Source organism: Centroberyx affinis, unplaced genomic scaffold, assembly GCF_046629955.1.
Source record: "Centroberyx affinis isolate AG114_WGS23_722 - 3 ecotype Tasmania unplaced genomic scaffold, CSIRO-AGI_Caff_v1 ptg000024l_1, whole genome shotgun sequence".
Classification (NCBI taxonomy): domain Eukaryota; kingdom Metazoa; phylum Chordata; class Actinopteri; order Beryciformes; family Berycidae; genus Centroberyx; species Centroberyx affinis.
The window spans coordinates 362,069-493,971 of record NW_027278738.1 but is presented as its reverse complement, the minus strand read 5'-3'; the positions used below and the strand labels follow the sequence as shown (position 1 = coordinate 493,971).

The 131,903-nt window shown below is 43.1% G+C and overlaps 8 protein-coding genes across 8 annotated transcripts; 4 read left to right on the top strand and 4 right to left on the bottom strand.

Moving 5' to 3' along the window:
• Positions 1 to 5,077: 5,077 nt before the first annotated feature.
• LOC139638091 (neural cell adhesion molecule L1.1-like) lies at positions 5,078 to 33,802 on the bottom strand. Its single transcript, XM_071512160.1, has 28 exons — positions 33,658 to 33,802; positions 30,795 to 30,809; positions 29,472 to 29,574; positions 27,777 to 27,943; positions 25,754 to 25,876; positions 24,819 to 24,989; positions 24,411 to 24,525; positions 20,162 to 20,346; positions 19,616 to 19,747; positions 18,354 to 18,497; positions 17,702 to 17,813; positions 15,573 to 15,736; positions 14,694 to 14,853; positions 13,655 to 13,782; positions 13,452 to 13,553; positions 13,126 to 13,332; positions 12,915 to 12,985; positions 12,032 to 12,257; positions 11,438 to 11,544; positions 10,324 to 10,594; positions 9,620 to 9,742; positions 8,899 to 9,072; positions 8,463 to 8,576; positions 7,783 to 7,932; positions 6,831 to 6,962; positions 6,608 to 6,680; positions 6,205 to 6,216; positions 5,078 to 5,336 (listed from the first exon to the last, which is right to left on the bottom strand). The coding sequence occupies exons 1-28, from the start codon at positions 33,800 to 33,802 to the stop codon at positions 5,078 to 5,080; spliced, it is 3,885 nt and encodes a 1,294-aa protein (XP_071368261.1).
• LOC139640833 (uncharacterized) lies at positions 21,782 to 22,810 on the top strand. The gene has a single exon (XM_071515013.1). It carries the CDS (start codon positions 21,782 to 21,784, stop codon positions 22,808 to 22,810), a length of 1,029 nt encoding a protein of 342 aa, XP_071371114.1.
• Positions 33,803 to 60,495: 26,693 nt separating the features above from the next.
• LOC139640542 (uncharacterized) lies at positions 60,496 to 67,650 on the top strand. Its single transcript, XM_071514751.1, has 5 exons — positions 60,496 to 60,547; positions 64,250 to 64,273; positions 64,821 to 65,167; positions 66,099 to 66,416; positions 67,261 to 67,650. The coding sequence occupies exons 3-5, from the start codon at positions 64,876 to 64,878 to the stop codon at positions 67,515 to 67,517; spliced, it is 867 nt and encodes a 288-aa protein (XP_071370852.1). The 5' UTR covers positions 60,496 to 60,547; positions 64,250 to 64,273; positions 64,821 to 64,875; the 3' UTR covers positions 67,518 to 67,650.
• A 128-nt stretch (positions 67,651 to 67,778) lies between these two features.
• On the bottom strand, positions 67,779 to 72,139 carry hsd17b10 (hydroxysteroid (17-beta) dehydrogenase 10). Its single transcript, XM_071513239.1, is given in 7 exon segments — positions 67,779 to 68,311; positions 68,634 to 68,742; positions 69,540 to 69,668; positions 69,812 to 69,976; positions 71,395 to 71,514; positions 71,516 to 71,560; positions 72,116 to 72,139. Coding segments are annotated over 7 exon segments (783 nt in total). The 3' UTR covers positions 67,779 to 68,120.
• Positions 72,140 to 76,797: 4,658 nt separating this feature from the next.
• LOC139667250 (constitutive coactivator of PPAR-gamma-like protein 2) lies at positions 76,798 to 101,978 on the bottom strand. Its single transcript, XM_071546733.1, is given in 18 exon segments — positions 76,798 to 82,788; positions 82,997 to 83,060; positions 83,565 to 83,700; positions 83,803 to 84,043; positions 84,978 to 85,187; positions 85,989 to 86,103; positions 89,603 to 89,852; positions 91,410 to 91,581; positions 91,954 to 92,037; positions 92,220 to 92,382; positions 94,145 to 94,338; positions 94,884 to 94,957; positions 95,112 to 95,214; positions 95,693 to 95,711; positions 95,713 to 95,816; positions 97,506 to 97,588; positions 97,762 to 98,008; positions 100,438 to 101,978. Coding segments are annotated over 18 exon segments (3,033 nt in total). The 5' UTR covers positions 100,954 to 101,978; the 3' UTR covers positions 76,798 to 82,530.
• A 3,032-nt stretch (positions 101,979 to 105,010) lies between these two features.
• LOC139666463 (isocitrate dehydrogenase [NAD] subunit gamma, mitochondrial-like) lies at positions 105,011 to 108,525 on the top strand. Its single transcript, XM_071545741.1, has 8 exons — positions 105,011 to 105,095; positions 105,578 to 105,638; positions 105,957 to 106,089; positions 106,268 to 106,401; positions 106,539 to 106,641; positions 106,804 to 106,950; positions 107,124 to 107,279; positions 107,992 to 108,525. Exons 1-8 carry the CDS (start codon positions 105,062 to 105,064, stop codon positions 108,091 to 108,093), a joined length of 870 nt encoding a protein of 289 aa, XP_071401842.1. The 5' UTR covers positions 105,011 to 105,061; the 3' UTR covers positions 108,094 to 108,525.
• A 2,243-nt stretch (positions 108,526 to 110,768) lies between these two features.
• On the top strand, positions 110,769 to 118,529 carry LOC139638003 (vasopressin V2 receptor-like). The gene is made up of 7 exons (XM_071512054.1): positions 110,769 to 110,880; positions 113,298 to 113,572; positions 114,214 to 114,459; positions 114,719 to 114,865; positions 115,379 to 115,657; positions 117,179 to 117,389; positions 118,345 to 118,529. Exons 1-7 carry the CDS (start codon positions 110,769 to 110,771, stop codon positions 118,527 to 118,529), a joined length of 1,455 nt encoding a protein of 484 aa, XP_071368155.1.
• A 393-nt stretch (positions 118,530 to 118,922) lies between these two features.
• LOC139667698 (monocarboxylate transporter 1-like) lies at positions 118,923 to 131,004 on the bottom strand. The gene is made up of 4 exons (XM_071547223.1): positions 130,788 to 131,004; positions 124,459 to 124,602; positions 123,384 to 124,202; positions 118,923 to 122,595 (listed from the first exon to the last, which is right to left on the bottom strand). The coding sequence occupies exons 1-4, from the start codon at positions 131,002 to 131,004 to the stop codon at positions 122,306 to 122,308; spliced, it is 1,470 nt and encodes a 489-aa protein (XP_071403324.1). The 3' UTR covers positions 118,923 to 122,305.
• Between the last annotated feature and the right edge of the window lie 899 nt (positions 131,005 to 131,903).

Genomic DNA, 131,903 nt, shown 5'->3' with positions numbered 1-131,903 from the left:
TGTTTTGTGTATGCTATGTGGATTTGAAGACACTGTGAGGTAAATGGGATTTATTTTTATAAGGCAGTAGGCGGGGGGGGGTGCAGTGATAAACACACTCAGAAATCGTTAATGACAATAATCAACAGTTGGCATCACAGATGTAAACCACACACATGCCCACACGTGCACATACAGGCCTATAGTTACTCTATCTTTCTCTCTCCCTCTCTCGCACATGTTCCCTGACTGCCCTTTTGTCATTTGTCATGCGTGTGTGTGCGGTAGAGAGAGACACACACACAAACACACAGAGGGAGGGAGGGAGGGGGAGAGAGAGAGAGAGAGAGAGAGAGAGAGAGAGAGAGAGAGAGGGAGGGAGGGAGGGGGAGAGAGAGAGAGAGAGATGTACATTACATAACTCGCATTTGAGTCCCTTGTTTGACAGACTGGACAAGGTAGTCGTCAGCAGTCATGCTGCTACTGTATAGATTATGTTTGCCTTTGTTTTTGTGTGTGTGTGCGCGCGTGTGCGTGCGTGTGTGTGTGTGTGTGTCACTCACCGTGTGGCCGCTGGAACCGGAGTATCCTCCCCGCGCCCCCCTGCGGCTCGGCCACGTCTTGCGTAATCGCCGCTCCGTTCATCCTCCAAATCTATTATTGGCTGTGAGTGTGTGTGAGTGTGTGCGTGCACACAGCGTGTCTAGTGTGTGTGCGTGCTCGCCCCGTTGCCTTGGAGCGTTGTGATGGACGCCCGGGTCGGTCGGTGTAGGCGAGCCGCAGCCTGCAAAAATAATGTTTGTCCCCCAGAATATTTCCCTCTTCCTCCTCTGCTTTCTTGGGTTTAGTATTCCGTCCACCGGCCACCCGGTCACCCACACCGACTGCGTCACGGGAGCTAGTCCGCCAGCTTTAACCCCTCACTACCGAGTTTCTCCTCTTCCCTCTTCCCGGTGCAGAACACAGTGTCTCATACATATAATTGTTTCCATCATCCGCCACGCCTCTTTGCCGGACCGGTCTGTCCTCGGGAGAGCTGCGAGGATCAATGGTACCGGATGACTCTGATGATGCGCGTTCACTTTGAAGGGGAGACTAAAAGCGAGAGAGAGAGAGAGAGAGAGAGTGTGTGTGTGTGTGTGTCTGTGAGTGAGTGAGTGAGTGAGAGAGAGAGACCGATACCATAAAAAAAAAAACTACAGTAGACTAATGCTTTAATAGAGGAATAGTATGCGAATGTCACAGCAAAACTTACCATGCAGCTAGGTCTAGCCTAATCCTGTGATGATACCATACAGTACAATGATGAAGTCACTATTGAGTACTGCAGACGCAGTATGAATCCCTATAGGAATATCATAGTATTAACATAGGAGATAAATACCATGAAGCACGTTCAGACACGCTATAAGTCAATATAGGAATATTATAGTAATACCATAAGAGAAAAATGTATCATAAAATACTGTAAGACACGCTATAAGTGCCAATAATTATATCATAGGGATATTATAGTTATAAAATAGGAGATAAAAATACCATAAAGTATGATAAGATCACTCACTATTGAGTACCACAGACACAGTATAAAGCACAATAAGTATATTATAAGACACAGCAATATTATAGGATAATGGTAGGTAGGTGGTAGGTGTATGTGTGTGTGTGTGTGTGTGAGAGAGAGAGTTACCTGCCCCACTGCATTCCACCTTTCAACACACCCCATAGCTCTCTCTCTCTTTCTCTCTCTCACACACACACACACACACACACACACACCAGGAAACAACAGCCGACACAAGCTTGTTCAGGATATGCGTAGTCCATGTTTATTTATTAGTTGACTGTGGGGGGTTAGTTTTTCAGATACAGTACAGCGCACGATGCAACAAGCAGGTACAATATCAGCACACCCCAATATACACCCTGTCACCCCCCCCCCTCCCTAACCCACCCCTCTGTATGTGTGTGTGTGTGTTGCACTCAACTCCTTACTCCCCTCCCCACCGGTCCCTCCCCCCGCCACACACACACACACCGTGGCCCCCCACCCACCTCTAGTGTAATCTCATATGTCCCTGCTAGATCCTGTGATATTGATAGGTCACTGTGTTATTGATCACATCATCACTACTGATGACAACACTGATCACATCGTCTTAACTGATAATAGCACTGTTGTTGTTGTTATTATTATCATTAGCATTATTATCATTATTTATACCTAAAGATTTTCCCTTTTTTTTTTTTTTTACAAGTTTTTATGTTGTGTTTTTTTTTTTTTCCCAGCGTGTTTATAGTTATAAAAGAAGGCTGCGACAGAGACAGACAGACAGACAGACAGACAGACAGACAGACAGGCGGACAGACGCGTGGCCGTACAGACAGTCAGCATCAGTACAAGAGCAGAGAGACAGGGGGCGGCACAGAGAGAAGCTGGGCCGGGGCCTGGGGCGCGTTCAGCAAGGCAACTGTGAAATGTTGCGCTGATAAGATGCACGCAGGACTATCTGGGTCTTTGTCAATATGCCTTCTTGTGTCCTCCATGACCCCATTTGTCTGAAGTATGATTCCAAAACAAAAGAACGAATGCGAGAACAGATAAAGATCCTGCAAGCTAACCCACAGGATCTTTAAGGGTCGGATGGTGATAGGAAACCCCAAGATTCATTGCACATCATGTCTGAGCAGCACTAAGGTCTACAGTACAGAGAGGGTTGAGTCAGCTCAGAAGGTGAAAACCTGTGTGTCTGAGTTGATGGAGCGGCATCAAGCACACAGTCCATCTCAAAGTGTAAGGATGCTTCTCTGTTCTCACGTTCCTGAGAAGTTCTCTCTCTCCAAGACAACTTGGGAAGATCGTTCTCCATAAGGACACAAGTATTGACTTTTATTGGCAAGGTGGAGGCATGGAGGAAACTGCTGCAATTCAAGTCATCAACTGTCTCTCTGCATATTCCAGTATTTTGACCTGATCTACATGACAGTGGATTAGGTTGAATTGAATATCAAAACCAGAGGCGCCACTCTCCACTCAGTGACTTCCATACCAGTGACTTGTGAGCCATTGGGGTTGTCTGATATGAGTGCAGGTAAGCTATCAGACTCCTCTCTCCAGTCCCTCTCTGCTCCACCCGCATTAAAGGAAACTACAAATCTGGGTCAAAAAATATGGGAAATCCTTCTTGGTTTGAAATCCTGCTTCAAAGTACTTTCTCTTTGTCAGATTGAGTGTGTCTGGCGCCGTGGAGCCATTATTAGCAGCACCAGCAGCGCAAACCCAGATCATCTGTCACTCCAAGGCAACAAAATAAACCCTCTTAAAGTATTTCAGTGGATTTCCAATATCGACCCATCCAGGACTGCAAAAAGACATCACGATGCGTTCAGGTGCATCTTGCTCCACTTCCATTAGAACAGCGCTGCCTCGGCGGGTTGTATAAACGTTAACATTTATGACATGACTTATTAAATAATCAATAATATCTGCTGCATCTCTAAGCGCTATATAAGGAAACTCAAGGGTGGTTGTTCTCTCTAGGATTCTAGTCTTCTCTAAAAGCCTCTGGGCTACTAAGCAACACGAGAGGAAAAGATGAACCTAACAGGAGAAGATGGCACAGGGCGGGGTCGTATGGGACAAAGGCTACAGCAGGTCAACGCAGGAGTGCATCAGTACAAAACCAAGCAGAGCAATGGATAAAAAACAAAAGAGTACAATTTGATCATCTTATAAAAGAAGCGATGAAAATAAGAAAAAATGACAATCTCAAGGTTCTATTTACATTCAGAGAACAATATGTCGGATTCTCTTTTTCGCTCTTCTCTTCCTCCTTTCTCTGTCCTCCTCTCCATCCTCCCTCCTTCTCTCCATCCATCCTCCCTCCCTCTCAGAGGGGCCCGTCAGGTTTTGCTACAGAGGACGGCCCCTCCGTGTGGTATGCACGGTCTGTGTTTATGTGTGTGTGTGTGTGTGTGTGTGCGCGCGCATAGGAGTGTCTTTCTGTTTGCAAACACATCCTGATCCTGCATTTCAGCTGCTGAGCAAATAGGAGGACAACGGCAGGGAATGGATGATTGACAGACGGATGGACAGAAAGAGGGAGGAGAGGAGGCTCGACTGGACTCTCTTAAGGCAACAGGTCTCACATCGCTGCAAGTCATGGGGCAGAGATGGAGAGCATGAACAATCACACACACACACGCACGCACACACACACATACAGAACAACAGTCGCACTTTAAACTCATATGCTAAATATCAACAAAACGATTTGTAAATGCTTTGAGGGGACATGCATCTTCGGTTTGGGAGGTTTTACATCCGCACACACATTAATAAATAGCGAAATCATTCCCAGACGCATGCACATCAACACAAATAAATAGTGCACAAACGGCATAAACAAAGAAGACAGTGGAGACTCTTGATAATGACGGCACGAAAATAAGTATGTGTTTAAAAAAAGAAATGAAGAGTCTTGCAAGACACCGTACCAAGTATATAAAAAAAGAATAAGGCTTCAACATGGTAAATGTAACAGAATGATGTTGAAATGGTCGTACAGGATGAAATCATTTTGGTCACAGACAAGATGAACGGATTTCTACTTCTCTCCCCCTTTGTCTCACCCTTCATCACATCACCCATCATCTTCCTCTCCTGTCCTCTCCCTCTCTCTCTCTTTCACTCTTATAGAAGGGTGAAGGGGTATCAGATTTTGTGTGTGTGTTTGTATATCTGTGTGTATGTGTATGTGTGTGTGTGTGTGTGTGTATGTGTATAAACTTGGAGTAGAAAAGAGACATCCTGTAAACAGCTTCACTACATAAACCTGTGGAATGTACTGAACCTCTGGTCATCAGTGTGTGTGTGTGTGTGTGTGTGTGTGTGTGTGTGTGTGTGTGTTTGTGTATAGGCGTGTGTGTGTTTGTGTGTGTGTGTGTGTGCATGTGTGTGTGTGTGTGTGTGTGTGTGTGAATCACAGGCAGTGGAGTCAGATCTTAGGAGTGGTCTGTCCCTTTGTGTCTTGTTGCAGGCAGTCAGATGGTGTGTGTGTGTGTGTGTGTGTGTGTGTGCGTGCGTGTGTGTGTGTGTCTAGCTGGGCCGGTCCAGGATGGTAGACATGGATGGAGCGATGGGGGGAGGCGGGACTGGGTTGACGGGGGAGGCGGGACCGGAGCTCTCGTTGCCGTGGGGAACGGGCCCCCGGCCACTGTACTGGCCAATGAAGGAGCCGTCCTCGTTGAACTGGATGTCCACACTGTCTCCGTACTCGGCCAGGGAGTCGTCGCTCCCCAGCTTACTTTCCACACACAGAGACGGCTGGCTGACCGAGCGCTTCTCATCTCCATCACTGAAACAAACGCCAGAAATAAAGAGCAACATCCACTTTATTAGTCAGTTACTGGCAGCATGGGAGGTGAGTTGTTTGTTTTGTAAAATGCAATAAAGTCTATCTGTCTATTCAAGAGCCAGTGTTGGGGGAAGCCACTTTGAAAGTACAGTTTTATAAGCTATCAGTTCACACGCCAAGTTACCCTCAAGAGAGCTATAGCTTTGTTAACTGAGGTTACATGTGCAATGTCATATAAAACAACACATGACCAAAAAATCAAACACTGAATAGGATGTTGACAAAATCTGTATTATATTTGAAATAAAGTGCATGTAGTGTTCACTGTGTTTCTAATGCCCACACTCTGACAGCTGCCTGCCAGAAATTAAAGTCTGGAAGTAAACTCAAACCAAATAACTTTATCCACATTTGTCATACGAAGAAGAAGAAATGTTAATTTTCTTTTTCATGTAAAGTTAATCACGCATTTTCACTCAGCCTGAACCTAAATCCAAACAAAACAACCCATTTTGATTTGTTTTAATTTAGTATTATCATTTTTTTGAACTTGCTGTTGTTTGTAAACTTAAGCAAAATGAATAAAGCTCTAAAGATCTGACTTATACAACCTTGATAATTTAAGAAGTAATTAAAAATGTTAGGGTGTTAAGGATGAAAAAATGCAATTATCTTCTTCTCTTTAATGTCAAATGTTAAAGCCTCCAAAGCCAAATACCAAAAATGGAATAAACTACTAAAAACACCACCGAAACTGATTTAGTTGAACTACCAGCAAGCTACTGCAAAACTACTCTGCAGCACTGCCAAGAACACAGGAAGCAAAGTGTGCGTGTCTAAGAGAGAAAGAGGCAGCTGAAGCACTCACCTCTCCAGGGATCTGCAGGCAAAGCATGAAGGAAAAGGAGTAAAGTGAGAAAACGAAGAAAAAAGACAGACAGGCTCAGAGAGAGCTGGGACTGTAACAGTTAGAGATATATGTTGATAGGAAGCAAACAGCCAAAAGAAGAAGAGGGAGCTGATTAAAGGTTTCATTCCAAAAGAGAAAAAAGATATTCAACATTTGAAAACATCACAATGGACAATTATTGAAGTTATTATATTGTATATCTTTGCTTATTCTAACAGTGGAAACAGCTGCGCTGGAAAAACAAGTGATGACGTGATGAAAGTGATGATGTTATAAGGTAACAATAGATATATATATTTTTGTAAGAATTGTGTGTGTGTGTGTGTGTGTGTAGAAATCACTCGTGGTGAGAGAGACACACCTGTACTCTCCAAAGGTTTCATCTTTCATCGGCCGAGCTTCAGAATCCACCTGACCGTCTTCCTTGTCTTTCACTGCAGGGGAAAAAACATGGACATCAAACTCTGGACGGTGTACTAAATAATTCACAGAGGACTGCAGTAACTCTGTGAGTATGTATGTACATGTATGTGTACATAGGTGCATATCTAAGAGTGTGTGTTTTAAGCGTGCAGCTGTGTTACCTGCATATTTGCCTCCCTTGCTGCGCTTGATGAAGCAGAGGATGAGCAGTATCAGCATCAGCAGCACGATGGCGCTGATGAGTCCAATGAACCAACCTTGGGTGGCGAACCCTCCAGCCACCTCTGACAGCTCTGAGAGGAGGGAGACAGAGAAAGACGGTCTTCAAGGAGTGCGTTCACATGCACATTGATATTCTGTTTATATTCAGGATATTCAAGCGTTCTGTTTATGAGGTAGTAGCAAGGAAGTAGCAACATCCTTTTTGTGAAAGGAAGTCATGGGGTTTATGGGAAATGTGGTCTTAATTTTGAGAAAGAGTAGCACTAATAATACTGCTGATGTGAGATAGTAGACCAAGGTAACTGGTATAATTCAGATTCAGATTCAGATTTATTTTCACCAGGTACATATACACATACAAGGAATTTAGTTTGGTAAACAATAGAGCAATAACAGTAAAGTGGCATCCAGTGCAATATACAGACACAATCAATAGACAATAGGCAATAAGCATATATTCAAGCAGGGCTATTAGCAGTTAAAAACAAGAATAGCACTAGAAATATGAATGTATAAAGTATAAAAATGTACAATACAATAAATTATATAGATTTAACATCATTATATAAATATATATGTATATCTATCTGTGTGTGTGTGTGTGTGTGTGTCTGTGTGTGTGTGTGTGTGTATGACTATCCACAGTCAGTGGGAGACTAGGAGAGTATTTATGAGTTTGACTGCCATGGGGAAAAAAACTGTTCTGATGGCGTGAGGATTTGGTCTTGATATTCATAATCATACCAAGGTATCACAATTCATTTGACAATAATATATTGATGTTTAAAAACGCCACACATAGCACCTTTAAGTTAGAATTCAACAAATGTTATAATTAAGCTAAAGACCTTCATCTACTTTGATTTTTAGACTGTGTGTGTACACAAGTACCTGGTCCTTTGGTCCATATCACATCGTCCCAGGCAGTGTCGTTGCCCTGCTTGATGGCAAGGTGGTACTCAGTTCCTGGTTGGAGGTCTGGGAGCGTATAGAAACCCTGCGTGGAGTTCACCATCTCCGACTCCGCCCACTCACCCCCGACTGCAGCAGCGGCCACACACACACACACACACACACACACACACACACACACACACACACACACACACACACAGAGATGTCGATTAGTGAAATGTGAAGAGTGTGCATCTATCATTCTTCTCTCGTCATCTCCCTCCTAATCTCTCTTCTACTCTTTCTAATCCCAGTCTTCTTCAGGTAGGAGATGTAGAAGTCCCGGATCTCGTATGTCTTTCCCTCTCTTCCACTTTGTGTTATCCACTTCCAGTCCTCTCTTCCCCCTCTCCATTGCCTTCTGTTATTTTCTCCCTTACCAGTGATTTCTACAGCTTTTCTACAGCAAGTAAATTTTCATTTCCCTAATGACTGTGTATTTAATAATTTGTAATGTCATCCCCCTGATGTCTCCCTTTCGCTTTCCACACTCCTCCCGCCATTTCTCTCTTACTGTCATTAGGCAGCGAATGTGGAAGCTGAAGTTCCCCCATCATCCTTCCCTATACTCTCCTATCTCTCCCTCCCTCCCTCTCCTCCCTCTTTCCCCCTCTCACCGCTCTTCCTCAGGTAGCGGATGCGGAAGACGTGGTTCCTGTATCGTTCTCCTGGCACCCAGGTCAAGTTGATGGATGTTTCTGCAGAGACCGTGGAAATGTTGATTGGAAGACCTGGAGGGAGAGAAAGACCGGCAGAGGTATTGGAGGGAGGAAGGGAAAGAGAGACATGTAGAAAAAGAATGAGTGGATAGAGCGGGGAGTTGGAAAGTGATGCATAGAAATGACAGGAGAGAGGAATCCACTATGTCCAATATGTTTTGGAGATACAAGGTTTTGACCCAAGAGTAGTGAAATGTTCTTTGCCTGTACATCTATGAGATTTGCCACTTGATTCTGCAGTCTTGATAAGCAATGAATTACAGCATGCATTTGAATCTGAAGAAGAATAATAGAGGAAAATTGCAATAATAATACTATTAGGAAATCAAAACACCTCCGTCCAGCAAGGTGGCGCCCCTCCGTGAGATGGGCGGTCCCTCCCCGGCGGCGGTGCGGGCCGTCACTTTGAAGATGTAGTGGCTGTGGGGGTCCAGGTAGTCCCACACATGGTAAGTCACGCTCGGTTCTACTTGCTTCATCTCCACCTGGCTGACTCCGCTCTCCACCTCTATGGATGGAACACACACAGAATGAAAAAAAAGGGCTTTTTCAAGTCCCCAGATTTTTTAACAATCCCGCCCCTCCATCCCTCCCATCAAACAAAACCGCCTTTCTCTCCCTGACTGATATCCCATGGGTTTAGACTTTTCAATGATCCCTCACTGCGTTATGTCCCGCCCCAATATCCTGTTTCAGCAGGCAATACATCAAATCAAGGAAGAAGCTGCCATTTCATGGGGTCTTCAATGTCTCAGCAATCCTCTGTGGCATTTCTGTCGCAGCCTTTTTGTGTCCATCCAGAGGTTGGACTCTGAAGTGGTGCATGCTATCAGCTGATTGGCTATCAGCTGTCCCACCTAAACAGCACATCAGCTGATCAGTATCAGGTGGGGGATATAATAATTTTTCAAGGATGATGGTGGCCATGTAAATCAGCTTCTTCCCGTTTGAAAAACAGAGTTAATAAGCAAGATGCATTTAACAGTTTGCTTTTATGAGGAGGATGCCATCAGCCTTTATCCCACCTTAAACTGCCCCTAGACTCTCTTACGCACCCTGTTGGTACTGCAGAATGTATCCCAGCAGTTTTCCATTGGTTTGGATTGGAGGGGTCCAGTAGAGAGCCAGCTCCCTCTCCGATGGACTCTCAAACCTCAGGGATGCAGGAGGGCCGGGGGCTACACACACACACACACACACACACACACACACACACACACACACACACACACACACACACAGTGTCACAGGCATAGACCATTAGCATGTCTGATAAAGGCATTCAGATGTAATGAGCTTCAATTATGTTGTGATGAGTTTTGCTACCTTCAAATGCCCCTGGTAAGATCCTATGTCCAGATATGGATGTCGTAAATATGATTTGCTGCATGTTTCAACTGCTTTATATGGGATAATGGGATATAATAATAACAAAATCGATCCTTTTATTTTAGAAATCAAGTGGCACAGAGCTACTGCTAAATTACCGAATTAATTACCTCTGGCGAGAAAAAAAAACGGCTTGCGGCCAACAAAACTGGCATTTAGTCGGCACAATGCTTAATCTGAGTCTGAGTCAATCTGAGCATGAAATTAAGATCCTTGATGTTCTTTCCGACAGCATTTGAAGGCAGCACTTGAAATTCTACATTTAAGGACATCTTGTAGAATAGAATCCAAATCTATGTAACCAAATACAGCTGATATTGTAACAATATGGTAAACATAAAACAAAATGTAGCTTTTCATTTCCTCTCACCTCCTTCTGGTGTGCTGAAGTGCTGCGGTGGGGAGTAAGGCCCCTCCCCCTTGCTGTTGAAGGCAGTGACGGACAGCTCATACCGCGAATACAGACGCAGCCCTGTGACTTCCTCCGAGTTCTTCATGCCATGGACCACCACCACCTTCCTCTCCTCCTCCCTCTCCATCCCTCGCTCCACTCCTTCCCTCTCTCTCTCCTCCTCATGGTGCGGTTTTTCGAGGGCCCTACGGCCCCGCCCCCCCTGCGGACCCAGCCTCCTTATGTCGATCTGATCCACGACAGCAGAGACAGAGGACAGACAGGGAGGCAGAGGGAAAGGTGGGAAGAAAGTGTTGAACATACAGGTGAGAAATTATGTGATTATATTTGTGACATTAATTATTAAATTAATTAATGTCACAAAATTAAGATGTAGTTCAACCAATAGTTTAACCATGAATTCCCAGTGGTGGAGAAAGTACTCAAATCCTATACTAAGTACTAAGTAGCAAACAGTAGTAATACCATAATGGAAAAAATATCTCATTAAAAGTAAAGTTCTGCGTTCAAAAGCTTAAGTAAAAGTATATAAGTATTAGCAGTATAAAATGTACTTAAGTATCAAAAGTAAAAGTACTCACTCTGAAGAACGGTCCCTTTCAGGGTGTTAAATTATTGATGCGTTAGCCTATAATAAATGTTGTAGGTCTAACAACTCCATGTACTGTTGGAGAGTTTAAACTAACAATGCAACATATGTTATGAGCTTAGCCTTAGCCTATGTTTTGCATGTAAAACCTTATTGTGCAAAGTAACTAGTAACTCCGACCGTCAGATAAATCTAGAGGAGTAAAAAGTACAATATTTCCCTCTGAAATGTAGTAAAAGTATAAAGTCTCACAAAATGGAAATACTCAAGTGAAATGCCAATACCTCAAAATTGTACTTAAGTGCAGTACTTGAGTAAATGTACTTCCAGAGGTGGAACTTATGTTCCACCTCTGCCTGGCATTGCAGGATTCATTGACTTTCATGATATTGGTCACTTTCAAAAATCCAGAGCTACACAGCACAGCCGCCTTTTCTCTCTGTAATCTTGAGGGTCTGTCATTGAGTTACTAATCATTGTTACCTTGTATCCCAGTAGCAGACCCTGGACTCTCTGGGGAGGGTCCCACCTCACTCTGACGGTGCTGTTCATCACAGTTACTTCCACCCCACCCGGAGCCTCCAGGGGCACTGAGGGAGGGAGGATGAGACAGGAGAGAGGGGGGTGTGTGAGGGGTGGATGATGAAGAGAGAGGAAAGGAGGGAGAGAACAGGAAAAAAAAGTCGTCATACATCAACCATACAGAAAGAATCAAGCAAATGAGCAAATTTTCAACAAAAGATTTCTCTTATATAATGTACTATTTTAATTTAAACCAAGGAATATGTTGCTATTATTTGTATGCAAAGGCGTATCTGTGTGCATTATTTGCTTTAAAATGATCTCACAGTTCCTCTGTGTTGCCTCTCTATGGGTGCCATTTTGCATCCCTCTTAATAAGCATTTGAATTTCGAGTACAACATATTTTATTGTGCTTTTATGTGTTTTTATAGATTTATTGTGTTTTTATTGTGTATTTTTACTGCAAACCAAATTTCCCTTACAGGGACAATAAAGTTTGAATGAATGAATGAATGAACGAGGTTAATGGCAGAAAACAGCCGTATCAGACGTACCGTCCTCTCCGGAGTAGCCGATCTCTGGGATTGGCGCAGGTCCTTCTCCCAGCGAGTTGACAGCCTGGACCTTGATCTCAAACGGTGTGTAGGTTCCCGTCCCGTTCACCAAGAAGGGCGGAGCCTTGGCGTAGCTGTGCATCCAGCGTGAACTGCTCCCCTCCGCGTCCCGCCATGACACCTTGTACTGGAAGTCTTGTCCGTTATGCAAGTGCTTGCCCATCTCCTGCACAGACACACAGGAATGTTACATGAATTTGGATTAAACTTAGCACACTCGTGCACGTGCACACAAGAGAATATGTGTACGTATCAGAGGTGTGACCAAGTCAACTTTGCTCGAGTCCCAAGTCAGTCTCAAATCTCAAGACCCAAATTTGTAAATGTACATTACCAAAACAAGTCTCAAGTCTAAATGTAGAACACCAAATCAAGTCAGAACAAATCAAGAGTGCAGTATCAATTTAATATCTTTAAGAAAACAAAATATGTACTTTTCAATGCAATATCGTTTTAATATTATAAAAGCTTAGTAAGTCGAGTTTGATTTCTATAATCATTTTCAGCTTCAGTAAATTCAATCATTCCATACAAATTTAAAAAACAGAATTTAAATTCAGTCGTCTGGTGGAACAAATCTCATCACTTTCAATCTAAGTCATTTACACAACACAACACAAGATCTTTTGTCAAGACTTAAGAAACCTTTCAAGTCATCAAAGTACAAGTCAAAGTCAAGTCCCAAGTCACCAGAACCCAAGTCAAGTCAAGTCTCAAGCAATTCAAATTGTGACTCGAGTCTGACTCAAGTCACAATTTGAAGTCATGTAACTTGAGTCCCCATCTCTGGTAGGTACAAATGCACACAAAGAGAAATACTCACATCCCATGTGATGATCAGAGTCCCTGGGTCTGTAGAGTCACTATGCACACCAGTGGGGTTACTGTCAGGAACTAGAGAGAAAGAGACAGAGAAGAAGAATGAGAGTTGGGTAAGATTGAGAATATCCTAAAATAAAGACGACAGATATTAAACAGGACAAAATAAGAAAGGGAATCAAATAAAATTAGGACTTGTAAAGAGTCACTCTCACCAGCAGGTGGCGTGCTGTGGGAGACGGAGTGCTGGCTGGGGTTGCTGTGGCCCACTTCGTTGACCCCGATGACCTGGAAGCGGTAGGTGGAGTAGGGCTGGAGGGTCAGCTCCAGGTGATTGACCTCTCCAGAGACCCGCTTCCACTCCACCCACCTCCACTTCCCTTCCTCTGAGTGCTGCTCCTCTCTCCCCTCCACGATGAACTCTGACAGAGGGAGAGAGAGACCATGATGAAACTACACTTTGACCAGGTGAATCCATCAACAGAAATTAGGAGACAAGCATGGAGATATTATGTGGTGTGTGCGTGTGTGTGTTCAGTACCTATGATGGCGCTGTTGTGTGAGCGTCCTGGGATCCAGCTGAGGGTGAGGCTGTGGTCCTGAACATCAGACAGAGACAGAGCCTTGGGAGGGTCCGGGGGCGCTGGGGGTTGAACACAAGATGATTAGTGGTAGAACATAAACACACAAAATGTCACACACACATACACATCCCTCACACACATAAACACACCTGCTACATACCTACTACAATGATGGAGCCGCTGGCCTCTACATAGTCCAGCTCAGTGATCACCTCACAGGAATAATGCCCAGTATCGTCTGATTGGACGTCGGTCACTTTGAGGGTGCTGTTCTCAAAGATAGTGTACCTAGACACACACACAAAAAACCCAAGTGTGGGACAGATAGTTTGACTGATAGACAGACCAATGTTACTTTATGGAGTTTACTGTGGGGCCAGGCTACATCATTTTGTAATTTTGTGTAATTGTAATCACAAAAACTATGTTTGAGCATGTATAAGTAGCAGCAAGGTGCTCATTCAGTATCATAATATACAGTGTTGGGGAAGCTACTGAAAGTGCAGTTTTACAAGATACTACTTACATCACATAGGAAAAAGTCGAACTACAGTAGAGGTACCCTCAAGATAAATACAGTATAGTTACATAGAAAAACTAGTTCAAACTACTTTGTAAAAATGATCATATCTAGAAAAAAAAAAGTGTTTTATTTGAAATAAAGTGCAAGTATTCTAACTGTGTATGGACACACTGGAGTTGGACAAACCAAATAATCTGGGTTCATCACAGGTAGAAGAAATGTTAACCTTCTGTTGAATGAAACCTTAAATAAACAAAGGGCTCTTTGCAAAATTGGACAGATATGACTTGACAATTAAAGTAAATAAAACAAAAGATAGAAGGATTAAAAAATGCAATTCCTTCTGTTAGTAGTTAATAGTTGCTAATGATGCAGGATTCACTCTGAATTCACTGAAAAAAAGTAATTAACTACTAAAACTGCAATACCAACACTGAAGATATAACTTACGGTGCTGAACTATCTTGCAATTTTCCCACCATCACCTTGTGAAATTTAAAGTAGTACATCCACTTCAGCAGGACAGTTCAACAGGGTTAGGGTTAGATAACCTCTTAGATAACCTGATAACCTCAACAGGTTATCATTTGATATTATAATGTGCCATAGCAATGCCTTTGCCAAATCACATGCAGAACCCTGCTGGGGCATTTGAAACATCTCAGTGTGTGTTTACTTGTCATTGGGTGGCAATTCCTGGAGTTTGGAACCGTCTTTCTTCCAGACAATCTGGGGTTCGAGCAGCTGGGGGTCTTTGTAGAAGTGACAGTCCAGCAGAGCGCTGGTTCCTCTGAGCAGCCGCACATGCTGCGGGCCGACCAGCATCACCGTTCGGTCTGAGGGGGAACAGAGAAAGACAGGAGAGGTCACAGTGTGTGGGTGTGTCGGTGTGATCGCTGGATCAAGTGCACCATAGGGTTACACCGATATATCAGCAATACAATTTTATTTTCTTTACACATTACATTTATTCATTTAATTGGAATTTGGAAATGAACTCTTCATTTAAAGGCAGTAATGTATCCCCCAGTTTCCCCTGCCATTGAATAGGTGCGGTGGGTCATCTTCCCATAAAGAGCTGCTAACATATATCATTAGTACAGATTTCAATGGAGAGTTTTAGTGTCACACGATCATCTAAATTCTGTTTCAGAGGCTTTTCTACTGTGACAAAGATGAAATTCAGTGGGAAACAGAATCTCTGTCCATTTTTTGGAATGGAAATGGTCAAATTTTAAAATATTGAGTATCAACACAAAATATCATCTATCTGCAGCTTCTGTTCGTTATTGGCCTTCAAATACCCATATCGGTCAAAGCCCAACTGCACAAGCATCTCTTTGCATTATTTAATGGCTTCTGTACAATCCTCAAGCCATAACCTGTAGTTTCCAGTTTCAGGAATGAGGAAAGTCTGATTTAGATCAGGTTAGAGCACTAAACCTGAAACCTGAAATTCTTTTCTGCAGGCAGGGGGGTCCATCCCGCCTGTGTGTGTGTGTTGAGTGTGTGCTAAGTGTGCGTGTTGAGTGTGTGCTGAATGTGCGCTACTCACTGAGGACCTCCAGGTGAGCGGTGATGGAGATGTTGGTGTGGTCTGTGACAGTGCAGGTATACGCCCCGCTGTCGTCGCGACTGGCGTTGGACAGCTTTATCGTCCCATTGGTCAGCAGGGAGACACGGGGGTCTGACAGCAGGGGATCCATGTCCTCGCCCTCCCTGAAGGGAACACACACACATACACACACACACACACAAAGTGACCGCAACCATATTGATCAATAGATAAATTAATACCATACACCAAGGCAATAGCAGTAACTCCAGCTGCTTCGATCAATCAAAGTGTGTTCCCTGGCTAATCAGTGAACGGATGATAGATAGAAGACGGATCGATTAATAGAGTGCCAGAGAGAGGAGGGAGAAAAGCAATATCCTTTTGAACACGATGGAACGTGGCCATAATGTACAAGGCCTGGAAAATGTACTGTTCACATTGCCTCTCATTCATGAAGCTTACTTGAGAGTATACACAGATAAATGGAGTTTCCACAAGAACTTAATCTCTATGAGTAAACCCATCTCTCTAACTGCTATTGTTTTCCAGAGACAGAGCTTAGACCTAAAGTCAGGTTACCAGAAGATCATGGAATTAATTTGGAGAATCAGCTGATGCTTTTTGACCTGACAATTCTGGTTTTATATGAAGCTACTAGCAATATATAACATTGCTAGTCGCATCAAGTTATTACTGACAGTATATCCACCTCCTGGCCACAGTCAGGATATATACAGGTTTCAGAAAGGCAACATTTTTCCAAATGAACAAAGCTAATTAAAGTTTAAACCCTAAATGGGCAGAATATGAAAAAGGACAACATGAAATTAATTTATTTTAATTAAGGGCCAGGAAATCCAGCTGTGTTTTGTAATACAGATACAATGATAAAAAAAAAAACCCCCACTGCAAACCCTGTTCTACATTGATCTACACATGCAGTGCAAATAAACTTGTCAATGCATGGTGAAAAAAGTAAGACATCTAATAAGTGTATTCATCACATTTTAATACTTTTTAAGACCTTAAATTTAGATAATTTATTTGAAGACTTTTTCAGACTTTTTAAGAATCTGCAGATACCCCGCACAGTATTTCACCTTCCGCAACTACTACTCAAACACCCCTCTCACCGCTCACTTCTCAACAAATGTTATGCACATTTGCAAAGCCATAACAGAACTGAACATATATGGTGACTTCTCATATTAGAATTAAGCAGTTTTGCTCCAAAATGAGACATACAAACATTTAAAAGTTGCCATTTGATGTGACACATACCTTTAAAAAAGAGCAAAATGAAAAGAAGTAATGGTGCTTTTTAAAGGGCAGTAGTTAACTTGAGTCCTTGACAATGTGATATCCCTTTTATCAACTGGATCCTCCGTGTTTTACAGATACTGACTGATGATCTTTGGGTACAGTGATGTTTTGTTTTTTTTTCGTTTTTTTTTTTTACCAAAATCGATACTGCATTTTACAATAGATTGCCAATTGTTCAGTCCTGATATACATGCATTTACAACACTCCTTGTGAGAGAAGAGCATATTCACACACTCACGTAAGTCCTAGTGGGTTTGATAATAAGACGAGGCATGTATGTAACCACTGAGTGAGCTAACTGAAGCTATAAGCCCCATGTCTCTCTGTGGTCGGGTCCTGCATGGGACACCAGACCTACAGAATGCCATCTGCTACTGCAACCAATGGAGGGCGCTGTTTCATTGAGAGTAAAGACCAGTGGTTACTAATGCATAGTGGTTGCTGGAACAGAAGTGCTGATTTGGGGTCATATAACCAGGAAATTTAAAATGATTTATGAGGATAAATTAATTCTAATCAGTACTCCACCCCCAACGTCATGTGAGCTCAGACCAGAGGCACAAGAGATGGATGGGTTTTTTTTAGCATCTAAGAAAATTAAATACTAAATTAAACCTACTAAGATGCCCGCAAGCCATCAGAAAAATGTTCAAATTGCAGAACGTGGCAACAGATGTAGCTGCTGAATTATGGATTGAGATTGCACACAGCATTCTATTTCGCAGAGAGTAGACTGCGGTATGAGCTTTCAGACGCCGCCTTGGGCTCAGACTGGGTGTGTGTGTTTGTGTACGTGTCTCACCATGTGACGTGTGGTCGTGGGGAGCCAAAGGTCGCACAGTCCAGCCCGATGTCTCTACCCTCAACGACCCGATACACCACTCCATCAGAGGACAGGATCTGAGGAGGGAGCTCTGATGGAGAGAGAGAGAGAGACAGAGAGAGAGAGAGAGAGAGAGAGAGAGAGAGAGAGGAAATAAAGGATAACAGCAACATTGTTGTTTTTAGCTGTACACAGTCTCACCATGTTCTTTTTGTGTCATATTTCATGTAAACTTTACCAATCTATACAATCATTCTTATTTACTCACTTCTGAGATAATGCTAGCGGCCTAATATCACTCATCGTAGTGTCAATGGGGCAACATAAGGCCAATCTCATAAATTCTCTGCATAGGCTATTCCTTTAAGATACAATAAAAAGGAGTATCTATATATTCAAGAAAGTAGACTACTTGTGTTACACATCAGAATGGTTTTGATGTAAGAAGATATAAGATGCAATGTTGTTTGCAAGGGTGTCACTTTCAGTCCCAGTCAAAATTCAGATCCTGAAAACCATTTGCCATGAGAAGGTCATCATTGCCACTCTATAGACAGTGAATCCTCCATCATCTGCACGTCCTGCTTGAAAGGATTGTGTAGAAACTGCAGTGTGTGCACTGAGTGCATACCGATGACATAGATGTAGGTGTTGATGAGGATGTTGCCATGCTTGTTGGTGGCCTCACACTGGTACACCGCGGTGTCGGCGAATTCAACGTCCCTCAGTATCAACACGCCGCCCGATACGCTCCGACGAGGGTCCTCATCCACTCCTACAGGGAAGACAGGAGGTAGGAAATGGGCAGAGAGAGGTGGAAGAATGGTATGAGAGGAGGAGGAGGAGGGGGAAGAAGGAGGGAGACAAATGGGGTGAAGGGGTGGAAAGAAATGAGACCAACATGCCAGTATTGTCAGTTTGTCAAACAGAAGCGGAGCCCGGCAACCCTTTATAAGTTGACAAACTGGGGCTACAAAGCAATGTTTAACCAAGATGTTGTCCGCCAACAGATAGAGCAGCAGCTGTTACAGGTCCTGAACTTTTCTGTTTCTCTCTCATCAGTGTCTGTGGAATTTTAAGCAGCTGTGCTTCTTGAAGGTAATTTTTAACTTTGGCTCCACCTCATCCCTGTTTTGGTTGCAGGCATAGCTTCAGTGTAGGCTGCAATGCTAAAAATGATTTTCATTAGATACTTTATCATCAAAAAGCATTGTACTTTAAACAGTAGGACTACAGTTCTTTGTGTCTTGAGGGAAAAGTAGCAAAATACTACTGCTACATTAGGAGAGAACAATGGTTTCTCTTTCTCTCTGAGAAGCACTCAGGACAGACGAGGACGTTGGCCAATCCATCTCAAGAAAAGTATCCTGGCAAATTCATCTATGCTTAAGAGACTCTCAGTTATAGTGGGCAGTTAGTGGACCGCCTGGAAGAGCCAGGAAATGGACGCTCCTTTTCCCTGAAATCCATCTGTGGTTGTTAAGCTCCATGTTGATTATAATGATACAGTCAAACTTGAAGTGGAACAAAGGAAAGAAACACTGAAAAATGCATTGGACAATTAAAAAATATTGAGGGCTCAGAGAATAGTTTACGTAATTTAGACAAGTAGATTTTGACAAGAAGGTGAGCAAAATACTTTAACAGTTTAAATCTTTGACATTCAGTTACTACATTTCATATAGTAACATATATTCATATATATCACAAATTTGATATATATATAACTCTTTTTCTGCTCAGACGCCAATAAGCTGGTCAGTACAACACAAAAAGCTAGACGGACTATATTTCAGTTTTGGGTTCTGGAGATTTGAAAATCCTAAAGGGAGTGATGGAAGTGAATCTAAAAATAGTGTAATTTCTAATTATCTGTATAATTATGTGCAGTACCTGTGATGGGTTCACCGTTGATGCTCCAGGTGATGGTGGGGGTCGGGATGCCCTCAGCCTGGCAGTCCAGACGCACAGTTTCCCCGGGGGCGTACAGCAGGTTCTGGGGCTCCTTCACCCAGTAGGGCTCCGCTACACACACACACACACACAAAACAAAAAAATTGTCATCTACAATTACTTCTACAGCTAGAAAGCGCTTTACAAAGGTGCAAAAAAGAAAAAAACAAAAACCTGATAAAATCCACAATATCTATGAAATCACTCTTATAAATTTATCTTAGAAATTTAGCTCTATTGCGCACTCTTCCTGTTTTGTGCCATAAAGCAATCCAGCAGATTTCCCACCAAATCTGACCCTTCAACGCACAATGTAAAGCGCAGTGTAGAGGCCGGTAGAGGCTGACAATCTTCTAGTTTGTTTATGATAATTATACTAATGTCTCAGAACTAATGTGATAATGATTTATTGATGTTCAAACGATGCACGTAGCGTTTTTGACAAGACCAATCGTGTACTGTGTTTATAACCCATGTGTCCAGTACCTTCCACAGTGACAGTAAAGAAGTGTGCGGTGGAGCCCTGGGTGTTGCTGGCTCTACACTCGTACTCCCCGTCGTCCTCCTGGCTGATGCTCTCGAAGTGAAGCCTGCGGTCGTAGTTCTCCACCTTCCCGCTCGTCTCGTCCAGGTTGCCGTCCTTCTTCTTCCACTCCACCTTCGGAGTGGGTCTGGAGAGACAGAGAGATGAGAGGGGAAGATGGGAAGAGTGGAAGGACAGAGAAAGGGAGGAACACAGAAACACAGAAAATCAGAGAGACGGTAAGACAGAATTGAATATGGAGGGAAGGAGATGGATCGACATACGGAGGAAATTAGAGTGAAACAAATGAAGAGAGGTGAAGCGTCAGGACGACAAACACAGATGAATGAGCATGATCTTGCTAATGATGGAATATCCTATCTCATCGCTGTGGCAAAATTATGATGAGACTCCATTTATCGCCATGGAGACGGAGCACTCTCTCTCCCAGGGGAAGGAGGGTAATTAGAGCGAACAAAAAATAGCAATGGAACAAAAGAGAGATAAGTCGATTTAATAAAAAAGACTAGTATATTAGGCCAGTGTGTGCAAAACCTAAGCAGTGTGTGTGTGTGTGTGTGTGTGTGTGTAGGTGCATGTGTATCTATGTAAGTTCCATGACCAACAATACTAGAGAACCATTCCATGACCAACAATACTAGAGAACCACCAGTACCTTCAAGGTCTATCTAGCGTCAGCCCAAGACCTTCAAGATCTGACCAAATCTGTGAGATCTGTAAGTCTTCTCCAAGAATTTACATAAATACACAGACTTACAATGGAGACACAGGCGTTAGACACATGTAGCAAAGGTGCAACATTGGCATAAAGTCTTTCATTAAAGTGTAGTGTACATGTAGCATTCACTTACTGTAGACTTGTAAATGTAAATAATGCCTGTGCCACACCTATGCCACACTAGTTTTATTTTGTACATGTTCATGTGTTTAGCTGTTAATACTAGAAACATCTGACATTTGCACCATAGACTGTAAAAAATAATGGAAATAGTGACTGACTTTCGACTGGCCTGTTTGAAGAAGTGGGATTTCTTGGTACCAAAATGTTTCATTTTTGGAGCCAGAGTTTGTGTGGTAGAGTAAATGGGTGGAGCGACTGGAGGCAGCCTGCAGGATAAGTCATATGATCATGAAGCACGCCCCAAAATATACTGGAGCTGCTGTCATTGCCTAGAATGGGATTATGCAGACACTCTGCATTATATGCTTTGAAATTCATGCAAATATATTCCTAATGGTACAATTAGAATTAGAACTAGAATAATTAGACTTATTAAAAAAATCACCATAAGAGGATGCTGACACATTTATGCGTTCATGCAAATAGAAAGTCCAACTCCTAAAAAGTGTCGTCATTATTATTATCCCACTTTTCACCTAAAAACTCTGATTACGAGGGAAGAGAACTTCAACCAAAAGCCACATGCACTTTTCCCACAAGATTGGTGTTCAGGGACACCAAAAAAGAGTGGCATATGCGCCGTTCTCATACAGTGGCTCCCGGAGTCATGTATATAAAGAAATGGACTGAGCCTCGTAGACAAGTGAATGAAGAGATCAGAATGAAGAGTGTAGTAGTTCTGCCGGTGCTGTTCTGTCTTTGTGGGACATGGGCTCAGGGAGAGAGTGGAGCAGCTCGAGAGAATGACTTCTTCCAACCGGGGAACAACAGCGAAGGGAGAGAAAGCCGTGTGAAAGAGGTGAAGACTGAAACCGATGCCACAGAGATGACCCACAAACAGACAGACCACCAGACAACAGCCACAACCCCTGACATCTGGGCAGAGCTGAAGGAGCTGAGAGACATGGTGGTGGAGCAGAGGGTGGAGCTGAGGAACATGGGGGAGAAGGTGGACGAACAGAGAACAGAGCTGAGGTTCACCCAGAGTAAGCTGGAGGAACTGGGGAGAGAAAACGCAGCCCTGGTGTCCAGGATGACAGCCAGTGAGAATGAACTGAGCGCCACAAAGACTGACCTGCAGCAGCACAAGAGCAAAGTAGAGGAGCTGGAAAGGGAGAACGCAGCACTGCTGTCAGCCATGGGAGACAGAGTGGCAGCCAGTGAGAAAACACTAGACGGTCTGAAGAGAGAAAATTCAGCGCAAACTGCACAACTGTCATCCATGGAGGCCAGAATGAGCGCCAGTGAAAGCCAGCTGGAGGAGCTGCAGAGAGAGCGCGCACACAAGGTGGCCTTCTCTGTTGGTTTGACAGACTCGGGGCTAGTTGGACCCTTCAATACTGAAACCACTCTGATCTACAGAAAAGTTTTCTCCAACCTCAGCCAAGCTTACAATCCTACAACAGGTATCTTCACAGCTCCAGTGAGAGGACTGTACTACTTCAGTTTCGCTGCTTTTGATTTCCATTATACTGGAACACTTGGTTTAACCCTGTACCATAATGACAAGAGAGCAATGCACAGCGGGATTTATAACCATGATGGAAGTAATGAGTATGTCTCTAATGCGCTGATCCTTCAGCTGGAGGAGAGTGATGTGGTGTACATGCGTCTTCCTCGAGGGTATCAACTCACTGATGATACTAACAACCCCAACATATTCACTGGCTTCCTGCTCTTCCCTGTGTGAGAGAAATGCTGTGACAACCTCAGATGGAGGTTCATAAAATAAAGGTTTCTCACATACATTAACATGTGCTTCCCCCCCCCTTGTGCTTACCTTGTAAACATGCATAGTTCCAGGGAATCAAACCCTCAACTCTGACACTGTTAGTGTCATGCTATACAGGACCGCACGCTTCTCTGTGCTATTCTTTAAAGCCCCCTAAGGATTTTTCACCATTTAGATTTTGGGTATATTCACATAGAGACTGACCATAATAACTTTCTTGACATACTGTAACTCCAAATACAGGCACAGTCACACACATATATACAAATACAGTATATAAGCCATCTTCACACACGCTGATTCATACGTGTCACATGATTGTGGTGACAAAGCTTATGAAGGATGCACTTTGTACAGTGAGACACACACACACTTTCCCTCCTTCTCTCTCTCACACAAACACACACACACACACACACGCACACATATACACAGACAAGCTTTTATGACTCAGTGAGGTTGGCTGGGGCCACCTGTCCTTATCTTTAGCTATACAGTTTGAAAACCCTTTGGTTTTTTGGGTTTTATTTTTAATTGGTAGTTTTAATTTTAGTTATTGATAATAAATGCAATGAACAAAACAGAGGGAATTAACCTTGAATGACAAGTGTACACCATTTATCATACCTTTATAAAAAATTCTGTGAGGTTAAATCATAGACTTTAAAAAAAGGTTAAATGTGTGTTTGAGTGCCAAAATAAAGTCTGTCACCCAACAATTTTCTTTTGCATATTGCATTGAATGATTTATTGTGAACTCACAAAGAAAATGTTAAACTCTACCTTGTGGCTATAAAGCCTGCAACCAGTGTTTACGTGTATATGATTCTGCACCCATAACCCATTCCTCAATATTTTATCATCATGACACTTAAACTGTTGGACAGATTAAGTGTCATGATTCTAACAGAGGGAATACACAGAAAGTCACTGCTGTCGCTGAAAAGCCTCATAACTCCAACTTCAGTGATTTTTAAACTTAATTCCTTGTTTTAAAAATAACTAGTTCAAAAACAAAGTAGGAAATGTAGCACGATGACACAACCCCCTCTCTCAGTTCCTAATTGTTGCATGCAGGTGGATGGCTATCATCTACAGGAAATAGACTATCCGTGTATCAGAGCACTGATAGTCTATTTCCTGTAGATGATAACCATACGGGCCAGTGACTTAGATACAACATCAGGTTACGCCTCGCAGGTTTAATGGCTGCATGAACACACGCTGTATTACACATCAGTAAAGCAGAATTGCATTATTGACGATGATAAAGCATGATGTCTGAGTCATAACCATAAGGGCTGAGATATACAGGCATTTTATGGCAATGTACATAGGCCAATTTGCCAACAGTATTTTGTCATGTTACTTTTGTTCCCTCTATATCTCAGTGTGTCACCCGCTTTCATCCAGTTTGTAAATCCTGATCCTAATCCCTGTTGAAGACAATATTGCCAGTTACCATGAGTACTATGTACACACACAGGCTCATGTGCTTGTTAACACACACAGACACACACACACACACACACACACACACACACACACAGATCCTTACAGGCCTTTGGGGATACACTCGAGGGTCAGGCTGTGGCCCTTGAGGGTCAGCACAGAGGTATGGGGACCAGGGTGATGGAAAAAGTGGGGTTTTCTATGGCGGGCTACATCATTACCTGGAGAGAGAGACAGAGAGAGAGAGAGAGAGAGAGAGAGAGAGAGAGAGAACAGGGAAGATCAGGCAAGAAGAAGAAAACAAATATATATATATATATATATAAACTAAAATACATAAATTGTCAAATAATGTCCACATATAATATTAACTGTATGTGTGTGTTTGTGTGTGCCTGTGTGTGTTTGTAGATGAGCATGTATGCACTGGCTCCATATGTCTGTGTGCGAGGCATATATACTGTATATGCGTGTGTGTGTGTGTGTGTGTGTGTGTGTGTGTGTGTGTACTCACTGGGTGTGACCTTGAGGGAGATGGCGTCCTTGAGCAGAATAGTCCTGGCGTCTGAATACTGGGCGTGACAGATGTAGTCACTCCTGCTATCGTTCTTGAGAACGTTGGCAAAGTACATGTTCCCATCCAGACCCATTATCACTCTCTCACTCTGCCTGATGTGTATCATCTCTGAGACAGAGGGATGGAGGGAGAACAAGGACAGAAAAAAAAGAAAAGGTAGGAGGTAGGTAGATGAGGAAGCAGAGGATGTGAGGATATGTGGAGGAGGTAGGGAAAGTGTCGGAAAAAAGGAAAAGGATGGGACAAGTATAGGAGGGAAGAGAAACAGGGAGGTGGGATACAAAGAGAAAATGAATAACGTCTTCATTGATTTAACATTTGGTATGCATTTCTGGTATGAAGAAACCTTGTAATTTCTTAAACATGCAGCAGTCAAACAGTCAAACAGTATTTTTCTTTAAGTGACTCTAAGTTGCAGGGAAACCCTGTTGAGTGCACTGCAGTATTGACTTGCAAGAGCGAATTAAACAAAACTGACAGGCAACTTAAAAGGCACTATTTCATCAGGATGAGACAGCTGAACAGAGAGAGAGAGAGAGGGGGGGGGGGGAGGATAAAGGAGGAATAAAAAATGGGGAAAGCATCAGCTCTCAGTGCTGCATTCATTAGTTTGAGTGGAAATGGTCTGCAATGCAGCGTAGTGATGCAAAACAGTCTGACGGGGCTCTCAGCTGGAATGATGGACACAAACAAATCCTCACACACAGACAAAGACACTCAGATTCAATGATTTATGGAGAACGATGTGCAGACAGAAAGACAGACTGGAAGACCAACAGAAAGATGGGCAGAGTAAGTGTCTGTCTGCCTGGCTGTCCAACTGAGAGACTGAACAGAAGACACACAGAAATACAAACTAGAGACAGACTCACTCTTGTCCATCCAGTGGAAGACAGTGGGGATCGAGCTTTTAGGAGGGTCGCAGGGCAGAATCATGCTGTCTCCCTCTTCAGCTTCCTTATGTATTTTTTCCTGCCTTGGAGGGTGCGGTCGAGCTGAAACACACACACACACAAACAAAGAAACAAGTGACTCAACTGAATACATTATATAGTATAAGATTACTGCAGTATATCTATGTACTGTAGTAAACCAGGTGAGTTTTCTCTACTATATCTCCCTCTCAGCCTTCCTACTGTTTCAATAAAGGCAGAAAAGTGCTAAGGGAAGAAAACAAAAACAACAACAGTGCCAATTATTAACACTTTCTGTGTTTAACTTACAGCATTCTGAGTAATAGTCTTGCTCAGGAAGGCAGTAGATGATACAGCATGATGCTGCAGTGAAAGAGTGCTGCCTTCTCAAGAGCTTGCTCTGCATTTTTCTATATCCTTTCTGTTTATATGGAGCGGTGAAGGGTTTCATTTACTGCATACAATATTTATTGCCATTGCTTCACAGTTGCTGTAACACTATTGAAAGGAGGGAGTGATGTTATTGGGAGATGGTGGAACTCTTTGGTCTGGTACTGGAGAGGAAGGGAAAAGAGTAATCTTTTGTCAGACAGTTCAACAATTATTGATAATCACCAGGGGAATGAAAGGAGAGTTTTGGCATCAGTGGCACAAAACTCAGTTCATTCTAAATTATCATGAGATTCTGCATTAAGTGTACTTTTCCATGCATCTTCGGCTCCAATTATTTAAATGCGACACTTTCACATAAAAAAATGTCTGTTTTGCTCCTCTCTATCGCCGATTGAAAAAATAGTGATTTTTCCCCTTAGTCAGTTCCTGAATACATTTAAATTTTGTTCTAATTTTGTTTTCCCAGGAAAAATCCTCTCACACACAGGAAGTGATGTGCTTTACATTTCTAGCAGCAATAGTGGTTTGTTTAGGATAAATAGAAGAACTAGGTAGTTGAGCAGTGATCGCCACCATGTCTGAACAGACAAGGAAAAGAGCGCCACCTACAGAAACTCAAACTGCATCAACAGAAAATCCAAGGAGAGAGACATCACAGTACTGGACACACTGTTTGATTGACAGGTGATCTCCGGAAAGAGCAGTGCAGAAACACCACAGCAATGGCCACTTAGCACCGAAGATAGAGACAAAATAAAAAAAACGAAACAGGATCTCGAGGATTACCACTTAGTCACCATTGGCACTTCTTCCTTTCAATAACTTGCAAACAAAGCAATGTACTGTCTACAGTCTATATGAAACCTTTGAACTGGTGTCACTTTGACAGTGTCTGTTCTAACTAGTCTGTGTTTATAGCCAGTCAGTTCATTGCAGGCTAAGTGGAGTCAGGTAAATCACTGACTTCCCAGCAACGCTCTACGCTTGGCAACCCCAGGCACCCGGAGGACTGACTGACATCACAGCTCTGTCTCCAGGCAATGGTTACCACGGTAACAAGAGATGAGAGAGCAGGACAGGTGGCCCCAGCCAACCTCACTGAGTCATAAAAGCCTGTCTGTGTGTGTGTGTGTGTGCGCGTGTGTGTTTGTGTGAGAGAGAGAAGGAGGGAAAGTGTGTGTGTGTCTCACTGTACAAAGTGCATCCTTCATAAGCTTTGTCACCACAATCATGTGACACGTATGAATCAGCGTGTGTGAAGATGGCTTGGTATATACTGTATTTGTATATATGTGTGTGACTGTGACTGTATGTGTATGAATGATGAATGTATGGAGGCCTATACTGTAAGTGCGCATGTATGCGCATGTACGTGTGTGTATGTGTGTGTGTGTCTGTGTGTAGGTGTGTCTGCAGCGTGTGTGTGCATGTGTATGACTGAGTGTGTTTGAATGTGACTGTCTAAGTGTCTATGTGCATATATTTGTATGGGTATGCATGTGACTGTGAGTGTGCGTCTGTGTGTAAATGCTACTGTATGTGTGAGTGTGTGTATCTATGACTGTGTGTGTGTGTGTGTGTGACTCACGCTCGGTGATGAGCTTTATGGTGTGTGTCATGGCGGTCCCCAGCGTGTTGGAGGCGTAGCAGCGGTAGGAGCCTTGGTAATAGCTGAGAGGCTCCTCCCCCTCAGCTCGCAAAGAGCCGGACACACGCTCCGGACCGAACGGCTCTCCATCCTTCACCCAGCGGAAACTACAGAGAGAGAGAGAGAAAGAGAGAGAGAGAGAGCGAGAGAGCGAGAGAGCGATTATTTTTATTCAGTTGTATTCAGATGTTTTGGCAATGAGTGAGTGGGGAGTGGGAGATGGGGAGAAAAGAGAGAGAGAGAGAGAGCAAGAGAGAGAGATCCCATCACGATGTGTCAACACCAATCCAAGGACAAATGGTCATTAAAGAATAAGGCCGGTGTTTTTTAATGCATCGCTTACCGTCAACAAATCCTATGAAAATAACAAAATCAACAATGCGTTTGCTCTACTCCCGTTACTTTCTGACTTCCCACATACCGTTTTTAGCCGTCAACCCGGAAGTCACTGGCTCCAATTGTAAGCTAAAAACCTTGAAATACAGCTCACAAAGACATAGTTTCAATTTTAAAAATCGCTAACTGTTACCACGAAAAGTCAGGCTGTTGTAGTTGTTATCGAATCAAATTAAAATGGGAACAAATTCTTCATTATGCCGGGGACTATTTTTGGTGCTACGGAACTACTTTCCTGAGATCGCAAAGTGTTTACAGCCGGCTTATTAAGTTGAGGAAAAAGTCGGTCAGCCCGGTGCATCGTGATGATGAAATATGTTGCCCAGAGCAACGGCATGGCTCTTTGACGTGTTTTTAACCGTTTTTATTAATACGATGGAGTTCTAAGGCTGCTGGGACATGGCTGCATTGGGTACCGGATACATGGACGAGACTTGTTGGCAAAACAAAATCATTGCTGATTTTGTTATTTTCATAGGATTTGTTGACAGTAAGCAATGCATTAAAAAACACCAGCCTTATCCTTTAAGAGCCAAAGCAAAGTGCATTGACCTCCACTTTAAAAGATGCTACATAGGGAAAATGAAATTAAAATTCAGAATAAACTAAAGTGCTATTAAACATTAATCAGAGAAATTATTGGCTGAATACCTTAGCATTCATGAAAATAAAGTAATAAAATAAATAAAATCTATGATTATTAAGATTACATTGTGTATATTCCAACATTATCAGAACACATATGAGTATATATGGATTGCTGTTGTGCAGTATCCACTGTTATCATATTTTGATTAGATTTCTTAATGATGAGGGGGGGGGGGGGGGGGGGCGGGGTCAAGGGAAGTGAGGGAGAAAGAGAGGGAGGGTGAGAGAGAGAGCAAGGAAAAAGAGAGAAATGGAGCGGGACAGAATTGATTTTGTTATTGTGGTGATTTTATTAGAAGAACATTTATCGCCATGCCAACAGAAAGACCAGAGGAAGGAAGTGGCCGAACTGCCAGACGCACACACATCTTGTTTGTCCATTGTGTTTATCCACTCTCTCTATCACATACTGCACGCGCACGCACACGCACACGCACACGCACACGCACACGCACACGCACACGCACACGCACACACACACACACACACACACACACACACACACACACACACACACACACACACACACACACACACACACACACACACCTTGCTGTGGAAACGACACAGAAGTCTAGCCAGTGTACGTACATGGGTGTCGGGTTGCCGGTGGCCTTGCAGGTCAGACTGATTTCTTCTCGAGAAAAGGCAGTGTATGATGTCGGCATCTCTGTCAGCACTGGAGGCTGTGACACTGAACACACACACACACACACACCAAACTGTAACAAAACAGCCTACACAGGCTATGGGAAACAGTAGGCTACTAAATTAACAACAATTACTGTCTGATGAACAAATGTGAACAAAGTAGAGGTAGCCAGTCTCCCATCATGTATCTATCTATACTACTAATAAAATGAAACTTTGTATGTAGTTTAACTCACTAGGCATATATTAAAGCACTCTTGTCAATAACTGGGAGTAAGGACAGCAATACAACAGTTTATTTTAAAGAGTGGGACCTTGTTATTTGTATGGCCAGGTCTAGACGTGTGTTTGATTCTATCTCTTGGGGCTGTTGCACATCAAATGTTTAATTTCAAAATCGTATTTAATGATTATAGTCAAACCTGCATAGCAAATTAATCACATATAATGGACCATTTCCACATCCTGCTCTAAGTGCCTGGCTGAGGGAAATGAGTGAATGACAACAAGTGAGCTTGTTGAAAGTGTGATAAATGATTGGGGAATTACAGCTGCTCTCCGGTCTGTGGTACACACACTTCACTGCTACATGCATTACATCCAGCCAGACCTAGGTCAAATAGCAGTGCAAATACTCCTTTCGCTGTTGTCATGTAGAAACCTCCCAGTCTTGTTGATTTTCATTTCTTCTACTTCAGTTGAAGGGTTACATGCTCCTCTATGGGTTAAGGAAATTCTACAAAACTTTTAAACCCCCGTTGGAAAAAGTCTAAATGACAATTTGTTTTAACTTGCATGGTGTGCCAGATGGGTGGGGTTTAACACATCAGCAAAAGCCAGATGTTGTCAGGTAAGGTGTCAGGGACAGAGACGTAAATTGAATTTCAAATGCTGTGACCAATCTCACCCATCTGGCACAAGCAGACTAAAGCAAACAGTGAAAAGTGTTGGTGAACGCTGTTTGCCCTTCTTGTCTTCACTCTGTGTGTGTGTGTGTGTGTGTGTGTGTGTGTTTGTGTGTGTGTGTGTGTGTGTGCGTGTGCTGTGGCATGATTGCTGGAGGGATGGAGGGGCGGAGGATGGAGGGCGGTCACAGATACAGCAGTAACAATAAGACAGACTGGACTGAAGGCGTCCATCATAGATAACATGTTTGTAGGGAACACAGTGTCACTGACGTAAGCGGTCAAGAGGGATCACACACACACACACACACACACACACACACGCCTCTTGGTAATTGCTGCAAGGAAAGTCACTTACTGTTATGCACTTTATCTGTTTGTCCACGAGAGAGCAAGGAAAGGAGAGCAGAAAGGAAACACTTAAGACAAGGGCAGACGTTTAAATATGCTGTAAACTCACACACACACACACACACACACACAATATTTTTAACCTGCCGATGCCGACGTCGGAGGAGAAACACAGATTTCACTTGCTGTTTTTCAGAGGAGGAGCACATTCGTTTGTTTATTTGATTAGAAAACATGTTGACATTATAAAGACTAAGACGTCTGGAGGATTCGCCTTCCTCTCCATTTCTGACTCAGACAAACTGGCGTCCCAGATCAATTTACATCTCTGTCTCTCTCCTTCTTTCCACTCGTCCCTTGCTTTCTCCCCCCCCCCCTCCCTCTTTCTCCATCTCTCTCCATCTCTCTCCTCATCTCCTCTGCCTTTCTCTATCCTTCCCTCTCTTCCTGCATCCACCTCTATCTCTTTCTTCTCAACACCTGCTTTCCATCCCTCTCATCCCTCTCTTTACCTCCTTTACTCTCTCCCTACTCTCTCTCTCTCTCTCTCTCTGTGCCACACCCAGAAGAGAAGGTCGTTCACTGAAGGTCAAGCTGAATCTGATCCCTCCTCCTTCCCTCTCTCCTGCCCTCCTCTCCTCCCCTCTTCCTCTCCTCTGGGACCATCATGACTCAGCCTGCTGACCTTTGAACTTAACCTCTGGGGCAGGAGGCCAGTTCTAACCTGATTGTGTAGATATGTGAAAGTGTATTTATGTGTGTGTAGTGGCTTAGATAACATTAGCCAAAAAGCCGGTCATCCAGCTACAGTGTTATTGGTTTTTTTGCCCCGTTGTTGTCCAGCTAGTTCACTGGCCTTGCTAGCTAGTTGGATAGCTAATAGCAAAAGAAAGCTCAATGTAATATAACATTATTCAACAGTGGAGATGGGTGTTTTCGATTTTGTTTTCATCATAGATCATTAACTTCCCATATTTGTATCACACAGCAATTTAAAAAAAATCTGGTTTGGGCTCTGTCTTCTCATCCTTTTAGCATTTCATGGGAAACATGCAATGTAACTCTGTCTGTTTTTAAAGTAATTCAGTAAATAAGCTACTTTTTACTTTTAGTTAAGTTGATGTTTCTCCAGTAATTTTACTTCAACTTAAAGGAATAGTTCACCCAAAATTGAAAATTCATTATCTACTCACCTCCATGCTGGTAGAAAATCGGGTAAAGGTTCTTAGTCCATAAAACAGGCCCCTGCAGTTGCCGACCTGCCTTTAGACCATGCTTCAGACTAAATAACCACTAAATGGCTCCATGCAGCTCTCCCAAGATAATCCAAGTGAAGCCAGATCCCAAATTGACTTGGCCATCTAGCCTTCAAAATAAAAGCGTGAGATTGGAAAATAGGTAAAAATACTGTTCTTACTTTGTATTTAATGGTCAAATTCAATAAGTGAGCACCCATAGTAATGTTGATCATCATCATCATCAATCATTGATGTCCACTTTAGTCTCATTCTGTAGCCTATGTATTCTGCACAGTGTAATACGTGCAGTGTCTGTGTTAAAAATGGCACAATTTATGTCATTTTTCATTATTATTATGACATCAAACATTAAAATGGGTGCTGACTTATTGAATTTGACCATTAAATACAAAGTAATTATTTTCAAGTCAATTTGGGATTTGCTGGCTTCAACAGACTTGGATTATCGTGGGAGAGCTGCATGGAGCCATTTTGTGGTTATTTAAGTCTGAAGCATGGTCTGAAGACAGGTTTCCGGCAACTGCAGTTGTTTTGGAGAAAGCTGCATTGTACTTCTTCCAGGGATCTCCGGGACTGTTTTATGGACTAAGAAACTTTACCCCATTTTCTACTGGCATGGGGGTGAGTAATGACTGATTTTTCATTTTTGGGTGAACTATTCCTTTAAGAACATTTCAACAAAATAACAGCAAAGTAACCTACCCACACCTCATGTCATATGGGAATAATTGGGGGAAAGACAACTCACAGCAACAAAGTGTTCATGTATTTCTAATTCATTTCAAGTTGTCAAATCTCCACGATTGTAGTTTCCTGACTAAAGATTTCTTTGCACTTTGGTTGCTGCTGATCTGTTTTTCACACTAAATACTCATGCACTTGAGTGAGTGATACACTTGAGTTCATGTTTTACAGCAAACTAAACATTGCAATGTTAACCAGACACAAGAAAATCCAGCCACAAAGTTACTTTGGTGACGAAAATTGTTCACTTTGTGCATTTTAGTTGAAATGAATTTGATTCCCTACGCTTGACTGCAGGTATTTCCTTGTCCATGATACACAAATTCAGGAAGTCGTAGAAATCGGAGTTCGCAGAAAATTTTTGTGAGATTTTAATCTGAAACTTGAGCTGAGCAATATTTTCCAGTAGAAGTTAGGACCTGAAAGCTGAGATGAAAGGTATTTTCAAGCAGGAAGCCGGTATCTTCCATCTTCCCCATAGAGTATCAATATAGAATTAGTGGGTTAAATATAGGGTTTATAATTTATAGGGTTTATAAGGGTTAATTTTAGGGTTTATAGGGTTAAATTTAGGGTTAGGGGTCGAGTAAGAACTATAAATCAATGAAATGTCCACACATTTATGGTGCTATCCATACATGTATGAAGATGTATATGTGTGTGTGTGTGTGTGTGTGTGTGTGTGTGTGTATTTACTGATGTGTGCATGAGCATCTCTGTGTTAGGCAAAGAGTAAAAGCATCATAGAAAGAGTTTGAGGCCTTTTTCTAAGTCTTTATCCCGACAAAGGTTTCATCTCCGATCAAAGTGTGAATGTATCCACATGTACAGTGTTTACATGAAGGTGTTTACAGTGGAGGTACTCACAGTTTTCTGGGATATGGATGGCTCCCTGAGCGAATGGAGGAGTGGAGGAGAGGAAGGAGAGGGGGAGGAGGAAGAGGAGGAGGAGGAGGAGGGCAGGGGAGCACGGCCCCCTATAGCCCGTCCACCGACGCTGTGACACACACATCTCTCAATGTCCCATCAAAAGCAACGCGAGACACCCACACACTCATCAACACACACAAACACACACACACACACACCCTCAGGCAGAGAGACACACACACACACACACACACCGGGGACCTCTCAGAGCCTCTGGAGAGTGAGGAAAAACAGACGGTGTGAGCGAGTGTGTGTCTGGTTTAACTCAGTCAGTGTGTGTTTTATCGCAGGTCCAAACGGAGCCTCCAATTCAGGCTGCACTCGCCCTCTCAGGTCCGCAAATCCCTTCTCCGGCTGCTCGCTCCCACTGTGGAGAAGAGACAGAAAGAGAGAAGGAAAGAAGGGGGGGGGGGGGGGGGGATAAAACCAGGATAAAAGAAACCCGGGTGAGGATGAGAGAGAGAGAGAGCAAAGAGGAGGGACAGAGATTGACCCCGAGAACAAAGGAGAGATGAGGGAGGAGGGGAGGGGGGGTAAAGGGGGGGGGGTAAAGGAAGGGCAGGAAGAAGAAAAGAAAGCAAAGAGATCATTAATTTAACCAAACATCAATCATTGCAGAACAAGACAAATATTAATCTACTCCAGGAAAGAGATTACAGTGAATAATATTGGAATTATAAATGAAAAATTCACCACTAACTCCAGGGTGTGCGTGTGTGTGTGTGTGTGTGTGTGTGTGTGTGTGTGTGTGCGCGCAGTGTTGGAAATTCATTTTAAAACGTAAATGCAGTTTGGAAGGACAATCCAAAGATCATTCTGATATAATTGACAGCCACAGTGGACTCCGATGTGTGTGTGTGTGTGTGTGTGTTCGCCCGCGCATGTGTGTGTATGTGTGTGCGTGTACGCGTGTGTGTGTGTGACAGATTTAGGGATTAGGTCATCCCGATAAAGACAGAAGATCAGATCAAAGCAGCAGGAAGCATCTTCTCTACTAATGACATTACAAAGAGAGACCATGTGTGTGTGTGTGTGTGTGTGTGTGTGTGTGTGTGTGTGTCTGACACATCGCCTATCGACTGCATTTCCATTCATTTAAACATCTTCTCTTTTGTCCTTGCCTGCTGACTGAACACTGACCCCATGACAGCATGAGTGTCGGGGTGAAACCCGACAGAGATGGATCAGCCCCGCCGCCTTTGTTCCTGCAGCATATCGCCGCCACACCAGACCCAAACCTCCCGACTCCCAGTTTCATGTTTCGACTTGAAGTGAGGGATTACACGCTCCTCTGTGGGTTGATCCGTGGGCTCGTAAAAACCCTTTTAAAACCCATTGTGCGCTTTCAAAAACTCACGGTCAGGCTAAAAATAAGTGTAACTGGCACTTCAAAACCCCTTGAAACTAGGTCCTGGCTCCATCTATGGGAACATTTTCATGAAACAAAACAAGTGAATCCAAGGTGACTCCCTCTTCTGAAAATATTTTAAAAAGGCTTAGTTTGTTTGGTTAATACATCTTGCAAGGTTAAAAACACATTTGGGCGCATTTATAATCTAAGCAAAAATGCATGAAAGTAGCCCGTTTTTCCATATTTCTACATTCTCTAAGCCAAAGCAGCGTTCCCTTTCCTTTACTCTTTTTGGATTTTCATGCAACATTTTCAGTCAATTAGTGTGCTGTAACAAATGTGCTGAAACAACTATACAAATGCATATGAAAATTAGAGATGCAAAATGCCTGCCAGACGTGACAGTACAGTATGTTCGAAGCGGTCGGACCATGCTGACACCATGCTGATGACCTGAAGTCCTTGAAACGAGAACAGACAACAAGGGCAGAGGAGGTTACTGGAGTTGTCATAACTTATCAATCTCTGAGTGTAACCGTCCTAACTCTTCTGCCAAGCCCCCTCTGAGGGCCTTCTCTTAAAACACACACACACACACACACACACACACTGTGTGGGGGGTGAGGAGTGACAGCTGGCTAATGTAGACCCCCTCCTACATCTAATAATTACGCAACCTGTCCCCAGCGCATATGTCTATTTTTCTTTCTCCCTCTCTCTCTATTTCTCTCTCTCGCGTACACACACACACACACAGGCACAGGGCACACCGACAGGAAACACACACAACCCCCATTTCAGTCTCTATTGTTGTCAGATCCCCACCCATCTAGTCTGCTGTTGTTGTCAATTATGACCCCTGACTCACACACACATCTGCACACATCTCACACACACGTCATGCTCACTTACACACGTGCATGCGTGTGCACACACAGACACACACAAACACTCACACACACACACAGACACACACCTGCCCCTGGCCCTGGGTGCTGCTGTTACCTGCCAGGCTTATTTACAAAATAAATGAGCCAAACAGAACAGCGGGACATAGGGTGTATGTGTGTGTGTGTGTGTGTGTGTATGGAGGGGGGGTCTTAACGGGGGAAAGATAACGACCTGCGATGGGGGTTCCCCCAGATGTAATGATGGCAGAGAGACACTGTAACAGACATAAAGAGAATAGATGCTGTGTGAGAAACATTGGTTAGGAGTTTTTTCCCTGCTGACCAGAGAAGCAGGCTGAGGCGTTAGCTCATATTTGCCTTCGGCTTTGTTTCACGCTCCTTCTCCATTCATTGCTCAGACAGTGTGACAGTATTTGCTCTGATTCTGGATTGTGGTTGTAAAGAAAGAGGAGGGTATTCATCTGGACTTCCTGTAATTTAAATATTCATGGGCCTCCTACTGCGCCGCTGAGTTAAGAAGAGGGGGGAGGGCCTGTACTCATTAATGAATAAAGTCTTAATTTGATGCTGCATTGTGGCGGAACTGCTCTTCTTTAGGAGTGTGTGACCGTGTGTTTTTATTTAGTTTGGCAGCTTAAAGATACTTGACCTGCGCTCATTGAAAATTCTTGTTTGTAATCCGTTGTGTACGATGAAATTCAACGCGCAGTGTGAGCAGCGGTGTCGAGCGCTCTGTCGTCTCCGTTCTGGGAATTTGACGCATTATGGCTCGCTTAAATTAAATCAGACAGGGAGCCATAAAAGTCCATTTAGGATTTGGAGATGAGCGATAGGTGAGATGAGTTTTTAAATCCTATTAACACTGCATGCTGGAGCATTGTGTCAGCAGTCGCCAATATATAACATTCATATTTTTAATTATTTACACTGACTGTACAGCTTAAAGCACGTTCGCTGTTGGAACAAACTCAAAACAAACATGTATCTTTTGTTTTTTTTACCAGATATAACCATGCATTTCTACACAGTAAATACAGAAAGTGGCGTGGTGCTGGCTTAAGCTCCGCAGGCAGCCATGTTTCCGTTCTGTACCGGTTAACATTGAACATACTGTACCAATTTCCTATTCTTCGTCGCCCCACCGCCTCTTTCAGGCTCCCCGGCCGTCCCATCGAACCTGAGGGGCTTTAGAGGGCGGGCAGGTGGGACGGTCCGCCGGGAGGCCTGAGGGGAGAGGGGGGGGCGGGGGCAGGTGGGATGGTCTATTGGGAGGCCTGAGGCGGGGGGTGGGGGTGGGGGGGTGGAGGTGGAGGGATGGTGCCTGACAGAGCGAGAAATTAGTTCATTGATAGATTCCGATCTGGAGGAAAGAATGGGAAGTGTGGATGGAGAGATTAAGGGAAGGCAAGGCAGAAGGAGGGGAAGGGAGACGGAGGAGGATACTTCCCCCCCAGTGCACACGTAAGCCCACGCAAACACACACACACACACACTAAAAGGAAGAAAGAAAAAGCTATTCCCAGTCTGTCCCTCCCAGTTGGCCATGTGACCTAAATTCACCTAAATTCATTATTCATGACATACCTCACATTGACTACATTTACTACTCTGTACACGTATAAGCACACACACACACACACACACACACACTAGAGTGCTGACTATGCTACAGTGTGGGGCAAAGAGGTGGGGTAAGCAGCCTATAGCTGATTTCATCTGTGTGTGTGTGTGTGTGTACGTGCGCTTGTGTGTGTGTGTGTGTGTGTGTCAGTCTGTAGATCTCACTCCTGATGTCCTCCACATCAGACCTCATGAATATGTAATAGAGCTGTCATTTTAATAAAGCACCACTGAGTTAGATATGTCTGTGTGTGTGAAGAGGAGGAGATTGTGTGAGAGTGTGTGTGTGTGTGTATGTGTGAGTACATGTGTTTGAATATATGAGAGTATGAGATTTTGCCTCAATGCATCTGTTAGGTAGTTTTTTTGAGGGTTTATTTGTTTATTTCACTTTATACTATAGAGACTTAGAACTCTGGAAATAGTCCTATAATAACTCCTTGTGTAAGCTGTTTAAGTTAGCACAGGTTTGAAATAAGGTCATGTGTGTCTGTGTGGAGGCTGCAGTGTCTACAGCATTGTTTCCATTATGAATTTTCCACTTTTTTACAGTGGAGATATTGTGCTTTTGCAAGTTTTTCTTTGGATTCAAGTTTTGATAAACTGTAAACAAAGAATGCAAAATGCAATATTCACAAAATGATTAAAAGCGGCACGGAATTCAAACTAATTGAGGTATTTTTTTAATGGATAGTGGATCATTTAAGTTGCACATTTACAGACTGCATCCTCCACATTTTAGAAAAACCGGATGATGAACTTCAGCGAAACATCTTTCTCCCAAAACTGATTCACAGCTTTTTGGAATAGCACTATGTTATGGTAACTATGACACTTCTCTGGATGGCTCTTGTGTGTTTGGAGAAACTGACACAAAAGTCACATTGTGTTTTTATTCCACATTTCCTGTAGCTGTAGTCTTTGCCACTGCTGCTGGATGTGTCACCGTCCAAACAGCAGATGTGATTTCATCGTATATTCAGTTTCCCCACATTCAGTCTTGGGAATGCCAAGTATCTTTCTGGTAAGTGACACTCGCCTTTTCTGTTATATGACAGTGTGACAACCTGATGAAGTCACGCTTCTGATGTCGTCATTCAGCTCTCTTATTTTTGGCGTATGACCTCAGCCTGACGGATACAAGGACACACACACACACACACACACACACACACACACACACACACACACACACACACACACACACACACACACACACACACACACACACACACACACACACACACACACACACACACTTACACCCACAGCCACGTGTCTGTGTTGGGTTGCCTTTGTGTCCATGTCTAACTAGACTGTGAGTCCCTGTGGAAGAGAAGGGATGAATAAGTCAATAAGCATGAGGAGGTTTCTGACCCCGGAACAAAGCACATCAACTGACAGGCCTCCAGCCGCCCGCCGTCTCTTTCCGCTTCCTGAGTCTCTCTCTTTGTTCTGTCTGTTTTTGCGCCTAGTTTTTGGTAAATCGCTGCTTTTCTGTCATTCTGTTCCTTCTCTCTCTGTCTGCACTGATATCTGCTGTATGTCTTTAAAGCTGCTCCAGGCAAGATTTTTATGTAAAAAACCTCCCGTCTTATCAGCTTAGACCATAAAAGTGGGGCTGCAATAGAGAAGAGGGTCTCATCCCCCCTAACTGAGACGCCATAGATTGACCCTATATGCACAAAAATCCTGGTGAGGTCAGGTATGTATGTTCACTGGCAGGAAATCTTCAATGCTCAAAGCATTGAAACTTAAAAGCGAAATATAAAACTTTCTCCTAAACAGCATAGTGATTCGGCCTACAGCCAGTTCATGAAATCTTTTACATCTGCCTGTCTATTTCTATGTCTATATATCTCTGTCCGCCTGTCTCTCTGCCCAAACTATTGAATTCTATCAGTCTGTCATTTCCATCTGTTTGTCTTTCAGTTCAGGTCTGCAGATCCCGCCCCACTAATGAGTGAAATATTCAAATGGAAGCCACTTCACCCTCTGGTCCCATAGCACAACACAACTCCTTTCACATTCAAATCAGCTCTTATTGGCGTGACAGTGTTTAGTCACCTCTGGATTACCCCCCTTCAACCTTTCCCTGCCAGCGCGCACACGCACACACACACACACACACATATATATATATATACACACACACACACACACACCTCTGCAAGCACAAAGCTATTATCATGTGTTTGTTTCTGATTTGCCTCTCCACACATGGCAAACTATAGCAACTGCATAAGACTGCATAAATCAGTCATTAGTGACGGTATGTGGCTGGGTAAACAATGGAGGCCACACTGGGTGGCTTCCAGGCCCGGGTGGGGTCTATTAGACTTCGCTGAAGGCAGAGCGGCACCAGCTGTGAAAGGCCGTACTGTAACAGAGCGCTATGGGCGATATATACAAGACCCACTGCCATACATCCATCAGCCTCCAGCCAAAACCAACACTGGGGAGAGAGCAGGAGCAGAAGGGACCGACTACTACAAGATCGTCACACGATTTCTCAGATAATGAATTCAGCTGAGCATAGCTATAACATATCGGCATGAAGCAGTTAATATCAATGTCAGGCAATTCTTATGAGAGGGGGGGATTCAGAAATGGGGGATTCTTGGATAAGAATGATGTAATCCTCTTTAATACACATTAATTGATTAATTCAAATCAGTTTCATTAATAGTCTGGATTAAAACATGAAATCATGTTAATATTATTAGTGATGAAAGCAGCATGACGCCCTGCAGACCTTGGCCCTGGTAACAGAATAAGGGTGCTACACGGTGGGATGGTTGTGCTGTACTGCAATGTCAATCAATACGTGACGCGATCATGTATCATGTGTGTGGTGATGGGCCCAGTTAACCAACACCATTAACACACTGCTGACCAGCAAGATCAGTGAGCAGCACTGGAGATGTCTTTCTTTCCCTCGCTCTCTTTCTCCTTTTTCTCTTCCCTCTTTCCTTTCCTCTTCCGCTACTCGTTATTTGAGAAAACCGAAACAGAGAGGGGAATTGAGAGGGGAAGCGCCTCGGATTTTGTCTTCCGCTGCACAATGCTCATAATGCTTTCAGTCACAATATACTGTATTTTCTATATCTGGTGATACTTCCTTGTACAAAAGGAATAAACATAATTAGATAATACAAAAAAGAATGTAAAAACATATTATATAAAACTTACAAATAATATATAATACAAGTTTAACTTTTTTTTTTTTTACAGTCAAAGTGCTTAACAATCAAACAGTAAAATAGTAAAAGCCTATATAGCCTAATAATAAAAGTAAAGAGAAGCCAATATAAGACCAGTGCAGAAATAACAACAATAAAATAATATCATAACAAATCAGGAAAAGGCAAGTTTATAAAAATAGATCTTTAAAAGGAGATATAGACTTGGCCAACTTTGTATCTTGACCTCAGTCTGGATTGAGACTTCTCCTCACCTCAGGGCGTCCTGCTGAGTGTGTGGACGTGTGAGCTCGGATATGTAGGGTTGGGATAAACCATGTACTTCTGCGTAGGTGATCAATAAAATCATTAAATCAATTCTACATTTTAAAGGAAGCCAGTGCAAGGAAGCAAAAATCAGAGTAATGTGGTCTCTTGTCTTTGTCTGTTAAGATCCTGGCAGCTGAACCAACTACAGGTGAAAGAGCTTTGACTGATACCACTGTATAGTGAGTAACAGCTGTCCAACCCAGAGGAAAACACACATGGATTACCATTTCTGCCATAGAAGAATCATTTCTGGACAAAGGTTCTTTAAAGAATCATCTCTGCACTCCTTTGCTTAGACACCTGGATTGTGTTTTTGCTTATCTTTCCTTGTACTGCCTCATTTGCAATTGCACAATATAAACTATGGAGGGGTTTGGTTATTTTCCGCATTCATGCCATCACCCACCATCCAATAACTGCGTTCTTGAAAGGTTCTTCATGGAACCAGAAATGGTTCTATGGCATCACTCTGAAGAACCATTTTCAGTTCCAGTTTGCACCTTTATATTACTGTGTTTAGGTAGTAGAAAAAAAAGATTTAAGTTTGGGAGATGTTTCTTAGTTGGAAAAGACTGTAAACTCTGTGAGGCCCCGAGCAAATCCAGCCTTGAAAATCCTCCTATGTAGATATGTTACAGTGAAATGTTACCAACACTGGTATCATCATCCTGGCAGAAATGTCTACTGGGCATCACACACACTCACACACACTCATACTCATGCACCCACCCACGCACTCATCCACTCATGCACCCACCCACGCACATATCTACACACACACACACACTCATCCACCCCACACACACACACACACACACACACACCCCATCCCAACAAAGCCTAGAGGCGAGTCTAGCTTGCCTGAACCCCTCACACACCTCAGACTCCGAAGCCTTTGGTGTGTATCGTTCCTCACACACCCAGAGGGCTGCTGCCGACTACTGAGAGCAGGGATTCACCAGAAGAGCGACGCCTTGACAGTCGCTCACATCACAAGCTAATCCCTCCTGGCAGGTAGAAGAAGTTAGCCGGCACTTTGATTTGTTCTACCTCTCACGTTTACCGCCGCGTCCTCTTGAGCTCGGAGATGCCAGGTGTGAGGTCGAGCCCGACGGCTGCGCTCCGGCTCCAGAGGAATGTGAATACAATTTTGGATGTGGAAGCGATGGTTTCAGATGCCGCACCACACCCGCTCAGATATGGGCAATTTCTCTATGAATTGTTGCCAGCCTTGGAGCGAGGATGGTGAAGCTAATACTGATGTAAATGAATCTCTGGCTCTCTCTCTCGCTCTCTCTCTCTCTACATCTCAGATTGACGTAGATGTCTACAATCCTCTCTCTCTCTCTCTTCCCTTCAGCCAAAGCCACAACTCCATCTCTAAGTTACACCACTCCCAGGTGGGAGATCACGTTTCTTCGCCTCCACTCGACTCAGAGAGCCTCTCCATTTATCTCTCTCTTTCTCATTCTGTTTCTCATTCTTGGTTCTCCCCTCTCCCTCCAAAGCATCTCTCTCTCTCCCTCTCAGTCTGTCCTCCCCTCACCCCACCCTGAAAAAAAAACAGGAAGGAAGGTTTAAATTAAATGGAGATTTGATGCTTATCGTATTATTTAATCAGTCGGTGAAAATGTCAATTTGCATTGTGTGCGTGCGTGTGTGAGGTGTAGTCTCTCTCTCTCTTCCATCCCCTCCCGTCTTTTCCCCCTCATCACCATGGTAACCCCCTGACTCCAGCAGCACACAGCAATATTTCTCTATCCCATCCCCCATGCCGCCCCTCCTTCACTTCTCCCATCCCCCACTCCGTCCCTCCACACCTCTCCCTCGCTTTCTCTCCGGTGCCACTCCCTGCATCTCCTCAATTCACCTCGCTCTCTCGCTCTCTCAGTCCCTCACACACACACACACCCACACACACCCACACACACATCCACACACACATCCAGACACACTTTCTCTTGCTATTGTCTCAATTCCCACCTGCTTCTCAGTTTGGCAGCCTGGTTTGCTGGTGGCTGCAGTATTTTAAAAAAATATTGGGCAAGAACTGCATTTCTCTTTTCTCTCTTTTCACAGCTTCTTAAAGTGCAGCGAACATCCACATCCGTGCACATATACATACACATATGCACTCGTCAATATCCTATAAATACATGGAGGCAGCTGGTCAGCCTTGGGAGATGTTATGGCATCAGGGACAGAGGTATGAAGAGAAGGATAAAAGATGGAGAAAGAGAAGGAGGGGAAATTACGGGGCACACGGCAAGGCACTCAAATATGCACAAAAAATAAGTTGCTGCTCTATTCATAAAAATACTCTCAGTTAAGTGTTGCACAATAATTTCATATCTTGGTTAATTCTGCATGGGTCTGCTCATCCACCCATAGGTTATTAGGGTCTTTGTTATCTAAGACTTTTTTAGTCAATTTATTGTTTTTAATCATCTTTTTTGCTCAAAAAATCATACGCAGATCTATGGTATCAGCACTGATTTGTGCATTTTGCGTGATTACATTCCATTTTTACAGATTTGTAACTTGAGTAGGCCTAGAATATGAGTATAGTCGATGAAATGCTACAACTTTTGGTCAACTAAGAGCTGTCATTCATCAGTGACAGCTCGTGTTAATTCTATGAGGCAGCTGTTATGTTTATGTTAGTCAGAGTTTGATCATTTTTAGGTCAGATATCAGTTACAGGAAAGAAGGGAAGATTGTCACATGGCCAGGAGAGAAGTTTTAAAAGCCATTTAAATTGTGCAAGATTTCTCTCTTGTGTGTTTCATAGGAAAATGAGCCAGTTATGCCACATATTGATCAGAGATTCATTGCAGATAAAGCAGGACACATTGGACATGAATGGGCCTGTTACACAGATATGGATTCAGATTCGTTTCTGACCAAAACAATCCACTGACTGTAAGATTTCCATTGACATCAATTTGTCAGTCTCTGACCAGAGGCTGAATCCACGTCTGTGAAAACACCCTGGAGTAAGTCAGATTTATGTCATATATCAGTCAGTTACTGCTCACATATGGTCATATGGAGTTTGTTATGGTGGACACATGAGTCAGATATACACTATGTGGCATTTGTCAGTTGAGTCGCTGATGATATTGTTGGTCAGATATCCGGCTGATAAAATGTCCTCTGTGTTTGTGGTCGTGTCATGAATGGACTCTTGTGATGGGTCAACAACACACAGAGCAGTCACATATTTACTGGAAGATGTGTGTGCGTGTGTGTGTGTGTGTGTGTGTGTGTGTGTGTGTGTGTGTGTGTGTTCACACATGTGTGTACTGTATGTGTTAAAGCCGTTGAGATTAGATTAGCTGTTTCTGAAGAGATTAAAACCCAAACACAGAGGGGCTGTTAAAACCCTCCATAGTTCCTAATCCCACCTAATGGACGCACCCCCTTCCACCACACACACACACACACACACACACACACGGAAAGGGAAGGTTTAGAGGAGGGAGGAGAAAGGGGAAGAAGAGCTGGGAGGAAAACGAGGGGAAGAAGAGGGGAAGAAGAGAGAGAGGGGCATTCCTCCCATTTCTCAACACAAAGACCCCATTCTGTCAAGGAGGAATGGAAAAACAGAGGAAAAGCAAGAGAGAAAGTGAAGAAAAGGGCCAAAGGAGAGGAAGGACAGATCAGAGGGGAGGGAGCGGGGGCGTGAGAGAGATGGATGAAGATGGATGAACAGAAGTATGACAGAAATACACAGGAAGAAAGAGGAAGAGGGACAGAAAGAGATGGAGATAGAGAGCGAGAGCGAGAGCAGAAGTCAGACTAATCTAATTTTCTGAGACCAGCCGTCCCTCTGACCCGGAGTTCTCCCACTCAAACCTTTTGGTCTGGCTCCAAACTGTATCCTCAACCTTTCTCCTGGGACGTTTATCGACTTGTGGACCTGCGAGGACAAGTGCAATTCATGTTGCCTTGTCCCTCTGAACACTATCAAGCAAATCTAGAAGCTACTGGGCAGTCAGACAGTCTGGCTGCCTGGCAGGCTGCTGAGCTAACTGTTGTATGTTGTGATACCTATACCACAGGACCACAGGTCAGATAGTACCCAGCAAACGTTTTCATATTGAATACAATGAAAACCTGTGGAAATATAGAGCCAAAATGGAAAACTGAGAAGTCATCCATCGTTTGATGAAATCTGGAACTAAATATCTTTCCGATATCAGTGCAAAACAGTTTCCAAAGCGGTTCTAATAATATAATATATAATATAATGATAATTTTACCATGCCATAATATGATACTTTGAAAATAATATTTATCATCTCTGCAAAAAATCGGGCAACTAACTCTAAAACTCCAAAAAAATTACAGTGTTGATGTTTATTTAAAGTGCCAGTGATGTGTACCAGGGTTCGACCGATATGGGTTTTACAAGATCAATACCAATACCAGTCATTTTGGATAGAAGGTGCCAATAGTTGATATTTTTTGCCAGTGATGAAGATCTTTAAATTTGACTATGTTCATGGCAATAAATTCCCCCAAATTACAAGTAGTCAGTGTTTAAACCAAGAAACTCTAAAACTCTCCATGAAATTCTCCATATTCATGCATACTCCGTTCTACAATAAATGTAATCAAACAAACTGCATCGTCATATCCATCATGTTGGAGGTGGACGACACTGACCTACTAATATCCATTGTCTAATAACAGACCATTATATCGTTCTAACACTGATGTGTACTCCAGCAGGGAAGAGCTTGGTCAGTTTGCAGGCTGCAATAGAACAAAAGTGAACTGCAATAATGTGCCATTAGATGGCTTCAGTTAACTTGATTACTGCCCTGCATGAGAGGAGGGGGAGAGAGAAGAGACAATCACCCGACTCCAGTCAATCTTAACTTTCCCTCCTCCTTCTCCACCTCTCTCATCATATTCCCAGTCCAGACTTTCTTTTCATCCCCCCCCCCCCCCCCCCTTCATTCCCTCTTCCACCCCTGCTCTTTTGTATCTACCTCGGGGCCAAATCTTTCCTCCTCCTCCTCCTTCTCTTCCCCCCCGATAAATCTTGCCAGTCTTTCATCCCGTCTTTCACTTACTAATATCTCCTCCATTCTCTCCCCTTCTTCTCAAGTTTCCCTATCCTCCCTCTCCTCCTTTCCTCCTCTCTCTCTCTCTCAGGTTCTGGCCTAATTTGAGGCGATCCACTGCCAAAGCCATTAGAGTGGGAAAAAGCCACAGTGCAAACGATAGAACGAGAGGTGTGTGTGCGTGTGTGTGCTTAAGTGATGTTGCTAAGAGTAAAAAGAGGAATTTCAGAGTAAACAGACAAACAGCTGGTGAAAAGTATGACAGAGAGAGAGAGAGAGAGAGAGAGAGAGACAGAAAAAGAGACACAGTGAAATGTTTTCTCCATGTAAGTTCAGCTGCCTCGATGGGAAGCGCTTCATACTTTAAATCATGAGAGTTGCCAGGTTTGGAAGTCCAGTCGCTGCCCTGTGGCACCCTGTCTCTCTCCCTCTGAGTCACAGTAAAACTCAACCAACAGGAAATCTCGCTTCAATTTTAAGTCGCAATATGACATGGAAAAAAGAATACGTAACTGACAGAAGTCTGAGAGTGAAGCCAGTATCAAACCAATCATTAATAATTCACTGTAATGTTGCAAAGTGCAGCATTTCATCCAATATTAATACAAACACACTTGCTACAGATGACACGCCAGATATTAAAAAGCTGAATCAAGTCAGGCTGACACTCCCTGAAGCATTATTCCCCTGTCTGTCTGCATGTGGAGAATTGTGAATGGTTTTAACCTCATGCCTTTATTTTGAGATCAAAGGTGCAGACAGTGAAAGCAGACATAAGAGGAAGTCCGCGCGCACACACACACACACACACACACACACACACACGCACGCACACACGCACGCACATGCACGTATGTACATCGACACACACGTCTGAACACACACCCAGATCACCCCAGTTGTTAATACTTGCCATCGTATTATGTAATACACCCCCGGCCCACATCTAGTGCTACGCCCACTGACAGACACACACACACACACACTTTCCCAGAGAAACACACACACAGACACAGACACGGACATGCGCACACACACATATGCGCAGCAACATACATACACACACACAAGCAGCATGGTGGGATGCTATTGTCTTCATCTCTCTCTTACCTGCAGGTGATGCGTCTCTCCCGTCTATCTCCTCTTTTCTTTATGCTGTTTCTTTCTCTCTCTCTCTCTCTCTCTATCTCCTGGTCAAGCTGTTGTCCCTGTTCTCTCTCCCTTTTCTCCTGTCTATCCACTGAGTCGTGCTTTTTCTGTTTTTTTTTTGTACTGATGCTGCAGTGGTACATAAAACACACCCTTCTGAGCTCTGTCTCTCCTCCCTCCCTCCTTTCCTCCCTGCTGCTCTCTCATTGGCTGTTTCCCAGAGATGACATCAGCCCCTTTCATAGCAGCCTCTCTCACTCGCTCTCTCTCTCTCTCTCCTCTCTCTCTCTCTCTCTCTGTATTCCCCTGGTACCTACTGCCCCTCCCTTCTTCTTTACCTCCATGCTGCCACCCCCCTTTCTCTCTCTTTTTTTTTTTTTTTTACCTCTCTATCCCCCTCCCTCCCCTCTCTGTTCTGGTTGTCTTGTCTCTTTGGTGGCCGGCTGGTGGGACTGCAAGAAAATCAATGTAAAAAAAATACATTAAACCAGTTGGTAAAATTATAAAGGTTATTTTAAACAAACAAGCGAACCACAATTAAGACTATGCATCTGTTCATCACAGTGAACTGTGCAATAGAGCAAAATAATGTAATTATAATAATAATAATTACAGATGTCTGTCTTTGTCAATCATTATTTCTTTCTTCAATCATTCAGTTTCTTTGTCAAATGAAGAAATAATTTCAAAATTTACAATAAGGTTATTTGTGTATTCCATGAGCTTCCTATTAATACTTCCTCACTAAAAATATAGCATTTTTCATTTACATTTTAGGCATTTAGCTGATGCTCTTATTCACATGGACTTACAGTGAGAGCATCAGTATAGGAGTTATGTCCTGAATAATCCTATTTTGATATATTACAAAGGGTTGAACAGGTAGGTTGGTAATATTTCTTCTTCACAGTATAGTGAGGATAAACTGGAATGAGAAGAGATCAGGCAGGGTCCATCCCATACAGAGTTAGCATGTGGAAAACGTCCCATTCTACTGTGAAGAAATTATAAATTAAAACGTTAGATTCTTATGAACTCCAATTTGCGACTATGAGAAGCGAATACCTGTGATGATGAATACCAGGCCCGATGTGAAGAGAGAAGCTGAAAGGTTTAACATCTTGCATATGAGTGCCTTCTGGTTACCAGAAGTAGCCTAAACTACTTTAGCTGCTAATTTTAGCCCTGGTAGGCTAAACATGCAATGTTAGCTAGCTAGCCTAACTATCCCATCTCATCCAAAGAGCTGTAAGCCACTTACCTAGCTAGCTTACCAGAATTTCCTACGGCATCAATAAAGTATCTAGCTAGCTAGCTAGCTAGAGTAAAGCACAAATTCAAGGTAACGTTTTCCAGACGTAAGCTTATGGGTTATAATGAGATAATGAGATACATTTCTACATCCATTCATTTTCTATGTTTATATAACCACCATCTGCTTTACACTTACTTATATCCCATTCTTCATTGACGTATCCTATTACTACTTGCTGCTGCAGCAACAACTCCAATTTACCCAATTAGAATTCACTTGTACCAAAAGTAAAAGTTGTCATTTCTGTGACGGTTGTAACGTTATTATCTTCAGCCATTTTGCATCCATGTAATCAGTTCATCATCACGCACCTGCTGCTGCTGGCGGCCCAGTGTTGCTCTGCTCAGTGATCTTGAACTGGGCTCAGAAGTGCATCACCCACACATAATTGAATTATTTTCTGTTTTTTGCCGGGTTACTTTGATTTCAAATGTCGTTAGCTAGATTTATTATAGCCTAAATAAATAAATAAAAATTGTAAATGAGGGGAATTTTGTAACGAGTCAGTGTATGGGAAATGTAGTGGAGTAATAAATAGGCTACAATAGTATATCTTAAATATAATGGAGTACAAGTACAAGTATGCCTTTACAGAATTAATCAAGTTAAGTACAGATACCCTATAGGTACTACATATGTAATGAAGTATTTTTGCTTAGTTACTTTCCACCCCTGGTCTCTTTCACCCTCTGTCACTCATCCACTTTGCTCCTCCTCCTCTTCCTCTCCGTCACTAACATGGAAATTCTGTTCTTTTGTAACCAGACTGTAAAGGCCAGTGACACCCATGTGGTATTTGTTATCTGCCAAACAGAGCGGGCAGCCAAACACCCCCGCTCTGTGTGTATGTGTGTGTGTGTGTTTGTGTGAGAGAGCAAGAAAGAGAGAGAGAGAGAGAGAGAGAGAGAGAGAAGTGTGTGTGACAGATGGATAGGGTAAGTGTGTGTGTGTAAGGGTTCTTTCATGGGCAATAAGGGACATAAGGGCGGGGCAGTGTAACAGTGACCAGTGTATGTGTGTGTGTCCCATTATTGTCCCCTTCTCTTCTGCAATCCCTCCTTCTCCTGTATCAAAATGACACAAACCAGCAGCCGGACGCTGGTAAATTTGCACTGTGGCTGTTGAGTCTTTCTATTTTTCACAACCAGTCATCGTTTGGAGCTTTAAACGTGTTCCAAAACATCTAGTCGGCATAAATAGTGAAAGTGGCTGGCAAAAAAAAACACCTCGTTTCCATCTTTCCCTATATCTCTCTCTCATTCACTCAGCTTTTGATCTCCTCTGCTCAGTAAATTGAGTTTCCTGTCTCAAGCAGACGGCCATTCCATTATCTCCTCCGCCTCCTCCAGGTTGTGTTTGTCCCTTGCTTTCTTCCTTCCATACCATCCCTCCATCCCTCCATCCACTCCTTGTCTTCCTTCAATAGGCACTTAATTCATTTAACTTGTGTGTGTGTGTGTGTGTGTGTGTGTGTGTTAGATGCTGTGATCAATACAGCAGATGAGGATCTTTCTCTCTCCACTCTCATGTCCTTGGCTCGTGTCTGGCATTGTCTGGGACATGTCATCAAGCCCCTGGAAACCACACACACACACACACACACACACACAAGGACCACCTACCCCCATTCCTTATTAATACAGTTTCCCGTAAGAGTGACTCAGCCTCCCTGACTGGAATACAGAATACCAAGGAACTGCAGCACGAGGGCAATGCACTCGCACACACACACACACACACACACGCACAAACTTGCACGGATCAACTGCTACCTGACAGCTTGAGTGTAAAAACGGTGGTGTATGGCAGAGAGAGAGAAAGAGACAGAGAGAGAGACAGTAGGGGGGAAAGAGAGAATGAGTAGCAGAAAGAAGAGAGCGGCAGAGAGAGAGTGAGGAGGACTGATGAAGAAAGAGAGAGAGGGAGAAGCGTTGAGAAGATGTATAAGGGTTAAGAGTTTTATCCAATTACACGTCAATAAATCCAGTAAGGCAATTAGAGCCATTACACTTATGAATTCTGCTTTGCTGCTTCCATTCTCCTTGTAACACACACACACACACACACACACTCATACACCCACATCCTTGTACTTCTATCCTTACTTACGACCTTCCATTCTACATTCATTCCCGAACCCAACCTTAACCCTCACCACTATATGCCTAACATTTACCTTCACCCTTCCATCAGGATTAGATTTAAACCAAATCCCAATTGAGCTCTTTACCCTAAACCCAAGTCGTAAGTCTAAACTAACCTTAACCCTTACCATAACCAAACATAATACTAATTTTAACCCTAACCCAGTTCAACACAGTCAAGATATCTTTGATAGCTGGCTTCAAAAAAACAAATGATGTCAATCCTGGATTTGTTGCAATTACTGCCCTCCGCATAAAAAGGGCGGTGTGGGCAATAAATATCCAGTTGCACGCAACATGGACAAATCCAGAACAGCATATTTATCTCAAGAAGAACAAACTATTATACTGAATAAATATGAACGATACAAAAATATTATACCAGCAATTTCACAAGATGATGTTGGGGAAAAAGGACGTACAGTGTAAGGGAACAAAAAGGTTTCTGCCAAAGTGAAAATCTTTACTTCAGCATCCAAACTATGGCTACTGTGTGTGTTCTGCTCCACCGCTGCATGTGTCCCTGCATTTAATGCACAGATGAGTGACACAATAAATCAATAGAAAGAGCTCCATCAATACCTGCACATTGAGGCTGTGAAAAGATTTTCTATTCACAAAGTCTGCCTCATGTTCGGGAATATGGATGCAATCTATTGCACCAATCACTTTTGGGAATTGTATGAAGGAATATCACTTAATATGCAGCAGTGAACTGTATTCATTATTGATAGCTGTAGTCAAATAATGTACAGTAAGCTACCTGCTATTTGATAGAAGTGGTTTGATAGAAGGTTTGATAGAAGGAAAGTGCTGTGACGGACTCTAAACACCCCGGCCCTTCTTACTATCCTTTCTTACTATCAGAGCTTATTGGTGAGGAGGTGGCTTTTTATATGTTTGGATCTCATAGCCTGAACATAGGAGGTTAGGTGGGCCACCAAGTTACCATGGTGATGTACCCTGTGTAAAAGTGAGCCATCTTGGTGACACTGACAAAATAGGGTTAAGGCCAAAGTTAGCTCCCTAATCCACTAATCTGACTTCATGAGACAGGTCCCTAATCCTAACTGTAACCCTAAATCCAAGACCAGACCTTAAACTAACCCTTGAGGAAGTGAGGATTGGACAAATTGACCTCACTTTGAAAACATGTCCTCACTCCAAAGGTCTAAAACTGGTTCTCACAAGGATGGAAGTACAAGCACACACACCCACACACACACAGACACACACACACACACACACACACACACACACACACACACACACACACACACACACACACACACACACACACACGAGTCATGACATAGGCCTCAATGTCTCTGTGTGCTGATGTCGCCCCCTCTCTGAACAGCACTTCACTCTGCATGCTGTTAAAGCTGTTGAAAAACAATTACAACACAAATATCTGCTCAGTACTTCATTAAACTACCTGCAGACAACGTTACCATCAAGATCTGTATTGTGTGAGTCAACAGCACCAACCCAAACACAAGGCACGATTGGCCTATTGTGATTATTTTTTTCAATTTAAGTATGTGCCTAATGTGTTCATTCTGTATCCCTGCACACTGTATTGCACTGGTCCTGTTTTGTGAAATAGTGTGGATGAATTCAGAGCATAAGCCGAGTGTTCAGGTTTCCATTTGACTCCTAGTTTCATCTGAACTCTTTGTTTCTCTGTGGAGCCAGCAGTGCAACTCTTCTCTTTATTATTGCCGTTTACTGATTTCTTTGTTTTGTTCCTTTTATTTTTCAACACTTTGTAACATCGATAAGAAAAGTGATAAAGTCAATCATCTTTATTAGGAATAAACAGCCAAACTGGTGTCAGATGAGTGCTCTTATTCTTGATAAATTCCAAGAGTCAGAATATTGTTCTTTATCTCTAAGCAGGAAGGAGAGACTCCATGCACAGTGTCTTGCAATACACTACACTTTTATTGCTGAGCTGGACTTCTGACTCCTCTTTAAGGGCCAAAGGGCATCAGGTGGCCCTAAATCTTATATCTTATCTTTTTCTTTTCCTACTATTGCTTTCTTTTCTTAACGGGGCATTCCAGAGATAATAAGACTCTAACAGACACTGTGTGTGTGTGTGTGTGTGTGTGTGTGTGTGTGTGTGTGTGTGTGTGTGTGTGTTAATTAATGCGTCAAAAAAGTCTGAGGACACTTTCAGTTGAATCAAAAGGTTGTTTAGTTTCAGCTGGTCAGTACAAGGCCAGGTTTCAGAAGAATTCATTTAATCTAAATAAAAAATGTTTGTAAGGCCTGAAACACATCTAAAATGTTTACTTTTGCTTTAAATTTAAAGGAGGACAGAATAAAACCAATAACACAAGAAAAGCCTGTGCAGCGCAGCCCTGCCCACTTTACTCTTTGCATTATGGTGTTTATTACAGCACTGGTCCTCTTCTGTGAAATAGTCTGGATTAATTCAGATCATTTTGATCTCAACTCTTTGTTTCTCAGTAATTTGACTGTTGAACTCATATAGCAGCGGTACAGGATGTGATGACTTGAAACAAGGTGCAACAAGGTGACTTCAGACTAGTTTTGAATAGAGGATGGACAGAATAATAGAAACACCTAACATCATATGAATATCAACTATCTGATAAGGAGCAGAGCCACCGTTTGCCTTCAGAAAGGCTTCAGTCCTCCTTTGGATGCTGTCCAGACTGTAGTGTAGTGAGAAATTGGATCTCGGTTATGCATCTTTGTGCGTTGGCCTTGGATACAAGTAGTTTCCGAACAGCACCCCCGTCATGAATACCAGCTTTGTGAAACTCACAACATACAGTATTTGTTGAGACTGTGTCACAGAGGTTGATTGAGCTCAGTTGTAATTTTTGAGGCTGTAGTTTAGTGATGTTTAGCAGATAACCTGTTAAGTGTCCATCTATCCCTGTCGGTGAGCTTCCACTTGTGACAACTGTTGCTCTTTGCTGATGCAGTTTGTCTTTGCTCGGCACATGATGGCAGGATTTTTGAGACTGATCCCCTTGCCACATTAAATCATTCTGCATTTTTTGTGACTGAAGCACCTGCATGTCAGGCACTGACTGTTTGGTCTCTTTGGATCTCTGTTAGTTGTTTCATGTTGCTATGGAAACTCACATAAACTGGTGACTGTCACACCTTTTTTAAAGCAGACACATAATGCTAATTGGCTTTCAACTTAATGTGACTTGCCTGCCTTTGTAACTGTGATTTAATTGTTTCAAATTTTAAGTCCTTTTCATGTGGTGTTTCCATTATTTTGTCTACCCTATATGTCAATGGCTTGCCTGTTGAAATGAAACAAACAGGAGAAAATATGAGGCCATAAATCTCTCCTCCTTTCCCCTTTGAACTTTGGTTGTTGTGCTGCAGCTAGTGTCATACTTTCTGTTTCTTGAAAATTGTTCTGTTCACAGACACACACATCCTGGGCGGGCCGTCATTTCGGTGTCAGTTCTGTATATATTCCACTGTGTGAGTTTGAGTTAACAGTTGAGCTGAGTGCACACTGCATAACACACCTCCTATAAACCAAGCGGCATCACTCAACGCCCGAGGTAAGTGACCATGTGTGTTTATATGGTATATTGGTATTTTACAATATACACTAAATGCTATATGGTGTGTATTGTAATTGCTAAGGTATTGTAAGGGTCCCATGTGGATGGTAGTTCCTACACAGTATGTATCTACAATGTTTTTTTGATTAAAGTGATATCTCACTTTGGCTTTTGAGGATGCAAACCTCCATAGAGGTTCAGGAACAGTCTGTCTTTAACATTAGCTGTGCTGGGGATCTGCTGTCACTACTGTTTTCCCCACTTAATATAATGATCTACAAAGAGGCAAAATTATTTCTTGAAAAGTTCAATCCAGGACACAGTATGAAGAAATCTGGGTCTCATTTTCCTTGATTGTAAATGTTAGAAATCTGACTTTTAGATGAGGTTTTAAAAACTTCATTAACAAAGCACTGCTTTGTTAATGAAGTTGTTGACCATTCTTGAACTTCTACGAAGGTTTGTGTATTAAAAATATGTCTTCTATCAAATGAAATATCACTCTGACTCCAACATTTGGCACTGTTAAACACCTCTTTGTTGGAGTGTAGCCCATGCAGAAATCAAATTTTAATTCCTAGAGATACATAGATTCATATCTGATGCCATGTAGAATGCATCTGAATAAAAGAAAATCTTTAGCTTGACATGCCAACCATGTCGTACTGAAGTTGGATCTTTCCCAACCTTTATTTTCTGGACACAAAAGTCTATGTATTGATAAAATTAATTACTTTATTGCAACAGAGAACACCTTAACTACAATTTTGTTTTTGCATTTCACTAAAACCAGTCCTCAGAGCATAAGTCGAAGTTCCTGTCATCTCTAATCTGATGCTTTATTATCCTTTACTGTTTTCTTTTCAGAGTACACTGTTTTTCTTGAAGATGGCAGACAGAGGTAGGCAAACACTACTAGATACTACTTTAGATACTTGTGGACTGCTGCAACTGGAGTACTTTCCCAACATGAAAAAAATCTTTGAAAAAATCTTTAAAAAAATGTATTTGACATTAGAGCAATGAATTTTAACTGTGAATCTTACATGATTTAAGTTACTATTCTATGAATGTTGAAAAAAGAAAAAAAATGTACTACCAGTGAAATAAAAAAGGAGGTTAAGCGACCGTGAACACAACATTTAGAAGTAGACCAGAAACTGTCATGTACATTACATCCTGATACAAAAATATGTGAGGACACATAATTGAGAGGATTTAGATGCTTGACAAACAGATGTAGGCAAATAGTCTACCATCTAGAAGCATTATGAACGTCCTGTGCACAGCAGTGCATACTTTCCTCAAAGAAATATATAGGCCTAGTATTTTAATTACTTCCTAGAAAGAGCACATAAGAGTGTACTGGTCTCACTAGATGTAACTGATATCTAGCTATCCAGACTTCTATAACTGATAGCTGAAAGCTGCACAGCCCATAAAGGCAACGATGCATCACTTTCAAGTGAATGAGCAGAGCTCCTTGAGGAGAAGATCAAACCAAATAATGTCAGTATTCAGATTCTTATGGACTGTTGCAGTCCCAACGAGAAACAAATCTGAACATCATTTGACACTAGAGCAATCATGAATCTTACATGATTTATGTGAGTTATTATTCTATGAAATTTGACCAAAAAAAAGGAATAAAAAAAAAAATCAACTTGACTACCAAGCATAATACAAAAACTTTTGGTGCATAATCTTCTCCTTTTCGTTTCAGATAGACTAGGTATTGAAGCGCAAGGTAAGTGAACCGTCAACACAACATTTAGAAGTAACCAGAAACTGTCATATGTTACATCCAGAAAGTTTACAGATCCAGTACAATGATTTCAACTCAGGAAAGGTTTGATGTTGATTTCTAACACAAAGAGCATCTTTTTTTTGTTTTTTTTTGTTTTTCATGGTTAGATGAGAAACGAGGGAAAACCTGCCCAAAGTGGTGATTTGGTGAATCATAGTAATGCTTTCTAAAGCGCACTGTAGAAACTTTTCAGACGATGGGTTTTAGGAATAAAAAAAGAAGCTAATGAGAGAGGAGTCTTTGCCCTTTGACCTGACTTGCAGTTACTGTATAGCACTGCTTCTCCTTCACATGGGTTCCAGTGGGATAGAGACAAAGGAAACATGGCATTTGAAAGCCTTGATTGATAGCAAGCTGTCATCTGACTTGCTACACTGAGTTTATCAGAATATCATCAATTTAAAAGTAGAATTTCTACTAAACTACAGGCTGTTTGGTTGAAATGAGACAGTTAAAACAACAAGAAGAGAGACAACATGGATACTTTCTTCTCTAGTCATCTTTGAGCTGAAATATAATGTCTTTCTCCTTGCAGCCGGTGCAGTTGCACGAGCAGGTGCAGACGTGTCTGTTGGTTTACCTGGAGCACTGGGGATGATTGACACCTTTGACCGGCCCGGTGATGCTTCTGCTGTTGGAACCTACGCGGGCAGCGGCTCATTTGCCTATGGATTTGAGGATAAACCTGGGCAGCGCCTTCCCAAGGCAGGGCTGTACGCTGCTGCAGGAGTGGGCCACGCTCGAGCTGAATGGAGCGTTTTTGATGCTGAGGCCAAAGGGCCCAACGCAAGCGCAGGAATCGGAGCCTCCAGTGGGTCTCTCAGTGCCGGAGCATTTGCCAAAGCAGAGATAGCCAGTGCTTCAGCCAGTGCTGGTCCAGTGAAGGCTACAGTGGGTCTGTCAGCAGACACAGGTGTTGGGATTGGTCTGACAGGTGTAGAGGCAAAGGTACTGGGCACAGGCGTCTCTATTGGTCGGAAAATGGGCGTTTCTTTGTTCGGCACTGGGTTTGAGTTCAATTTGTGGTAGAAACTGTCTGGTTTTGTGTCAAATACATTCCCATGTCTTGTCTGCGCTTTGCACTTTCACATCTCAACCATAAAACTTTGGTTCCAATTTTCCAATGTTGTGCAGTATTTGTATGTCTACAGTGGACAATAAATTTTGGCAGTGATTAACAATGACTTTTCTGTGTTTTACTGACATCACCACACAACACCATTTTGATCCTTAAGCTCCAAAAAAAAAAGTTGTTTAGATAATCAAACTCATCTGAGGTTTATTATCATCTGTATTAGTTTACAAAACAACCAACTTGGAGTGCATAAAGTACTGCAATGCTTTGAGTAACTCACGTTCTAGTCTCACACACACACACACACACACACAGCTGTCATAGTGGTGTTCATGATCCATAACAATTTATATTTACTGTACGCAGCTTTTAATACTACAAATACATGGGCAGTCACACACAGACACAGTTTTCACCATTTTCTCTTAATTAGAGGCAGTAAATGATAATCACCTGTGGTCTGCATCAACCCAATTTTTCATGAGACCACACACACACACACACACACACACACACACGTTATCTGTCCCAGGGCTGCATGCGGATGGCTCCGTCCAGTCTGATGGCCTCTCTGTTGATCATGGGGTTCTCGGCCAGTGATGTCACCAAGTGGACGAACTCGGCGGGGTCTCCCAGGCGCGAGGGGAAGGGCACCTGGCGGGCGAGGAAGGAGCGCAGCTTCTCTGGAAGACCAGCCAGGAGAGGAGTGGAGAACAGACCTGGACAGGGAAGAACATTAACTTAGACACTGAGGCTTTGTGAGACCGACAAACCAGGGTTAAGCCCAAAGTTAGCTCGCTAACCCACTAATCTGACTTCATGAGACAGAACCCTAATCCTAATTGTAACCCTAAACCCAAGACCAGACCCTAAACTAAACCCTTGAAGAAGTGAGGATCGGACAAATTGACATCACTACACAAACATGTCCTCATTCCAAAGGTCTAAACCTCAAACTGTTTCTCACAAGGATGGAAGTACAAGCACACACACACACACACACACACACACACACACACACACACACACACACACACACACACACACACACACCAGTCATGTCATAGGCCTCAATGTCTCTGTGTGCTGATGTCGCCCTCTAAAGGATCCTCTCTGAACAGCACTTCACTCTGCATGCTGTTAAAGCTGTTGGAAAACAATTACAACACAAATATCTGCTCAGTACTTCATTAAACTACCTGCAGACAACGTAACATCAAGATCTGTATTGTGTGATTCAACAGCACCAACCCAAACACAAGGCACGATTGGCCTATTGTGATTATTTTTTTCAATTTAAGTATGTGCCTAATGTGTTCATTCTGTATCCCTGCACACTGTATTGCACTGGTCCTGTTTTGTGAAATAGTGTGGATGAATTCAGAGCATAAGCCGAGTGTTCAGGTTTCCATTTGACTCCTAGTTTCATCTGAACTCTTTGTTTCATTTCATCTTTGTAACATTGCTAAGAAAAGTGATATACATATAAAGATATCCATATAAACTTTATTATGAATGAACAGCAAAACCGGTGTTAGATGAGTGCTCTTAGTCTTGATAAATTCCACAGTATCAGAATATTTTATCTTTATAAGAAAAGGGGCAACAGGTGGCCCTAAATACTTTTGCTTTCTTCTCTTAATGGGATGTCCCAGAGGTAACAGACATTATATGTGTATGTGTGTGTGTATTCATTTTTAACACAGGCAGTTTGTCTTATCATCCCCTTTGTCTTGTTTTATCTCTACGAAACAAGATTCACACAGCTGAATCTAAATAATACAAAAAACATACAGTAACACTTCAGACATGAGGACACATTCAGTTGAATCAAAAGGTTTTTCACTTTCAGCTGGTCTGTATGAAGCCAGGAATTCATTTTCTTCATCTAAGTAAAAGACTGTAAGGCCTAAAACGTATCCAAAGTGTTTACTTTTGCTTTTTGTTTAAAGGAGGGGAGGTCAGGAGGTCAGAACAAAACAGGTGTAGTCCAGTGGAAACTACCTTGGATAAAACATCTCTGTACAAAACATGGTCAAACCTACTTTCACTTTTTTCTCTTCACTTTCACATTTGCTCACTTCTCTCCTCTGTTTAGCTTTTTTGTAACAGAAGTTTTTCAGAGAATCACAGGTGAACGTTGGCAAGCAAACCACAAAGTAGAGCGTACCAGATGTAAAACATTTGAAAGCTTTTACTTTCGACAATATTTTATGGTAAAATCCAATAACACAGGAAAAGCCTGTACAGCGCAGCCCTGCGCAGGTCTTTACTCTTTGCCTTGTGGTGTTTATTACAGCACTGGTCCTCTTCTGTGAAATAGTGTGGATGAATTCAGATCATTTTGATTTAAACTCTTTGTTTCTCAGTAATTTGACTATTCGACTCATTCAATGGATCTCTGTTAGTTGTTTCATGTTGCTATGGAAACTCACATATAAAACTAGTGATTATCTCTTTTACAGTTTTTTTTTTTCACAGTTGGTTACAATCATTTCTCAGTACTGAGTTCACTTTTTCAAAACTCTTCACACACTGCAACAGCACTAGTGTGGACCAAATTGTAAATGATTTTTCATTGCTTTGCATTCAATGACCCCAATTTTCAAAATGTTTGAATTAATTTCTCACTCAAACTCAACCACCAGCAAAACTGTATGTACCTATTTACAGTATCTATGTATCTATGCACCAGTCATAACACAATGACCTAAGGAGCACTAAGGACAGGGTGGCATTACAGTAGATGCACCATTTTATGCCAATCTTGAAGTAGTAAATGATTTTGTGCTCTCTAGTTTTTCTTTTGTATATTTTTTCTTTTGTTATTTTAATTAGCTTAAGTATTTCCATTACAAAATAGAATGGCACCTCTTGATAGAATGTACTCCAGTGTGCTTTACTGTATGTGACTTGCCTGTGTAGCTGCCTTTGTAATTGTGATTTAATTGCATCAAATTTGAAGTCCTTTTCATGTGGTGTTTGTTTCCATTATTTTGTCCACCCTCTATGTCAATAGGCTGCCTGTTGAAATGAAACAATGAGGCCAATGAGAAAATATGAGGCCATGAACTTTGGTTGTTGTGCTGCAGCTAGTGTCATACTTCCTGTTTCTTGTAAATTGTTCTTTTTCTCACACAGACACACAGACACACACACACACACACACACACACACACACACACACACACACACACACACACATCCTGGGCGGGCAGTCATTTCAGTTTCAGAGTGAGCTGAGTGCACCCTGCATAACGCACCTCCTATAAACCAAGCAACATCACTCAACGCCCGAGGTAAGTGACCATGTGTGTTTATACACATATATGGTACAATAATGCTATATGGTATACATTGTAATTGCTAAGGTATTGTAAGGGTTCCATGTGGATGGTAGTTCCTACACAGTATGTATCTACAATGGGTTTTTGATTAAAGTGATATCTCACTTTGGCTTTTGAGGATGCAAACCTCCATAGAGGTTCAGGAACAGTCGGCCTTTAACATTAGCTGTGCTGGGGATCTGCTGTCACTACTGTTTTCCCCACTTACTGTATTATATTTATTTACAAAGTGGAAACATTACTTCTTGAACAGTTCAATCCAGGACACGGCATGAATTTATTATTTACAGTATGCATTTTGAAAAAAAATAAATCAAATGAATACCAATGAAATAAAAAAAATTAGGTTAAGCGACCATGAACACAACATTTAGAAATAGACCAGAAACTGTCATGTAGTACAGTGGTTCTCAACGTGGGGTCCGGGGACCACCAGTGGTCCCTGAGGGGGTTTCAGGGGGTCCCAAGCAAAGTGATGAATTGTTAAACTTCACCATTATTTCCCTTACAAGAAGTTAACACAATTAGAGAATGTAGAAGAATGACTGTTTTGATCATAGTTTCACTGTTATCTCTCTACCTACAATACAGATAGTCATGGAATTCTGGACAAAATCATATTTAACAATGAAAATATTCTCAGATTTGGGTCCAAGAGACAAAATCTCATCAAATGGGGGGCCGTGGCTCTAATGTGGACTAAATTAGGGGTCCTTGATATGAGAAAGGTTGAGAATCACTGATGTAGTACATTACATCCAGATAGTTTAGTTTTTTTTCGATTGCTAACATGCATTGGTCAAAACTGAAGTCACATTGTCAAAACTCTTCACACAGTCAGCGAAACAGAAGTCTATGTGGACCAAACTGAATCATTTTTCATTGCTTTCACACGAAATGAATTCAATGACCACATTTTCCAAAATCCATGAACTCTCTTCTCATTCATACTCCACCACCTGCAAAACACTATATATCTGCAGCACATTTTTCAAATGCTAACACACTGTTTTCAAAACTGATAAAAACACATTCAAAACAGAATGATGGCAAATTTCATGCATTTCTGTAGTAACCATATTTCAATATGGTATATATATATAGATATATGTATATATAGAAATATCTTAGCATATATAGAAAATCTTAGCAGAATATTTACAATAAAATTAAATAATAAACATTCCAAACACAGCTGAAAGGTTTTAGTCTGTTACCAAACAGACAAAACTATACATGTTGTTGATGGGGTTTTTTTTCTTTGTAATTACTGTATTATTGCAGCCCTGGAATTTCAGGAAATTGTTTTTTTTTTGTTTCAACTTTTTATTTTTCACAAGTAAATTACTATATGCAAATATATAGAAAATATAATATATAAAGGATATTGAAGTAAATTGCTGCATTTCTGATTCATTCTTGTTACATATACTTTAGTACAGTTACAGTTTTTCTCAATTGCTAAGACACATTTCTTGAAACCTTCCACTCTTTTCTCTAAACTGTAAACACAACACCCAGTTTTCAAACTACATTCACAAAACCTCTGACTCTTCCTGCAAAACCAAACTTTTGCCTTAAAACAGTTCAAACTGTGCTCAAAACCAAACAATGTTGTCAGATCAGACCCCAGGTCAATCAAAATGAAAAACACCACTGAACAGTCATTAAACACAACATAGAACAAAGGTAAACACAATGATCAGAACATAAAGCTGTAGAAATAATCTTTATTGTCAAATGAAAGAAATGCATTTTGCAAAACTTTTGCAAAAATCCTGTTTAGCACTTGTAAACGGTAAAAACTAAATATATAAACAAGAATCACAAATACCAGTGCATACAGTATTTGTACAATCATCCATCCACGGCATCATGTCGACATGCTGGGTCAGGCCACAGGACTTCATCTACATCACAGGCCACATTCTCCCTGGCCAGGCAACGTGGGAAATAACTTCTGGTGTGCCGGATCCACGCTTGGCATGCCTCCACACCTATGTCATTACAGGCCACGATGATTTTCTGCTGTATATCACGCAGTTTGATTGCATTGTTCTGACGGACCATGTCGACAATGAGGGTCTCTTGGTGTGGGGAGAACATAGATGTCCTCCCACCCTGATGTGGCAGTCTTGCAATTCTACAAAAAGAGAACATGCAGTTACAAAAATATACATGCAGTACTACAAAAATACTGTATACATGCAGTACTAGGCCTACAAGTATATTGGCAAATTGATGTACTGAAACACCTTTTTACAGCACTGTATAGAGTTATACTGTAAACATTTACGTAATGAAAAAAAGCAATTACCTGTTCTCCTCTCTGAATGTCCGGATTATGGTGGACACAGTGAATCTGCTGAGGTTGGGTTGCACTCGTAGTCCTGCTTCCCTCATTGTCATACCATGGACAAGAACATGGTCTATCACAGTAGCCCGTATTTCATCAGAAATTACTGTTCTTTGTCTTACCCCTCCTCGTCCTCCCCGACCACCTCTTACTCTGCCTCTGCCTCTGCCTCTGTCTCTCAGATTGTTGTCCATAGTGAAACTTCAACAACCAGGGCTCCCTGAACTGGCTTATATTGGTTTTCACATCATTAGACACAAGTGTGATCAATTTTGAGTTGATGTGTTTAAGTTGAGACACCTGTGCTTTAATTGAGTTTTAATTTTGCTACCTGTGCTTACCATTTTGCAACACAAGTGCATCACAGTGCAAAATGTGTTTTAGTGGGTGAGAATATGTTTGCAAGTTGTGTCTAACCAGGTGAAAAGTGCTTATGGTTTTGCCAAAAGGGTGACCAATTAAATAAATGGGTTTAGGGCACTGAGGATTTGGTTCAGACAATAGGGTTTAGTGTTTTAGCAATTGAGAAAAACTGTAATAAAGTGAAAAGGTGTTATTCTTATTCTATAATGAAATACTGATGTATGTGAAAAAGCATTCAAACTTCAAAGATAAAAGTTCATAATTTTACTCCCTGTTGTTAGTGTTTTTTAGGTCAGTGTGTTATGAGTGACAGTGTCTGCTTTCTGAGTGAGAATTGTTGCCAGCGTTATGGTGGAACGAGCTTATTTTGAGACATGTATGAAGTGTTTTGGTGGTTTGAGTGAGTTTTGGAGTTGAGATTAACTGTTAGGCCAAGATGCATGTTGGTAATGCAGACTGTATGAAGAGTTTTGAAAAAGTGGCTTCAGTATTGACCGATGCTTGTTAGCAATTGAAAAAAACTGTAATGTTCAGCTGTTGTGAAATCTCACTTAAAGACAAAAAAAAAATACATAATTGAGAGGAGGGAACATTTGTATAGATGCTTGGCAAAAAGATGTAGAAGCATTATGAACATCCTGTGTACAGCAGTGCATACTTTCCTCAAAGAAATATTATATTTAGTGTGTTATTGACTTCCGAGAAAGAGCACATAAGAGAGAGACTATTCCCTGAACTTTAACAAACTGCTGACTTCTATAACTAGTACTTTCCCAACATGTAAAAAAAATCTGAACATCATTTGACACTGGATTTTAATTGTGGATCTTACATTATTTATGTAAATTACTATGAAATGTGAAAAAAAAGAATCAACTTGACTACCAAGCAGAATAAAAAAGGTTTGGTGTATAATTTGTTCCTTTTCTTTTCAGATAGACAAGCTACTGAAGCTGAAGGTAAGTAAATAAAACACAGCTAGAGGTTAAGTGACTGTGAACACAACATTTAGAAGTAACCAGAAACTGTCATGTACATTACATCCAGATAGTTTACAAATCCAGTACAATGATTTCAACTCAGTCATGAGTTGTGTTTGAGTTTGATGTTGATTTCCAACACAATGAGCATCATTTTTTTCAGTTTTTGGTGGTTAGATGGTACAAAGCTTGTAGGACTGAGTGAGAGCTGAACCTTCCACTGCAGACAATATTTCTATCTTTGGGGAACAAATATCAGTGTTGGAACTCCGCAACAATGGAAGCACAGAGATTTTGGCTAATTTGGCAAGTAGCTTGCTGGCTATTGTCTGACAGTCTATGGGACACCCGATTAACTATGCATACTGTCAACCAATCAGACAGAGTGTCATTCAAGTAGAATTTCTACTGAACTACAGGCTGTTTGGTTGAAATGAGACAGTTAAAACAACAAGAAGAGAGACAACATGGATACTTCCTTCTCTAGTTATCTTTGAGCTGAAATATAATGTCTTTCTCTTTGCAGACAAGGCAGTTGCACAAGCAGGTGCAGACGATCTCGTTTACCTGGTGCACTGGAGATGAGTAACAACTTTGACCGGCCCCCTAGGGCTTTTTGCAAAAGACCCTACGCGAGGACAAAATCATATGCCCATGGACTTAAGAATAAACCTGGGAAGCGCCTTCCCAAGGCACGGTGGTCCGGTTCTGCAGGAGTGGGCCACGCTCGAGCTGAATGCAGCATTTTTGACGCTGAGACCAAAGGGGCCAACGTAAGCGCAGAAATTGAAGCCTCCCCCTCGACTCTCCGAGCATCTGGCAAAGCAGATCTGGGCAGTGTTTCATTCAGTGCTGGTCCAGTGAAAGGAAACGGTGGGTCTGTCAGCGGACACAGGGGTTGGTGTTAATGCGACAGGTGTAGAGGCAAAGGTTCTGGGCACAGGCTTCTGTATTGGTCGGAAAATGTCTGTTTCTTTGTTCCCCCAGTTGAACCTACATTTGTGCAAATGTTAAAGTCTCACTCAAAGACAGAAACAAGTGTGACGATACATAATGGAGTGGAGATGCTTGGTCTATTACATTACAAATGCAACAAGGGGTTTATCTATTTTCTATAACAGGACGTTTTTCCTTAGGGAATTTCTGAGGCATTTCTGACAGTTGTACATTTAACATGGTCCAAGAAAGCTATGGTTTAGGTTTTTAGCTCATGCTCTTTCTTCCCTCAGTAAATCTGATTGGAACTGCCCTTGGTTTGGGTGCTACCTTGCATCCTGCTGTTTGGGGTAGCCTATGACAAATAAGGGTGGAGAATGTCAGGAAAAAAAGGAAAAGCTGGAAAAGTGGTGATTTAGTGAAACACAGTAGTGCTTTCCTAAGCTCACTGTATAAACATTTCATAGACGATGGGTTTTAGGAATCCCAAAAAACAAAATAAACAAAATTAAAAAAAACAAAAAAAACAAGACAGGAGTCTTTGCCCTTTGACCTGGCCTGCAGTTACTGTATAGCACTGCTTCTCCTTCACATGGGTTCCAGTGGGACAGGGACAAAGGAAAAATGGCATTTGAAAGCCTTGATTGATAGCAAGCTGTCACCTGACTTACTGTAAACACTGAGTTTATCAGAATATCATACATTTCTTTAACCCTGAAAGATGTTTTTGTCATTCAAGTAGAATTTCTACTGAACTACAGGCTGTTTGGTTGAAATGAGACAATTAAAACAATGAGAAGAGAGACAACATGGATACTTCCTTCTCTTGTCATCTTTGAGCTGAAATATAATGTCTTTCTCTTTGCAGCCCATGCAGTTGTACAAGCAGTTGCAGAGGTGTCTTTTGAAACACCGGAGATGATTAACACCTTTGACCGGCCCGCTAAGGCTTGTTATAAAAGACCCTACGTGGAGATCGACTCATATGAGAATAAACCTGGGAAGCGCTTTGCAGGACTGTCTGTTTCTGCAGGAGTGGGCGACGTTCAAGCTGAATGGAGCGTTTTTGATGCTGAGGCCAAAGGGCCCAAGGCAAGCGCAGGAATTGAAGTCTCTCATGGGTCTCTCCGTGTGTCTGCCAAAGCAGAGATGGGCAGTGCTTCAGCCAGTGCTGGTCCAGTGTCAGGTAAGGTGGGTCTGTCAGCGGACACAGGGGTTGGTGTTAATGCGACAGGTGTAGAGGCAAAGGTTCTGGGCACAGGCTTCTCTATTGGTCAGAAAATGGCTGTTTCTTTGTTCCTCCAAGTTGAACCTACATTTGTGCAAATATTAAAGTCTCACTCAAAGACAGAAACAAGTGTGATGACACATGATGGAGAGGAGGGAACAGTTGTTGAGATGCTTGAGGCATACAGTTGTAATTGAGTAAATATTTTTTAAACAAAAGGCAACCTTTTTCAACCTTGATCTCTTAAGAAAGCACAGTGATGGACAGGATACAAAGTAAGTGACAATGTAGTGTCAAGCAGACTCAAACCTGTGCATTCACAGTTCATGGATAATCACCCATTGGGTTCACTGAATAAATGAGGCACCGCAGTCACCAGTAAAATGGAGATTATGATGTAAATAACTCAATATCTTGAGTGTACTCAATGTACTTGTCATCACAGGAATATGCCGTGAATAGTGTATAAAGACGTCCTCAATGGGCTTCCATATGAATGTATTGGACTTTCTTACTGTATAAAGTTGCAAGGGCTGTTCAGGTCTGACTTGTGTTGATCCCTTGCCTTATATGGAAGGCTGTTGGGGCAAAATACTTGTCAACACAAGCATTTATTACCTCTAGGCACAATAAACAAAAAACACATTGAGGATCAAAAACACACGTTCAGAAAGCACCTGACAGGCTACTTAATGTTTTCCTGTGCTTTGTGGTATAATTGTTTTGTCATTTAAATAATGTTCATTGTTGAATCCATAATAAACTGGTACTGATTCTTGTTTTTGCATTCTTGTTTTTGAAGCTGAGGTCATAGGGCCCAACGCAAGTGCAGGAATTGAAGCCTCTCCTGGGTCTGTCAGTGCGTTTGCCAAAGGAGAGATAGCCAGTGCTTCAGCCAGCGTTGGTCTGCTGAAGGCTAAAGTGGGTCTGGCAGTGGACACAGGCGTCGGTGTTGGTGTGGCAGGTGTAGAGGCAAAGGTACTGGGCACAGGCTTCTCCATTGGTCGGAAAATGGGCGTCGCTTTGCTCGGCAATGAGATTAACTTCAATTTGTGGTAGACTGGTTTTGTGTCAAATACATTCCCTTATTTTGTCTGCGCTTTGCACTGTCTTTCTATTTCAACCATAAAACTTTGGTTCCAATTTTCCAATGTTGTGCAGTATTTGTATGTCTACACTGGACAATAAATTTTGGCAGTGATTAACAATGATTTTTCTGTGTTTTACTGACATCACCACACAACACCATTTTGATCCTTGAGCTCCAAAAAAAACTCTTGGCATGAAGAAATAACAGTTGAGCAGATAATCAAACTCATCTGAGGTTTATTATCATCTGGATTAGTTTACAAAACAACCAACTTGGAGTGCATAAAGTACTGCAATCCTTTGAGTAACGCACGTTCTAGTCTCTCTCACACACACACACACACACACACACACACACACACACACACAGCTGTCATAGTGGTGTTCATGATCCATAACAATTTATATTTACTGTACGCAGCTTTCAATACTATAAATACATGGGCAGTCACACACAGACACAGTTTTCACCATTTTCTCTTAATTAGAGGCAGTAAATGATAATCACCTGTGGTCTGCATCAACCCAATTTCTCATGAGACCACACACACACACACACACACGTTATCTGTCTCAGGGCTGCATGCGGATGGCTCCGTCCAGTCTGATGACCTCTCCGTTGATCATGGGGTTCTCGGCCAGTGATGTCACCAGGTGGGCGAATTCGGCGGGGTCTCCCAGGCGCGAGGGGAAGGGCACCTGGCGGGCGAGGAAGGAGCGCACCTTCTCTGGAAGACCAGCCAGGAGAGGAGTGGAGAACAGACCTGGACAGGGAAGAACATAAACTTTCCATTCACTTCAGCCTCTCCACTCAAATCAACATTTTAAAAGACACTAACACATTAACACTCATCAACAATAAAAATATGAAGTAACAGGTTCATAGAGGCTGAAGATTCAAAACAGTTGGCGTTGGTAAACTGCAGGGTAAAAGTGGTCTATGGCCTTCATGTCTAGTGTATTCAAGACTCAACAACCTGCTTTTAAGGAAAACATTAAAATAATTGTGGAGGATCATCCTCTCTATTGTCTGTGGACCAGCCTGCCCTGGTTCATGTTTACAGTGTGAAAGTAATGTACACCAACCGGGTGCTATGGTGACGACTCTGATGCCCATGGGTGCCAGATCTCTGGCGATGGGGAGGGTCATTCCAACAATACCACCCTTGGAGGCGGAATACGCAGCTTGGCCCACCTAGAGCAAAGATGGAGGGAAAAAACTGAGAGACAGCAAGCAATTGATTCTTTTTAAGTTTGGTTTTGGAAAATCAAGGTGTTTTCAGGTTTGGTTTTGAAAAAAAAAAACAGACCGATTAATGGAAGCATCAATAATATTGTTGGCAGTTACAATTTGGACAATTTTATTTCATTTATCTCTTCAATCAGTCTGCAGCCTCTGTGTGTCATTAGCTACTGATGCAAACATTAACTTGCTCCAGTATTTGGAGTAGTTTTGTGAAGCACAGGTAGCATGCAGCTTAAGACAAACAGCTTACCTGCTTGCATAAGGGACACAGCTAAACAGTCTACCAGCTCTCAAATAACTTTATTTCTGACTTTGCCTGTCTTCTCATCCCCTCATCCATGCTCTGTGTGACTTTCTCTCCAACCCACATGTAGGGAAAATTCACTGTGTTGAATCTTTGCTTTATGCTTTTTTTTTTTTTTTTTTACATTTATTTTAGCCATTTTTATGCTTTATTGATAGTGACAGTGTGAGAGAGAGACAGGTATGGGAGAGAGGGGAGGACATGCAGCAAATGACCACAGGCCGGACTCGAACCCAGGTCGCTGTGGGAAGGACTGAGCCTTATGGTGCGGGCTCTACTCGGTGAGCAACCGGGGCGCCCCAATTTCTTTATGTTAACTACCACTACATAAAATATGGTGCAATGAAGTGTGCAAATATAATCCAGCCAGCTGAACCAATGTCAAAACGATAATTAAATCAAGTGTGTGTGTGTGTGTGTGTGTGTGTGTGTTCAAGTGTACCTGTCCATCGAAAGCTGCCACGCTAGCAGTGTTGATGATGCAGCCTCTGTGTCCGTCTGCATCAGCCTCGTTCTTCCCCATCTCACCCACAGCGAGGCGAATCACATTAAAGGTTCCTGCGATGTTCACCTGCAGAAAACACAAGAAAAACACAATTTCCACATGATCCTCTGGACAAGGTGCACATACATGAGCTGATGCATGACAAACATGTTTGGCTTTCCAATATGTGTGTGTGTGTGTGTGTGTGTGTGTGTATCCATCTGTCTTACAGTGATAACGCGCTGGAAGTCCTCCAGGCTGTGAGGGAGGTCCTTCTTAAAGTTGTAGGTCTTGACGGCCACAGCGATGCCGGCACAGTTCACTGCCAGGTCCAGCTTCCCAAACTTCTCTCTGGCCAGAGAAACCGCTGACCGCACGTCCGCCTCTGACGTCACCTAGGCAACGACAAGCCCACTTACTCTTGTTGTTCTCACTGACTCTCGTTGTTCTCACTTACTCTCGTTGTTCTCACTTACTCTCGTTGTTCTCTCCTAACTAGAACCTTGCTTGTGTTGTATGAAAAATCTCATCTGTAAGTCGCTTTGGATAAAAGTGTCTGCCAAATGTGAAATTGTAATTGTAAATTGTAATTGTACAACAAGGAACCCTTTACACCTGGCATTAACATGCATCCTGGGTGATCAGACTGTATATCGGCTAGGGCAAAACCGCATAAAATCCAGGAGTAAATGCACCCAAGATCCACTGAAGATCTGATTAGCCAAACCAACTGCTAACCGGAAACTGCACACAAATCAGCAGGTAGCTTGGATAGTAAAATGCTTGTGAAAAATGGATTGGTGGTGGAAGTATGTGAATATTATACAAGAAAGTGCAATCTGGGTTATGGCATGGGAAAGAGAAATCTGATTTTATAAGGGTAAAGGTAGTATCTAGATAATTCACATCTACATACAATCTGGATGCTAGACACACGTTAATGCCAGGTGTAAAGAGGGACCAACGGGACGAAGAATCTAGATTTTAGCAAGTTTACATTCCTCTTACATTTTCATTTTCATTTGTGTGGTTCCACTTTCTTTATGGTTCATTCTGAACCCGAGTGGGGAACGGGAGCAAAGTCTATGGTAGAAATGATGTACAGTCCATGCTTTATGCCTCCATCATGCATGGACTAAAGGACTAATTCACTGAGTGTTGGGTGATGTGTGAGCGCCATCTGCAGAGCTAAGAGTACATTGCAGCTCCAATTCCAGCTGCAGCCTTGATCTGAGGTGTTGGGAGATGAGGGGGAGAATAGAATGACACCAACAAGAACGTGTAATGTTTTCATCCTTGATTAAGGCGGCCTTGATCATGACTTAAATTACTTAAATTACGGCGAGTAATCACAAAATAACTCCTGGAATTCACTGAACATCACAAACTGAGTATCCGAGGGTGAATTGTTCCTTTAAAAGTCACCAGCCAGCAGAGGTGGCCATTTTGTTAGAAAGGGGGTGAGAAAGAAATATAGTAAAATTATATTTACATCATGCATGACTTGTGTGCAGAGTGAGAACTTGAACTTAATTACAAGAAGTTAGCTTCCACCATGACATTCGCACTGCGGCTGCACTGAAAAAACCACAAACTCTGAAACTACGATCTGGACAGAAGCTCTAACCCACATCTACCTGAGAAACCACATGTATGATAACTGTTCTTCACACAGGGTGGAAAGGTCAGCAGACTTTTGGCAGGAGTGGGGATTCGTACCCAAGAGTGTTTAGAGACGAGAAAGCGCCAGCATGGGCTTTTCACACTCTGTTTTTATAGCAGCCCTAAGGCGGGAGAGGTTTTGTGGACTCACGTCTGCGGGGGCGAAGGCACAGCGGTCTCCCAGGCTGGTAGCCAGAGCTTGACCATCAGAGGAGGGGAGGTCAAGGATCACAGCAGACGCTCCATTCTGCACCAGACGCTCCACTGTGGCCCCGGCCCAAACCAGACGCACCGCCCGTCACCAGGCCCACCATACCCTGCTCATCATGCACACACGAAACACACATTCACAAAGGCATAGACCAACGATACACACACACACACACACACACATACACCCACACAGAGATGGAAGAGGAAAAACATGAGTCACTGAGAAACCTGGGTGAAAGGAAGATCAAAACAGATTAATTGAGAATGTATAGGCAAAACTTTGAACACCTAGTAAGTTAAATGTGTGTAACTAAACCACAACAGGTCATAAATTGCTATGTGAAAATACATTTGGATATGGGCTCATCGTTAAGGAATGCAAACTCTGTAGTCTTCAAGCTCTCTGTTAGAAACATGAAGCTCCAATGTCAATGTAAAGACAGGGCAGGTTAGCTAACACTGAGGGCGCTGTGTCAACTCATTGGTTTCCCATATGGATAACGTTACACAATGAAACTTCTGAACGGCACTGCTAGGAAAACGGTAGCGGCAAAACCTACACAAGTTTATTTAAACTCTTGTACATCATAACCCCCAAAACTGAATAGTTTAAGTCATGCAATTTGGAGCGCGTATATGTTTTCTTTTTCTTTCCTCACCTTGACGCTCCGAATGTTCGCCATGTTCACGCAGACAGACAGACAGCCTTTGCGTCACACCAAAGATCGTATATTGAGAGGAAGATTCACTCATCCGTTTGGGTCCACGTGCCGGGGTGCAGGAGTGGGCGTTAACCCTCACGCATGCGCTCTACTATCACAATTTTGCCTCACGCAAGAGCCGGGTTATCACAGCGTTACTAAAGGTAATAATAATTATAATAAATTGTATTTGTATAGCACCTTTCATACAGGAAATGCAGCTCAAAGTGCTTTACAACAAAGAAATTACATGCATGAAAATAGACATAGAATGAGCATAATAATAGGTAGTAATAAACAAATGTATTCCTCTCACAAAATTACACATTGCACAAACGTGAATTGTACCTCTGGATGTTAAAAATAGAGTTTACGCGCAATATGGTTCACCTAAAGTTAAAATGTTAACAGAAGATATCGCCAACAATGCAACTGTTCCCTAATATAATTTCACCAAATCACTGAGAGCAGATCATTCAAATTCTGTGGAGCGACCCTGGTATGCTGCGCTTCACGATGACGTTTACTGTGCCAGAAATAGAGACAGAGTGAGAGCTCTTACTTCTTCTGCCTCTCAGGTCACACATGTCATGCGGGTCGAGCGCGGAAAACCACGTAAGCCCCACCTACTTGGCTTTCATTCGACCAATAGACGAGTGCTTTAGGGAACGCCCCGCCCTGCCATTGGCTGAGATGCAGAATAAACATGAGGGATGCTGTCCAATCACAGAAACCGTCTGGCTCAGGAAGGTCAGTTCAGGCGACCACTTGATGCATCCCGAGTCTGTCTGACTTGTGCCACTGATGCTCTGACTGATTACCTCCGCCAAGGAGGTTATGTTTTCGGTGCCGTTTGATTGTTTGTCTATTAGCATGATTACGGAAAAACTACCCATCAAGTTTTGGAGCGGATCCGGATCCGACTCACGAACAAGCAATAATAGCACGAACCTTGGCGGAGGTCTGCGCTCTCCGAGTGCCCTTCTAGTTTTATATGTTCACAATTTAGGAGAATACAAGGGGGCTCTTTCATTTGACCACAGTGCATTGTGGGCCTTGATAAACTAAAACCAACACTATGCAGGACTACAGCACTGCTGTGGGTCAATTGACATTGTAATTTAAGTGTGGAGTGTCATGATCCTTGGGCCCTGAAAACCTGCTACAACCGCATTCTACAATTTAGAAAAGACATGGCTGTCAAAATGAATTGAAGCAGTCAGAGATCATACTCTTTTGTAGATGCTTTTTACCTAACCTAAGATTAGGTTCTTAAAGACATGAACTCTTCATTTTAGATGGGCTGAACACAAAACATCAAAATCAGGACTTCTTGTGATAGGCAGAGGAGATGCATGTCAACACTTATTCCTCACATGCGAGACACTCCCAGCCAACAAGGCTTTAGGTACACTCTCTTTTCATCTTAAATTGTCACAGAAAAATGTCCAAATATGATTAATGGCCAGGCAAACAGAGACAATACTTACGATACAGACAAATATCCTTTATTATCTTAATATGCATGGCATGAATTATTGATTATCTCATCCTCAGTAATCTTTCTAGAATCCTAAATGGCAAAAGAAAAGGGTTTATAATGAGGACTGTCACCAATCAATATCCCAGAGCATTTAAATACATTTCATATATCATAATCCCACAAAACACACTTTTTTTCTATTAGGAAATCTAACCATGTACAGCAGAATCTTGAGACCTACAGTAAGGGCTGTCAACAGGACAGGGAAAGGATGTACATGTTTGTACACAACCTTCAAGCAGGAACACAGAGCGTCATACTGCCACAATGTGGAAGGCAGTAAGTTGTATCGTTGTATCTCCAGAATAGGGGTTGCAATATCCCACACCCCACAACAACACAACTTACTACCTCACCACAGCACAGCCACAAACACATACACATCTGCATCAGCACATAGAGCTTGTTTTAGCAAAGCAAATCAAGGAAAACATGTTACCAATGTCAGCGTTTACTGTATTAGTCTTATAGATGTGGGAGGGCTAATTTTGTTTCTCAGACCACAGGGTCCATTCCAGGATCAGTCTGGCTCTTAGTTAGATACTAGTCCATACCCGGGGATGTGCACGCCACAACTCTGTGCAGACTTGCCAAAAATGCGCATAAACAGCGTAAATTTGGGAAAATGGAAAAATCAGCTTCGTCAGTCCCTGCCTATGCCAATGTTCAATGCCCATGTGCAGTTTCAGATTGATTGGCCAACCCATCGAGGAGCAAAATGGATGCAGACAGACAGACAGACGGACAGTTTTCCTCATTTTATAGTAGGATTCATATCTTGATCTATGTACAGTTGAGCTGTTGCAATAAGCAATAACGCCCGCCAATCTATTATTGTGTTTGCACATTTTTCCATTTTTGTAGTTTGAAAATTTCATCCTGTGGGGGGCCAGCACTCCTAAATTAAAGTAAACACTGAATGCAAAACCATCAGTCAGATCATGAATGAAACATGTATTGTCTTCTGACAGGTGTCGATGCACAGACGCTGCACTGTGTGTCAAGCCTGGGAGGCAATGCCCAGTTTGTCAACAGCCAGGAACACATTAACATAGCAAGGTATTGCAGAGCGCTTGATGTGATTTTGGAGATCTGTTGGTCGCCATCGGCAACAGAGACTTTGGTCGCCATAGCAACTGAACATAAGTGGTTGATGGGCCAGTAGTCTTGGTAATGTAGGTGCTGGTTTGGTTGCCGTGAGAAAGACAGTAGGCTGTATAGTTATCTCCCAGATCTGGTGTGATCCTAAAACTATACAAACTACTACCTCATCCCACAGCCCCCTTCTCTGGCGTCCATGTCACAGATATCTTACATGTCTAAATTGAATACCTTATTGCACAACACCAACTGTCTGGCATTGTAAAGAGCCTCACATTTCTCTCACTCATTTTTACCCAAGTGTCTCTTGTCATACAGGTGCATCCTCTCTCCTACTTCCCCCTTGGTCTTCATGATCACCACCCACACACCCCGCTGTGCATCCTCTCCACTAAGCCAAGGGCATCCACACCCCTGGTCCCTAACAGGGCCTGGAGGCCTGTGGAGGAGACAAGTCAGATGCTAGAATCTGATCAAATGCAGGACACAAAAATAAAAAGGTAGCCCGACAGGGATAGGAGTGAGAGAATAAGATGAGAGAATGGATGAGATGGCAGAAAAAGAGACGATGAGAGGATGCAGAGAGGCAAGGGCAAGAGAAGAGGTGAGCAAGCCTCAGAAAATTAAAAGCATCAATCTTCTTCTCATAGGCTTCCTGTCCTTGAGGATGGACTCTGCCAACCGACCACCTAGGGAAAGAAAACATGTACCATAAAGAGAAGGAAATAAAAAGCTGGCCACATCACCGGCAAGCATCAAACTAAGCAACAGAGCATCAATCATTAGAATACATTTGCACTGCTAGCTCATATATTAAAACGGGTTTAGCTAACACGCTAACTTGTGCAGCAACTCAGCATACAAGCTAGCTAGCTGCTTGATTTAGGTAACCAATCCCTTGTCGACATTAGAGCAATATCTATTTGATGGATATCAGAACAAGTAAAACTGCTGCCCTTGCAAGCTAGTCAATTTAGCATTGAACTTGGCGAGGCAGCACTGCAGGACCAGGCTGCCTAGCAAGCCAGCTAACCAGCTAGCCAGCAGTGTTAGCTGACAGCTAGCTGGAATTGGCGGTTCTCGACCTCTCGGTCCGTAGCTAGTCTCACACTAACGGACCTGCCGTCCCACACATACATCCGTGGCTGTCAAAATCGTCTGTAACGGGGTGCGTTTCATCAATCCTCGTCTCTCTGGTGCCAAAGGGTGGCGGTGTGGTTTACCTCAAGCTTTCCTGAAGCCCAGGTGGCTCCTCGTATCATCCTCGCCATCTTTCCTGGTGGAGCGGGTATGTGGTTGCTGCTGATGCACAAATATCTCGAGATTTACGGATCTGTGGAGCGCGCCCACAACGAGACTTCATGTGCAGCCTGCCGTTCTCTCTCCTTCTGCCTTCCATCACACTGAACCTGGCAATGAAAACAGTGTCACACTGCTGTAATGCACTGTAACACTACTGATAGTCACAAAATTATTTACCCAATAGCTTCAAAATATCACATCAAGATGGAGCGGTCAATCAGCAGCTTGTGTACAGATGCAATGGGATAGAAACATGCGCGAGATTATGCACGTTTCCCTGCAAGGCATACATTTGCTGAGTACTGATAGAAGTTATAGGGATGATAGGGATGTAGTGAAGGGTAAAACAAACAAAAACAACCACCTAAACTCAGTGTAGCCATTATTTGCATAATAATTCACCCACCTTGAGATAAATCGTATATAAATTCATAGTATCATCATAGTAAGTAGCGTCAAACTGATGGAAGTTATGTTAAGATTGGGTTCAATTTCAATAATTCACAATAATTTAGCATTTTGTTTAGAATGGTCATTGTTTGCCTAATGATAATCACCAACTTGTATTTACCACTCCATCACTGACTGACTCGGTGATCAAATCTCTGAAGGCCATGTTGATGGTTTCATTTGTAGAAAACGATAAAAAAAAAAATGTAAAAACAGGAGACCGGGGACACCAGAGAAATCCTTTTTTTACTAAAAGAATAAATTTTATTTCAGCACTGTAAGTCATTTCCCAACCGGTACAAACATGACTGCCATCTTTGTCTCTTTCTGAACCATTCCTCCCCTCCCTCTGTGAGATCAGACCACCAACAGCCAGACAAATAAAAAAAAAAGCTTCCTTCTTCTTGTCTTTCCACAAACAGTCTGGTGCTTCCATAATGCTAACAATGATGACAAATTATACCAACCATAATCATAACAGCAATAATGTTGATGATAATAATTCTATAATAATAATAATATGGATAAAATTTGTAACCCTTTTCGCTGCACAGGTAGTTTTGGGTGGCCCTGGGTATTGAAGTACATGCATCAGTACACATGTTGTTGAAGGCATGATGGACCAACATTACAACGAATGGCTCACAACGATCACTTTGAGCCCCGTGGGGGGTACAGCCAGGCAGGGGGGTTATACTGGAGCTTGGGGACTGTGGAGAGGGGGGTGGCAGTGTAGAGAGAGACAGACAGAATAGGGAGCCTTATTCAAATTGGACACAACGCTGTGAGAACGCTGCAGATAGATCAGAACAGTTACAACACAGATCTGACGATTCCATTCCACATTCTGTATGACAAACATGAATATTTTTTTTAACGTCTTCTAAAATACAACATAATACATTTCTATTCTGGGACATTTGGTTCTCTTAACATTGTTGAGCTCTTCAGAAATGCTCCTCTTTAGGCAGACAGAGAGGCAGCGTGTTTTCATCCACTGGACACAACACTATGATTTCATCACTGTCATCAAGAGGGTGAATTTGCCCCATCACACTTGAGCTAAGATCTGCTGTACCTTCCCCACTGCTTAGAGGTAGACTTAGCAGGAAGAAATATATTCCTATGGGTGATAAAAGAAAGCTCCAAGCAATATAATGCACTTGCACAAAATAGGATTACAGTTTGTTGGCAAAACCTTGGTAGTAAATCTTTTTCCTCATTCTAAATGGATGTCAATACGCTGCTTACAGGCTCATTATTTCTTGCTTGCAATGCACCTTTTATGTGAGGACTGTTCGAAGGTAAACTGATCTCAGATCTGTGTTTTGGGGAAAATTCAGCCACTTTGTTCTCACCATCAACAGCCTACACGCCCACATAGGAGCAGACTCAGCAGAGCAGCGTGTTGCACTGTCTCCGAGTCTGGGGAGTAAAGGCAAGTGTGAGGAGAAAACAAGACGACAATCACACGTAAAAGGAATGCAAAAGAGGGGTGCAAAACCACAGCATGATTGAAAGCCTGTTTGTCAGGTGTCATTCCTTCCTGCGTGTTCGTTGCAGATCTGATGTGTGCAGTGGTTCACACAGCCTCTAGTCAGTCAATGGAGATCTTACAAAAGAGGGCGCAAGAAAGCAAGAGGAGCGGTGAATTCACCCACAACACCTACGCCAACTGTCCGCCGGCCGCTGCCTCAGGCATCACCGACGCGTTTCACAACTGACCCCTGACACCCTGACCACGTGACCGAGCCTGGCCACTCACATCTCTCGCTCGCTCGCTCACTCGCTGTCCAGAAACACACTTCCTCCTCTTCCCTGTCTGTCTGCGTCTCCACGACAACCACAGTGTAAATATACATGTACTGTAACCTCACAGACTTGTCAGATAAATCACACGTGCTGTAACGTCATTATATATAATAATCATACTCATCAGAAAACTCGTTACTTGGGGCAGACCGTCAGTGTCGGGGGGCTAAAAAGGGGCGTTATAGGGGTAGAGGGGGATGCTATGTGTACTTTGGTTCTCAGGTGTTTTAGATGAGATGTTTAGCTGCTTTGTGCAAGGGCGCAGAGTTCAGCTTCGATAGATAATGAGTCGACCATGAAATTGTTATCAGGGATAATATGAGAATCAAACATAGTGCAGACGACGATTTTCAATTCGAAACGGGCAATATTTACTTACGTACATAATAAACGGTGAAGTGGTCTAAAGATGCCATATAAAATACAGGTAAGGAAAATCGCAATCATTACAGTTCAAATCTCTAGGTTGGCTAAGCGTATTTCAGTACTAACTGAAGCAATGGTAGAAGGATTAGATTAGAAGATGTAATAACATTAAAAATAGTAAGAAAACACATTTGCACAATTGAATAAAACAGTTTTGATTTTTTTTCCTTTTTTTTCCAGACTCTGGCTAGATACATACAGAAACTGATTATCAACGTTAATATAACCTTTACTGTTAGTTGGGTTGATTAAGGGGCGGGGCAGCCCAAGAGAGAGAGAGAAAACGGCCAATAGAAACGGTCCTAGGGCTAAAGGAGAGGCAAAGAGAGGGGACGATAAGAGTGAAACAGAGAACTGAAATACGGGGGTAGGGGGGTGTGACAGGAGGGTCATCTGTGTGGAAATCTGTGTGTATGTGAGTGTGACTGCGTTTAATTAGTGACTGAATCAGTGAGCATGGATTAGACTGTCCAGTCTGAGTATGTGTGTGTGTGTGTGGGGTTGAATGTATTCTATGAAGGAGTGGGACTAAGAAAGAGTGGAGGGCAGAGGGAAGAAGTAAAAGAACAATGGGGTGGGGGGTGGGGGGAAGAAAAAGTGTCATAGAGCAGGGGGTTAGGATAACAAGCATAAAAATCACTGATCAAATATCTAACAAACTAAAACAGACAAGGACAAAAGAGGGACACTACATCATGTATTGTGTTGACTTTTTTTTCCATACTAGCTAGTGTGTAACTCAGGGTATAACATCTATGTATCCATGTGTGTGTCTGTGTATGTACTGTTTTGTGTATAGATGATTATGATTTTGTGTCTACCTGACACCTCTATGTATTCTTATCTGTCCATGCAAACTTGAATGTGGGATTTTATAGTCAGTAGAATGTGTTACCAAATGATCTCTGATGAACCGACAACCACTCCACTGGGAACTGAAACTGCACAAAATCACTTCAGCACAAAAGCAGAGAGAATGCTGCTGGTAACAAATCCAACTGAATATGTGTCTGTTGTTTGTATGTGTATCTGTGTACGTATGTATAATATGTATGTGTGCATGCTTGTGTGTGTGTGTGTGTGTGTGTGTGTGTTTATAATTCTGGCGAGCGAATCAAGAGAGGGCATCATAAACCAGATCACACTCTGGCTCGCCGCAGAAAAGCCATCTTCTAACAATGTACTGTTGCGATACACATACTTGTACTAATGTCAAAAGTTGAAAGCAGTTAAGTATATGACTCCTAGTAATTCTAGACTTAGTATTTCGGCCAGTGGTGCTATATTCTCTAGCCTAGTCTTGGTGTCCGTGTATTACAGTCCTGTGTAGAGTCCGACGCTGTTACCTACTCTTAACCTAAAAACACCTACAGCATTCTGTATCGTATGCTTAATCCCTACCAATAACAGCTAATAATTCCAAACCTTTGATTTCATTTGGTGTTGGTTTAAGAGACAGCGGCGAGGCCCAGCCCTGTGATGAGCGTAGGCCTACGCTCATCGCTGGGTCAACTGACAGCGTTTCACTGTAATGGTTGAAGTTCGTTAACGGAGGGGATGTCTGACGCGACTACATTAACACTTACATATAGTCAGGGTTTTTTCCTTCAAAACGGCATTTCATAAGAGCTTTTTCCATGTCGATTTTGTGGCACACGATATAGAGCATAAGTCATCAACATAGTAAGAAAATAAGGTGCTTCTTGTTGACTTGCCTTTCCTTTTAATGTCATGAGCTCATTTCAACCTCTCTCAGATATCAAGTTTCTAGAAAAGACAATGTTTATGGCCAGCATCTCTCAGGCAGTATCTATCCGTCTACGGCTTTAAAATTTGCAGCTGTGCTACCAACGATTGATAAGAAGTAAATACTTGTATTTCCTTTGCCAGATGAAACCTACTTTGGGGGACACATCTCATCCTCTACAAACATAAGTGCTCTAATAAAAGGATTCAGAATCTTAGAAGTCTCAGCTTGTGAGCGGAACGCTTAAGGCCGCCATGAGGCCTCCCTCTCCCCTGTCATGTGACATGTGTTCCAACCCCTAAAACCTCTGCCTTGATCGGCTGAGGCACTTAAGGGGGGGGGGGGGGGTCCTTCATGTTGGTCTAAAGTGACACACTAGAGCTCTGCTGGGCAAGAGCTTTTGGTGTTGGGCTATCACCGTGACAACGGTTACTCAATCACCCGCGGAGGGGGGATCTTTGAGGCTTCGACGCCACACCCCTTTCTTATCACTGGCCAGCTCGACCGGCTGGCCTTGTTAAAATACACTTTGGGAATTACTTTATCCAAATCTGAAACGATTCCCAGTAATCCTTTACGTGGAGAATCGGGAGTCATTCCAGATTAATTGCAAAATTCTCGTATGAATGTGAGGCCAATCTGAGGGGAACCCTGCCTACTAGCAGTTACCCTAACCCTCACCATTCATTTCCATCTTTTGACTGGGCAGCATTATGCTTTCTTTTTGGCCTTAACTCCAGAAGGTGCCTCAGAGTTTTTCATTTCTTTTTCACCTGGTAGAGGACTGTCCAGTGTGGTTTTAACGTTTTTAAAACAAAGTGCTTCTTTGTCTGAAACCACTCTGTTCACATTCTGACGTCTCTCAAATAGATCTCTACCTTAAAATGTAGTTCTAAAAGTCATAATGATTTAGTCAGGTGCAGGGGGCACCCCTCAGACTGTCAATTCGACTGTTTAGGGGTTTGCTCTAATTCATTACATTTAAATAAGTGCTCTTTGTTGGGATATACAATCAAAGCTTTTGGAAGAAGGGGCAAGGGGGTTGGGAAGATATATTAATGCACTTTTTTTAGGGGAGGGTGGGTAAGACCTTGCATACTTTAGGGCTTAAGGTGCATAAATTCATGGGGTTTCTTAGCACAGCTAAGCACTAAGCTATGCTACATAGGTCAAGGTAAGTTAGCACGCTAATACCATGGTGGTGCAGAAGTGCTCCAGTGATAGATAACCAATCGATCTATATAGGGGTATGTTGCTAGCAAGTATGCTAACACTCTGTGTGTTTAGCAGTGTGGCTAACCTACACAGCATGGGCGACACGGGACACTGCACAGAAAATTAGTCTGTTCCATTAAAATCTTTTCCCAGAATCCGAATCTTCCTTGGCCACATATTCAGAGTCAAACTCTGAACTCTCTGGTTCATGTAAGGCACACCTTACAACACACCACATTAACACCTAGCAACCAACCATGACGACCAAGCCTAGATGCTGTAACCATGGAAACCACATCCAATCTGTCACCATAACCGTGAGCTTAGAACATCTGTGTGCAGAGATTCGAACAGTGGGACCATTAAAAACACAGAAAATATGAAACTCAAACCGTGCAGACCCATACTTACTATGGGGTTCATTTAAGTTGTGGGCTATATCGGGGGGGGCAGGGAGCTTCAAGCTCATCTTACTCTGAGTAAGGGAGGGAGGCAATTGGGATTTTTTGGGGGGGCGCTTACAGACTCATGGAGAAAACCTCTCTTCATAAAAGAATGTAAAACCACATGAGAAAACTAAAAAGGGAGTAACGGCTAACTGTTCTGGCCAATCACACGGAGCAGCAGAGGAGGGGGAGGAGCTCATGGTGGAACCCTCCCCCCTTCACTTCCTGGTCCATGTGATGAGGCGCGCAGCTAGCAGGCAGGGCTACAAAAACAGGGAAAGGCAGTCGAACACAGATCACTCTCAGAGCAGTGCATCCTGGGCGGATGCCGTCACTCCTCCTTCTGTAACGCTCCGTCTGACGGGCAGTCGTCAAGGCAACAGGGGGCCTCCACTTCCACCCCCTCTGATTGGTTGTCTCTGCTGGCTAAGGCACACGGGATTGGCTGGGCCAGGGGGGCCAGGTCCAAGGGCTGGCCGATGGCGGAGGCTGCTGAGCTGCCGTTCAGCTGCTTAGTCGCGACCTCTGGGGTAGAGCACGCCTCCTCTGAGGGCTTTGGGGGACTGCTGGATGGGGGGGATGACGACGTCTGGAGCGGGATGGCGAGAGAGGGATGGAGGGCAGAGGATTTAATGGAAAGCCAGGAGGGGTTCAAGATGTGACAGAGGACATTTACAGCTGTGATCGTTTGTGGTGATTTCACTTTGTTAAAAAAAACTACTTTGCTAGGAAAACAAACATTGCAAGACTACACAGCCTTGTATAAAAGATTGGGCCATTGCTCTCTTGTGTCATACCTGTGTTCTGTTGGCAGTTGCCTTTTTCCCTCCCCTTACTTTTGCTGGAATCTCTTTACCCCTCCTGTGATGGAGAAACAGAGAGAGATAGATGTAGGACATGATCAGTGTCAGGATCCTGCCTCCTTCCGTTTTAGAAATAGTTTCTCTAAGCTCATAGGCTCTGGCAATAATTAACACTAGCCACAAGAATGTTACTGTCTGATAGAGAGACCACTAGTTCTCCAAGATGTAAAACAGAAAACAGATGTAAATATTAGTGCAATAACCAGCAGTAATTAGGGTTTCAGCGTCTGTTTTGAGTCATTATTTTGGGTTGAAACCCTTATAAGTGATGGTCACGATGATAATATATCCAACTATTTTACAATCCTGGAGAGCCAGTGGTTTGCGTGTCAAAATTCTTGTGGTGATGCTAATCATCTCCAGAGGCCATGAGCACGAACAGAATACTTCTGAAACCTAACAGGAGTGGCTCGTCTGACCTCTATAGTAACTAAGTTCTTCCCCTAAAATACAGCGGAAAAAGATAACCTTGGCTTTACTAATTGATCATCATCTTACTTACCCTTTCCCTGCTCCCACTGACACCACCTGCATGTTGAACCCCCCTCTCCCACGGATCGGTTTGTTCCCAGCCCACTGGCCAACAACCATGCCAGCTATCTCCAATTTCCCTCCCTGAGGGGGGATGGACTGAAGACCTGAGGGGGAGGAACGAGGTGATTGTCGACAGAAAAGTGAAGAGGCTTGATGAATATAGACTAAGAAACTATGTCTGTAAGTGAAAGAATGCATGTCTGTACCTGGGAAGGCTCTGGGCCTGTGCTGGGCGGGGTGATGTGGATGATGCGGGTGATGATGAGGGGGCATGTTGCCCATGGGGCGAGGTGGGTAGAGGGGAGGCATGGGGTAGAAGGGGGGCACCATGGCAGGGGGCAAGAAGGCAGGAGGTGGGAGGGGAGGGGGAGGAGGAGGAGGGCGGGACAAGTTGATGCCCTCAAGGATCGCCTGGCGCATCTTCTCCACCCTGGACACCAGCTCCTCCTGCAGAGCACACAGACAGGTTACTTGGGCTGCAACTAACGATTACTTTCATTATCAATGAATCTATCGGATATTATTTTGATTAATTGATTAATCATTTAGTCTATAAAATGTCAAAAATAGTAACAAATGCTCATCACAAGTTAGCAGAGCCCAAAGTGATGTCTTAAAATTGTTTACTTGTCTGACCAGCAGCCAAAAAGAACCCAAAGTATATGAAACAAAGAAAAGCAAGTAAATCAAATTTGTGAAGCTGTAACCAGCAAATGTTTGCTTAGTGCTTAATGTTTCGCTTGTTTAGTTGACTATTCAACCAATCGTTACAGCACTACAGGTTACACACATACACACACAGTAGCAGACTGAAGGTTCGAGAAGCAGGCTTGTAACCAGAGTTACTGATGTGAAAACCCCAGACAGGCTGGGAACATATGGGTGGGGAAAGTAAATAAGCAACACCCTCTCCTCCCTCAGCAACTATTGTAGAAGTGCCACTGAGCAAGGCGCTGAACTCCTAGCTGCCAAAAGTACTGTGGTAGTACTGGGCAGCTCCCGGGTGAGTGTGTGAATGAAACGACTCCACCAGGCTGCTGCTGTAAAAAGAATGTGTTTAGTTAACTAGCCTGGCTAAATAAAAGTTTACAAAAACTAACTACAGGAGAGAGAATGGTTCAGAGATGACACAGAGGCAAAAACAGGGTTACAAGCCCTACTATACACACACACACACTCTGTTGGTATTTACTAGTGAGCAGTTCATTGGCTTGTATCCCTAACAAGTCGTTTTCTGGACTTGTAAGTCAAGTTAAACATCCCTCACACACTGCCCCGTGCTCACAGGATTACAAGTGCACACATACACACACACACACACACAAACACAAACACACACACACACACACACACACAGGCACACATAGAGAGAGGTCCATACCTGCCCCTCACACATGTCCAGCAGGGCGGCCCTGTCGCGGGCGGCCCGGGACAGTTTACTCTGGAACAGTTTGCCGTCGAAGAAGCCCCAGGGGCAGCAGTGTTCCCACGGCAACGGCTGGCCACACACATCATTGACAAACAGCGCCGTGTCGACGCCGGCCATGAAGAGAGAAGCCAGCTGCACACCGCGGGCATCCACCTTCTCCACCTGACAGCCAACACAAACATTAAAGATGACAGCATTTCTATATTGTAGATGGTTTACAAAGATGAGTAGCAGAAAAGATGGCAAGGCTAGAAGGAGTGACAGAGCAGCAGAGGTTATGAGTCATGAGGCCCTGAGTAAATGGTATGTGGTCTGCTGAGCCATCTGGATGCCACACACAGTGAGAATATATCCCCAAAAAACAGTAAGCATGTCATCCCCCACGAATGATGCACACCCCATCTGGGCCAAACAGTAACAAATACATGACCATGTTGGGATGTTGGCTCCTCCCTTGGGCCAATCAGTGCAATTTAAAAAATGCCAGCCCATGTTTTCTCAAAGTCCTTTAAGTGGCGTCTAAGATATTAAGTGTCATGAATGAATGAATGAATGAATGAACAGACATCGTGGGGGACAATAAAATGAAAGCAAAGGTTGTTTACATTGTTTTCCATTTGACAAATATGCCACCTACTCTGGCAACATTATTGCTGGTACAAAAGGAAAAACTGTTTTTCTTGTGACCCCAAACTGATTTTGCAGGCTATGGCAAACTAATTAAGTCAAATTTAGTTTTTATTGGCCCACTATCAAACAATATTTCACTAAGCCTAACTTGCACTTAGAGGACTTAAGGAACCCACTCTTTGCACTGCTATAAAGCTCTCAGGGACATGATCAGGAGCACAAAAAAGCAGGAATAAACAGGGAGACTGGTATCTCCCATTAGGAATGAAATGGGAATTGTGGGTATCCTGGAAAAAAACTGATCATCTTATTATGAAGGAATGAGGAGTTTACCTTGAGCTCCTGTAGTTGGTCAGGTTCGTAGAGCTGGTTGGAAACTGCCTGGGCCAGGAAGGCATCTAGCTCATGTCTCTGGAGGATCCTCCCGCCAGGCCACTGCATCATATACCTGGGAGGGAAGGAAAAACACACAGAACTTTAGAGCAGGAACACAGAACTTTAAGGTCAACAGTGTACTGTTAAGTTCGCTCCAATGAACTGAATTGATGAGATTTAGAATCACTTCAATTTGTACAAAGGGTTACAAGGAATTTGACCTGGGCGACAGGTGCAGACACATTACAGGATAGCTACACAATACGGGATTAACAAACTAGGTGCAGGACAAAGGCCATCACATATAACAAGTATACATTTCAAGAATTGTTCCAGTCAGTGTCTGAAATTAACACCCAACAAATGCAAATAAAAATTTTTTTTGGTGGAATATTCAGTTAAGAGATGGTAATACTTGAATGTCTCAGTTAAGTATATTTGAATACTTGAATGTCTCAGGCTTGGGTATTTTGCCTGCTGAGCCCCATACATTCTCTCTGACCGCCAATTAAATCAAAGCGAAACCGTGTCTCCATGTCAAACAGGCTCCTGATTGGCTGCCTGTTTCACTGGCTCTACACATAGCGGTAGCACCTCCTGTTTCTCTGCTGCCTGGATGGTTAACTAGGCCTCACGTTAAGTTGAAACTCCCCATGTGAAAACAGAGCAGGTGTGAGGACGCCAACAAGAAAAAAATTAAAATACAGACAAAGATCCATTGTATAAGTTAGTGAGCAAGTTTTAAACTAAAACTCTAAATCTTCTCGTCTCTTTATTGAATGTGTCATACAGCGGATGATTCTATACATGAAACAGCCTTGAAAACAGGTAGGGTGAATTTTTCATGAAAACTGCATATTCATTGTTTTGGCTGGTAGAAATTATTCTTGGTAGGTAATCTTTTTTTAGTTGAGCAGCACTTGTCAGGTGAGCCAAAAAGTTAATTTCAGACAATGGTTCCAGTGCAGTAGCACTGGCATAGTTTGTAGCAGCACTGGTAACAGCATAGCAGATTTTTGCTTTAAAAATATATTAAACGACATGAAAGTAACAGAAGAGGTCTAAATAATTTTAGTAAGTAAGTAAATTTATATAGCACTTTCCAAACTGAGGTAACTGAGGTTAAGTGCTTTATACAAAGAGAGACATGAAAAGGCAGCAAACGGTGCTCAACACAGTGCAATACAGCAACTGCAAGGACAGAGAGCCAAGTAAAAGGCAATTAAAACAAACCACACATATAAAAAAGTTGCTTTTAAAACTGATTTAGTGTGCTGTAGAATACTTTCAACATTGTATGGATTATTAATCCCGCTTTAACCAGCACCTGAGAAAAGCACTGCTGTGCAGAGGGTATCTATAATAGAGTGTATTGATTACATTATTACATATTTCCTGTTAAGCCTTGTGTGTGATTTTGTCACTAAATCAAATGAAGTTGCAAGGACAAGGCAGGCAGGTAACATTAACTGTAATATTTATGTACGGATAAAAGTTTGGTGTAATCACTGTATTCAGTGTAGGGATGTTCATAATACTTGGTCAGCAACAGGGATGGGCATGAGTAGTCAGATACTTGATTACTTGAAATGGACATTGAAATAGACATGACATTCAAGTATTTTTTGTCAAGAATGGAAAACACACTAAACTTACTAAAATCATCCATTAACTTCAGTCAAATAAAAGTCCTGACAAAAATACACTGATTGTTTTTCAAAAATAATTATGGCTAATGATTTGATCGGTGGTGTAGGTGGCACCATCAGTTGGGTCGACGCTGATTTGTTTAACAGGGTCACTGAACTGGAGGAAGCTGGCATGAATGCTGGAGAGCAGCGCAGAGACTAACAGTCTTTTTGGGGAGGACAACTGCACCACAGAGGCAGGACAAAAAGAGGTAGAACTTAACTTAAATGAGCCACGCGCATCCCATCCAACCACAAGTACACTCCAATGGTGGCAGAGGAACAACAAATGTTTCCAGACACTTATGGCCCAATTCAGACTTTGATTTAAGCGCCATGCAGTGGTGCTTAAGTCAGTTTATACACATGTGTAAAATCAAGACATGTCCACAGTCACATTACGATAAGCTGATTCTAACTTTTCTTTATACAACTAAAACCCCGCAACATGTCTAGTCACATCAGTGTCCTGATGTAAAAAATAAAAAACCAAAGACATTAAATATGATCTAAACTGTTGAATCACAAAACGTGAAGCAATAACCAGTAACATTAAAACTAAATGAAAGATAAAATAATCACAACAATCTCAGTCCATTAAATGCTTCACTGAACACTTGGAATGTGCTTTTACGCATCTCCTCTCTCGCCCTATTGTCCCACAGCTTCATAATCAAGGCGACTGAATTTTTAAGGGATCATCAAGAGACGGCAGTACCAGCAGTATCGGTAGGTGCCAAGAAATCATTTAAATGTGCCGGGTCTAACAGATGCCCTGTGCATCCAGCGTTTACACATAGAGCCTCTATCATTGAGCTATGCCGGCTTTTGAATGAAGATGATTTGCAAAGAGATGCCACACAGCCAACATCCCTCCTGGGTCACTCCAGGTAGCATGCCTTTAAATCCTGGCAACAGGTGCTGTGTCGGACAGTGTGTCCAGGTATACTGTGGGAATCTCTGTCTCCTGCGTCCTGGCAGTTCTTAATGGTAATGACGCACCAAACAATATATCTACATCTATATCCTGACCTGCGAAGATGCATGACCAAGTACAGTTTCCATCGTACTGTGGGCTTTCCAAACATTACAGAAGTCATCAACAGTCGCCAAGCAACGGACAACAGAATAGGAAAAGGCAACATTCCACGAGCATCCAACTGGTATGTGATGCAGACATGGCCATAAGAAGTGTTTGCAGCAAGTTTTAATGCAATGAGTACTACAATTGTATTCATTCAGGGATTCAGAAAAATTTCTTATAGGCAAAATTACAGAATAGTTTAAAGCATTTCAGAAATGTAAAGTATATTTTATTATGTTTTTATCCAATTAATTTCTCAACGGTTAGTTTCCAATTCAATCTTCACGCATCAGTGTCCTAACCAAAACTGAATTTAAGGTGCACAGTATTTAAAGCCAATGCATCAGCAGATAAACATGAAAAGGAGAAAAGTCCATTGTCTGGATATTTCACCATACTAATGGGAGAGACAAAACAGCCAAGGACTTCTTGATTATGTATAAACTTGACTATGTGACTAAAATAAAAGGCATAAAAGGCAATAAAAGGCACTATTCCATTTGTGAAAAAAAACTGTCAATCGTTTAGGTTGGGCATGAAATAGCCTCCCAGCCAATCAGAATTCAGAAAATAAATCAATACAGCCATTACATTAAAAAGAAAACCAAACAAAAAAAAACAGGGACATACATGCCATAGCACTGTATACAAATGAAAAAACACTATTCACACATGCAATCAAATTAATTGTAACACACATTCACACAATTATCAGACATGTCTAAAACACTTTGAAAGTAACAAAATATTACAACAGTGTGTAATCTGTGCTTTCCAGGTGGTTGAGAGTGTTATCATACCTGAGCACGCAGCACATGAGCAGCAGATGTTGTGGGACCTGTGCTGGGTTGAGCAGGGCGGGGCAGTCAGAGCGCAGGCAGGCCAGGAAGGCCCTGGTTCTCCTGGAGCGGTCCTCGCTGGCCCGGCCCAACCACAGCCGCCGCAGGTTGGGGCAAGTCCACTCCCGGAAACAAAGGGCAGGAACCAGCTCCGGGGTCAGGGCTGACTTGGCCTTGCCGCTGCTCCACTCTTTGACAATCACTGGAGGAACTGTGACACAGAGGCAAGAGGAAATGCGGTCTCCATCCGTTCGTTCATTCGTTCGTTAGTCACACTGTAACGTTGACTTTGTGCCGCTAGGGGGAGGCATTGACAATGAATGGGGACTCAGTGGTAAAGCAATACAGTTAAAGTTATCATAGGTAACATAACAGTCTACACACACTACACACTTGGAGACATCAGACTGGGTTGATGTGTTGAAGTGAGAGTCAATGGAGAATTTTTGGGCAAACCTCTAACCACAAGACACTGTAGTTATTGTACAGTAGTTGGACTGTTGTACTGTTATTGCATCATCACTGCACTACCACTCTGCCGTCAGTGTTGACTACTTATATCATATTACCACTTACCTACTGTGCAATACCATATATCACTTATCATTTATATTATTCATAACACTCATGCTCCTGGTGTTGTATGTTATATTGTATATTGTATTATAAATTGTATTGTAGTGTACATTGTGTAATGTACGGATTGTATTTATTGCGTATTGTAGTTCTTATATTTTGTCCTGTATTGAGTAAAAACAGGACAATTACAGTTACTACATTTCAAGATATAACTTGTAAGCCTAATTCTAAGGAGAGTAGGCAACAGAAATATATGGTCCATCTGTCCTTTCATTGTCCCATACGAAAATGCTTATACAATTTCACTCATATTTCAAGTACACTCAGCAATCACTGACCCAAGGGTGGAACTACATCACTGGTGGGGAACAACATGTTTACTATTTGCTTGTAATAGTTTGTTTTTCAAGAAGAGATGTAATGGTGGTAGTGCCCAAGTATTTTAGATAATGTCTGTAAATTTTCAGTGCAGTTTTTGGAGCAGGTTGGTACATTACTGTTATCATTTCACATTTTAGGCATGTAGCCAGCGCATTTATCAAAAGCTGCTTACAATGAGAGAGCAGGTAGGGGCTCAATGTCTTGTTGTAGGCTTTGAACCTGTGACTCACTCTCTCTCTCTCTCTCTGGCTACTCCAAACTATGCATAGATATTTAGTTCTCATGCTCACGGGAACTTTTCGGCACTGCTGACACTGGAGATCCAAGCAGCAACCTTTTGACTATTAGGTGGCTGTCACTAACCAACCTGCTGACTCGCCACAAGATATAACCGCTTTGAGTATCTACTTCCCATTACTGAAGGGAACAGAGAAATAACAACAAAGAGAACAAACAGATATGAACAAAGAGGATAGCTGACAACTAGGATTTCACTAGGAAGATAGTCCAGTAAAGAATCATGTTTTACTGGTTGTCTAAAAGCCCAAGCAGATTAACATTTGGCCAGTGACTCCCTCACCTGATAATTGTGCAAATATAATATGTAATTATAATGATAACGAAGATTATACTGGTTTTCATTTCTCTGGTGAGCTTCCCTGAAGTACCTCAGTTGGGTCCTGAGATACAACTCTGAGAACAGATGTGCAACAAGGTATATGTAGGCTATACATAATTACAACAATCCTGTATCGCTCTGTCTCTCGTCCTCCCCTCCTCCTCAGTCTTTCTCATTCCCATGACCTACGCTCCAGGGGTCCCCTCTTGCGCAGGGCGAGCCTCTCCAGGCGGCGGTGTGTTTCGGCTAGGCTGAAGAGGACGCCGTAGGCATACTGTCTGGCAGCACGGAACAGCAGCGAGGCAGGAGGCAGCTCAGAGTTACACTCATCCTCTATACACACTGGCATCTTCATCTCTCCCTGGGGGGTCGAGGGAGTGGAGGGAGGGAAGTAGGGAGAGAGATGAAAAGGAAGAACATGGATTAATAAGAGTGGGCCTTTGACAAGGTTGATATATAATCTATATGTCCATTTTTATAACCCTTATTTAACTAGGCAAGTTGACTTAGAAGGCATTCTCTTTTTACAGAAACGGCCTGTGGGCGCAGTTCATAATCAATCTAGCAGTCACGCTTCTTGAACAATTGAAAATTAATTCTGAAGGTGAACACAGACATGAGAAGGAAGAAGATGGATGAAGTGAGGTTGAAAGCTTTGAATGTGCTATTAAAGAACAAGCCTCTTAAAGCTTAACTTTCCCTTAACACCAGATATTGAGAGGTGGTTGTGTACCTTGGTCAATATGTGGTAAATCTGGGGGTACATCAGTCCTCTGCGGTGTCTGTGTTCGGCCACACGAAGCACCTCGGCACTGACCTGAAAACCATGGACACCAAAGGGGGGACTAGTTGTAAATTTTCAAAACCAACCCACAACAGTTTACACATTCAAACTGTATTTTGATTATCTGGTTTGAAAATATGATATCTGCCAAATGGGAAATTGTAAAATATGCACTATACAAACATGTACAGTCTCTTTCTCTCACACACACAGACCTGAGGCAGAGGGGGTGTGGTTATGTCCATGTGACTTCGCGTTGCCATAGACAGCAGTGACGGAATGTTTGACCCGCTCCCATTGCCATGGGAACCGTCTCCAGAGGCCGAGCCCCCCCTTGCACCAGGATCCTCCCACCGGGAGGGCTTGTCCGTCAAATGGCTGAGAGAGAGGAAGGGTAAGGACGGTAAGTCATCTTGAGTGACTTGATGGCTACATTTCCTAAATAAAGTTTAAGATAGGTCTGGCCTTGCATTATTCATGGATTTTTTTGTGTGTGTTCACACTATTCTCCGGAAAAGCACTTTTTTGTTAGCCTGGTGTCCAGACCCTATGAATCGCAGTTTTCAGCACTCTTCGAATTTGCATGGTGATTCATAAGGGTCTGGACGCAAGCCTATCCACTGGCAGTTATTTCGGACAGATACTGTCCGAGATACCTGATCGGCTGGTCGATGTAGGCGGGACTAATCTACTGATGACGGCATTACAGAGCGCAGCAACAACAACAACCACCAACATGGCAGCACCACCGGAAGCGGGAAAGGAATTGGATGATAGCAAGCTAGATTTAGTGATTTCGTCAGTCATAAAAAACGTAATGGCATCGATGAATTAAAACAGAAACAATCCGTGTGTTTAAAAGCCTTTTTAAGAGGTCAGGATGTATTCGCGGTGCTTCCCACCGACTTTGGTAAGAGCTTAATTTACCTGCTCGCTCCTCTGGTGGCCACAGAAATGGGACTGCCAAATCCTCTTGTTATTGTCATTTGTCCGTTGGTCGCTCTTATGGAAGATCAAGTGAAAGAGGCCGCAAATTTTGGTATTTCTGCCTTGCGACTTGGAGTGGACTTCGCAAAGGAAATACAGGAAGGACGAGAGTCGATCAAGTAGTCCGGGGGCCTGGGTGCTCGACGACAAGTGGCAACAAATGACGACAAATGATATCGTCGCCGACGGTTAAGGATCGGTTGCTTGGAATTGTCGTTGACGAGGTCCATCTCACTCAAAAATGGTATGTACAACAATAACACTGTGTAACGCTGTTGTCTTCACTGGGAAGTGAACGCCGCCATGATTGTTGTTGCTATGGGGCACCTCCAGATTACGTCAATCTGCTTTGCTACTGTGATTGGTCAAAGAGTTTGATCATTGAGAACTAACAGCAACCAATCGGTTGGGGCAAGAAATTACGTCACCGAATCAGTGGTGGATAGGCTCGTGTCCAGACCCTTATGAATCGCCATGCAAATTTGAAGAGTGCTGAAAACTGCGATTCATAGGGGCTGGATACCAGGCTACTTTTTTGTGCTGATAAAAAAAAAAATGTTTTTAAACTTATGAATCAACAGATCATCTAATAAACACCACTAACAATTTTTTATTACTCTAAGGTCAGTCTTCTTACTTTATAATTTATTATAATGCTAGTTTCCTCCTATCACTCAACATATTGTATGCTAAAGTGTTAGCATGGAGCACTGCAGCAAATGATCTACCTGGGGCACAGAGACAATTTTTGGTGTCTAAGTTCTTATCTCTTAACAGGTAAGTGGACTGTCACGCAAATCTCCAAACAATTAGAGTAACAACTGCTACCAACTTTTCTGGCGGTAGTTTCTCCATTTTCATTCCGGTTGTTGACGTAAACTGTCAGTTGCCTAAGTACTATGAAACTCCTTCTTCCTTGTGATAGTTTGGCTCATGAAAAAAGTGATCCAAACATGTGGTCACCTATAAAAAAGCTGAACTTTTCTCAACCTGAGAAAGTACTCACAAAAAGAAGCCAGGCGCAGCACTTTTTCTCAAAGCCTCCACTTTATGTCCACCTCACAAAGTTCCCATTGACTTTAATAAAAAAAGGCGCCTTCAGTTTGAAAAAAACGCAGCAGTGTGAACAAGGCCTTACTTTCTGTGTTCTTACTTTGCATTGCTGTCGTTGGGTTCATCTCCATCGGAGGACGAGGAAGGAGAGGGAGAGGGACCAGACTGAGTGCCGGTGTGGTGATTGGGTAATCGATTTCCCCCCTGAGTGGAATCGTATGGAGCTGACCAATCAGAGAAGCCCATTTTGCCCGTCAGCGAATCGTTGCAGTCTTGCATTGGTGGCGGTGGGTTCTGGAACAGAAGGGCGGAGCCAGGTCCATATGGAGCATTTTGATAGGGTGGCTTTAGCCCCGGAACCTGGGGAGGAGGGAACTGTGATCGGATAGAGGAGAGGGGAGGACAAGGGGGGGAGGAGGGACAAGGGAGGGGAGGGGGGAGGGAGGGAGGGAGCAAGGATAGTGAGGGAGAGAAAGGGGATAGGGCACAGAAGAAAAGAAGGACAGGAGCAGATAGGAAAGGAGAGAAGTGTAAAAGGAGCCAGGGAGGAGGGGGGAGGAGAAGGGAAGAGGATGTCTCAGGGACAGGAACTAATGCTGTCCTAGTTTATTTCACATCTACTAGAAGCATCCAGTCAAGGTTGGTAGGAGGATTTGGGATGGAAAGGACTGCACCCTCCTCCCTAAGCCCCTTTTCCCTTAAATGAGCACATGCCACAAAGGGATTTCAAAGAGCAAAAACTTAATCCAATCTGCTACATGTAGATTCATGTAGAGCAGAGTACAATTACATACACATAAAAGGCAGAAAGTGAAGGATTAGCAAGAGAAGGAATCTACCTGATTCTTTCCAGGCTGCATCGGTCCCATGTGGCCAGGTGGTCCCCCAAATGGACTGGGTCCAAACCCAGGTACTGGGCATGCAAAGACAAACAAAAGTATGCAAATAAAAGAAAAGCACGTTAGGAACAATGCATGAGTATTTAGTAAGACAATAATGAAGACATCAAAACATGTAAACTGGGTCTGGTTCTGCTTCCTAACAGAGCGAAAAGGTTTGCTACTCACGAATGAAAGAGGAGGGCCCCATGTTGAGCGGGCGTGGTTTGGAGGCAGCTGAGAAATATTCCACAGCTTTCTTAAAACGCTCCACCTTGTCCTCCATACGAGACTGCAAGGGGAACACAGCAATACGTGGACTATTTAAAATGCTGGGTTAGGTGTGTGAGAATGTGGTAATACCCAGCTGGGGAATACATGCGTCTGTTTCTGGGTTAGTGTGTGCAAATGTTTCTGTGTCTGTCGCTAGGTTTCCTTCCAGTATCCAAGTAGCAAAGTAGACCGGCTGAATGGAAATGGCAAATTTTGATAAGTTTCCTCAGTTTCGCTGACTTGAGGTGGAAACGTTTTTTGTCGATGGAATGATGGAAACAGATTTGTTGAATAAATAATGATGTAGAGTAAAGCCTCTTTACATTTTTCTCGTGGATATGTTTTCCGACAAAGCCTACTCATTTGATTTGACCCAGCTGATGGAAACACACCAAATTCGTGCTTAAATTTCTACAACATTTCAAAACTTCACATAAAATTCGCTTGACATTTGGATGGAAAGATAGTGCGCGTGTGTGTGTCTACATGTGAGCTACCTGTGACTGTTTGAAGACAGGCAATGGCGTCGAGGTTTCCCAGGTCTTTGATGGAGGAGACGTACTCTGAGACGGCCTTGATCACCACCTCGCAGGGCGGCAGCACCAACTGATGGGCTCGCACCTGCCACAGCAACGGTACAAAGGTTTTGATGTTAGTTGCTATATATTGGGTTGGGTGTGGAGGGAATAACACTGGGAGACGGCCATATGAAGATTAAGTGTTTTTAAATCACTTTATCTTATTACTTAGTTTTGTAGCAACTCACTGCTATGATATCAGTATGCAAACAAACTAAAGCAAACAACTCCACAGCACTAGAAGTAGATATAGCTGTTACTGGACGGTCAGTAAATAAGCCCACATTACAAATGCAGGGTAGGACGCATCTACCTCTGAAAAAGAAAGCATCAGGGTGCTGAAAATTAGGGAGCATTGACCAATTAACCAATATACTGGGCCGCTAATGTTACTGGTCGATGGCCTTTCCCAGATATTAATATTGTTCCACCAAGAATGCAGTGATGAAATATGCACAAAACTTTGTATTTTGGCATATTACCACATGTGGGTAATTTCACCATTACAACATACCTTCTATATCATAAAAGCAATCATAAGTGTATTTTAGAATGCTGTTTAGGGTCTCAAGAGGGCTATGATTTAGATTCAAAAACACATTTTGAATGATCTCTCAGAGACAAATTTGAGCACTAATCGCCAGGGAGTTGCACTCATTTCAGGTAGTCCCTCAAAATAAAATCCATCAGATTTCGCTGCTCTCTGACAAGCGGATTAAGACCTATAATTCCTTTATCAGGCCTGATTAGACATGAGAGTAAAGACAAGATTCTCTCTCCTGTTTCCAGGCCATTACTGATTAAATTATCAGCTGAGTCTCAAAAATCTCTCATCACTGCGGTTTGCATGCAGTGAGGCCATTTCAGAAGAATATGGCTAGCACGGATATGCTGTAACATGCAAGTACATTTTAAAGGGATGGGTCACCAAAACTGAATAAATATTCATTCCTGGGATCAATTTGGCTTGGGTTATGGTGTCATTTTAAAAACAAAAAACAAGCAAAAAAAACACACTTGTTTTGTACTCCAGTAGCTGCTTTTGGTAGCAATTATGTCATTATCAAAGCCACACAAATTCCCAAATGTGGGAAAACTTCAAGAAATTGAACTTGTTCAGTGTAATGTACCACAGCTTCACAACAACAGCTGGAACATCTCAACAGCATCCAGCAGGTTTCAGAAAGCCAAATTTAAGAATTTCATAGCCAACCATGAGAGAATGAACTTGTGCAAATCCCTAACATTTTATGGATGTAGACCAGTGTGGGGAAATAATTAGTACTTCAGTACCAGGAAGACCCTGGAAAGACTTTTGGGGGGAAAAAACTCCATATTTTAATGTTTGGTGAATTTTGAGAGAAAAATTGTCACTTTCTACATTTCCAGGACCATTCATTATTCATTCATTATCTAGTTTTGAATACATTTCCACCTCAGTGTTTCCCCTGTAATTTTATGCAGTTATGTTTCAAGTTGAGGTTGTATTGTGTTGAGGCTAAATTACAATGCTAATTTTAAATTCACATTTTCCCTAGCAGTGGTGGTAATTTCCTTGCTGTGGTGGCGCACCACTGCTAAATGAACACAGAAGAAACACTGCACCTTTTACATGTTTTCCATTACTGGGTCTTTCAATTTCCCTGTTTTCAGGACACATTGATAAAAAAAGATTACTGTGGCATGCTACAGTAGGCTAAGGTTTGCAGTGGGCTTGGGTTGGGAAGTATACCTTGAGAGAAGCTAGTGGGTGTTCTGGTCCCAGCAGACTCCAGTGGAAGGCAGCCAGGTCCTCATCAGGCAGAATATGGTTCCCTACAAAACAAAATGTTCAAATGTTTGTTGTGTCAATAAAGAGGGACAACGGACAAAGAGGAGTGACAAAAATAAACCTCATAAGTGGGGGGGGGGGGGGGGGGTCTGAGTGAGAGAGAGATGGAGAGAAATGTAGGATACATGTTTGATTGTGTTAGTGTGTGTCTCCTTACCCAGCAGAGCAGCGAAGCAGGGCAGGTGCTGTGTCTTGAGCCCAAGCTGCCTGGCGGCCTCAGACAGCAGGTACTGGTGTGTGGTCAGGTTCTTGCCGTTCCAGCTCAGTTTGAGCGCGTGCGAGGAGAAGTAGGCGGGTACATTACACAGGGCAAACTCAGAGTCCTGAGCGATCAGGCCGGCGAAGCCAAAGTCCCTATAGAGAGACAGCACCTCCTGGTGGTGGTCCTCCAAAGTCTGAACAACCTGTGGATGGAGGGAGGAGAAGCTGTGAGCTGCTGTACGCTGGTGTTCCATGAAAACCTCTGAACTTATTTACATTCTAAGGCAGTTCCTGGACTCGGCCCCAGCCTCTCTCACTCCATTTTGAGAGACTAGTGAAGCTTGTGAGCATCAACTGCTAAAAAGGAGTGGACACTTGTTGCTTTCTAGTGAGGTGTCATGTTCGGTGGGAGGGATGGAATCGAAAACAAACTTTGGATGGAGTTCGGAAAATGTCTCCATCCCGTTAGGAGCCTGGTTTGTCACGTACTGTATTTTTGTATTTTGTGTTAGATTTGGGTATTAGCTGATGGCATAAAGTAGTTGTTTCTGTATCAGTTCATAATGTTGGAAAGACCTAGGAAGAACATTCATAACATCCTTAGAATCTGCCAAAGTTCGAATGATAGGCTGTGAGACTGACCAGCCACCAAGTTAGGCACTCTATTCTGCCGCTACACTTTTTGAAAGTAGAGATCACCAGACCTACAATGGTGCCAACACTCATGAGACTTTGTATGGTAAAAAAGCACCAAGAAGTTCCATAACCTTGTGGATCATGAAACTAATTCATAAACCATTGTATGGTTTCATTGCATGAGGGTCAATGGAAAAATCTCTAATGTGAATGTAAAATTGTCTGTGTTCCACCAATCACTGCACAACTAATGGCAATGCAAATAAAAGGTCAGGTAGGGCAACATGACTGCTAGCATTCAGAAAGCATTGTAATAGTTGGACTTCTGTAACATTGGCCAGCGGTTCCCAACCAGTGGGCCGATACACATGGTTGTGCCATGGAGCAAGCCCAGGAGAGCCTGCCCAAATTCTGCCCAAATGGTATGATGTTAATCAATGTCATTGTTAATCATCGTCAAAACTAAATAATTACATTTAGTTACTTCATTAAAAATCTATTTAATGAACTTGTAATCAAAGTTCTTCCAATATGGGCCAAGGAAGGCAAGCTCATTATGTGGCCTCTGTGTTGTGACCAGGACATCTCCAAACTATCAATTTGGGATGCCTAATATTTTTGTTGTGCACCTTGCCACTAAAAAACTATTAGGAATTAATGATGTAAACAGCGAGAATATTCAACAATTCAATACTGACAGACTCATGTAAACCTGAGCAAGCCACCCAAAACAAGAGCTGAGAGGCAGCATAGAGAAGAACAGCAAGGCATTTAGTAAAGGTGTAACTCAGACAGGTGAGATACGTGACACTGCAGGAATATGACAAGACCGTTTCTTGGAATACAGGTAAGAAAAGCAAGTACACAGAGGAACTCAGTGAGTAATGTGGCTATACAAACACAAGGAGCATAAAAGAGTGCCTTGTACTGGGATCTGGGTGGGACTTTTGTCTTCATATAAACAAGTATCCTCTTTGGATATATTGTGAGAATGTCTTCTTTTATATTAGTATTTGAGCGGGTGGATAGGTAGAACCAAACAGACAAAAAGAAACAGGTAGGTATGGTTGATGGGAGGCAACCTAGGCATGTAATGGTTTAGCTCCATTTATGATTGGTCTTAAGCATGAGGTTATGTGTCATTTTCCTTTTTCAAAGGCACCAAGTTCATGTTAAACTAGTCCTTGCCCTACTGTGAGATGCTTGCTGTAGATGGTTAAGTAAAACTGGATTTGTTCATTCCTGCACCTTTCCCTATTACTTTTGATACCCAAGTAAATGTTCTGTCAATGGATCAAATGCTCAAAATAACAGGCAAAATTAAATTTATAGTATTTAATCTGAATAATCTCTATCGCAAACCACCTGACCATCTAGAATGCACAAAATAAGTCATTACAAATGCACTACAGCCATGCACAGGCGGTCTATTAATAGTTCAACTACTCAGCAGTTGTTAACAATGTGTAAAGGTTCATTGAGTTCATGTTATGTAATATATAGGCTAGGCCATGGTGTACAATACACATGTTTCTAACCCTTCTCCCATAAGGATGCACAGACTGGGTTAGCCAGTAGCCGCTGTTCCACATAAAAAACACTGCACTGGAGCCTTGCCACCATCTCTCCTCCCAGTAGCCCATCCCAAATAAATCCATGGGAGCAGAGAGAGATGCACAACCGAACAAACGCATAAAAGAGCAGCTACATGCATCAGCTATCATCGGACCAGTGCACAGTTAAAACAGGAATCTTTGCTCTGCTGGCTGGATACAACGAATGCCTATATGACAGTTTGGGAAAGTAGCAACTGATAGGAAAATGCCAGACTGATTCGTTTCACTGGTCAATCACCTAGTTGCACTTGGTGACAAACTCGTAGGAAGCTAAAAAAAAAACAAACACTGATTGATGTAAGCTATTACATGGACGTGCAGTAGCAAAGGATTCATGTTAGATGAACGGCGTGCTAAATGACCACAATTTAATAACTCACCCGCACTCGGAAGCGGAACATGGCGAGGCGGACGCAGTGGCTGAGGCAGGCCGGGGGCAGGAACCATGCCCGGGGAGGCGGGGTGGCCTTGCTGCCGACGTGGTTGACTATGAGCTGCGCCGTCTGTCGCTGGCCCTGAGCTCGCCGCGCCCACTCGGGCCAGCGCTCCTTCCCCAGGGTGCCGTTGAAAACCACGACCAGCTCCAGGCCACCCTGGTACAGACAGGCTTGTGAGAGGGCGGCCAGGTAGCCCAGCATGGCGTTCCACTCGCCCCCGCACACCCAGTCCGTCTGGTAGCCGCCGTAGAGCCGCTGCAGGCCGGAGTCCGCGTCGATGAGGATCCTGGCAGGCGGGGGCGGGGGAGGCATGGGCCCGGGGTGATGTGGGTGGTGGTGTGGGTGATGGTGGTGAGGGGGCTGGCGGCCCGCGGTACGGGCAAGCTTCAGGAGGTCCACCGGGACTGCGGCCCCGGGACACCGCTTCTCTAGATACTCTTGGAAACCCTGTACTCCCATGACGGTGTTGTTGAGCCTGTGTGTCTGGCCGGGAGCGGGCTCGGGATACGTTCTGTACGCCGTGTTTGTAATGTTATGTGGGGCGAGACTGTAGCTAGCTATGCACTGTTGGCAAGCTAACTGGTCTCTGATGTAGTGACTGACTGGAGTCTAGTTAACCTTGCAAAACAACTTATCTGTCACCCAGACACGGTAATTTATCGACCATGCACCGCCTTACAAATATATTTGACAGCTACTTATTCCAAGAAACCTAATGTCAATCCTTCAAATTTGGTCGTGAGTGTTCAGTTTAGTGTCCATCCCTGTAGATTTTGGGTGAGGTGCCAGCAAGGCCAGTGTAGCTAGCTACAGCTTGAAAAAGTTTACCAAATTGCCTGCCCCCATAACTTGGCTTTTAGAAAACTGGCTTCTCAAATAAACCAAGAAATGCAGTTGGCTACTGATAACGATGATGCAGCTAGCTGGTGGATGTTACAGAGCAATGCCTACAAAATAATAATCCTACTGAGTGGTGCACATGAGATGCAATACTGCGCATTAGTTAGCAACCTACAGACTGGCTGGCCAGTTCGCGGACATGATGTTAAATCGAACAGCTAGCAAGATCGTTATTTCTATCTGACAGTTGAAATATTTGATATTGATATTACACTATCTCAGCCGAATTTCAGCACATATGTAGTGGTAGCTTTTTCGCTTGGTGGTGTCGAAATATCAATTAAAAAGCCAAACTAGCGAGCTGTGTGCCTGACTGAGTGGCTAGCTGTAGTATTTGCTAACTGAGTGGCTAGCTGGTGTTAGCTGCTGGCAGGGTCCCCGGCGTGATTTGACGCGTCAACTCTCGAAGACAAGTCCGGGGCGGACACGACGCGGAATGAGATGGATGTTTGACGAAATAAAAGAAAAGTAACTAAAAGAAAATAAAAATAAAAGCCCGATGGTGCCTCCCTCGCTTTCTTCCACACTCACGGCTTCATGTTGCGGAGGGGAACATACTTCCAAGCGACATCAGCCATCTTGCGACTTCCTCGCGGCCCAGTAGAGTGGGAGGGAAGGCGCAGGGAGCGGAGGGAGGAGGTGCGGGCCGGGGCACGCTGGGAAATGTATGTCTATAACTGTATAATTTCCTATCAGAGGTACTTTGGAGAGAAACACAAAAAGACTGCAAGTACCAGCAACAGGCGTCAGACGGTTTGGATGAGGAAAAAAGCTGGGGAGTCGCTTTGGTCCAAAAGTGGTTTATAGTACAAACGCCGTTATTTTGTAAATTGCCTAACCTGAATGGAGGATAATCTCTCCCCCTGCACATTAACATGTACATTTCAACCATAACTTTAGCTCTGGTACGTGGCTGTTAATGGTGCATTCTCTGTCTTCTAAGGGTTGATTCAGTGAATCTTTTGCTTTTATATTTACTGCAAGCCAATAAATCGAAATTGATAGAGTCAGGCATGAATTTCCTTGTTATGGGAGATATTTTTTTACTGGTGTAACAGGTAGAATCGTTTTGTCCAGTTCATGATGAATTGTCTGTGTGTATGTCGCCTCCGTGTGGTTGTTTTCCGCACAGCCCTCTCGAAGGTAAAAGTGCCATGGGAAAAAATGGGGAAAAAATAAACTAGGCCACCCGGCCCACCAAGCTCTCTCTTTGAGTTGCCATGGTGAAATGAAACTATAGTTTCACCGATTGCAATTTCTCATTTTCTCTGTGTTAGAAATTATCAGGGAAATAATAGGCTACCTCAAAAATACGCCGAAGAACGATTCCCAATGTGTGTGTGTGTGTGTGTGTGTGTGTGTGTGTGTGTGTGTGTGTGAGAGAGAGAGAGAGAGAGAGAGAGAGAGATTTATTTCACACTTGCTTTGGCAATGTAAACATATGTTTCCCATGCCAATAAAGCCCCTTTGAATTTGAATGAGAGAGCGAGAGACCGAGAGCATTTATAATTTGTATTTTTTCTCATCATTAGTAATGTTATATTACTGATTACTACCAAAGCTTTGACAATACTGAATTATATGCCGACAAAGCTCAATGAATTGAAGTAAATTGAATTGAGCTGAATCGAGAGAGATAGAGAGAGAGAGAGAGAGAGAGAGAGAGAGTTTTGTCTCCACACGCAGTGTTTAGAACTGGTTTGAGTAGTGAGCGCGCAGCGCGCCCCCGTGTCGTCCGTCCATCCAGAGTGAAGATGAGGATGACGGCCCGGTCTCTCTGCTGTCTGTCCAGGGCACTGAGACCCGTGTGGAGCGACCGGCTGGCCAACACTCCCGCTGCCAGGGTAGGAACAGCCTTTAGGTTTATTATCAGACTGGGAAACAGGCTTTGTTTTGACGTGTGAAGTGGTATATTCGCTTCGCTTGGTTGATTTGTCCAGTCAGTGAGTCTAGCTAAGCTGATTAGTTGGCTAACTGGGCTAGCGGACTGCTGGTTTTATGCCGCTGTCCTTTCAGCACCACAACGCAAGGTCAGTTTGCTGTCAACCTGAATTCCCTACAGAAAAAATATGTACTTGAACAACAGTCATTTGCTACCAAGCCGAGAGAGATAAGGCTGCAAATGTATACTTTAAGTGCTCCCTGCAGAGCCATAAAATATTCAGAGGCTAACACTACAGTATTAATCTACATGGACTAACTAACGGTTGCTAAGTTACCAACTCCTCTCCCTTCACTGAGAACCAAGTTTATACTACTCAAATATCACAACAAAACTTTAAAATATCATGCAGCTAACTGTAGGTGAAAATTTTTACTCCCACAGAAATTCTATAGTAATGCCACAGGAGATTAAAAAAAAATCTAGAAAGTACGATCTGGTCACTATAAACTCACTTTTGAGTGCCACAGACACACTTTTAAGTCCCTATAGGAATATTATAGTGATATCATGGGGGATTAAAAAAATACATGAAGTATGTTTAGGACATTACAAACTCACTATTGAATATAGACACAACCATAGGAATATAATAAGAACTTTATAATGATTTTTCTTTAGGCCCCTGATTTATCATTTATTGAGCTGAATAGAATTCATAACCTCTTTTCAACTAACCACCTTTTCTCTATATCCACAGGTATATGGGGCAGCTTCATGTAATCAGCGGCACAAGTCCACCTACGCTGTGAGTTGTCCAGGACACAAATGTAGACAAAAGACGTAATGTAGGCCTAATGTAAGACAAAAATGTAGCAGTGATTTATGAGTTTTTAATCATAACATCCTCAGCTCAAGAGCTCAGCCTGCAGACCCGCACTAGGTTTACCTTGTGCCCTTCCTGTCCTCACAAACCTACTGTTTCACCCCACAGGCAATTCCCTAGCTCGCCAACAACTGTCTTTACTGTATGCGTGCAGGAGCACCGATGTTGTTTCTTTTCATCAGTGGACTTGCGATGCCGTCAGGAGTCTGCTGGTCGCTGTGTGTCTTCCACTCCTCCTTCCCCTACTAACCCTCCTTGTTTTCTCTCCTGCACTCTGTATCCCTCCTTCCTCCGTCCACCCACACCCAGACCATAGTGAGTATGGCTGCTTACGGACTTACAGAGATATACAGTGTTTTGTACGCATTCGCATACACACAGTGGTGTAGCACAAGTTAAATGTTAGGATTTAGTAGATGAATAGCCAACAGATGGAAAGTTAATTCAGTTGCCTGTCCAGTAGCTTAGAGTCTTCTCAGTAGTTTGTTAGGGATGAGTATACCGGATTGTATTAGGAGGATGTTAATTTTGTGTGTGTGTGTGTGTGTGTGTGTGTGTGTGTGTGTCTGCTGCAGCCTCCACCTGCACGGTATGGAGGCAGGCACACTGTGACTCTGATTCCTGGAGATGGCATCGGACCTGAGCTTGCCCACCACGTGCGCGAGCTGTTCCGGTCAGAACACACACATCCTGTACACTCTCTTACGCACACACATATATACAGTGTTTGAACAGTCTCTCACTCCCTCACTCACTCATTCACTCACTCACTGAATAGCTCCATTCTTCTTCGTTTTCCCTATGTATTTATTCTCAGGTTCTGCTGTGTCCCAGTGGATTTCGAGGTGACTAATGTGGACTCCTCTCTGACCTCAGAAGATGACATCAACAACGCCATTATGGCTATCAGACGCAACGGAGTTGCCCTCAAAGGTTAGTGTTTACGTGTGTGTGTGTGTGTGTGAGTGTGTGTGTGAGTGTGTGTTTGTGTTTCTGTGGGTCCATGAGGGTGTGCGTACATGGAACAGGTTCCTATTCAGGCCTGGAAAGTCTGGAAATGTATGTCTCAGAGAGAAAAATTCATCATGTCTTGGAACAATAATATTGTGAAATAAATATTCCACAGAAGCACATCCCTTTCAAATTCAAGTTGAGATTCAGCCATAGTACTCACCCATAGTATTTACAGAACTGGAGTCAATCAAAAATAATATATATGTTAATAATGTCTGTAAGGATGTCGACGGTTTTAAAAGGAAACTTGTAGCTCTGCATTTATCAGGCTTAAAAAAGAAAGAGGGGACATTTTGTCTTGTTTATTGTCTTCCTTATACATTTTATATATGAAAGCTCTGGTTCTGTTATGTCTGTCCACTGGTTGCCAGACCTGAGGGTTTTCTGTGTGTTTACTCCAGGTAACATTGAGACCAATCACAACCTGCCGCCCTCCTATAAGTCAAGGAACAACCTGCTCCGGTGAGTCCATCACCTTTCACCTTTCATCTCTGCTCGACTCAGTCCTGACAGCAGCCAGGACCCTCCTGACTAGCAGCTCTATCTTATCTTCAAGTGTCCAGTGTGAAACTGTAGCAGTACAGTAGCAGTTTTACTTTGCTCTCTGACTGAGCTTCATCTCTCTTTCCTCTCTGTACATCTCTCCATCTCTATCTTTCTTTCTCCCAATCCTTCCTTCTCATCCATCCCTCTTTCACCTTTACACCCTCCTTCCCCTCCTCTCTCTCTCTCTTTCTCTGTCTTTCTCTCTTTCTTGCTGCTCTCTCTCTCTGTCTGCAGCACCACTCTGGACCTGTACGCCAACGTGATGCACTGCCAGTCTCTGCCTGGGGTGAAGACGCGCCACAGAAACATCGACATCATGATCATCAGGGAGAACACTGAGGGAGAGTACAGCAGCCTGGAGCACGAGGTGTGTGTGTGTGTGTGTGTGTTTGGGAGTGGAGGGGGGTGGGGGTTACATTTATGGTTAGATCGCCCTGCCAGAATCATAAACAAACCAACCTCCACTTCTCTCCCTCTCTCTCTCTCTCTCTCTCTCTCTCTCTCTCTCTCTCTCTCTCTCTCTCTCTCTCTCTCTCTCTCTCCAGAATGTACCGGGCGTTGTTGAATGTCTGAAGATCATCACCAGGAACAAATCTTTGCGCATCGCTGACTACGCGTTCAGAACGGCTCGGGAGAGAGGACGCCGCCGAGTCACCGCTGTACACAAAGCGAACATCATGTCAGTTTCTGAGGGCTCAAAGTCCCTGACTCTGTGTGTGTGTGTTTTATGTCTCTCCCTCTCCCTGCATATTTATCTTTGTTTGCATTTTTCTATAAAACATGCAGTAATAAATCTGTGTGTGTGTGTCGGAGCAGGAAGCTGGGTGACGGCCTCTTCCTGGAGTGCTGTAAGGAGGTTGCCAGCGGTTACCCCGAAATCACCTTCGACAGCATGATTGTAGATAACACCACCATGCAGGTAGCTATGGCACGCTCACATTCACATATCATTACTGCTCCTGTCATTATGTGGTGTTTACATCATCACCATCATCACTTTTAGTATCTCACATTTCTACTGAGTCTACTGGGACCCAACACAACCAGGCCCCTGACCCGTGTGTGTGTATGTGTGTGTTAGCTGGTGTCCAAGCCCCAGCAGTTTGATGTGATGGTCATGCCCAACCTGTACGGGAACGTGGTGAGCAACGTGTGCGCTGGCCTGGTCGGCGGGCCGGGCCTCGTACCCGGGGCCAACTATGGAGAGGACTACGCCGTGTTCGAGACGGTGAGCGGATTCACACTCTCACTTCATGGATTGTAAGGAAACCAGAGGGAGTGAGGGATGAGAAGAGGGAGGGGGACAATTCAGAGAGAGAAAGAAACAGAAAAGCACAGGGTCATGGGTTTTGAAAATGGTGTTCTCAGTAGTTTTCTCAATATGTGTGCTACTGTACGCAGGGCACCAGGAACACGGGGAAGAGCATCGCCAACCACAACACAGCGAACCCCACGGCCATGCTGCTGGCCTCCTGTCTGCTGCTGGATCACCTGAAGCTCCATGCCTACGCCAGCATGATCCGCAGAGCCATCATCGCCACTGTCACCGAGACACAGGTACGCCGCCTTGTACCTAAAGTCGTTTCATGCCCGTCTGTCTGTCTGTCTGTCTGTCTGTCTGTCCATCCGCCTGTATGTCCGTCCATTTGTCTGTTGGTTGGTCTTAATGTCGGTCAGTGTCTCCCTGAGGTGAGACCTGTGTTTATGCCAAGCATGTTTGGAGCGGTTTATTAAAACTCTGGAGCATTTACTCCTTTAGTTCGGTTTGTTTGGCCAGGTTACCAAAACTACTTGTGAGTCCATGTGACTCATCATGTGATGTGTTTACAAGCCCTAGTTCGCTTGTCACTGGGCAGTGTGAACCTAAACAAACCCTATACAAAAATGCAACAAAGCAAGCATTTCCACTCTGGTTCAGAGCAAAGAAACCAAACTGTAGGTGTCATCACACCCTAAAATGCCGCTACTAAGGCCTGCCCATCAGTTGTTTGATGAATGATTAAAGATGCCAAACATTTCATTCATATATATGATGAATCCATAAGTTTTGACTGAAATATCCCCTCCATATCCCCTCCATGGGACTGGTAATTCATACACTGAAAGCAGAGAGGAGCAGAAAAATTAAATATGTTAGAAATTATATAGAACATAGTATTATTATTTGTTATGATACTCCATTTGACAGTGATATATTACATAGAGAATAAAAGGTATTCAGCTCAGGCCGCCTTTAAATCTTTGTCTTTTCCTCTCTTCTGCTCTCCAGCTGCACACTGCTGACCTGGGAGGCCAAGGCTCCACCTCTGAAGTGGTCAAGTCCATCATGAAGGACATCCAGAGCACTGGACCCCTGACACTGAGCATCTAGAATACACACACACACACACACACACACACACACACACACACATGCAAAGACACACGGCAGAGATGAGTATATGAAAGCATTCTACCTCTCTTTAGTACATTTCCTATGCAATTTCATAATAACAGAAAGAGCAGGTGGTTTGATAGTAATACTGTATAAACAGATGGAAGTTTGTATGTCTATGCAACAGTTTCTATTTCTTCATAGGGTTTGATAGCCTTAAAACTGTTAAAAGTAGAAATGCATAATGACCATACAGAGAATTGCACCTTAAATAGATTCTGTTCCCCAACCTCCTAAGTTTTTGAAGTTGTTTGAGCGCTGCGTATGCATCTATACTTTGCCTGTTTCATTTTCTGTGTGTGTGTTTGTCTTTAATTATTAATCCTCAAGGCAGCGTATGCACCTGCCGCTATACTGCACCTGTTTGTTTCACCCAATCCTTTTGATATTTATTTGCTCGTTTCATCTTTATTCATTTATTATTAATTCAAACCATACTTATTCATGCATCTTGAATGTATTGAAATTTAAATGATTTAGTTTTTTGATCTATACGCAGCTGCTGGCCATCTACTGAAAGTACACAGCTGTCCAACTATTGAATGTATTGGACCAAGCTTAATGTAGAGCTCAGGACTCTTGACCTTTACCCCCAATAAAGTCTATTTCCCCCACCCAGCTCATTCTTTTGTTTCTAGGATTGTCACCTCTACACACACACACACACACACACACACACACAAACACACACGCATACACATACACACACACACACATGCAGTAGCTTAGTTAGACCACCAGGAGGCCACCTTGTCCCATGTAAGGGCAAACCACAACATTTGGTGTGTTTGGATTGAGTAAAAACCTTTTTAGAGCCTTTTTTTTTTTTTTTTTTAAATGCATATCAGCCAGTCATGTTCTCTACCTCCAGTATGATGGATATGATGCAGTTTGTTTGATCACAAATCTATTGTATAAAGGAGTTGTAAAAGTAGCAATAGTAGTAGTGCTGGCAGTAGCAGTTATAGTAAAAGTAGTAGTAGAAGTAGGTGTAGTAGTAGTAGTAGTCATATAGTAGTGATAGTAACAGTAGCAGTAACAGTAGTAGGAGTAGTACAAGAAGTAGTAGTAGTAGTGGTGGTGGTAGTACTATTAGAAATAGTAGTAGTAGCCTAGTAATAGTATAGTAGTAGTAGTAGGCGTAGTGGTAGGAGTTGGATCCTGAGTTTCAATGGAGAGTTAAAATGCAGTGAAAAGTTGTGTATTTTTTGGGCATGAAAAGATCATGCTTAAAGATACTGAATATCAGAACAGAATACTGGTGGAAGTATCTATCCACAAATATCAGTGTCGGCCTCAAAGACCCACCCTGTCAAACCCTACTAGTGAGATGCAGGCTAAGGTGCATCCCATTCACTCTCCACTGCATACTGTCTAGCAAAGCAGACACACCATAAGAATAACCTTAAAAAATGCATCTCTGCTGGAATGTATATACTTTATAACATATTAAGGATTATTGGTCAGTTGAAATACTCAAACACAGTCGACTGCAGAAGTATCTTTCATAATGCTATCAAAACTAGAGAAACAGCTTGAACAGCCTCATGTGGCAAAGATTTGGTTTTCAGAATGAGAAGAAGAGGTATGAGCCTTGGTGGTGTTTTGGCAACACAAGTCTGAATTTCATGACACCCTGCAGTGTGTGTGTGTGTGTGTGTGTGTGTGTTCACGTTTCCCTGTATGTGCTTAAGGTCACACAGTGGGCCCCTCGATAATTAGAGGCTTCTCCTAATGAGGGAGCGATTGAGGGGAAGCAAACAGATTACCGCACTGTCAGAGAGAGGGAGAAGGAGTAAAAGAGAGAGAGTGAGAGAGAGAGAGAGTGAGAGAGAGAGAGAGAGAGAGAGGTGGAATGCAGGAGAGAGAGAGAGAGAGAGAGAGAGAGAGAGGCGTGTTGGGAAGAGAACTCTTCTCCTGTTGCTGCGTTCTCATTTCTCCCCAACACTTCTCTTGCTCCCTCTACATCCCATCTGTCATCACATCTGATACCCTCTCTCCTCCCGCTCTCCACCCCTCTCTCTATCACCCTGCACCCCGCAATGCAAAATCACACGTACACATATTATTTGAATGTAATTATTGTCTTGTGTCTTTGATCATTCTGGGAGGCTAATGGCAGAAATCTCATTTGATCTATTGGTGTATGGCCCCTATGTGTGCTTCTGTGTGTGTGTGTGTGTGTGTGTGTGTGTGTGTGTGTGTGTGGATGCTGCCCGGCCATGCTGAATGTGGCTGAGGATCAAAGAGGAGCCAACAGCAACATGGCGGATATCTAAACAATCAGCAGGAAATTACATTAATTCACCAATGCAGTCTCAGCATCACGTCCTTTGATCAGCACTCCCGCTTTCCACTGGAGTAGCCCTCCTTTTCTCCCTCTTTTTCTCCCTCTTCATAATTTCAAGAGAGGCGAGAAGAGGGAGGGATGAGAGAGCGCGAAAGAGGAGGGAGAAACACCAGTGAGGATAAGAGAGACGGAGGGGAAGAAGGGAGGAGATGGTGAGACAGGAGTCAGCAGCGTGAGTTGGCAGAGGTCACCCTCAGTGTAATAGGCGAGAGGAAAAGACACACACACACACACACACACACACACACGCACACACACACACATGCACACACACACTCACACAGCATGGACGGGACTAGTGTGTGCAGCAGCAGATCTTGTTGTCCCGGTTCCTACAGATGCTTCACGGGACGCTGAGGACGAGGACGAGGTGAGTAAGACGTCTTCGTTCGCCTGTACTTTGCTTCCGATCTCTCTGTGTCAGCTCTCTTTCCAGAAGTTAGGCCAGAACGAGTGGCATTAGTTTGTTAGGGATCGGCGAGGTCAGGGAGGTTAGACCTGGAAGTTTGGAGAGTGAATTAAGCTGTGAGGGGTCGTAGGAGAGGGACACTGCTGACAGGAATGGTCTGGACCAGCACAGTACTGTGAGTATCATAAAACGATGGCCTCAGACTCTGCTCCCCGCACACAGAGGCTCAACAACGATGGATTTCTTGCACCAGCTCTATTCTGCTCAAATCGTGAGCTGTATTATGACTACTTGGTTGGTGAAAAGAGAAATTCAAAGGGAACAGCAGGTGCCAAGTCTTGTAATTGGATTAACATAGCCAAACGATGTCAACGAACATGACCCCACAATTGTTGACTTCAAAAAGAGAGTCAGAAGACACTAGTATCATGACTGATGGCTGATGTAGTTTTCCAGACTGTGTGCATAGGACCTGGTGTGAGCTACCTGCAGACTGTATGGCACTCTGTATGTACTGTATGGCAGTGAGAGTGTGTGTGTGGGAGAGAGCTCAGTGAGGTAAAGCAGGTCTCACTGTGGCCCCTGGCTGAGCGGTTATGGCTAAGAAAGCAATAAGTTTCTTGTCTGCGGACTCTCTGAAATATTTATATTTTCAATGCACCACTAAAAGTTTGCTTTTGAATGGATTTATTCCAACATTCTATATGCATTTTGTTGTTACCTTATGTTCTTTGCTCAACATTTTAAAAAACAGACAAACACGGATGATTACATCTTTAAAAATACTGTTACAATTCTGTAGGCAATGGGCTTATGATAGCTAATACTTTCATTCCAGCAACCCTTTTTGTCAGATTTACCACATTTTTCAAATGGTGTATATCTCAATTTACTGTGAAACTGACACTTATAATTTTGTTAATTAGTGTAGAAGACAATTTGTGTTATAAGACAAGACTGATGAATGTAAGGGGAGCGGACTGGAAAGGCTGTTCTGTGCTAATGTAGATGGGCAATTTTATCAGCAGTTTAGACCAGCAGTATTTTCTTTCATAATACTTTTTTTTTTATCATAGATCACCAACTGTATGTTAGGCACATGGATGTTAGTTATCCCAATTAGGGATTGCCAATTAGCGATTCACATATTTTTGCAATGTTTCTTGACATCGTTGGCTGAGAGGCTGGTGAGTGTATCGTGACTTAAATGATTATGAAACAGGCATGTTAGGCAGCATTAGGCAGGTCACAGTTTGTTGTTAATGAGCATCTGCAGGCCAACAGCGTCCACTCTGGAGGTCTGCTTTGTTTCCACGCAGACGGTCTGTGTCATTGTTATGCTATAGTTAATGGTCGGCTCCACAAGGGTCAAGTTTGTATCACCTCTTTTTTAGTTGATCTCCAACCCCAACACCCCCCCCCCATTCTCCAAACACACACACACACACACACACACACACAAAGCTGAGGTTAATAGGGGCTCGACAGTGTTTGAATGTAGCCTCAAGCTTCTGTGAGCACATTAACTGCTAAACAATGAAATCTATAGCATGTTTGTAGTCTCTCACACACTTTTACAGTTAAACACACACATACACACATACACGCACACACACACACAAACAGCCGCAGAGGCATGCAGAGAGGGCCTCTCGTGTGGGACTATTTACCCAGCGCTAATCCCAGCATTAATGGGCAGGTCCTAATAAGGTCACGGCTGCTTGACCAATTTCTGGTGATCAACATTACACGCTAACAGCCAGTTATGACGGCTGTGGGGGAAAGTCTACTGACAAAAACACAATGAGCAAGGGCAGAGTTCTCTGAAAAGGGTAGTCTGCAGCGCCATCATGGGTTCTCCACTGATTACTGCCATTAATGATGCTTTATTTTTTCAAAATAGGGTAAATAGAAATTGAGCAAACAAAGAGAGAGAGTGCATAGTGGTCCTATTTCTTTCTCTGAGTTGTACTACCTTACCTGATCTATCCAGCTTTTAATTTGTGTGATGTGACACACAAGTGAAATACTTGAACAATTTAGAAAGCACGAGGTCATGTTTGTCCTTCCCAGTATTTGGTTAAAGGATAATGCTGCCCTTTGTCGTATGAAATTCTTACCCTAATAGAACCTCAGTACATAATTTGGCATAATTTTTCCATTACTGAGATTTTCTGACTTGTTACTGTCATTGGCCTCCATTGGATCTAAATATGTGCCCTAAACATCTTCAAAAACCTCCAAAACATCAAATGTTTGATGCATGCTAAACTATGATGAGTCTGAAATATTGCTCTTTTCTATACCATAACTTTGAAGGAGGAGCTCCGAATTCCCAACTCTTTAAGAGCTCCTCTCCTCTCCTCTCCTCTCCTCTCTCAGGCATGATGTCAGTCTCCTTGGTAACAGACTCATATCCGTCCAGTGATTGGTCTGTGGTCTCTGTGACCCCGGCGGTGACCAACGTCACCGAGCGGGAGCGGGACGCCCTGCTGGCGGTGGCCGAGGTGGTGCTGCTGGCGGTCATCTTGGTGATGGCGCTGCTCGGCAACGGGCTGGTGTTGGTGGTGTTGCTAAGGCGCAGACGACACCACAACCCGCTCCACCAGTTCATGCTCAACCTCTGTCTGGCTGACCTGGTGGTGGCACTGTTCCAGGTAACACGCAAACACATACACACCTACACACTCATGCACACACACTAATACAAATCCATAGATAAACATGTGCATACCAATACAAAGCCATACATACATATGTGCAAACCAATAAAAATCCATATATACACATGTGCACACCAATACAAATCCACATATACATGCCACCAATACAAACCCATACTTTTTAACCTGACATAAATCTGATCACTGATTGGAGGTCATGATTTACCTTCATATTATTTACCACTACATCACTGCCTATACTACTTGTAGCCCCAGGCTTAAACCTAAAAATGACCCACATTCTAGAAGTACACATTCTAGTTTATCTCTTCTCTTTGTTCTCCCATCTGTACACCTGAGAATGTGAAGAGCTAGCGCTGCACACTTGCACGTCCACCGAAGACACTGCATCTTTATCTCTATCTCTGTGTATTTATATGCTGTAATTTTTTACAATACATTTGGTTATTGTAATCGGTTTCTTCAGTACTCCCTAGTCATCTTATCTTTATATTTAGCCTGTTCTCTGCTGCTGCGACCCTCCACCCTCCTCCACACACGCACCCACACACCCACGCCCACAGTCCTTCCCTGCAACTCAATGCAACCACTTCCTCCCCCTCTTCCTCTTTCAGGTGTTGCCCCAGCTGGTATGGGATGCCAGGGGCCGGTTTCCTGGCCCCGACTTCCTCTGTCGCCTGGTGAAATACCTCCAGGTCCTCGGGATGTTCGCCTCCTCCTACATGATCGTGGCCATGACGGTGGACCGCCACTACGCCATCTGCTGCCCCCTGCAGGCGCACCGCAGCGGGGCCACGCAGCGCTGGAACAGGTTCATACTGCTGGCCTGGGGGCTGTCGCTGCTGCTCAGCCTGCCACAGGTGGGGGGTGGGTGGGGGTGGGGGGGTAGGTGGGGGAGGTGGGGAGGTGGGGGGACAGGGAGACAAGGTCAAGGTTTAATATACTGGAGGTTTGATGGATGTTAAAGTTTAATATACTGCCTGCCTTGAGGATTGACAATAAAAAATACGCAGACATGGAGACACAGAGGCAGACACTCTCACGTTGTCCCATCAGTCTTTACTCCCAGTAATCTCTGTCACCCCCTTCCCCCCCACACACACACCTTTTTACCCTCAGGTGTTCATCTTCTCTCGTTCGGAAGTGGCCCCGGGGGTGTATGAGTGTTGGGGCCACTTCGCTGAGTCCTGGGGCCTCAAGGCCTACGTGACCTGGATGACCCTGGCTGTCTTCATCCTCCCCGTCCTCGTCATCACTGTCTGCCAGGTAGGGATAGAATAGAATACAACAGAATAGAATAGAATAGAATATATTCACTTAATGTCGCTGCTCCCATTGGCAGCCATTTTTTGCAGGGGCCATTCCGCATCCTTCCATGTAAGCAGTACATTCTATTCTGCTGGACTGAGCGTATAGCACAGCTTTTCAGCCTGACATGAATATTTATGAGGTAAATTCATTGTATAATCATTAGGGATGGAACGATATGCTTATCTCACAATATGATTCAATACACAATATGGGGTTCACAATTTGATACAACCATAATACGATGTAATAAATATAATAAATATATTAAATTCAATGACAACAAAGCAAATAATATAATTTGGATGGAGAGCTTGTGAAATTGTGATGGGCAAGCCGTCTCATCTGTGATTACTACAGCAGAAAAAATGTAGCTAACATTGCAATATGAAGATTACTGGTTGGAGGTCATAGGTCAAAGTTTACCCACCTTTAGGCCTCACTGGTCTTTTCCCTTCCCTTCTCCCTCAGGTGCGAATCTTCAAGGAGATCCACAACAATCTGTACCTGAAGTCGGAGCGCCGCCTCTCCCCCGCATCCCTCCCCCCGTCCAGACAGGACAGCCACAGAGGAGGAGGAGGAGCCAGCAGAGGGAGGTGCAGCAGCTCCCTGTATGCTCTGCCCACCACCTTCAATAACCATGGGAGTCACACCAGCTTTGACCCTGCATCCACCTATCAGCACCTGCCGATGGGCCCCCTGAGGTCCCACAGCATTGCTTCACATTGTGATGTTCACCCCTACACTACTGTCTATCCTGGTGAGAGCCATTCTCATTCTCTTAAAGCCATTTTGATCTAAAGGCTTATGCTTTAATGCTTGAAATTTGTTCTTAGACAAATATAAATAGTGAAGTTGATGCCTATGTATGAATTTCTTTCCAAAGCGTTTGCCTTTCCATCAAGGCAAAGAGCGGCTACTTTAAATAATCTCAAATATGAGATAGTTTTAATTTGTTTTAACACTTTTTTGGTCACTGCATAATATAACACATTTGTGTTATTTCATAGTTCTAATGTCTTTACTATTATTCTATGTGGAAAATGGTAAAAAAAAAAAAAAAAAAAAAAAAAATGTAGTGTGTCCAAACTTTTGACTAGTCAAGATAGTGGGCGTGCTTTCTATTCTATTCTATTCTATTCTATTCTATTCTATTCTATTCCAAAAAACATTCGTACAATTGACATAGAAAATTCACAATACAAACCAGTCATATGTTCCAGCAGTCAGCCAGCAACATACATTATAAAAAGCAATTTCAAACATCAAAGAAAAAGTGAGATAGTATTGCTTTAAAACCATTGGGGGGAACAGGTAATTTGAATTTTAAAGAGCTTTGCAGGCTTTTCCATTTATGTAGTGCTGGCAAACGGTGTAATTTAAAACGAACCAGCATAATCTGGTACCATAATTACTGGATGAAAAAGACAGTAGAGTTGCAAGCTACAGGGGTAATGAAGAAGCACAGGATTTTTTTCCCCCTGCTCCTTATTACCTGGTAATCTTAATAATGTCCACCTCAAAGGTGCATGCAGGCAGACTGTGTGATGTACTGAACAATGTCACATGATGTACTGTCAATCTAAAAAGAATCCGAAAAATCACAGCATGACCAGAACTCTTCCTGTAAGTGCATAAAAAACAAAGATTTATTTTAATTGACCTTTATATTTAATCGGCATCAGATGTGTCCAACTCACTTTGGATTCATTAGGCTCAGAAAGTGGATTTTCTTCCAAATTGTAATACTGAGAAACATTTTGGACAGAGACAGTTGTCATGTGCTTGAAGGAATAAACCTACTTGAGAATGAATGCTCCATCATTAGCAAAACAATAGCAGTTTGTATTTCCCTTGATTAAATCAAAAGTGATCCTGAATCATCCTAATCTGTATAGAAATGAGAAGACTACATAAGGTCACAGCCTTCTGTGTCTTATCTGTCCAATAAGGGGCAATGAAAAGAGATAGTATCACCTTTGTTAACATAAATTATCTAAAAGGATGAACACCTGCACACTGTCCTCACTTGCTAATAGATTATATTTATCAAAAAAGCAAGGTTTCGGTCTATGTGACCTTCATCAGACAACACGTTGCAGGTGTGCACGGCATCTTTAAACTTAAAATAAATTATGACATTCATCCCCCTTGTTTTAGGTGAAAACTTGATAAATGAATAAGAGACTCTTATAACCCTCTCCTTCTACAGCTGAGTCTCCCTGTATGTCTCTCCTCTCAGGTGAGCTGCAGCCTGATGTGCTTCCTGAGCCTGCGGTGCCCCCTGCTGTCTGCTGCCCCACCCGGGCCCTGGCCCCGGCCCAGGCCACACCCGCCCCCGCCCGGGGCGGAGGGGTGACGGCAGCTATGTCGAAGACTGTGAGGATGACGCTGGTCATAGTGCTGGTCTACTCGCTCTGCTGGGCCCCTTTCTTCAGCGTACAGCTGTGGGCCGCATGGGACCCCAACCCACCGCTGAACGGTACGGTGCCACCAGCAGCACACACACACACGCACACACACACACATACACACACATACATATACAGATATATCCACGCAGACATACATATACACACATTGAAATACATACATGTACATACATGCGATGCACACTCACACACACACACACACACACACACACACACACACACACGCAGATATACACTCACATACATGTACACACACATACACACGTACACACATTCAGATATACACATACATCCATATATATACAGTACATATACATATAAACATAGTTCACGCACTGTAATACATACATGCACATACATGCCAAACGCATACACACACACACACACACACACACACGCACACACACACAAATTCACACATCTATTCACACATCTATTCAATGTCTTTATAAAGGGATACTGATGACTAAAATCACTTTTCCTCCACTGAAAATCAACTTTTATGTGATCATGCCACAGTGGATGATGTCATTCCTGCTTCAAATCTGTCCATGTTTGTTGTTGTGTCTCACATCACAGCATGCTGCGCCCTGATTCAAGTTTCCCTGAGGAATTCTGACAAATATTTTGTCCTGTACATCCCATGCAGTCTCAGATGTTAGAGCTGCCACTCCTGCTTCCTCTGCTTTTGTCCCAGCTGCCAAACCGAGGGATAAATGCAGTAACAGTGAAGCACTTTAACTTTCCAGTTTCCTCTGAGAATTTGGGACTGGAACTATAAAAAACTGAAAACACGATGTGAGAAATTACGCATCAAGACGCAAACTATGCATCATTCATATACAGTGGTGGGAATTTACTGAGTATGGACATGACGCTCTTACATGTGTCACGTGTACACTATCATATAAATATAAATCTGTACATATGAATGTTTCCTCTAAGCTGCCACCACCCTTATCGCTCCTCCTCTGTGTGTGTGTGTGTGTGCGTGTGTGTGTGCAGGCGCGGTGTTCACCCTGCTGATGCTGCTGGCCAGTCTGAACTCGTGCACCAACCCCTGGATCTACTCGGCCTTCTCCAGCAGCGTCTCTCCGGAGCTTCGCCTGCTGCTGCTCTGCCGCGCACACACACAGCGCCGGGGCTCCATACCAAACGACTCCACCACCACACACACCTCCAACTACTGAACCACACACACACACACACACACACACAATCATACATCCAAGTGCACTCAGAAATTCCCCAGTCATGTGACAACACACCCAAGCTTCTGAGTCTTCATATTGTACTCTGAACTCTCTCTGCTGTAGTCTCTGTAGAACACAATACAGCTGTTGATGCATATTTTTCACACATGAACAATGAAGCATTCTCACTATAGGTACAACTGGTAGTTTAGATACAGATCGCTGTGATAAGGTTTATACAGACATAATGTTTTATTATTGTAAATAAATCGAAATGTTCGTCTGGCCTTTTTGCATCTGGTTGCTGATTCAGAAATCTGTCTCCTTTTCTCCTCCCATCTTTTGACATAAAGGAATCGATACGAGGAGTTTTGTTTTAAAAATGGTTTATTCAATCTCTCAGCAGTCATATAAACAAGACCTCACACATACAAACATAAAAAACATCACAGTTGAACTTATGCTAGTAAAAATCATGTTATTTTCCAGAAATTTGATACTACATTGTTTGATTTGCTCTTTTTGAAATAAAAAGGTGCTGCAGCAATGTACCATTATCAGAAACCCCACGTTTCAACGAAATGGTTTTGTTCCGGTCCTTCAAGGTGTCGCGCTTTCTTTTCCCCTCCCAAAAAACAAAAAACAAAAAACAAAGATCAATTCTCATCTCAAAGGCATAATACCTGAAAAGTGAGTCAATTTTGCATCGACCTCTCCAAACTTTGTCAGATCAGATTCAATCAAACCATTTCTCTTAGTCGCCTGTTGGCTGACAGGATATAATATACCCAGAGGTTCATGAGTGTCAGTCTGCTGTCACTAACAATCAAGTATTGGAGGAGGAGGGGAGACAGTCGCGAACTTGTGAAGTAGATCATCAAGGCCCATTAATTTGGGCAAACTAGCCCAAGACAGCAGCCCCATCTGCAGCTACCTTCCCCACCCCGCTGTAACACCATGAACACTGGACAAGTTTCCACTTCTGGTAGAAAGAGGGAGAACTGGGGCACAGTAACTCTCCCACTGGTACCATTCGTACCTGACAAAACTACTTCTCTTTCCCGCTGATATGAGTCTGGTTGGTACAGACACAAAAAAAAAAACCCCAAAAAACAAAAAACAGTAAAATCAGTTTGTTTTTTTTGAACAAATTACATACTTTGTGATGAATTTGTCTGAAATGTATTAATTACATTTGGTCATGGCATAATTACCATACATCTGTACAACAAAAGAAAAACAAAAGAAAAACAAAAACCACACTAGCATACAGTGTAAACATACACCCTTTCTAGTAGATTCATTCACATCCCACCTTTAATAGAAAATGTGATGATGCCAAATGGGGTTTGCCTGTCCGTTGCCTTGTTGCTTTACCTGTGTGTGTATCTTACAAAGTGGGCTATATGGTAAGGGACTAAGTAATATTTCGGCTAAGTAAACCTTAGCCGAAATGAGCAATGACTGTGTGGCATGTTTCTCTGTGAAACTGTAAAAAAAAAAAGCATGTGATGAAAACAAAAAAATAAAATAGCATAGTAGTGTTCCATAACAGAAAAAATAACATTTAGCGCTGTTGTATTTTACATTTGAAAGGGGTATTTTTCGAGAGTTTTAAAAGTGAGTGGTGCAAAGGCTCAGGCGGTCTGTTGAAGTGACTAATAGGACGCAAAATAGTTGTCATTTGAAAGAAATGATCATCTGAACCTGAATCTCAAATCTCAAAGCTGAAGACAGCTTCTCCTTCAAAGCTGTCAAACTTTTTATGTGATATGTTGTCAACATCAATTTTTACTTAAAGCAAAATTGGCCTCATAATTCAAAACTCAAAAATGTTCACCAAGCAATATACAGGGGATGAAACATCCAAGTTTAAAAAGCCTATACCAGTCTGCAGAGGATGCTGCTCTCTGCTGCTGGATCCTGGTAGAACAAGACAGGAACGAGTCTCACAAGTGCCTCAGCAGTTGATGTTGGCCGTAAACTAAAAACTTTGTCAATGCACTTTTCATTATTACTGACTATCTGCAGCCTATTTCTAACTGAAGACATTGTGGATCTGATATAACACTGTACATTTTTCAGACAAACTGAAAGACGTGTGGACACACAAATGAAATGAAACTAGGCTACAGTTTAGACTGTTCGTACAAATACACACACTTTCTCTCACACACATACTTGCACTCACCAAAATACATCAAAACCCATTAAAAAGATTACTTGTAGTCAGATTGTCATTTTACAGTGAGCTAAAATAGATTTTTTTTTTAAAAACACAAAAAGTTTTGTTGATACAATTGTAAAACTATTGTGTATTATTCATATAAAAAAAACACTAGAGTGCTGCGACTCTCAAGATCAACGGGGTTAAAATCAGGGTTGTGTGTGATTATTCAGAGTGAGATATTTTTCCTATTTTGGCACCGCAGCAGGGCAGGTCATAACACACACACACACACACCCCGTTAATCCCATCCTTTAGTCCATCTAGCAAAATCACAGCCTATTATTTCCCACAAAGCAGCATGTGGTGTAATTTAATACTGTGAGAGGTCACGTTGCGGGTCGCGCAACATGAGGCGGTCTGTGAGGCGGAGGAGCTTCATTGTGTGAACGTTACTGTTAAGGTGTGTCCTAATCTTAATCAATATGTCAGTGTATGATGGGCTGTTCTGGTTCCGTTGTGTATAATACACAGTTACACACACAGTGTACACACAGTTTATGTACAAATACACAGTTAAAAACTCTAGAGCCCTCTACACTGCAGATAACTAGATTTGTAATCTTGCAGTCTTACAGCATCAGACCACCAAGTCCTCTTAAAAGCTTCTTGGTTCCTACATTATTTTCCATTTTTAAATTCCACACTTCCACACCTCTATTTTTAAACCTCGCTGATTAATTATTTGTTCATTATTTTACCTCTTTGACTACAGGTTAACAATATTACTGCTACTGGTATAAACAGTACTTTTCATTTCATTCAACTTCCAGATTTGTTTCCCCAAATTTTCTCACAATCGTTTGAAAACCTGGAGAACCTGGAAACGTCCTTCACTCCACACCCCAAGCCGACACCAGAGCTACAATGTGAACATGGCACAGACAGACATATCTAATAAAAATATGTCCTTTTGTATTAATTTATGTCCAGCCCTTGAGGAGTGAAGCAATGGAAGTGTGTGCATGTGATATGTGTGGGAAAGTGTACAGTAATTCTGAGTACTGTAACAAAATGTATTGTGTGTCTCTCTGAGCTCTCGCTTTGACAGATGCAGCATTGAGGCAGAGTTGAATGTGTGTGTGTGTGTGTGTGTGTGTGTGTGTGTGTGGACACTGGGCAAGGTTCTGAACCATTATGGCAGCTCAAGACCCTGAGAGTAAAGTCCTCATTGATTTACTACATTATCTTACAGTCAGCCTGTCTGTTGTGCATCTAACTGGTGCTTATATATATGTGTGTGTGTGCGCTTCTGGAGGACTTCAGTTTACCAAAGGCACATCCAATACCATTACCAGAGGTCTCTATACAGTGAAACACGGCTTGATGAGCGTTACAGTCAGCTGTTAGCTAGAGTAACGTCACAGGAGCGGGTCCCACCTTTCACTGATGAAGGAAATGAGTTTGTTTGTAGGGTTTCAGGGTTTTAGCTCTCTTTAGTCGCTGTGTGGTTTTACTGTGCAACTGTGAGACTTTCCCAAGATATGTGTGTGTTTCTGTGAAGTGTGTGGATGCGGTGTGTGTCTTGAGGGTCCGTCTTCATTCACTACACAGTGTCCTCGTCCATCTTTGCGACGTCGTCTAACGTGACGGCTGCCGGCACGTTGTTCTCCTCCACCTCCTCCGCTGCTTTGGAGGGCGAGGGAGGCGCCAGCATGGCGGCGCGCTCCTCCTTGGGCTCCTCCCTCTCTCTCCTCTCCTCCTCTTTCTTCTCCCGCGCCAGCAGGCGGTAGTTGATGCCCATTCCCGTGAAGAGGAAGATGCTCGCGATGATGAGGATGATGCCGGACGAGATGTAGGTGTAGTCGTAGTGGTGGTAATAGTTGTAGAAACTACCTGAAGGTGGACAAGAGACAAGCGAGAGAGGCTTCAAAGGTTTGTCTGGACCAACATCTGATTACCATATCTGTGTACAGTCTATAAAAAGTTAGCTACACTGATAAATGAAAACATGGATATATGGAGAGAAAGTCGCTTTTTAGTGTGTTGGAGTGTTGAATGGGGGAAAGAGAGAGTCAAAGTGCTTTTCCACCCCATTTCACCCAGTGCAAATTCAACCCTCCACCCTGCCTCAAATCTTCCTTTTCATTTTCCAGATAGCTTAAACGATAATTCTGGGTATTTTCAACCTAGGCCTTATTTTTCTAGCTTATGCCATCAAGACGATTGATTGCGTTGAAAATTTCATCACTTCCTTCACTAGATCTTTACGTACCTCTCAGCTGCAGGGAGCGCACTCTCCAATATACACCCACAGGGCCAATACAAACTCCAACAGTCGAACCCAAAAAGCGAATAAAATGTGTCTTTTCAACACAATGACACTCACACTGGCTACACTAGGACCTGCCTACATCCAATTTTCCCATTATCCATTACCTGAAACTTGAGTATATGTATTACATTATTAGATATGTTATTTTAACTAGTGTGAGCTAATTGGCAACAAGACCGTTCAAGTAGTCTGATGCTGCGTTCATATCATATCGTATTTCCAATAAATATGAAGTGACTACATTTTCAACACAATCACTCACAATGGAAAAAACTAGGAAATTAAGGCCCATGTTGAAAATAACTGATTGACTGAATTGTCCTTTCAAGACCCATACTGGAGCTCCTACCTGTTAGCGGCGGGCCCAGAAGCACAGGCCCACACTCCACAATAGTGACCAGGCCCACGGCTGAGGAGAACCTCTGTGCCCCCACCAGGTCCATCAGCGTCTCAAACAGCACCGCGCTCAGCCAGCCAAAGGCGAATCCAAAGAAGATGGCGTAGATCACAAACCCAGTGTAGTCCACTGACATCGGCGCCAGCACGTGGCACACTCCGTTGTAAAGGACGGCAGCAGCGAAGAAGTACTGCACCCTGGGCCGGACCCACTTGGTGTTGGCCAGCAGGCCCATGGAGGGCCGGGCAAACATGTCGACGAAGGCCAGCACCGACAACAGGAAGGCCGCCTTCTCCTTGCTGATGTCCTTGCTTTTGGCGTAGTTGGTGAGGAAGACGAGGGGCGCGAAGAGGCCGAAGAACATGACGACATTGCCCATCAGGTAGAGCAGGAAGCCGCGGTGTTTGAACAGCGTCAGGTCGAGGAAAGAGTTGATGGTCTGCATCACCGTCTTCTTGGGCTGCGGCTGCACCACGCCGTCCGCCGCCTTCCCGTCGCCCAGCTCCGAGTCGGGCTTGGCCGGCAGGGGCTTGGGTCCGATGGGGCGCATGAGGGAGCCGGCCACGCAGCAGTTGAGCAGAAGCCCTCCCAGTATGAGGAAGCTGCCTCTCCACCCAAACTGGTCGAACAGCCAGGAGTTGAGAGGGGCCAGGGTGGACAGGAAGACGGGGCTGCCCGCCATAGCGATGCCGTTAGCGATGGGCCGGCGCTTGAAAAAGTATTTACCGATCATGGTGAGAGCTGGATTCAAGTTGAACGCCAGTCCCAAACCTGGAGAAAGAGAAAGTTGGTGGGATGGAACAGAGAGAAGGAGGGATGCATGAGGAGAGGTGTAGGGATAGAGGAATGAAATGAGGACAAACACAAAATCTTTTTAAACTGCAACCATGTCCAACCATGTCAGCTTTAATAAGTCTTCAAAGTGCTGAGTTTACAAACCAATCAATTGCACGGGAAGTTAAATGCTAGGCACAACTATAAACGGTACATTTTTACAGCTTATCTGTGGTACATTTAAGCTACTGACCTCCTATCACTCCTATGAAGAAGTAGAGCTGCTCCACAGTGTTGCAGAAGGAGGCAGCAACCAGCCCCGACCCGGCCAGACAACCTCCCACCATGATGATTGGTCGACTGCCAAACTTATTCACAAGGATACTGCTGATTGGACCTGGAGGGAAGGAAGGGAGGGACAAACAGAGGCAATGAATATCATAAAGAGCATGGATGTAATGAATAAGATCAGGGCAGTGTTGACCCTTATAATGCGGATTATTGGGACTCAACAAGGAGTGATGGTGGGTGACAAGTAGAACCTGGATGCATTATTGACCAAATATAGCACGTTTAACATTTATACTGACCAAGACCATTATGTAAATAATGCAATTAAAATGATTTATTACATCTGACCATTCCAACTGTTCACCAGCAGGTGGTGCCATGGCACCAAAGATAAATACAGGCGCAGTAAACGATTGTGTAACAGTGCTGGTTGCATGGATGTTACATGGAGGAGAGGAGGGAGGAAGGAAGGAGAGGAGGGAGGCCAGGCAGTGCGATGTGTGGCCTGGTACATAGCAGAGTGAATTTTCATTGGTAACAGATGCACATGAGAGACAAAGAGCAAGGAGGGAGGAAAAAGGGAGGGAAAAACAGAAAGCTGCTCCAGAAGAAACGGAGAAGAGAAGAGAAGAGAAGAGAAGAGAAGAGTGTGTCAAGGCACTCCACGTGTCTTAGCCCGCCCGCCTGCCTGCCAAGTCTCCTATGAATGGGCCTTCACATGGATCCAGACTGACACTGGCTCTGCTGAATGCATCTAAACAAAGTATAGGCCTGGAGCATCTATAACTCCATGTACAACTATTCTGCATGCAAGCACAGCGAGTGAGTGACACAGAAAGAGGGAGAAAGAGTGCGAGAAACGACAGCAGAAGAAAAAAAGCTGTCACTCTCCTCAGCCCTAACTGCTGAAGATTATGTCTGTCTATGTGTGTGTGTCCCCAGCTGTTATATAAAGTGGATTACGCGCAGGAGAGGGCGGGAAACCCAAGAGATAGTGAAGAAGAGAGAGCTACAGGAACTACAGAAACGTAGTATATGGATGATCTATGAAGGCAGATGCGCGTATCATCCCATTCAAGTCGACCATGTCTCATTGCCATTCTTCGGGGTTCTGCCAACCCGGATCCATTTCCTCACAGCCTGCCTTGGCCCGAAACTCCTTCACATAGACCTTGGTGGTCTGCCCTTGAAATCTGGCAATTAACCACTTTGGCAGGGGGTGCGCTTGTATGCGCGAGCACACACACACTCACTAAATACCTCTCAGACACCTAGCTTATGTGTTCTGTCTGTCATTGAGGGTCTGTGTGACACAAAGCCTGTCTTGGTGGGTTGCCATGTTAGGGGGTGGTGGGCTTCCAAGTGAGTTTAAAAGTGGCACACGCTGAATAAAAAGGAACCATGTGGCTCTGCTGTCACATGCATCGTGGTACAAACACTAGAGATACACAACACGTAGACACACACCACCTCGAGGCTATGGCATTCCTTTTTAGCGGGTGGGTGCCAAGCGAAGTAAACAAAAGTGAACTTAAACAAGGGCAGGAATGAGTCTGCGTCCACTCAATACACACCCTCACGCACACACAGTCATGCACACGCACACATGCAGACATAAATCAGCTGTGACAGTCTTTGTTGCGGTCTGGCAAAAGACAAAGGGGGCAGTGACTAGTGTTCTCAGAGATATTATATAAACGATTCATTCTCCCCCTCCCTCCATCTTTCGCTCTCACTGTGGAAGAGAGAACAGCAGGGAGGGGTGAAGAGAAACCTGTCCTCAGCCCTACCAAATACTGACACCAGCACCAGCATGACACAACTGACGAACAAGCGTTGAGAATGATTTCGGCGGCGACAAGCTTCTCCGATTTTTTATCTAATTTTAGCTTGGTGACGCATACACTGTTGCTGCTTATAGTGCTGGATCTAAATGTTCTAGATTTGATTATACATGAGAATCCCTAGAACCCGCAAACCCCTTTCTCTTGTATTCTACCAGCCATTACACAGCTTATTTTCCTATTCAAACAGGTTCTGGCTTTTGAAGTGGAGGATGAAAAGACTGAGAAGACTGATAAGAGCTGGTGATGAGTCAGTCCCACCAGGAAAAAAATAAAAGAGGGATGATATGTCAGGTGCTATCTCTCTCTCAAACAACCGACTGGATTGGTCCTGGCAGTTAAATTGCAGAATATTTCTCCACCAGTCGAATTACTCACAGACCAATATCTCTCCATCTGGAGTAAGTCTTTATTCAAGTCCCTTCAACTGTGTATGCATACATGGTACTGTAAGACACTTTGATTAAAAGTGACCACCTAACAGCTTATGTTCACTATGCTCTGTATTTTGTCTCTCCCAGACTCTCCTTCTATCCACCCTCTTCCTCTCCAGTACTGGTCTGTCACTCTGCTCTCTTTACTTCAGTAAGGATGTTAAGATCCCTAACTGTATTGTTAGATTGGATGTACAGTGTGAGAACCCAACGTTGACAATCAAGAATGGTGGCTTTTCATTCATTTGCTGAGTCAGTGAGCAGCTGAACAAGTCATTCACCTGGTTGCTTCATGCCTGATCATGTCAGTATACTGTAGGCTGTAACAGGCATGTGTGTGCAGTGTGCATGCACAAATGCAGACATGCTTAATCTGTCTTCCTCCAGGCCAGTAGCCAAAGTCCCTCCCACCACCCAAGTCATGTTGCACTGTGCATTACTGCCTTATAATAATGACAGAAGATCTGAAAAATAACTGGAGACCTTCAGTGGGAGAATCTGGGATTTTATCAAGTGACTGAGTGATAGTGCCTTTACACTTTATAAATGTTCAAGGGGACGGCAGTCAGTCGTCCTAGATCAGCAGTCCCTCTCAGAGAGGCCCTGGCCAGTGGGACTCTGCCAAGTGGCCAAATGCAGCAGACCATAGGCCAATTGGCAGAGGAGTTAGTTCAGTGTCTCACTTCATTACAAGATCACATACACAACCATAACCATGGACATAACTGCCCACAGTCAATTAACTGTACCGGTCTGTACTGTACTGTGGGAGGACAGACCAAAGCTCAAAGGGCAGATGGGATATCTAGCAATCACATCAGCTCACCCTTTTAGTTTGACATTTTTTTCACTTTACACTTGGCACATACATGGCTCTCGGACCAGACTATTAGTTTGTTTCAGAGAGGTCCGAGTTATTTTCAAGTGTTTACATCTGTGCAATACCCCTGACTAAACAGTCATCACTCTGACTTTGGATGGCTTAAATGGACCATGTGTAAAAACACTGTTAAGTTATTCAAAAACAGCTTGTTAGCATTGTCAGCATTGACATGCCTCACAACTAGCAGCACCCATTTATTTCAAAGAGGAATGCTAACAAGCTGTCTGTAGGGTATCTGAAGGCAGCTTTTTCCTTCTTGCTGAACCTAAAAATCAAGTCAAGCTATCCATTTACACTCACTTTCAACCATTTTTTTAGGCAGGAACCATATCTTATGTCTTGCGATACAAATTTAGCATTTTATTCAGTCTACCTCTTATTGTATGGACTTGTAATGATTATGGCAAGACAGCCATTAGCTTTTGATATTAATTTCTTCAGAATTACTTGAGGACTTGTGTTAGTCCTGCAATGGGATAGGCTCCAGGCCCACTGATCCTTAAAAGGAAACAGATAGAGAAAATGAATGAATGAATGAATGAATATTTGAGGACCCACTGCAAGTCATGTTGGGGGTCAGGACAAGCAAGCAGCCACCGCTTACTTAATTTTAACAGTTTCCCTTTTTCTTTACACCAACCCCCCACCCAGCTCAATCAGACAGTTTCTTGGATTAATCACTTTCCTTCTCAATTTTTACATTATTTTTCTTTTATTTTGCATCTCGCTGTCACTAAATCACTCTGTGCAGAGCATCCTGCCCATTGCTAGCTGGTTCACATTGTAGTCAGCTGCCACTGACGTCATCTGAGCTTGATGAATGAGCATGTGTGACGGGTTTGTTTGTGTATTTGTGTGTATTTGCCTCATGTCTAACCAATGAGTATATGGTTGTGGCTGTTTAAGCCCAGTGTTGGCAGTCCAGTCATGCAACCTCACTCAAACCACAAGCATGATGACATCATCAACTGGCGACTCACAGAAGAGTCTTGTGCCAATCCAGACAGCCTGACATAGAAGATAGGGAAGTCTCACTGAGGTCATTGCTACAGTGTGCAGTGGCAGTTCATACCTACTCGACACAAAGAGCATTCACAAATCTCGAAAAAACTACCTCAACATCTGCCTCCTGTTACATCAGTGACTCCTCCTTCAGTTCCCCCTCCAAACTGCCCTGACCAATTGAATAAGTCTGCCTTCAGGCAATAAAACCTGGCACACAGCTCTGAAAAGGTTGAATGAGCAAGTGAAGTCTCATGACAAATAGATACTATCTTTAGATACAGCAATGTGGATCTTTGAACTAAGACAAAGAAGAGGGAAAAGAAGAGGAGATAAGATGGTAATACCTGGTGAATAGGCTATGTTGGTTAAACACTTTGGAGAGACCTAACCAGACAGAAATTCCACTTTACACTGCACGTCTGGAGAAGGAGGAGATGACAGCCAAAGCCAGAAGGAGGAGGAGAGAATAAACAGAGGGCTGAAATCAACTGTCTTATCTCAAATTATGGTCAGGGTTTGCTCACTCTCGCATATTTACGGGTGAAAGAGTGAGCGGAGAGAATAATTTCTCTCCCTCTCTCTCTCTGTGTCAGATGGGGAAACAAGAGTGAGACTGTTCAGCTGAGATAATGTGGGAGAGCTGGTGTAAGTGAACCAAATTATCAGCTTTTCTCATCTACACCCCGTCTTTCTCACCCTCTCCTCTCTTGCCCTCTCTTTTGTCCGCCGCTCTCCAAATCATGAAAGGGAATGAGGAACTTGCTGCGTGTTAGACGGGAGCAACCTAGCCTGAAACTGGGTCAATGTCACTGTTTCCTAAATCCTGCCTTATAAAAATGCAACTGGGGAGGCTGCTGTTGTGCCAGTGCAAATAAACGTTTGACTAAGTGGAAGAATTGGCTGTTTTTACAGATCACGTTCAAAGCATGGCTAGTTCTGGCCTCTAGCTACATTGCAGACTTCTTATAAGTTCCCTCTGAGATCATCATCAGGGCATTTCTAGGCTCAGCACTTAAGGTCAATGTGCTTCTGCTATAAGGGCCGCCAAAGTGAGTGGGACCTCCCCTTGCATCTAGTCTTCAATGGATTATTGAACTACGCATTTTGTGTTTGATGGTGACGTCTAATTTTAATCTCCCTTTTTATACAGTATGTTTTAGTGTTGTTTTTACGCCTTTGGTAAGGCACTTTGTAAACTCTACTTTTAGAAAAGTGCAAAAGATGTTATCTTTATTATTTCAATGTATGCTTTCCCCTGTTCCCAAGTTCTCTAGTAGCGTTCATGGGATTACAGCACCACAAATATCTGCATCCCTTTTCATATCTTGCTTGCAAGTACTCCTAAGTATCCATTTCATCCTGCCTTCTCCATTTCTCTGTCTTGTCTCCTGCTCTCCATTCAGCAGTAGGTCTTATTAAAGCTGTGCAAATGCTGAAGAGGAGGGAAGAAGAATTGGTAGCATTAGCAGGGCAGGAGCAAAGGGTGGGGGGGGAGGCTTGTGTTTGTTTTGCTTCAGTGGAGGGTGGAAGATAAAGAGATAGAGTCTCGTAAGAAACACCTCATGCCCAGGCCCCGGCTAAATCTCTCAAACAAGCAAACAAAAAGAAACGGCCTCGAGATACTGCCAGCCACGCAACCGTAAACATCAACACACCCTCATCCAGCGATCCCTTTTCATTCACTGACACAAACACAGGACCCACCCTAAGCATGATTATGGCTTCAAAGATAATGCAAATTTTTGCTAAATATTGTGATCACCATAGTTAGGTCTTGATGATTTGAGGAACAAAATAATTTGACTGCACTTTTGGCATCTCATATCAACATTTTGACTATTTTCAACTCCTAGAGAATGAAATTAAATGTTTCAATATTGCCAATGCTGACATGCCAATATTTTATGATTATTAATTGTGGAATCTGAAATTACAATATACAAACATACATGAATAACTGTGCAGCCCTAACAACACACACACACACAGACACACATACACACACAGACATCCTATCCCCTTTCTTGCATACACCCCCAAAACCTGCTGCAGACACAGACCCCCAATTCTCCTACTCACACACACACACACACACACACACACTGTTGTACATTATGCCGCTCACCTCCAGCATACATGACGGCCAGCATGATAGAGGAAATCCAGGACACCTGGCTGGGCGTGGCGTCAAAGATGATCTCGATCTCCTTGAAGAAGACGGTGATGGACTTGGGGAAGGCGTAGGAGAAGCCGATGGAGATGAAGGCCCCCACAACCACGGCCCAGCCCCAGCCACCCTCGGGAGGGGTGTACCCCGCCGGCCCACCCAACGCTGGAGGCATGGCTGCTCAAGACGAGAGGAACGAGAGGGAAGAGGATGGAGTTGAATGCCGTTGAGGGTTGGCTGGTCCTTTGGAGGTTAAGAGACACAGTTGGATTGGGTGAGCTGGGATCAGAACTCACACCAGGACCTGTGGGGGAGGAGAGCAGAGAGTGTGTGAGAACAGACACTGACTGAAAGAAGGCGCAAGAAGGTGAGGGAGAAAAAATATCTTTTCCTAGTTCTTGGCATTGCATCTCATTTCCTGACTTACACTCAACTGCAAAATGAAATACGATGGTTGGGAGGGAGGGAGGGAGGAGAGGAGACTGAGGATGATAGGCAAATGATAGGAAACAGGGTGGGAGGAAATAAGATAGAGACAGATGAATGTTTGTGATTAATGTTTTTTTTTTTATTAAAGTGCTAAGTGTTGGCATGGTGAGAGAGAGGAGCATCTGTGCTCCAAATGCATCTGTTCCGGGACGTACGCCAACATACCAGCGGCAGACAGGCTAAATATGGCAACAGGTGCGTTATTCATTTTATGGGTCTATATGCAAAGGAGATTAGATTAGACCGCATGTCAGAATGCGCAAAGACAAACCAACGGTCTTTGGCGTTCGCTGCTGGTTTTTCTGGTGATGCATGCTATTCCTGTGTTATAAACAGGGAGGGGTGCAGGGGTCACAGGATATTTCCAATCTCAACCAAAAAAAGGTTGAAATTCCCTGGGCTATAGCCTCCTTCGCTGAAGTCTTCCATCTAAATGTCCTCCTTTGCCAGCGGACAAGACTACTCAATATAGGCCAGACATAACTGAGCTATTTATGGTCTGTTCTGAGATCAACTCTGCTACTGTTTGGGCCACTTACCTTAGATGGTCCCTAGATTACAAAGAACAGAGGCACTTTAGCAGCT

What these genes read in the sequence shown, in the direction of transcription:
- LOC139667698 (XM_071547223.1), bottom strand. Translation starts at nt 131,004, where the DNA reads ATGCCTCCAGCGTTGGGTGGGCCGGCGGGGTACACCCCTCCCGAGGGT. An exon ending in CTTCATAGGAGTGATAGGAG is followed by an intron (nt 124,203 to 124,458) that starts GTCAGTAGCTTA and finishes CTCTTTCTCCAG; the next exon opens with GTTTGGGACTGGCGTTCAAC. An exon ending in TCTGGGCCCGCCGCTAACAG is followed by an intron (nt 122,596 to 123,383) that starts GTAGGAGCTCCA and finishes GTCCACCTTCAG; the next exon opens with GTAGTTTCTACAACTATTAC.
- LOC139640542 (XM_071514751.1), top strand. Translation starts at nt 64,876, where the DNA reads ATGAGTAACAACTTTGACCGGCCCCCTAGGGCTTTTTGCAAAAGACCC. An exon ending in TGGTCCAGTGAAAGGAAACG is followed by an intron (nt 65,168 to 66,098) that starts GTGGGTCTGTCA and finishes TTCTCTTTGCAG; the next exon opens with CCCATGCAGTTGTACAAGCA. An exon ending in CAGTGCTGGTCCAGTGTCAG is followed by an intron (nt 66,417 to 67,260) that starts GTAAGGTGGGTC and finishes TTGTTTTTGAAG; the next exon opens with CTGAGGTCATAGGGCCCAAC.
- LOC139640833 (XM_071515013.1), top strand. Translation starts at nt 21,782, where the DNA reads ATGAAGAGTGTAGTAGTTCTGCCGGTGCTGTTCTGTCTTTGTGGGACA.
- LOC139638091 (XM_071512160.1), bottom strand. Translation starts at nt 33,802, where the DNA reads ATGTGTGTGTCACAGCGTCGGTGGACGGGCTATAGGGGGCCGTGCTCC. An exon ending in CGCTCACCTGGAGGTCCTCA is followed by an intron (nt 14,854 to 15,572) that starts GTGAGTAGCGCA and finishes GTTCCCCCTCAG; the next exon opens with ACCGAACGGTGATGCTGGTC. An exon ending in CGGCTCCATCATTGTAGTAG is followed by an intron (nt 13,554 to 13,654) that starts GTATGTAGCAGG and finishes TTCAACCCCCAG; the next exon opens with CGCCCCCGGACCCTCCCAAG.
- LOC139666463 (XM_071545741.1), top strand. Translation starts at nt 105,062, where the DNA reads ATGGCTATCAGACGCAACGGAGTTGCCCTCAAAG. An exon ending in GTACACAAAGCGAACATCAT is followed by an intron (nt 106,402 to 106,538) that starts GTCAGTTTCTGA and finishes GTGTCGGAGCAG; the next exon opens with GAAGCTGGGTGACGGCCTCT. An exon ending in TAGATAACACCACCATGCAG is followed by an intron (nt 106,642 to 106,803) that starts GTAGCTATGGCA and finishes TGTGTGTGTTAG; the next exon opens with CTGGTGTCCAAGCCCCAGCA.
- LOC139638003 (XM_071512054.1), top strand. Translation starts at nt 110,769, where the DNA reads ATGCACACACACACTCACACAGCATGGACGGGACTAGTGTGTGCAGCA. An exon ending in TGGTGGTGGCACTGTTCCAG is followed by an intron (nt 113,573 to 114,213) that starts GTAACACGCAAA and finishes TTCCTCTTTCAG; the next exon opens with GTGTTGCCCCAGCTGGTATG. An exon ending in TGCTGCTCAGCCTGCCACAG is followed by an intron (nt 114,460 to 114,718) that starts GTGGGGGGTGGG and finishes TTTTACCCTCAG; the next exon opens with GTGTTCATCTTCTCTCGTTC.